Source organism: Nomascus leucogenys, chromosome 1a (assembly GCF_006542625.1).
Source record: "Nomascus leucogenys isolate Asia chromosome 1a, Asia_NLE_v1, whole genome shotgun sequence".
Classification (NCBI taxonomy): domain Eukaryota; kingdom Metazoa; phylum Chordata; class Mammalia; order Primates; family Hylobatidae; genus Nomascus; species Nomascus leucogenys.
In genome coordinates, this window is record NC_044381.1 from 49,841,442 (window position 1) to 49,946,198 (window position 104,757).

The 104,757-nt window shown below is 38.5% G+C and overlaps 1 protein-coding gene across 2 annotated transcripts; it reads left to right on the plus strand.

The window, feature by feature from the left end:
• The first annotated feature begins 4,970 nt into the window (after positions 1-4,970).
• Positions 4,971-85,276, plus strand: GKAP1 (G kinase anchoring protein 1). Of its 2 annotated transcripts, XM_030809498.1 has the most exons (13): positions 4,972-5,359; positions 5,769-5,900; positions 13,820-14,078; positions 18,769-18,912; positions 29,740-29,817; positions 33,591-33,714; positions 38,023-38,045; positions 53,410-53,562; positions 69,348-69,449; positions 75,660-75,723; positions 81,779-81,849; positions 82,353-82,430; positions 84,953-85,276. In XM_030809498.1, the coding sequence occupies exons 3-13, from the start codon at positions 13,860-13,862 to the stop codon at positions 84,998-85,000; spliced, it is 1,104 nt and encodes a 367-aa protein (XP_030665358.1). In that variant the 5' UTR covers positions 4,972-5,359; positions 5,769-5,900; positions 13,820-13,859; the 3' UTR covers positions 85,001-85,276. The 2 variants fall into 2 exon arrangements, with proteins under 2 accessions (XP_030665362.1, XP_030665358.1); XM_030809502.1 differs by lacking the exon at positions 53,410-53,562 and having other exon boundaries at positions 4,971-5,359.
• Positions 85,277-104,757: the final 19,481 nt, after the last annotated feature.

Genomic DNA, 104,757 nt, shown 5'->3' on the forward strand with positions numbered 1-104,757 from the left:
ACGTGTGTTCAATGCACTATGCTTAACCAGAAGTCCCCTTGCCACTGGGTCTTAACATGTACAGATGTAATGAACATTTTCTAAGTAGGAAAAGTCCATGTATAGTTAAAGCAATTCCATAATAATTAGAAATAAGTATGATAATAGAATAACCATACCTAACTGAATGCTTATATGTACTTGCAGTCTTTAGAATGGTTGTGTGTGTGTGTGTGTGTGTGTGTGTGTGTGTAACGTGTCTTGTCCTCACAATAACCTCATAATTCCACCCCTAGCAGTCTGAGCCCAAAGCCCCTATCTTATATAACATGGTACATCATTTCCCAAGCTACAGGTAATCTTATTTCCAATTTATCAGGTCTTTAGCCAATCCCTACTTACTGTTAACTGAAGCTATAACTGAAGTTTTAATTTTTTAATTTTTAATTTTAATTTTTGGCCCAGGTACTGTGGCTCATGCCTGTAATCCCAGCACTTTGGGAGGCTGAGGTGGGTGGATGACTTGAGGTCAGGAGTTCATAACTAGCCTGGCCATCATGGTGAAATCCCGTCTCTACTAAAAATACAAAAAATAGTCAGGTGTGGTGGCATGCACCTGTAGTCCCAGCTACTCGGGAGGCTGAGGCAGGAGAATCGCTTGAACCAGGGAGGCAGAAGTTGCAGTGAGCCGAGACTGCACCACTGCACTCCAGCCTGGTTGACAGAGCAAGACTCCATCTCAAAAATAATAATAATACTTTTAATTTTTGTGCATACACAGTAGATGTATATATTTATGGGGTATATGAGATGTTCTGATACAGGCATGCAATGTGTAATAATCACATCATGTAAAACAGGGTATCTAGCTCTTTATAACCGAGGTTTTTAACGTAGATTTTGAACATTCACTGTGCATTGTTTGATGTGGCAGAGCTAGCATCTGTAGATGTATCTACTTGAAATACACATTGGAGGCCGGGCGCGGTGGCTCACGCTTGTAATCCCAGCACTTTGGGAGGCCAAGGCGGGCGGATCATGAGGTCAGGAGATCGAGACCACGGTGAAACCCCGTCTCTACTAAAAATACAAAAAATTAGCCGGGCGTGGTGGCGGGCGCCTGTAGTCCCAGCTGCTCGGAGAGGCTGAGGCAGGAGAATGGCGTGAACCCGGAAGGCGGAGCTTGCAGTGAGCCGAGATTGCGCCACTGCACTCCAGCCTGGGCGACAGAGCGAGACTCCGTCTCAAAAAAAAAAAAAAAGAAATACACATTGGAGGTAGGACAGAGTAGTCTATGACAAGTTTTAAGGCACCGTCACTTAAATTGGAAAACCTGGCATGTGTCTGGTTTATAATACAGACAGATGGGCATTTCCTGTAAAAGAAGGCAGTTACCATCGTAATTTGAGAGGTCAGAGAGAAGCAATTAGAAATCTCACTTTAGCAACATAAAACGTAAAAGCATCTGTTTAATGAAATGTGATATTTGCAAGAGTTTAACATATTAAACCACTGATGTCCCTGTGCAGCCTAATTTGAAGAATTCAACCCCTCACTCATAGATTAAAGATTTTAGTACTAGGGCTACTATCACTCTCTCCAAAACTACTCACTACTACAACATTATTGTGGAATCACTCTTGCGGTAATTCTTTGTGAGGGGTATATGTATATATGTATGTATGTATATATGTATGTATGTATGTATGTATAACAGATATATATAACTATGTGGATGTTCATTTCAAAATCCTTACTGCGTCTCAATTCCTTGACCTCCTTTCAAAGGATCTCGTACCCTCTGGTACCTCAATTATCCATTCTCATATGCATTCCTTACACTCTAATATTACCGATAACTACAGCTCCTCCTCTAATTTAATTCAAGCCTCCACTGTCCAACCATCTCTTATTGTTCCAAGGTCATTCCATATAGTAATTAAACTTCAACAATTCTTCAACCTCATCAAAAACACCAGTTCAGTCACTCTACCATCTTTCCACCGTTCTTCATTCCTCTCATAACTTTACTTCTTACCACTTCTGAAATTATAAGGCCTCCTTTGCTTCTACCACCACAAACTCTGCCCTTATCTTCCCCTTATACTTGCCTGGTCAGATCTCAGTCCTGGTTACTGCCAAAAATGCCTACTCAGTGCCTGCACATGAGCAACTGAATATGGCTAGAGAAAATTGCATAACCAAGTGGCTAGCCTCACTATAAATTCATGACCACTTATTCAGTGGGGCTCTTAGTAATGCCTGGAAACTTTACCATGTTCTTTAGTCACTTCACTCTCCCTCACTCATAAACTCTGATTTCACCTCCCTTCTCTCCTTTTCTCAATACTTTCCGTTAAGGACGACATTACCTAGAGTAGGCTAAACTGCTATAACAAATAGACTGCAAAATGTTATGGCTCCAACTCAATAGAAATATATCTTGCTCACGTAATTGGGTATCCAGGTCAGTGGGTAGCTCTCCTTCATCCAGGTACCTTCTTTCTTGTGGCTCTGCCAGCCCCAGAGGCTTGTGGTCATCTGCATAATTGAATCAGAGTCACCGTGTCCAGGGTCCAGCTGGCAGAAAGGAAAATGCATGAAAGAGGCACAAGTACTCTCAAAGTAAACGCCTTGGCCTGACAGTGGCAGACATAACATCTGCTCACGTTCTATAACTTAATACTTGACCATATGCAACTGAAAGAGAAGCTGAGAAAAGCAGTCTGTGTTTTCAGGGAGAAGGGGAGACTAAATTGCGATGGACAATTAGCAGTCTGCCAAAATGATCTTGCTCCTCACTTTGCTGAGAAAATAGAAGCAACTGGAAGAGAACTACTTTCTCCCACTGTCAAATCTATCTACTTATCTTGATATGTCCCATATACGTGGGAACTGGGGAAGATGGGATGGATCCCTAGACTAACCTTGACCAGAAAGGGGATCTTTCTTTCCAGGCTTTCAGTGAGAACAATGTGGTCTTAAAGACCCTACTACCTAATCACAAAGTGCAAACATACCTTCTTTCCTTGTGCTTTTCAACCTCTGTGGTTTTGGATACTGTTGATCAACACTCCTTCCAGCCCTGTTTTTGTGAAACCCCAATTTACCTTGTCTTGATGATTCTGCATTACCCTATTCTCCTCCTATTTTCTGCTCCACCCCCTTTCTTTGCTGGCTTGGCTCACCTAGATCAGAGCTTCTCAAACTTTTTGATGTGGCACAAATCTCTTCGGGTTCTTGTTAAGTTGAAGACGCTGGTTCAGCAGGTCTGGGGTGGAGCCTGAGATTCTGAGTTTCTAACTAACATCCTCATGTCAGTGCTGCTGGGGCCACTGACCACGTTTTGAGTAGCGAGACTCTAAAGAGGGTGTTTTCCAAGATTCTGACCTTTGTTTTCTTCTTTTATCTCACAGCAGTATCACTCCTAGGCTGATTATTTATGAGTCTATTTTCTAGTTCAGTCCTCTTTCCCATATTAGAAAACCTTTATTTCTAACTTATTAGTGTCCATGTCTCTCTGGCTGTCTTGACAACCCTTTGAATTCTTAAAATGTCCAAATCTAAACCGATCTTCTCTCAAGAACTGGCTCCTTCTCCTTTCCTTTGTAATTGTCTCTTTTCTCTCTTGCAATTATCTACAAACTCAAAACCTCCACTTTCTTTGATTTCTCTCTTCCTACCCACAATTAATCAATCAGTTGCCAAATTCTATAGATTCTGCATGCACATCATCTCTCAACTATGCTCTTTTAAATTCCCCTGGCTGTCCCTTTAGGTCAGACTCATCATTACCTTTTACCTGGCCTACAGTAGATCTGTCAGTTTTTCCACCTCTAATTTCTGCTTCCCCTCACAGATAAATCAGTAGCACAAAGAAAAAAAAAGCCTTCCTTTTCTTCCCCCAAACTTCTGAACCATAAAAACTCAAAATACTGAATTAAATATAAATTCATCCATTTGGTATCTTAGGCCCCATACTCCTTTGTCTTTTCTACCTCTCAACATACCCTGGAGTCTTTGGTCTTTCCCCAACACAACTTTCACTGATTCGTCTTCATATATATTCTCATGCTATCCCTTCTTGCTGTAAAACTCTCCCTGTCTCCTTCAAGGTCAATCCCAAATGCCTACTCCTTCATGCTGCCTTTCTTTCCTTATCCCCAAGACAGATATACACGGTTCTTTGATTCCCGGCAGTACTCTGCCACTTTTCACGTGGCACCTATCATGGTTTGTCTTTTATTGTCTGTTTTATCTTTGTTTTATTCCTTACTTCTTTGAAGGCAAAGGTATCTTCAACTCCTCTCTAACTCCGAAGCATCTTACCTGTGGGGCGTCTAATATTAGTTGAATCAGGGGAATTTATGGAGATAATGTGATGCGCTGGTAAGCTCACAGAATTGGAAGCCAGTACAGCTGGGTGCCAGCTCTGCCGTTTATTAGCTGTGAGGTTTTGGGTAAGTCACTTAACTTCGCCTGTAAAATTAGTCCACTACTACCTGATGGAGAACCAAGGGAGACAACGTTAAAGCGCCCTGCAACTCTACAGGGAACCGAGCAATGTTAGTTATTTTCCTTACAGAGATCGGATGCACTCTTGCTACTGGAATCTTGACTTGCAGGACCATCCCTACTTCATTGCCTGGAGGTTGAACCCCAAGTTGCAGGGAACCCGAGCTACCAGGTCCCACTGCCCTTTTCCACTCCAGGGCCCTCTCACTGCTCTCCGCGACGCAGGTGATCCTGCCTTGCTGCGGGGGAGTGGCCTGGAGTCTCATTCCCTCGGGAGGCCTCCCTCCTTCCACCCGCTTGAGGAGAGCCCTTCTCTACCCTGTGACCCCGAAGACCGTGGCGCCGCCGCCTACGTGAGGCGTTTGGACCCTGCCCGGCCCCCGTAGCTCCCCTTCTCCAGCAGGTGGTTCTGGTCCTCTCCCCCAACTCGGGCGCTCACGTCACCGGCGAACCTCTAACCAGCGCCAGCGCCGCTACCAACCGCGAAAATAAACAAACCCCCGCGCTCGGCGGACGCGCCAGGCCCCGCCCCCGCCCCCGCCCCGAGGCTCTCACGCCGCCCCCTCCGTCCGGGCTTCCCTCCACCCTCCGCCCGCCCGCCTGCTCGCAGCCGCGCTCTCCCCGCCCCTCACCGCAGCCTGCAGCCGCGCTCACCGCCGCGGTCCGCCCCGGCGCCCCGGGACCCGTTAGTGCCCAGCCTGCGGGCCGACCGCGACCCCCGCCTGGCGCGAGCCTGCCCCCAGCTCTGCCGACATTTGACCCAGACCAGTCCCAACGCCCAGTGCGGCCGCCCGGGGAGCCGCGGGAGAGGCGGCGGCGGGGGGAGGAGGGAGAGGAGGGCCGAGCCGGCGGCCCGGGAGGCCCGGTGAGTACGCGGAGGCGGGCCCGCCTCGCGGGTATCCGCTCCGGCACCCCGGAGGCGTAGGCAGCGGCTCGACAGCGCTCCCTTCGGCGCCCCGGCCTCGGGTGGCGGGGACTCGGCCTGAGGCGACGGGCCCCACTGGCCGGAGCCGCTGGGCAGAGGGCACGGGAGGGCCGCTCCGCGGAAAGGGCCGCAGCCCGACGCTCGGCGCAAGGCTCTGGGCGGCGGAGAGGGACTCGCATCCGACTCCCAGGCCGGCGGCCGCTGAGCCTCCCGAGACCCCGTGGGGGCCGCTAGAGTGACAGGTGCCACCGTCCCCTCCCCGCCTCTAGCGCCCGCGCTCCCTCCCGGGGAGCCGGGCGCTCGGAAATTTCTGGAGCAACGACCTGACTCGTTGTTTTCTCCCTTTCAGGTTTTGAAGCCGCTTCTCTGCCCGAGTTAGGTTTCGCCCAGCGCAATTTCTTGCTCTGTGTACTTTGCGAATAAGTTTCGGAGCATCGGTTAACAGCCTATGGGTGAAATTTGGCTTTCATTCATGAATGAGGTATAGTGAATTACTTTTTGAATATAGTGCTCCTCCTCCTCCACCGCCAGCTATTGAAAAGTGATTTTTTTTTTCTGTTATTGTTTGGAACAGCCTTTCCGAATTTTTGTCAGATCTCGAGCATTAAGGTGCTTCATAAATATTGAACAGTAATGACAAAAATAGTTTATCAAATTGTCCGATTGGCTTTTCTCTTACTCTTCTTTTTCACTCTTTACCTTCGCCAGATTTTTCAGAGTAGATGCTAATGCTTTCATTAGAAGGACTAATGAAAGATCGTCTGTCTTATACTAAAAAGCCGGAGACACTTTTCTTCACCATTTAGCATTGTCTGTTGTGTAGTAAATGTGCTTGGGATTGTAACTGGAATCATTTAATAAATGTGACTTGTAGCTATAAAAATATTTTAGAAGCTTTTTGGCAAATTAAAATATTAAAAATCTTAATAGAAATCTAGATTTCTTTTCTCAACAGATTTATAACACTATAGTAGCTTCAGTTCTGGAGTAAGACCAAAACCCAGAAGTTGACCAAAAGAACATTGTGGGCAAATGAAAATACATGTATTTTACTCGTGGGAGAATCCCTCAGGTCCTCACTCAGTACCTGCTTGTATTTTTTGATTAACTTTCTTGGCCTACAGAAAGTGGGAGCTGCAGATTGGAGAGGGGTCTCAGTACTTAACTGTGAGGAAAAAATGGAGTTTGGAGCATACCCATTGGGTTTACATCACTTACAGTAAGTGTGTTTGGAGCAGAGTTTTAGTATGCACTTCACACTTGCTGATTGTGAACCCTATTTTTTTTCTTTTTCCTGAGGCGGAGTTTTGCTCTTGTTGCCCAGGCTGGAGTGTAATGGCGCCATCTCGGCTCACAGCACCTTCTGCCTTCCAGGTTCAAGCAATTCTCCTGCCTCAGCCTCCTGAGTAGCTTGCATTACAGGCGCCTGGCTAATTTTTTTTTTTTTTTTTTGTATTTTTAGTACAGACGGTGTTTCACCTTGTTGGCCAGGCTGGTCTGGAACTCCTGACCTCGTGATCCGCCTGCCTCTGCCTCCCAAAGTGCTGGGATTACAAGTGTGAGCCACCACACCTGGCCTGTGAACCCTAATTTTTAAGAAGCCAAAGTGAAAGATACTGTTTGGTTATTTGAAGAACAGAACATGAAATAACACAATTTTTTATTTCACCAGGTGTTAAATCAGTGATACTTGGTGCCATTTCATATTACGCTCAGTTAATTTCAATCTAAGTTATATTTCAGTGAGGCCACACTAATTGGCATCTACATTAATATCTTTTTTTGGTCAGGCTAACTGGTAGTGTTAATAGAAGATGGCTATCATTCATCTCATAAAAAGTGATATATTTGGGTCTTGATTTAAGGATTTTATATATATAATTGTGTGTGTGTGTGTGTGTGTGTGTGTGTTTTGAAGTTCCCTAATTGTGGTTTTCTGGACTGAGATATGGCTGCTGCTGTCTGTCTTGATTCTAGTGAGGTCATAGCGTAGAGGGATAAAGTCATAATGGCAATGTGCCTCCAAACTTTGGTAGAGGCCAAGACTACCAGCCACTTAGGAATTCTTCTGCTTGGGTCGGGCTTGGTGGTGCATGCCTGTAATCCCAGCACTTTGGGAGGCCGAGGCTGGAGGATTGCTTGAGCTCAGGAGTTTGAGATCAGCCTGGGCAACGTAGTGAGACCCCATGTATACAGAAAGAGAAAAAAAAAAAGAAATTCTGCTGCTTGTTGCTTAGGCTATTCATTTTTAGAAGCAGTTTACTTAAGCAACCAATGCATCCTAATTCTTTTAAATTAACACTTTTGTTTTTTGGTTTTTTGAGACAGTCTCACTCTGTTGCCAGGCTGGAATGTGGTGGCGCAATCTTGGCTCACTGCAACTTCTACCTCCCTGGTTCAAGCGATTCTCCTGCCTCAGCCTTCCAAGTAGCTGGGACTATAGGCGTGCGCCACCACGCCCAGCTAGTTTTTGTATTTTTAGTAGAGATGGGGTTTCACTATGTTGGCCAGGATGGTCTCGATCTCTTGACCTTGAGATCTGCCTGCCTTGGCTTCCCAAAGTGCTGAGATTACAGGCGTGAGCCACCATGCCCGGCTGGCTTAAATCAACACTTTAAAACCAGATATGCTTCCTAGACAAAATTGGTTGTGGCGATTAGTTTGTTAGAATGGTACTTACCGTAATGAAACAACTTTGAACTGCTAATAATTGCTCATGCACATCTGCATTATGGGAATTGAGGATTGTCTATTGTGCACTTCACATTTTTCTTTTTCTACTTGTAGAGCACATCTTTCACTGCATAGATAGCTGTGTACTTGAAGAATGTAAACATGAAGAAAACACTAAGTTCAATAAAAGTGTCTTCTATGTGCCAGGTCCTGTGGTATTTGTAAGGGATAGAAACTCTTGTCTTTCAGGATCTTGAAATCAGGATCGTAGGGGCTAGACACAACAAGAAAGATAATTTTTTTGGAGTCCATTCAATAATAGTAAGTTTAAAGTATGGAAATATTACAGAGGAGGGAATGTTTGACTTCAGGCACAGGTCAGAGAATGCTTCATAGATATGCTAGCACCTGAGCAGGATTTTGAGGAATAAATGGAAGTTTTCAGTGGAAGAGATAGATGACATTGTAGACAAAAGAGAACAGCATAGTTAAAGATATGAACAAGTAAACTAATTGTGTGTTCAAGAAATTTCAAGTTGTTTTTTCTTGGAGTACGTGCAAAATCTGAAGAAAGAGGGTTGCTAGTGAAAGCCCTAACGTATGCTATTACATTTAATAAGTCAAATAATTGGCTTTTTGGGTATGAAGTATATGTAAAATAGAAACTTTGTTATATTTTTGACACTGCTGCCATCTTTTTTTTTTTCTTTTTCTTTTTTGACAAAGGGTCTCAGGCTGTCACCCAAGGTGTAGTGCAGTGGCACAATCACTGCTCACTACAGCCTCAACCCCCAGGCTCAGGTGATCCTCCCACCTTAGCCTCCCAAGTAGCTGGGACCACAGTCATGCACCGCTATGCCTGTTGTACATTTTGTAGAGAAGGGGTTTTGCCATGTTTCCCTGGCTGATCTTGAACTCCTGGGCTCAAGCAATCTGCCCACCTCAGCCCTTCCAAAGTACCAGGATTACAGGCATGGACCACCATGTCTGGCCCGCTGCCATCTTAAGTATAAATTAATTGTTTTTACTAGTGGTAGTCATTACATTATGGAAGATAGTAGAAGATATATTTATTTATGGTGAACTGCCTGCATATTGAGAATGTGTGTTTATTTCACATTTTGCCCTGAAACATTTCTGTTTTTAAAATTATCTTGTGAATTTATTTTGTCTTCCTTCAACTATACATTATCCTTGAAATTAGTTTTATCATTTATTTTATGAGATAGGGTTTTGCTATGTTGTCTGGGCTGGTCCCAAACTCCTGGACTTAAGTGATCTCCTGCTTCAGTCTCCCAAGTTGCTGAAATTACAGGTGTGCACCACTGAGCCAAGATATCCTTGAAATTATTTTTAAAAGGAACTCAAAGGGAAGAAGGGAAAAATATAAATAAAATAATCATTAGATTTCTGCACCAAAAACCTGATCCGTGTAGTATTTTAATAATATGTAAATGTTTAATATACAGTATTAGCCACCATATTCATAGACTAATGTACGTAACTTAATTGGCAGTCCATTGTATTTTCATTTGCATTGTATGCCTTAATTATATTATGTGTATATAAATGTCTGAGCATAGAAGCATCTAAATTTTAAAGACCAAGTGTATTTGAAAGAGAAAAAGTATAGAGAGGGAGGGAGAATAGCTGTGTTTGAATCTGTTTATCCTAACATCTCTTAGATGTGACTGTATGTGGAGATGCAGAAGTTTAGGACACAAGACTGAAGGAATACTACCCCTAGCCATGACCTGAAATATAGTATCTTTTAAAAGCCTAATGTTTTCGTAGTCTTCCTATTTATTTCTTCTTAGCAAGATTTTAAAAAAAAGTTACAGAGGAATTCCTGGATTGCATAACATAACTATCTTTTTCAAAATTCTGAAAAATTAGTTAACGAGGGTAATGTTCTCTTAAAAGTATGCAACATATTCTCCTTCGATAGTTGCTCTCTGTCATTTGACTTGTCCATCACTGATGTGAATGGCCAAAGGCGTCTCATTGTCAATTCTGACCTGTAGTTGCCCTTTCTAAATTTTGACACAGGGCAAAAAAATCAATATTGTATTGATTACATTATGCTTAACTTTTTCAACTTGAGTATAGATAACCATTTTTTCTTTTTGAGTTTTTTTTTTTTTTTTTTGGAACTAATATCATTGTAGAGCCGAGCGTGGTGGCTCATTCTTGTAATCCCAGCACTTTGGGAGGCTGAGGTAGGAGGATTGCTTGAGCCTAGGGGTTCAAGACCAGCCTGGGCAACATGGCAAAACCCTGTCTCTGCAAAAAATTAGCCAGGCATGGTGGCACACACCTTTAGTCCCAGCTACTCAGGAGGCTGATCTGGGAGAATCATTTTAGCCCAGGAAGTCAAGGCTGCAGTGAGCCCTAATCATGTTACTGCACTCCAGCCTGGGCGACAGAGCGAGACCCGGTCTCAAAAATAAACAAATGAATAAATAAGTGAATGACAGGATTTCAAATTCAATTGACCTTTCTAATTTCAAGTGTTTAATGACAAAGCTCTGGGTGACAGAAAGCATATGCATTGTTTGAGCAGTCACCTTGCAGCTAGATTTGATGCTGCTGAAAATGCATGTCACTGGCAAATGGGTAAAAATATAATCAGTATAGAGATTTAAGGCTGTTGCTTTAAGGAAACCTTGCTCACTAGATTTTGGACTCCCCCATTCTTGACTTGCTGCTTATTCTACTGTGTGCCTTGCTGTTCAGGCACCTTGAACATAATCTTCCAACAGTTTCACAGGCCTGTCTATGATAATGGGTAGCAGTGCATTCTGCAGTTGTCTGATGAGGTAGATTACTAGGACTTGGAGCACTTCCCTTCTCATAGTTGACATAACTGCAGAGTAGCATGTGCAGGAGCTACCCACTGAGGAGCACTGGATGAGGTTTCTTGTATCTGGAAGTGACTGGAACAGAGGCTTTTACTTTTTCAGGGGTTTCCTGGCTGCCCCAAGGCCTAAGGGAAACTTTATCTAAGGATACCCTGGTAAGGTAGCTCTGCCTTATGCTACAGAAATAAAATTTCTATGAGCCTTGGAGAGATGTTTCAGAATAGACATTTATGAACATTTAACGCATGCAAATAATCCATATATGAAATTCACAGTTTTCGTATCAGTCCTAGAATGGAAAGAAATTTTTTTGTGTAAGATATAAGTCTTGATAAGGCTTCAGTAGCAATCTGAAAATCTCAGCAGCTGAAAGCAGCGAAGTTGCTTTCTTGCTCAAGCTACCATGTCCACCACAGGTTAGTAAAGGGGCTTTGTTCATTGTGGTTGCAGACTTTACTAGATCTGGCTGATAGAAATTCCATCTCAGTATATGCTTCCACAATCACAGAAGCAGGGAAAAGAGAACATGTTGAACCATACACTGACTTGTAAAGCTTTTTAAAGTTTATATTTCACTGGCCAAAGTAAGTTACCTGGTTATGCCTGCCTTCAACAGAGAAGTGATGTATAGTATTATTCCCCTTCAGGGAGAAACAGTGAATATTTGTGAACAGTAATACAGCTGCCACTTGCAATTAATAGTCCCAACATTTAAAATTGAATATAATGATAGTTGAACAGCTATATAGGATAATTATACCTTGAGTGCTCAAGAAAGTAAAATTTTATATAGGATTATTATTTTTTTTTTGAGAGAGAGAGTCTGACTCCGTTGCTCAGGCTGGAGTCAGTGGTGCAACCTTGATTTGCCGCAACCTCTACCTCCTGGTTTCAAGAGATTCTCATGCCTCAGCCTCTGGAGTAGCTGGGATTACAGGCATGCATCACTATGTCCGGCTAATTTTTTGTATTTTTAGTAGAGACAGGGTCTCACTATGTTGCCCAGGCTGGTTTCGAACCCCTGGCCTCCAGTGACCTGCCCACCTCGGCCTCCCAAAGTGCCGGGATTACAGGTGTGAGCCACTGCACCCGGCCTATAGGGTTATTTTAATAAGATATGTTGAGGTTGAAGCAGAATTCATCTTTTCCATAATATTTCTGGAATTTCTTTTCCATTTTGAAACATTTTCTCCTTTGTAATAACTTATGAAGCTTCCATTCTCATGCTTGTAGAAAAGATTGGAGCCAAAAATCTGTCACAATTTATCAATGTGGTATCATCTCTACATTGTGATATTTTATCTTGATTTGCATATTTCTAGGCACAGGAGCAATTTGTCTTAACACGAGATTGTAATAAAAATGCCACGATTTAATGACGGCTAGATGGCATCTTCAGACATCAGTTCTTACTGTGATTTTTCTTCATTGTATACTAAAAACTTGAAATATTTCCAGATATTTTTCTGGTTACTTAAGGTGGAAGATTGAATACATGCTTCTAATTTTTCTTCCCTCCTGAAAACATACAAACGATAGTGTGTGGTTAGCTTTCAGAATGGATCTTAATGATCCTTACTTCTTAGTATTCAGCTTTACATAGCCCTTTCCCACAATGAATAGGGTGGACCTGTGTGATAATGTGATATAGTGAGAAATAGATATGTAACCAGTGGGATATTTTGGAAATGATAGCAGTTCATTCAGATATGATCACGGTGAATCAAGGCATAGAATAAAACTATAAAGAAAAGCAAAGGAGTAAGTTATACAAAAATCAGGATACTTGTTATCTCTGGCTGGTGCAGTGGGGGAATGCAATTGGAGAGAAGCATAGGAGTCAGTTAACGTTTTGTTAACCTTTGTGCTGGCTACTTGGAGTGTTCATCGTAATTTTTTCAAACTGAATACTTCATTCTGTTTTTACCTGAAACATTTCAAAATACAAATTTCTGAGTTGCCATTCTGTTAAGACAATCTGTGTCTTTTTTAATTAGAAGAGTACTTCGTCTTCTGGTTGTTACAGGGCTTCTTAATTTGGACTTTCAGAATAAGGTTCAACAAATCTAGGTCCAGGTGGGGACTCAGCCGCTGACTTCCAGAAAGAACTAAGGGAAGTCACATAACCAACTTAAACTCCACTTACCTTAGCTGTATAACTAAAGGATTTGGATTAGGAACTACTAGGGGACTTTTAAGATCCCTTCTAAGTCTAAACGGTTGTGGAAAAGCTGACAGCACACGGAATGAAGCTACACTGACCTATGCTTGCATGGAAACTAGTGAACTAAAACATAATGTGGAAGGCATTTTGAAAAGTTTCCTTTGGTTGAGAGAATTTAAGCTCTTTATTTTTGCGGTCAGTTCGAAATCACAGTCTCTAGAATCAAACCTACGGTAGTATTTTATATATGATAACAATGGTATTCCGTCTTTACTCCTTTTTTTCTTGTATTGGAAGTTGGGAGTTAACATGTAGTTGGACTAAAGGTCTTTTTTTTGTGTATGATGAAAAAATGATATTCTTTTCCACTGTAAACCATATTGATTTAGGATGTTCTCTATAAGTATGTATATATTACAGAATGATTGAGAGAGGAAGACCATGAATTTTTAAAGTATACATGGAAAAATGAGTACATTATATCTGTGAAATCTCATATCATTTTTCTGTTGTAAAATATTATATTGTTTACTTAAATATAAAAGTATGTTATTGCTAATAGTGCTGTGGGTATTAATCCAAATTTACTAAGTCCAGTGTCAGAAGAAATTTATTTTATCTACATATGGTTGTTTTAGAATCTACAACAGATTTTACTCTGTGTTTGTTTACCCATCTGCCTACTCTTCTGCCTCCCCACAGAAATTATTCTTGACAGAAGTATTTTAAAAGAAAAATCTTTATGATGGCCTCAGCAGTACTTAGTTCTGTTCCCACCACTGCTTCTCGTTTTGCCCTGTTACAAGTGGATAGTGGCAGTGGCTCTGATTCTGAACCTGGAAAAGGTAAAGGTCGAAATACTGGAAAGTCTCAAACTTTAGGAAGCAAGTCAACTACAAATGAGAAAAAAAGAGAGAAAAGAAGAAAAAAGAAGGAACAGCAACAGAGTGAAGCAAATGAGGTAACACTTACAATTATTTGTGTTGTCTGCTTTCCCAGTAGATGGTAATCATCCTGAGAACAGAGACTATCTTGTTCCCCTATGTGTCCATAGTACCTGTTCCACAGGTACTCTGAAAATGTTACTTCAATGAATGGATGTGAATTTGTGTATATTTAAAATCAAATGTAATGATCTTTTCTTTCTGAGACAGGGTCTCACTCTGTCACCTAGGCTGGAGTGCAGTGGGACGATCACAGTTCACTGTAGCCTCAACCTCCTAGGCTCAAGGTATCCTCACACCTTAGCCTCCCAAGTAGCTGGGACCACAGGCACACACTGCCATGCCTGGCTAATTTTTGCATTTTTTGTAGAGATGGAGTTTTGCCATGTTGCATAGGCTGGTCTTGAACTCCTGGGCTCAAGCAATCTGCTTGCCTCAGCCTCCCAAAGGGCTGGGATTACAGGCGTGAGCCACCACACCCTGCCTGAACATTTTTAAAGTACGTTTTTTCTGACTGTGGAAGTTTGTGTGTTCATTGCATAAAGTTTAAAATAGGAAAGTCTTAAAAGGAAACAAAGGTCATTTATAGATATGACCAGAGATAGAACCAATTAATATTTTGGTATGTGTTTTCTGTACACATACATAAATTTATATGAATATATACATGTATGTATATATCCGTGTAATACTTAAATTGGGGTTATATAATAGACTGTTTTATAACTGGCTTTTAAAAAAAATTAATCATGAGTGGTTTTCCATATTAGTAAATACAGATCTTTGTTATTTTAAATGAATCCACAGTTTACCATATTTAATTATGTGGTTATTTCATACTTTATTTAATTGAACTCATGATAAGCATTTGGGTTGTTTCCTGTTTTTTACTGTTACAGGCAAAAATCATACGACTAGTTTTTGTTTTTTTTTGAGACAGGGTCTCACTCTTGTTACCCAGATTGGAATGCAGTGGTATGATCTCGGCTCACTACAACCTCTGCCTCCCAGGCTCAAGTGATCCTCCCACCTCAGCCTCCCAAGCAACTGGGACCACAGGCACACACCACTACGCCAGGCTAATTTTTTGTATTTTTGATAGAGACAGGGTTTCATCATGTTGCTCAAGTGATCCACCCACGTTGGCCTCCCAAAGTGCTGGGATTATAGGTGTGAGCCACCACGCTGGCCTCTTTTTTTTTTTTTTTTTTAAGAGAAGACAGAATCTCTCTCTGTTGCCCAGGCTGGAGTTCAGTGGCATGATATAGCTCACTGGTAGCCTCAAACTCCTGGGTTCAAGCAGTCCTCTCGCCTCAGCCTCCCAAGTAGCTAGGACTACAGGCAAGCACCACCACACCCAGCTAATTTTTTTTTTTGTAGAGACAGGGTCACAGTACATTGCCCAGGCTGTTCTCAAACTCCTGGCCTCAAGCAATCCACCTGCCTCAGCTTCCCAAAGTGCTGAGATTACAGGTGTGCGACACTATTCCTGACCCTCTGTAACTCACATTGAATGTACATTTTTATGCATTCGATGGTCATTTTTTTTTTTTTTTCTGAGATGGAGTCTTGCTCTGTCGCCTGAGCTGGATTGCGGTGCTGTGATCTCAGCTCACTACAACCTCCGCTTCCCAGGTTCAAGCAGTTCTTCTGCCTCAGCCTCTTGAGTAGCTGGGACTACAGGCACGTGCCACCACACCTGGCTAATTTTTATATTTTTAGTAGAGACGGGGTTTCACAATATTGGCCAGGCTGGTCTGGAACTCCTGACCTCGTGATCCACCCGCCTCAGCCTCCCAAAGTGCTGGGATTACAGGTGTAAGTCACTGCGCCTGGCCCATTTCTTTTCTTTAGAGTAAAAACTGTATGGAAGGCCCTTTTTTCCTAGACATCCTTAGCATTAGTTATATGACCAACATTTAATATGCCCATTGTTTTTAAAAGAAATTCTGAAATACAACTCTAGTATGTGTTTTGTTTTAATAGAAGGAGCAGTTGGGTATATAAGGACCTTTCTTTTTATTATTTAATGAAAGAAGTAGTAAAAGTGTTTTATTCTCATAGTAATGTCCCAAGACTTAGAAAAAAGCCTTTTCAGTTTATTTTTTTCTGTTACATTTCCATCTCCATTGCTTTCTAAATGTTCTTTAAAATGCTATCCACACAGTAACTTTAAGGGAAAGATATTTTCCTCACTGGATGATAACCTTTCAGAAGTCAGATCTTTCAGAACTTTTGATTGCCCACCATTTTCTTTTAGGAATTAAGATGATTTGGGGGAAACAGAAAATAAGGCAATAATGGAGTTTATATTAGAGAATAAGAAAATATAAAACAGAATGAGTGTGAAGGATCCACCCTTTCCACTTCAGCCATTTGCAGTTCTATAAGCCTTTGCTTTCTGTAAAGCAAACAGTAGCCGACCTACCAGTGCTTCATTTTCAGCAGCATCTCCTTCTGAATGTCCTTTCCAAATCAGAAACCAGCTACTTACAGTGGTATTTCTATCTTGTTCCCTTTTGTAGAACAATGTATTTGGTAAAAACCACAATTACTTTGCACCAACCTAATATTACCAGTTAAAATTGTTGATCCTTAGTTGAAAGCCTCTTTATTAGTTTCTCAGGGCTGCCTTAAAAAAAAACCCACAAACTTGGTGGCTTAAAACAATGGACATTTATTTTTTCACAGTTCTAGAGTCTAGTAGAGGTTCAAATTCACACATCAACAGGGCTATTCTCTCTCTAAGACTCTGAGTAGAATCTTTCCATGCCTTTTCTAGCTTCTGGGTGGCAGCTGTCAATCCATGGCATTCCTTTGGCTTTCTGTGTCCTCACCCCAATCTCTGCCTGTGTTGTTATGTGGCATTCTCTGTGTATCTGTGTCTTCACCTCTTTGTATAAGGATACCAGTCATATTGGATTAGGACCCAACCTAATTCAGCATGACTTTATCTTAACTTGATTACATCTGTAAAGACTCGATTTCCAAATAAGGTCACATTCAGAGACACTTGGAGGTTAGGGCTTCAAGGTATCTTTAGGGAGGATACAATTTGTTAAAAACTTAAGACAAATTAAATTGAACACTTCAAATGCGCAAAGACCGATTCACAATTCAGCAGCCCCCAGAACCAGAATAGGTTCAGAGCTACTCCTGGGCTGTTAGATGGTCAGATAGTATTTGTGGACAGAAAACGGAAGTGAGGTACAGAAACAGCTGGACTGGTTACAGCTCCACCTTTGCCTTATTTGAACATGGTTTGACAGTTGACCACCTGTGATTGGCTAAAACTGGGTGATTGGTACAAAAGTAGGTTATAGTTTGTTTATACATTGTTAGGTTACAGTTCACTATGTATGGAGAAACTTTCAAGTTGAACTTAAAATATGTAAGGAGGCAGTGGGGGCCGGGCGCAGTGGCTCATGCCTGTAATCCCAACACTTTTGGGAGGCTGACGTGGGCGGGATCGCCTGAGGTCAGGAGTTCAAGACCAGCCTGGCCAACATGGCGAAACCCCATCTCTACTAAAAATAGAAAAAGTAGCTGGGCGTGGTGGCATGTGACTGTAATCCCAGTTATTTGGGAGGCTGAGGCAGGAGAATTGCTTGAACCTGGGAGGTGGAGGTTACAGTGAGCGAGATTGCGCCACTGCATTCCAGCCTGGCGACAGAGCGAGACTCTGCCAAAAAAAAAAAAAAAAAAAAAAAAAAAAAATATGTAAGGAGGCAGCTTTAGGCTAAACTTTTTAAACTGCTCCTTGCAGAACAGGGCTAGCTCATGGGCAGTATGCTCAGAGTCTGCTGGCTAAACTTAATTTAACAAATTCAGTTCATAACAGCCTCTCAGTATTTTTCTCTCTTGTTTCAACTACTTTGTCTCAGATTATTTTTATCATTGGGAGTGGCTTGGCCCATACTGTTTTAGTTGATTATGTTACTTTGTGGACTAGGCCCTGTATTTTTCAGGACTAGCAAAGTAGTTGTCAGAGTTGCTTAGGCGATCTCTCACTATTTAAACTTTTAAATGTGTATGCTTTCTGAACTGTATTGTTTTGCATTTTATTTTATTTTTATTTTTGAGACAGGGTCTCACTCTGTCGCCCAGGCTGGAGTGCAGTGGCATGATCACTGCTCACTGCAGCCTCAACCCCCCGGGCTCAGGTGATCCTCCCACCTCAGCCTCCTGGGTAGCTGGGACCACAGGTGTGTGTCACTACACCCGGCTAGTTTTTTTGTGTTGTTGTATTTTTTGTGAAGACTGGGTTTTGCCACATTTCTGAGGCTGGTCTCAATCTCCTGGGCTCAAGCAGTCCACCTGCTTCAGCCTTCCAATGGGCTAAGATTACAGGGGTGAGCCACTGAGCCTGCTGTGTTTTGCATTTTAAAAGCACACTTGTTCTACTGTTTTCTACTCCTATAAACTTCTTTTTAGTAAAGAAGAATGATTAAAATGGTGGTATAATAGAGTATAATACATTTTTCACTTAATCATTTTATATATAGATCTACCAACATTATCTCAAATGCTGGCAAAATTAACATTCTACAAAGATTATAGAAAACACAAATAATAACTTTAGTTGTGTGAGTTAGCAAAACAAGTGTTTGGAGTAGAAATATAAAAATACCATTTTTGTATTAAAAAAATCATTAGTATCCCAGGATTGGTAAACTGAATTTAATATATTTTTTGTTTGTTTTATAGCTCAGGAATCTTGCTTTTAAGAAAATTCCCCAGAAATCCTCCCATGCTGTTTGTAACGCTCAACATGATCTCCCATTGTCAAACCCAGTACAGAAGGATTCACGAGAAGAAAATTGGCAAGAGTGGAGACAAAGAGATGAGCAGGTACAACTAAGTAAATAAAATTGCTTTGTTTTTCATTGAATTTATGGATTTTTCAGATGGCAGTGCCTCTGAATTCATGTCACCACTGTTCTGAGAAGCAATTTATATTGGATTAATTCATATTTGCTGCTTTTAATAAGAGGTTCTGGTTTTGATCTACTCAAAAACAAAAGTGATACATTTGTTGTTTATGTTAGTTTTGGTAATACGAAGCAGTTATTTTGTGGTTTTAAAAATCATCTGCCTTTTACAAATCAGGGAGAGACAGGGAAGGTAGGGGAACAGTATTAAATTATTCCAAGTAAGAAAATCACATTTGTAGGGCAGAAATCTCTTATTAAAAATACACAGTGACTAGGCTGGGAGTGGTGGCTCACACCTGTAATCCCAGCAATTTGGGAGGCTGAGGCGGGTGGATGGCTTGAGCCTAGGAGTTTGAGACCACCCTGGGCCACAGAGCAAAACCCTTTGTCTACAAAAAATGGAAAAATTAGCCGGGCATGGAAGCGCACACTTGTGGTCCCAGCTACTCAGGTGGCTGAGGTGGGAAGATCACCAGAGCTCAGGAGATCGAGGCTGCAAGTGAGCCATGATTTTGTCACTGCACTCCAGCCTGGGCAGCAGAGTGAGACCCTGTCTCATAACAAAAAACAAATAATACCCAGTGACAGTTTTGCTTAAAAAGGAAATCCTTTGGGAAACTTTACTGTTGTTTGTTTCTTTAACCTGTTTACGTGATATTTTGTTCTTCTATGTCTCTATTAAATGTCATTAACAACCAAATAAAATAGATAACTCATTAAGACCAGTACATATCTTTTTTGTGTTTGGAGTCCAGGAAAATAACATACTAAGCCTGGAATGTACTCTAGGAGATGCTATATGTATAGTAAGTGATGAGTTATTTATTTGCCTGTCAAACTATCATTTGATGCATTCAGAATGAGTATCATTCTAGCAGATGTTAGGTCTAGTAGAGTGGCTATTTCTATCATTCTTGGGTTACTAGTTTTAAAATAAATAGACTATACTAAGTTATTCTCTTAACATAAACTATGCTAATTATAACATTTTCTTTAGGATTTTGAAGTGCCTCAGGCTCATCGTTATGAGCATCAATTATTACTGTAGAGCCATGTAGTAGTGCTGTTCAAATGGCAGTTCCAGGCACTGGTATACTGGATAAATCATCTTGTACTGTTTCTAGGGGTTGATTCTTTTTTTTCCTTATAAAATATTCATTATGACCGATTCTTGTTTACAAGTATAAATGTTTTGATAATCTACTTGTTTAGCCAGTAATAGAATTTACCAGTGTCTTCATTGGAGAGAATTTCTCCCAGTGGCCTAAAGTGCACTGGAGAACTAATGAAGGAAAACTACTCAAATTTGCACCAAAATAAATTTCATGCAACATGGGAACTTGATCACAGATATCTGATTGCCTTTTCTTCTGCTCCCACTGATTGCTGCTGAAATGAGCAGGTAATGATGAAAAGGAAATAGTGTGACTTGGCCCTGATCCTATATAAGGATGCCATTGAAGGCCCAGGAACTTTGACGAATTTCTGCTGAGTATACTACTGATGGGTCACTTAGCAAGACCTGGAACCTTATGTGGGAGACTCACTTGGAAGAAAATAATGTGTGGAAGTAGAGTAGATCTTGGGATAATTACACTGAGAGGTGAGGAAGAGATAAGGGCAAGCCTTGCAACTGATGGACAATATACTGTTTGGAATCTATTTTTTTATTATTAATAGAGTAATAATAGATTTCAAAAGTAGCTACATGTACAGAGATCAGGCAATGACTATATACTAGGCAGAAAGCATTCAGTATAGGGGGTGTTCTTCCTGACACAGTATGAGAAATTTCAGGGATGGAGGGCTGAGCCAGACAGAAAGCTGAACATGGAAAACTTAGCTGTTATTTGGCTGCTTATGTCAAACACAAAAGAGAAATTATGCTAAGAACAAAGTTTCCTATTCCTAAATCACCATATTGATAATGCAAATTTACGTCAACTAAGCCTCAGCATACAATCTGAGAGCTAGAATTAAACACCTAACCAGATGGACAGTAGGAAAGCACTCAGTTCACCTATTTATGAGCAAACACTGGATCCCAGTTGATCTCGTATCAATGGAAGAAAAATTTCTGCCACATGAAGGAAAAGAACATTGTACTTAGTGTCTGGAGTAAAAGCACACCTTGAAAAAGATTTGCTGCAGGAAATGGAAGTTAATTTTAGATAGCACCTATTTTTTGCTTTAATAAAAATCAAGAGGCTAGAACATTTTGTAAAAGTCAAGGGGATAGTAATGTTATATAACAAAGTAAGATAAAATAATGCACTAAAATGAAAAAGTGACTGAGAGAAATTAAAAGGGAGACGGGTGAATTAAAAGTGAGATGGGGCCAGGCGCAGTGGCTCACACCTGTAATCCCAGCACTTTGGGAGGCCTAGGTGAGTGGATCACCTGAGGTCGGGAGTTTGAGACCAGCCTGACCAACATGGAGAAGTCCCGTCTCTACTAGAAATACAAAATTAGCCAGGCGTGATGGTGCATGCCTGTAATCCCAGGTACTTGGGAGACTGAGGCAGGAGAATATCTTGAACCCAGGAGGCAGAGGTTGTGGTGAGCCAAGATCGTGCCATTGCACTCCAGTCTGGGCAACAAGAGTGAAACTCCATCTCAAAAAACAAAACAAAACAAAACAAAAAAGTGAGATGGGTGAATTTTAAAATTTAGGAAATAAAATCATAGCAGATTAAAAACTTAATTAGAAAGACCAGAGTATCTACTAAAGAAAGCTGAGCCAATTGTGTGAAGGAAAATTTGAGATAAGTTTTGCTGATAAAATTGACATGATAGATTGGAACACTGACTTTAAATTAAACAGAGGCATAATTAATGTCCCTGAAACAAATAGAACAGACGCAGGTATTAGAGATTATGTTGATAGGCCGAGTGCAGTGGCTTATGCCTGTAATCCCAGCATTTTGGGAGGTTGAGGCAGGAATATTGCTTGAGGCCAGGAGTTTGAGACTGGCCTGGGCAACATAGTGAGACCCTAGCTCTACAAAAAAGAAAAAAGATTATTTTGATAAAACCTAAGCTTGAAAAGAACACCAAATTTAAGTCTTTTAAGAATTAGATTCTAATTTTAAGAATGAGGAATAAGGAAATAGTAGTATAAATATATACACAGGAGAAAACTGGTCGCCTACACAGGATGAAGAATCAGGCTGGCTACTTTAAATACCAGAACCAAAACGTTAGGACCAGGAATTCCACATTTAGCCTAGAAGTCATTTGTGTGAATGTGAAAGAAACACACTCAGGCCCAGTGCAGCAGGTCATTCCTGTAATCCCAGCACTTTCGGAGGCCAAGGTAGGCAGATCACTTGAGCCCAGGAGTTCGAGACCAGCCTAGGCAATGTGGCAAATCCCCATCTCTACAAAAAAATGCAAAAATTCACTGGATGTGGTAGCGCATGCCTATAGTCCCAGCTACTCAGGCTGCAGTGAGCCGTGATCATGCCAGGGCACTTCAGCCTGGGTGACAGAGCAAGACCCTATCTCAAAAAAAAAAAAAAAGACACCCTCAGACATAACAATAACTGAGCGAGACCCTATCTCAAAAAAAAAAAAGACACTCTCAGACATAACAATAACTGAGAGAGTATACCACCATTATCCTTTCTGCAAATTTTTCTGAGATGTGCTCCTGCCAATTAAAAAGAAAATCTAAATAAAGAGCACAAATAATAAAAAAACACTAGTGGTGAGTATTTAAGCTAGTTCAATAAAGAATTAACTCTAAGTAGTAGCTAACTTGTATCTATCCCAGCACAGCACACTTCATTGTGGAAAAGTGGTCTTATATTCCCTACTCATTTATTTGCTTAGATGTATATATCAAAAGATGTGTATGTTTCTTAATTGAAATGAGTGTCATGTGATATATGATGTATAAAATGATATGTAAATTATATCCCAGTAAAGCTGTTTTTAAAAAAACATGTAGGGCATGGCTTTGACTTAGTTGTATGCATAATTTTCACTTTTTTTTTTTTTTTTTGAGATGGAGTCTCGCTTTTGTCGCCCAGGCTGGAGTGCAGTGGCACAATCTCGGCTCACTGTGACCTCTGCCTCCCGGGTTCAAGCGATTCTCCTGCCTCAGCCTCCTGAGTAGCTGGGATTACAGGCATGTGCCACCACGCCTGGCTAATTTTTTGTATTTTTTTTAATAGAGGTGGGATTTTACAGGCCAATCTAGTCTCGAACTCCTGACCTCACATGATCCTCCCCTCCCCACCTCCACCTCCCAAAGTGCTGGGATTACGGGCGTGAACCACCACGCCCAGCCACTGTTTTTTAAAATGATTAAATCAAGATCAAGAAACATATTGTTCACCAATAGCTGTTGCCTATGAATAAATCTCTGTGTAGATGTTTTTCAGGTATAATCTGCTTTATGCATGATGCACTGATATTATTGATTCCAGTGTACATGACTCAAAAAATAAGTAGAAAAATCTGTTCTTAAGGGTTTCAGTGATTAACAGACCAAATTTTATTGTGTATTTCTTCTGTTACTGTATTAATTCAAACTCTACGTCACTAGTATTTTTCTCACTCTGAAGTGAAATGTCTGTTAGTATGTGCACAATAGCAAGTTCTCTCTTACGTGACATCCTTCAGTTCATTTGATAAAGGTTTTTTTCCAATAGCTTGTTCTGGTTTTGTTTGTGAGTGTAATATTTATCATTAACTATGTGGCTGGTATAATAAATCCCTTGGCAGTAGTTTGACTACCTGGTTTCCTTATAAGGAGTGTAAATTCAAATAAATCCATTGTATTTTTGGCTCTTTAGCAACAAAATCACTTTTATGCTGGAAAGCATTACTTAGTAGTTGTTCTGGAAAGACTCCTACAGGTCCCTTGGCTTTGTTTGAAAGTGAAACAAAAACTGTGATATCTTCAGGCCACTGGTCTCACCAAGTTTCTTTCTCTTTTTTTTTTAAATTTTCATATATTTTTTGAGACGGGGTCTCACTCCCATCGCCCAAGCTGGAATGCAGTGGTGTGATCATGGCTAACTGCAGCCTTGACTCCCGGGCTCAGATGATTCTCCCGCCTCAGCCTCCCAAGTAGCTGGGACTACAGGCACACTCCACCATGGCTGGCTAATTTTTTGTATTTTTAGTAGAGATGGGGTTTTGCCATGTTGCCCAGGCTGGTCTTGAACTCCTGGTCTCAAGCAGTCCACCTACCTCAACTTCCCAAAGTGCTGGGATTATAGGCGTGAGCCACCACACCCAGTCTTCTGACCAGATTTCATGACAGGTGGCTAGGAGCAAATAGATGGATGACTCAAATGAAAAATTTAAATATTCATTATCTTAATTTTCTATTTATAACTTTCCTTTTCTGCTCCTTTTGTGACATCACTCTCGTCCTAACACATACACGTTTATATTCTATATTCACTGTATTGGAGTCCTGTTAATTTCAAAATTTATTGTGTTTTTATAAGTTACATTATTTACGGTTCTATTTTCATTACTACTTCTAATTCTTTCATGACTCATGAACCATTTTTATTGCTTGGAGGTGTGATAAAGCATACAACAAAAATACAGACTTAGTAAATGCAAACAGCACTCAGAAGACATAAAAATACATTAGCTGAGATGAACTGAATGTGGTAATGAATGTGAATTATATATGTCATTTTTGTAGAACTCTGACAACCTTTAGAATAATTATGTTCAATAAGACTACTGTAAGATTTCTGGGAAAATAATCTTGCCTTCCAAATTTCTGAAAGATATGTAGTCTACACTTTGAAAATCTAATGGGTTGGAGGACCATTATGCACTACTGCTGTTAAGTCCAGTCAGTTGGCTGCAAGTGTCAGATGTCTTCAGAATGATGACCTCTTTTGTTTTATAGTAACTATATTTCCATGTTGCCTATGAGAATTGAAGACTAACTCTTCATTTGGAATTTATTTTGTTTGGATTTAAATGGGTAAAATTGTAATGGTACCTAGACTTACAAATTAATTTTTAAAAAATGTTAGTACCAAAATATTTACTGTCCTTTAGGTTTTTCATTGGTTCTTCATACTCTTTAACTGATTGAGCTATAGGTTTGCTTAAATAGAAAAAAAAAATGTTTTACTACTAGATGGGGAGTAGGAGGCAATGAGGAAGTCAAGAGGAAGGGGATCTGAAGTACTCCATCTTGGACACATGTAAGTATCTTCTTGAATTCTGTAGGCATTTTAGTGCCTACTATTTCCTCTTTTTCTTCCTTTCCTCCTACTCCCATAAATAAAAAGAAAATAATAAGGAACTTACCATTCGCAAACTTAAACAAGGTACTTTTTTAAAAGTATGCTTTTATTTGTATTTTATTGCCTGGAGCCTGTCTTATAGGCCCAGTCTCTGTCTCTGTCTCCCTCTCTCTTTTACCTATACATTTACTGATTAAGTAGATTGTCAGCTATATTTATAGCAGTCTTTGATAGAGAATAAAGATATGTTTAGAGAATTTTGAATCATGTTTTCTTTCTCTTTTCTGATATGTGTTAGTCTTGTGCTACCATTCTCCCTATTATCTAAAGTCAAAAACCTTATCTTTGATTTTTTTTTTTTTTTTTTGAGACGGAGTCTCGCTCTGTCGCCCAGGCTGGAGTGCAGTGGCGCGATCTCGGCTCACTGCAAGCTCCGCCTCCCGGGTTCACGCCATTCTCCTGCCTCAGCCTCTCCGAGTAGCTGGGACTACAGGCGCCCGCCACCACGCCCGGCTGATTTTTTTTTGTATTTTTAGTAGAGACGGGGTTTCACCGTGGTCTCGATCTCCTGACCTCGTGATCCGCCTGCCTCGGCCTCCCAAAGTGCTGGGATTACACGCGTGAGCCACCGCGCCCGGCCATCTTTGATTCTTTCACACTTCATATTGTCAGTGTTCCAAAACTTGATCAGTCTCTTCTTTATTTTCTGCACTCCTACATTTTGATCCAGGTGCCCATATGCTGTCTGAGATTACAATGGCTTAGTCAGACACATTGATTCTAGGTTTTCATTCTTCTAATATTCCAGTTTATGTCTTAAAAATTACTTTTATTTAATATTAGCATTCCTCTTTTATCTGCCCTATATCCTTAAATTTTAGGAAGTGTCTGGAACCTAATGCTGCCCTAACTAAGCAATCTTATTTTCTACTATTCTCCAACATGGGAGAGTAATTCTAATTCATTTGGTACTGCTCTTATGCCAGGAACTGTGCTAGGTACTTCATACATATTACAACTTTAAATCCTCAAAACTACCTTGTACAGTTGATATTCCAATGTCCTGTTTAAATGTTCTGAGATTCACAGAAGTTAATATAACTTGTTCAAAGTCACAGCTATCATGAGTGGAATAGGAATTTAAATTATCCATTTCTGTGGTCTCCCAAAGCCTGTGTTTTTTCCACATCTTTCTCTTGTAATGTTTAAAATTCACTTTTTGTCAGAATGACTTTCCTTAGTATCCCATAGTATAACTATTCTTAATATTATAACATTAACATAATGTGGCTCTTCCTGCAATTCTATTTCTGCCTATCCAAATTGTATCTATATTTAAATACCAACTTAAAAGGATTTTTTTTCTGTATCCCTGAATTACATTTGTTGTTGATCTTCTTTTTCTCAACTTTTGTAGCTCTTTTAATGTCTTGTTCTATTTCCTGTAGTTCATACACGTTAATCTTACATCCTCAACTGGGTAGGAATTCTTCAAGGGCAAAAGCCAAATTTATGCTGCTGCTTTAAATTAAGCCCCATAGATAGGGAGGGCACAGCCCCTAGAAGACTCTAAATGAATCCTTAGTGGCTGGTTGATCATACAGTGAAATTTTTGGAAGATTTGTTCTAGTTTTCAAAAATTTAAATTTAAATCATTTTTGTCTACCTGCATCTTCTTGTATACTAGTTTGTGTTAACAATTAAAAAGTAAATTTAAAGTCTAAGCTACAATTAGAATCAGTTGCTGGGAGGGCCATATTTTTTTACTTTAAAATTTCTATTTCTATTTTCTTTTTTTTTCTGAGACGGAGTCTCGCTCTGTCGCCCAGGCTAGAGTGCAGTGGCACGATCTCAGCTCACTGCAAGCTCCGCCCCCCGGGTTCACACCATTCTCCTGCCTCAGCCTCCTGTGTAGCTGGGACTACAGGTGCCCACCACCACGCCCAGCTAATTTTTTTGTAGTTTTAGTAGAGACGGGGTTTCACCATGTTAGCCAGGATGGTCTCGATCTCCTGACCTTGTGATCTTCCCATCTCGGCCTCCCAAAGTGCTGGGATTAGAGGCGTGAGCCACCGGGCCCGGCCTAAAATTTCTATTTCATTCAGTTTTTATCATGCGATTAGAATGAGCTGCCTTAACATTTAAATTCTGTGAGTTAATATGAAAAATAAAAATGACATCTAACAAGACTTCCAACTTCCTAACCTGTTCTGCCCACTAACTTATTTCTGGAATATTGTCAGACTATGTCACATATTAGAAATAATCTCAAATGCCCTTTCTATAATTAAATGTCATCAATAGGGATTAAAAGTTTAGTGGCAAATTGAAAAGCTTTGTTCAGAATAAACAAATAGTTTTGTTACTTTTTCTTTTTTTCTTTTTCCTTTTTTGAGAGGGAGTCCCACTCTGTCATCCAGTCTGGAGTGCAGTGGTGCAATCTCAGCTCACTGCAACCTCCGCCTCTGGGTTCAAGCGATTCTTCTGCCTCAGCCTCCTGAGTAGCTGGAACTACAGGCATGCACCGCCATGCCAGGCTGTTTTTGTTTTTTGTGGTTTTTTTTGTATTTTTAGTAGAGACGAGGTTTCACCATGTTGGCCAGGCTGGTCTCAAACTCCTGACCTCAGGTGATCCGCCCGCCTTGTCCTCCTAAAGTGCTGGGATTATAGGTGTGAACCACTGTGCTGGCCTAGTTTTGTTAATTTTTCTGTTAGGATGATTACTGTCCTTTAAGTTTAGTGAAACATTTTGTTATCAGTTTGCCATGAGGTTAGGTGGAGAAATTGATGTAAATTTCCTTTTACCTTATAACCGTTGAATACCCATATACATAAGTGTATATAATAAGCCTAAAAGATTAATTTATTACTTTTTCTTGCTAATTACTAGTTTAGATTAATTCTTCAATTCTTTTCAGTTATTCCATAAAGTATGTGTAATTTACACTGGGCTTAATCTGATTTTCTGGTTCTATATATCCTTACTTACCATTTTAATTCTAATTGTATTTTTCTGCGTTAGATTGTTTTTCTGTGTAAGCTTAATCCTTTTTTCCTCTCTTTTTATTGTATCAGCATAGGATTAGATGCTTTCAAAGGGATGACTTTGTTTAGAAATGTTTAGTTCATACTGTCCAGTATTAAGATTTTTCTAGTTTTTAAGGTGTCTCTTTGAAACAGATCACTTCTTTTTGGAGTTGGTTTCTATTTTAGTTTAGATATTTAAAAATCATTAAGCAATAGAAACAATTATGATTAGACAAAAAAACTTTTTTGAAGGATACTGAGTGATTCACAGATTTGAATTAAAAACTAAATAATTAGGTCTTGGCAAAGCTGGAAACCAAGGAATTTGGGAGTGCTCAGAGGCATGAGCTAGTAGATGTCATTTTTCGAAGGTTATCATCAGATAATTAAACTCTACCTACTTTTTCTTTGTTCTCAAAATTTAATTCCTGGGAGAAAAAAAAAAAGGAATTGGATCACTTGCCCCCACCTTTTGTCATTGGTGATGGTAGCTTGGGTGTTTGTGTGGTATGGTAATGCTAAGTGTACAGAATTATGCTACTGGCTGTCCTGCTGAAACCATGGGACTTTGGAATGAAGTGCACTTATTTAAAGGAATTGAGGAAGGGATTCTGGACAGATAAAAACAAGAGATGCCCACTACATTTATGCTTTTGTTATCCTGTACACATAGACACATACATGTACACAAATTTAGGATGTTTACCCATGTCATGTTGCAGCTATCTTATATACCCACTCACCTTATGCCCAGTAGTGGACAACTCAAAGTCGCATCCAACTACTGCCGCATTCTGTTTGGCAATTAGGAAAAGTAAGTCTTGTAGAGATTAATTGGATTGGAGGGTGGTGAAAACTGGATTTTAAAAAGTTAGGTGAGATTGATTAGTGAAAAAGAGGAACAAATATGTATCACAAAGAATCATTATTAGATGACTTAAAGCAACCATATAGTTTATCATTTTGAGAGTAAAAAGATGCACTATGAACAATTTTTCTGTAACACCTGGCATATGCCAGGACATTTGGCAAACTTATTTTGTACCTGTGGCTTTTTCTATATTCAGGAAATGGTATATTGTGTTTAATAATGCTTATTGAGTTATTTTTTAGTATTCTTATATTTTTGAGTAATAATCACCCATAATTTTTAGTGTCCTAAACTGAATGTTGCCTTTGACATCTATTATAGTGCCAATTATTTGGTAAGATTTTTTTATTAAGGTAAAAAATAAGATTGTATCATATACAATAGATAATTAACAATGAAGAGGAGAAATGGAAATCTCAAAATTGGAAGTTTGTATTTTGATGTCTTCTATAGAATATAGGCTTCCTAGTTTGGCATGGTTAGATAACTTTGGAGAATCCATATTGTTTTTTAACGTATTTGCTTTCTTTTCCTCTCTATATAGTAATATGTATGGTTATTTTGCTTCTGTGATGTAATGATACTGTCTGTTTATTGTGAAACTTTTTTTTTTTAGCTGACATCTGAAATGTTTGAAGCAGATCTTGAGAAGGCATTGTTACTAAGTAAACTAGAATATGAAGAACACAAAAAGGTATTTTCATACTTACTGATTTAGATATTTTAGAAGTTTAAGTGGTGAGAGGTTAAAGTCAACCTACTTGAATTTTACATAAAATTTCTTCTATAAAGTTTGTCCAAAAATTCATTACCATAATAAAATATTACCAAGAAGTGTTTATAATAGGATTCCTTCTCAAGTTTTGAGATAGAACAGAAACAGTTGGAATTAAGCTTTGTCTGGTGACTTGGAATGTTTAGTTAAGGAATTTCATCACCCAAGATGAAGGGAAGAGAGAAAATAAAGTTCACAACAGATGATTTTTATTTTATTTTATTTATTTTTATTATTATTTTTTCTTGGGACTGAGTCTCACTCTCTTGCCCAGGCTGGAGTGCAGTGGCATGATCTCACCTCACTGCAACCTTCGCCTCCCAGATTCAAGCTATTCTCACACCTCAGCCTCCTGAGTAGCTGGGACTACAGGCGTGAGCCACCACACCCAGCTAAATTTTGTTTTTTTTTAGTAGAGATGGGATTTCGCCATGTTGGCCAGGCTGGTCTCAAACTCCTGAGCTCTGCTGATCCACCCGCCTTGGCCTCCCAAAGTGCTGGGATTACAGGTGTGAGCCACTGTGCCCTGCCGATTATTTTAATTTTAAATGAACGTAGAAAATAAGTGGATTTAAAAATCTAATATGGGCTATTACGGTACAGGGGCATTTATTGAGAGACCCTCTGTCAGAGATGCACTACAAATCAAATAAAGTAGAAGGCCATTTCTGAAATTTTGGCCTTGAAAACTCAGCATTTGTCACTGAGCTTTGATATTAGGTTGTGTGTTGAAATGCATTCTATAGCTTGTTATTGAAGGAGGATTTAAGTAAAAAGAAGTGTGGGTTTCCAGTTTCTGTATTTAAATTGTGTGAGTATTCATTATGTTAATATCATTTAACATTTTATTCCTTAACATTTATTGGGATTCTTTTTTGGTTTATAACATTTGTTCAAGCTGTGATTACTCAGTGGTTGATCATAAATGGCCTCTGGTCATCCTTAAGACTTTTTGGCCATGTCCTTGTGCATTAGTGTCTCTTCATCCAAAATGAAAAGAAGTGAATAATTAAAATTCACAGCAGCTACTCCGGAGGCTGAGACAGGAGGATTGCTTGAGGCCAGGAGTTTGAGACTAGCTTGGGTTAACACAGCAAGACACTGTCTCTAAATATTTTTTTTTTAATTAGCTGGGCATGGTGGTGTGAGCCTGTATTCCCAGCTACTTGGGAGGCTGAGGTGGGAGAATCCCTTGAACCCAGCAGTTAGAGGATGCAGTGAGCTATGATCATCCCACTGCACTCCTCCCACCTGGGCAAGAAAGGGAGATCCCATCTTAACAAAAAAATTCACAGCATTGATTTTGCTAGTGATTTATAGTTCAAGGGAAAAGGAAAAAAGTCACTAATATAAAGTGGGCTGTATATATTATATGTGTTTCATTTCCATATCCCTTTCTGTTACCCCAAATAACAAAGAATGAACTATAACCATTATTGTTACATACCCATTAGACACAAAGCAGGAAAATTACAAAAATTGATACAGCTAGTTTTACTATGATTGAATCATTTAAATGGACTGTCAGGTTACACTGGAAAAGTAATCCTGTCTTGCTCAATTAGGAGATAAAATTTATCAAATAGAATATTATACAAAGGTGACTTCTTGCTGTTAGATTTATAGATACATGTCTAGATTCTAAAGCTAGAAGGATTACCTGTACCTTAGAGGAGAAATAGAGTAAATAGTGTTGATAAAATGCCGTGCTCCCAGCCAGTGTTCTTTGCGCAGTCATAGGTGTAGTACTCAAAATCATTGATTTTAGCCGACAATAATGACTAAGAGAAGGGAGGAGCTTCTTTTGTATGCAATGGGTAGTTTGATGTGATTACATTGATGGGTAGTCATTGAGATAAAAGTCAGTATTCAATAAAACAACTTCTAATACAATTGTTTTAGCCTAAGGATTTTTATAACAGATAACTAAAGTTTGGGATGGCATTTTCTTTTTCTTTTCTTTCTTTTCTCTTTTTTTTTTTTTTTGAGACAGGGTTTCGTTGTTGTTGCCCAGGCTGGAGTGTAATGGCGTAATCTCGGCTCACCACAACCCCCGCCTCCCGGGTTCAAGCGATTCTCCTGCCTCAGCCTCCCGAGTAGCTGGGATTACAGGCATGTGCCACCACCCCAGCTAATTTTGTATTTTTAGTAGAGATGGGATTTCTCCATCTTGGTCAGGCTAGTCTTGAACTCCCAACCTCAGGTGATCCGCCCACCTTGGCCTCCCAAAGTGCTGGGATTACAGGCGTGAGCCACCACACCCAGCTGGGATAGCATTTTCTGTTCTGTTCTGTCAGTTATTCACCAAATAATTATTGAATAGCCAAAGTGTGCCCCTTGAGTGTAGTGGAGGGAGACATAGTGTATAGTATTGAGAGATGTATGTTCTCAGTGCAGTGGAAATTCAGAAAAATAGAAGGCTTTTCAGTGCCTTTGATGGGGATGGGTTTTAGGAAAGGATTCTTTAAAGAGTCTTATTAGATGTATTAGAAGTTCATGAGGTAGACAAGAGGAAAGTAGGCATTCTGAAGGAAGGAGTGGCAAGTATATAAGATGTGTACATGTGAAAGAATATAGCATATTTGAAAAACTGTCATTTAAGGACCCAGAACTTCTGGAGATACAGCCAGAAGGATATGACATAAATTGCTTCATGTACTAGGCAAGGAGATTGGGTTTTATACATCCATTGGCAGAAAGCTGTTTAATCATTTTAACTTTTAGATTGATTTTGGGTTTTCATTTTAGAAACTCATGTGTAGCAGTGTAGAAGATGGATTGAGGAACTAAAATTGGAGACTGTTGCAGTATCCAAGCAAAAGGGAGATGGGGGAATGACAGAATGTACAAAGAACAGAGAATGAATTTAAGATATCTTAAGGAGATAAGTTAAACAAGACCTAGTAGTTAATTGGCTGTAAGGTGTGTAGGAGAGTAGGCAAGTATACTCTGAGGTTTCCAACTTAGACAGATGTGCAGATGGTGGCGGCATAACAAGGTACTTCATAAAGGATTGAGTGGGGAAGGCAGGGTGGTGAGATGGAAAGATAGAATACATTTCGTGTGGAGATGCTTATTGAACATTCCAGTTCAGTTGTCTGTCTATACAGAAATAATTAGTTTATTGGTAGAACTTTAAACTTTGAGATTGAAAAGCAGTGGGTATAAAGCATTAAAAAAATAGGTTAAGAGTGGGATAATGTGAACAACCGCTACGCTTTTGAGAAGGTTGAGAAAAGAAGCCAGCAAAGGAAACTTAGCAGTAGTCAGAAATGTATTAAGAAAACCAAGAGATGCTTGAAAAAAAATAATGTGTTTTGGATATGGCAATAAAGAGGAGGTTGGCCTTAATTTTAGTGTCAGAGACCAGCAGAAGCCAGATTTCAGTGGGATGAGGCAGGAAATTGCTGATTATTGTCTTAAATTTGGTCTTGAAAGGAAGAAGGTAGCAATGAGGAGGGGGTTATAGGCCAAGGTATGACTTTTTTTGTTTTCATTTTAATGTTTAAAATGTAAGGGATTGAGTAAATGAATAAAGAGGTATCCCTTTATACAATTTGGCTAGCCTAAATTTTGGTTTTTTATTTGCCTTTTATCTTTAAAAAATAAACTTTAAGAAACATATTACTTATTGGTGAGTTTATTTTACAGTTTGTAAACTGAACTTAATTGTTGTTGGTAATTCTTTTTAGGAGTATGAAAATGCTGAAAATACTTCAGCTCAGTCCAAAGTTATGAATAAAAAAGATAAAAGAAAGAATCATCAGGGAAAAGACAAACCTCTCACAGTATCACTAAAAGATTTTCATTCGGAAGGTAATGTATATACAATGCTATTATGCTAAAAGAACTATTCTACATCTGTTTTATACTTCAGTTGTAAATATCTTTCTAATTTTTAAACAGTAAGTAAAAGTTGTTCATGTATCATGTAGAATGTAAAAAATGTAAACCTGTGTCTTAGTTCGTTTTGTACTGCTGTAACAGAGTACTTGAGAATGGGTCATTTATAATGAATGGAAGTTTATTGGCTCACAGTTCTGGAAGCTGGGAAGTTCAATATCAAGATGCCAGCATCTGGTGAGGGCCTTCTTGACAAGTCATCACATGGCAAGAGTGAGAGCAAAAGGGGGCCAAATTTGCCCTTTTATAACCAATCCCACCTGTGAGGGTGGAGCTCTGATGGCCTAATTACCTGTTAAAGATCTCACGTCTTAATATTGTTACAATGGCAATTAAATTTCTTCTTTTTTTTTTTTTAGGTGGAGTCTCACTCTGTAGCCCAAGCTGGAGTGCAGTGGTGCAGTCATGGCTCACTGTAACCTCCGCCTTCATGACTCAAGCAATTCTTATGCCTCAGTCTCCCGAGTAGCTGGGACTACAGGCCCGTGTCACCATGCCCAACTAGTCTTTTGTATTTTTTAGTAGAGACGGGGTTTCACCATCTTGCCCAGGGTGGTCTCAAACTCCTGAGCTCAGGAGATCTGCCCGCCTTGGCCTCCCAAACTGCTGGGATTACAGGCATGAGCCACCACACCTGGTGGCGATTAAATTCCAACATGAGTTTTGGAAGGGACAAAACTGTTTGGAAATAAACTAAAACCATTTGGGGTTTTAAAATAATTTAAAATCAGTCATTAAAACTCCATAAAACTTTAGTAAGAATTTATCTTTTTGTATTTTTGAGTTTCTCTCTTTCCTAAAACTTACTGAAAATAAAAACTGACATTTGTAATTTGAGTCATCTTGAAACATATTATTTTCCTTATACATGAACTGATTTGGCTTTCAGTATGCCAGGAATAGTATTTTCATATTTCAGCCATTATTGGTCAACCTCTTCAAGTTATCTGGAACTGCATCTTAGAAAATTAAAATACAAATTTTAGAATGAGACTTATTACCAGAAAAGTGTTTATAGTATCATTTGTATTTTTTATCAAATGGAGAAGACAGAAGGAATTTTACTATCCACTAAACTTTTGAAGATAAACCACAAAGCACATTATATTTAATGTGGGTAATGTTAAAAATACTTAGCCTGTGCTGTACAGTATGGTAGCTACTATTCATGTGTGGCAGTTTAAATAAAAATTAAAATGAAAATGTAGTTTCTTAATTGCATTAGCCATATTTCAAGTGCTCAGTAGTCACAACTAGTGGCTTCCATGTTAGTCCAGCTATAGAACATTACTATCATCACAGAAAATTTTATTGAACAGCTTTGCGTCTATACCAGTCAGAATAGTTGCTCGCCATATGAACAGCTATTTGTTCATTGACAGAGCATTTTATTTGATTCATATGAATTCAGCCTCAGTACATTGGGCATTGTTCTGTGAGGATAAATATTACCATACCAGTAATTTCAAAAAGAAAAAAACCTAAATACTGCTTTCAGAAATAAGCCTTTCTTTGAAAATCAGAGAATATATTTGAAGATTATATTGTTTTCCTTTGAGGATCAAGAAAGTTTTTCCCTGTAGGCTGCCAGTGATTAAGTTGCTTTGCTTTGGGGTTAAAAGAACAAATACATATTAAAATTTCCAAGTTTTGGTTGGGCGTGGTGGCACACACCTGTAATCCTAGCACTTTGCGGGGACAAGGCAGGTGGATCCATTTCAGGTCAGGAGTTCGAGCCCAGCCTGGCCAACATGGTGAAACCCTGTCTCTACTAAAAATACAAAGAGTAGCTGGGCGTGGTGGTATGTGCCTGTAATCCCAGCTACTCCAGAGGCTGAGGCAGGAGAATCTATTGAACTGGGGAGGTGGAGGTTTTAGTGAGCCGAGGTTGTGCCATTGGACTCCAGCCTGGGGCAACAGAGTGGGACTTCATCTTAAAAAAAAAACAGAAAAAACGCTGGGCGCGATGGCTCATGCCTGCAATTCCAGCACTTTGGGAGGCTGAGGCAGGTGGATCACCTGAGGTCAGGAGTTTGAGACCAGCCTGGCCAACATGGTGAAACCCCATCTCTACTAAATACAAAAAATTAGCCAGGCGTAGTAGTGCATGCCTGTAATCCTAGCTACTCAGGAGGCTGAGGCAGGAGAATTGCCTGAACCCAAGAGGTGGAGGTTGCAGTGAGCCAAGATTGCACCATTGCACTCCAACCTGGGCAACAAGAGCGAAACTCCATCTATCTCAAAAAAAAAAAAAAAAAAAAATCCAAGTTTAGTAAAAAAGATTTCACCTAAGAAATCTATTTTGGGCTGGATGCAGTGGACCATACCTTTAATCCCAGTGCTTTGGGAGGCCAAGGCAGGAGATCGCTTGAGGCTAGGAGCCAGAGGCTGGCTATAGCAAGCTATGATCATGCCAGTGCACTCCAGCCTGGGCAACAGAGTGAGATCTTGTCTCTTAATAAAAAGAAAGAAGTGGCTGGGCACGGTGGCTCACGCCTGTAATCCCAGCACTTTTAGGAGGCCGAGGTGGGTGGATCACGAGGTTAGGAGATCAAGACCATCCTGGCTAACATGGTGAAACCCATCTTTACTAAAAATACAAAAAATTAGCTGGACATGGTGGCACGTGCCTGTAGTCCCAACTACTCGGGAGGCTGAGGCAGGAGAATCGCTTGAACCCGGGAGGCAGAGGTTGCAGTGAGCCGAGATCATACCACTGCACTCCAGCCTGGGTGGCAGGGTGAGACTCCATCTCAAAAAAAAAAAAGAAAAAAGAAATACATTTTTTTAAAAACTAGGCAGAAACATGGAAAGAATGCTTTCTAAAACTCCTGTTTTCCACATTTGATTTCTTAAATAGTATGTAAATTTGAGAAAAAACATCAGTATGTTATTAAAGAGAAGCTACACAGCTTTTGCAAGTCATGATTAACACAGTTGAGGTTCTTCCTTAGGTTCTGGCATCACTGTATGCTAAATAGAACATACTAGAAGAGTGACTGTCTAATTTACCAAGATTTGGTAGTTTGATCTGAAGTTGGTGATTTTGGCATTTACTGTGTTTATGGACACTATTCTGATCAAGAAATTCTTTAGAGAACTGGACCAGCTTTTAGATTCTCAGTCATAAGAAAGTTATATTATTTTTAGTCCTTGAGAATAGAAAATTTCTGCTGTACACAAGAAGCATTGTTAAGTATTAGATATGCTGATCATCTCTACTTTAAATAAGAATACTTGCTCGCTATTTGTACTTTATTTAGAGACAGAGTCTTGCTCTGTCGCCCAGGTTGGAGTGCAATAGCACGATCCTGGCTCTCTGCAGCTTCCGCCTCCTGGGTTCAAGCGATTCTCATGCCTCAGCCTCCCAAGTAATTGAGATTACAAGTGTGTACCACCATGCCTGGCTATTTTTTTTATTTTTAGTAGAGATGGGGTTTCACCATGTTGGCCAGCCTGGTCTCAAACTCCTGGCCTCAGGTGATCTGCCCGCCTGGGCCTCCCAAAGTGCTGGGGTTACAGGTGTGAGCCATCACCCCTGGCCTTATTTGTACTTTAGATTCCCTTATGCTTTCCTCATTCGGCTCTTGATAATTCCTTTCCAGAAATGCTGTGTTGTTTCTAGGCCAATAATTTGTTTCATCTAGATATATTTGTTATGGGTTATTTTTTGTGTTAATTTTATAAATATATATCAATTTTTAGGATTCTTTTATAGTGCTATTAAATCACCTTGATATATGTTTTTAAAATAAAATAGCTAATAGTTTTAAAGGACATATTCTACCTTTTCATTACACAAAAGCAGTAATCTGAACATTTTTTGTAGTTATAGTAACCTGTGATTTGATTTTGGACATATTTGTGTCCCCTTGACTTGCTCCCCCCACCTCCCAAATTATGCGGAACCAAAAAACTAAATTACGTGGAACTCATATGCTTAAAATGCAATAATATCCCTTGATATGGGTGGGATTTACCTAGGATAATAAGACTTGATCCTTAAGCTGAATAAATTAGTAATTATATACTGAATTTTAACATCTTAAACCTAGAAAAGTAAATCAGATGAGAATCCTAGAAAACTCTTAAATGACTTCTATAACTCATAGGAGATAATTTTGAAATTCTTTCAGTTTGGTTTTTTTTTTTTTTTTTTTACATTTTTGTATGTTAAATTCCTTCAATAAATTTTCATCTTTGTTTCTTTTTCATTTACAGATCACATTAGTAAAAAGACTGAGGTAAGTCTTATTGTAGCCATCTTGTAGAAAACACTGATGATTTTAAGAATAATACTTAAATATTTAGCAGTAAGTCTTTTTTGAGACATAATCATTTAAAGGACAACCCATAGGTTTGTCTTGAGTGAACCCAGTCATGTTTCTGCCATTATGTAAGGATGTAAAATGCATTGTTGTAGAATAAAAATAAGATTATTTGCATGAAGCATAATATCATTTGGCTTTATCATCCTAATTTGTATATATATGTGTATGAGCCAAAGGTTACTTTGTGTGTGCCAAGCTTAAAATCTCAGAGAAAAGTGGTTTAATCTCCCACTCTATATTTTAATCTTTATTAAAAACTTATCCTGAGAAGATGTCTCATATTATTTTGGAATTATGAAAGTTTGAAATAAACTGTGATTCTTTAGATATACTCATGGGTAAAAGTAACCTGATTATATACTTCTCTTATCATTCACTGTTAGTGTAGCCTACACTTCCTGGTGTTGGGGATTTGGGGTTTTTTGTTTCTGTTATTTAAATACTATAGTACAGCCTCTCCAAATCTTTTAGTTGGGAGATTGTGCTATTAAAAAAATACTCTAACGTTTAGGAAGATACTAATAAAATGTTAAAATTATTTTTATCTTTTAAGGTAATAATTTCAAAGTTTTATTCTTCTATTATATATGTGTTCTTATTAGTAATTCCATTGTTTAATTTTTTATAGTCAGATGGTCCTTGATTTCACTTTAGAATATATGTGTGTGTGTGTGTGTGTGTGTGTATATATATCTGTGTGTATACATATATATAGATATATATATCTATATATATGGCTTCTGACCATTTCTTGTTTGTTTCAAACATTTGCTTGACAGGCTAGGAAAATGAAATCTATCTCTTAAAATCACATCTAAATAATTTTATGATTATATTAATAATTTAGTTCCTAACTACTATGCATGCAAACACAGAATTGATTTGTTGTTAAAACAGATGGTCAATTTTTTTTAAAGTTATTTGCAAACCATTGTCATCATTTTTTAGATTAAAATTTAAATGACTACATATATAGACTGAATATTCCATGTCTGAAAGTGGAAAACATACTTTTGAACTGATTCCAATTTATTTTTGTCCATTGATTTATTTGGGGGATAGTGTTATACAAATAAGAAAGCAGATACACATGGTGTACCTGCTCCTAAGACAACTCTATAAACTGATGCTTGCATTTTCTTCTTTCCTGATTTGAAAGAAGACAAAAAATGCAAACTGACAAGATCCTACCTATTTAATATATTAAAGATGAGTTGTATTTAAACAAGCTTCTGTATGTAGAATAACATATTTTGTCTTTCCTTATAATTTTAGAGCTGTGTTCTGTCTTGTTAAATAATCTGATATATAATAAAATTCATTTTGAAGATTTCTAATGATTAAGTTCCACATTTGTAAATGCAGTCTGATTATGATTTATTTCCCTTACAATTATATTAAGAATTTGGTTATAAGAATATGTAATTCACGTTATCTTTATTTTTGTTTTTGTTTTTTAACTTTTAAAGTTCAGGGGTACACATGTAGGTTTGTTATATAGATAAACTTGGGTCACGGTGGTTTGTTATACAGATTATTTTGTCACCCAGGTATTAAGCCTAGTACCCATTAGTTATTTTTCTTGATCCTCTCCCTCCTCCCACCCTTCACCCTCTGGTAAGCCCCAGTGTGTCTTGTTCCCCTCTATGTGTCCATGTGTTCTCATTATTAGCTCCCACTTAAAGTGAGAACATGCAGTATTTGGTTTTTGTTTCTGCATTAGTTTGTTAAGGATAATGGCATCCAGCTATATCCATGTCCCTGCAGAGGACACAATCTCATTCTTTTTTATGGCTGCATAGTATTCCATGGTGCATATGTACCACGTTTTCTTTATCCAGTCTACCATTGATGGGCATTTAGGTTGATTCCATGTCTGCTATTGTGAACAGTGTTTCAGTGAACATACGCGTGCATGTGTCTTTATAATAGAACCATTTATATTCTTCTGGGTGTATACCCAGTAAAGGGATTGCTGGATCAAGTGGTATTTCTGTTTTTAGTTCTTTGAGGAATCGCCACACTGCTTTCCACAATGGTTGAACTAATTTACACTCCCAACCACAGTGGATAAGCATTTCTTTCTCTCGTAACCCTGCCAGTATCTGTTATTTTTTGACTTTTTGATAATAGCCATTCTGACTGGTGTACATTTTGATACTTGTTAAAAGTATGCCAAAATTATGTTCCATTTCCATTAGAGGCATTACTTTCTGGGACTTAAATATTTAAATGTTACAACGGTTATACCATTGATCTAGAAATTTAGAAGATCCTTTTTTTCCACAGAGAATCCAAAAAAGCCTAAAGAAAATTCCAATTTGAACTCTCAAACAAAATGTTATTTGCTCCTACAAATGTACTAGTTTTGTTAACATCGTATGCTGAATGATTGACTTAATTCATTCCATCTTTAATATATTACTTAGGCCAAGGAATTTTTTTTTTTCATGGCTACTCTAAAGTTCCTAACACCAGTGGCAAATAATATTCTTCTTGCGTACCTCCTCTTAAATCAGATATTTATTGGATAAAATTCAGGAGGGAAAATATTTTACTTTATTGATGGGTGATGAGGTGTACTTGAACTGCATATATATTCCTGGTGCTAGCTAAACTTGTTCTCAGGTTAATTTCGTTATTTCTTTTTTCTTCTGTGTAGAGTAGGTACTTGTACATAGCTCTTCATAAAATCTCAACAAATCATGCCTTTTCAGGAGTTTTATTTGATTCTTAGTCTTTTTTTTTCTGTTGGACTGAAGTTGTTTTGTTTTTTAATATGTTGCTTTTTAAATGCCAGAACTGTTAGGAAGGGTATCTCGTAGATACTCATTTCTCTGTAGTCCCACTTTTATCTGGCCTTCCAAACTCCGGTCCTTCTAGTATGGTTTTAGTTTAAAAAATCTTAGTGATCATCATATGTCTTGAAGTCTAAACGATCAAGTCTTCAATATGCTTGAATGCACTATCGTTGGAAGAGTACCCAAGAAACTGTAACAGTGGTTGTCAAAGGTGGCAGTGGGGGAGATATCGGACAGAGGGATAGGAGAAATAGCCTGCCTCCTTTTTACAGTATAAGCTTCTGAATTTTCTGTCGTGTCCGTGTACTACTTGTGTAAAAATTATATTAAAAATAAGAAGGACTGTGTGAAGAAAGGAACCAGGGAACAAACCCAGTCCTATCTGTCTCTACAACCTACTTCCTTCATATAGCACTGTGCTTTAGCACTATGCTCCACATGTCTACCTTTAGCTGATTATGAGCGTGGACAAATAATTTATTCACTTTAGGCCCTAGTTATATTATGAAAAGTAATGTTGGATCTGTTGATTTCTAAAATTATGATAAATGATCAGAGTGCAATTGAAATAAAGAATAAAGAAAAATATGCTAAAAAATGAACCCTATAGTTAATGCTACCAACACACAGGAGTGTAGCAGTAATAAAATTAGACTATTAATTTTATTTGTCTTTCTGAGATGGAGTCTCGCTCTCTTGCCAAGCTGGAATGCAGTGGTGCAACCTCAGCTCACTGCAACCTCCGCCTCCCAGGTTCAAACGATTCTCGTGCCTCAGTCTCCCGAGTAGCTGGGGTCTACAGATGTGCACCACCATACCCAGCTAATTGTTGTATTTTTAATAGAGGTGGGGTTTCACCATGTTGGCCAGGATGGTCTCCATCTCTTCACCTGGTGATCCACCCACCTCGGCCTCCCAAAGTGGGATTACAGGTGTGAGTCACTGCACCTGGCCTAAATTTTTTATTTTGTTTCTTTTTTTTTTTTAGACTATTAAATTTTAAAAGCAAATAAATTTAACCTAGCTTTAAATAAATCTCACCTAGAATCTGGTTTTACCTAAAGATTCAACCTGTTTTCTATTCTTCTCAGTGTGTTGAGCTCATTCTTGTTACTAAGCCTTTCCTTGTTTGTATGTGTTACATTTGTTATCTCTCTTTGGTTGTAAGCAGCAGAAGCCCAACTCAATCCAGCATAAACAAAACAGAGACAGTTATTTGGTTCATATAACCACATCATGGAAGAATAGGGGGAGAGTCGACCTCATAGTTGACTGGATCCAGGCATTTAGACAGCTTTAGGACTCTCCATTTCACTCCCTACTCTCAGCTGCTATCTGTTCCTTCACTTCAGGGGAGGTCACATGATTACTTGGGGATCTCGGGGTTATAGCTTTGCATAATTTCTTATAAACCGTTAATTAGCTTTTGAGGTTTGATAGATTCATTTCTTTTTTTTTTTTTTTCCTTTTCTCTCTCTTTTTTTTTTTTTTTTTGAGACAGAGTCTCTCTGTGTCCTCCTGGCTGGAGTGCAGTGGTGCGATCTTGGCTCACTGCAACCTCTGCCTCCTGGGTTCAAGCAATTCTTGTGCCTCAGCTTCCCGAGTAGCTGGGATTACAGGTGCCCACCACCATGCCCAGTTAATTTTTTATTTTTATTAGAGACGGGGTTTCACTGGGTTGCTCAGGCTGGTCTCAAACTCCTGGCCTTAAGTGATCTACTGGCCTTGGCCTCCCATAGTGTTGGGATTTCAGGAGTGAGCCACTGTGCCTGACTCAAGTTGTTTTCTTTCAAAAAAAAATTTTTTTTTCCTTTTTAACATCTGCCAAGGCTCTGTCATCCATCAAGTTGTTTTCTTGAGGAGTTGAGGGAGGCAAGAATATTTCCTAGATGGCATGATATATTTCCTATCATATCACATCAGGGGTCATAGAATGTGAGGTTATTTTTATGATGTTAAATTGATTACTGGTTCTAAAACCATTCTCCAATAAAAGGAACCAGGACTCCTTGGAGAAACGGCTGTGTCTAGGGCGATGACAGGGAATATACAAGATGAGCCCAGAGCCAGGCATGGTGGCTGGCGCCTGTAATGCCAGCTACTCCAGAGGCTGAGGTGAGAGGAATGCTTGAGGCCAGGAGATCCAGACCAGCCTCGGCAACATAGTGTGATCCCATCTCTAAAAAGTTTTGTAAACAAAATTAGTCAGGCTCAGTGGTGCACACCTGTAGTCCCAGCTACTCTGGATGCTGAGGCAGGAAGATCGTTTGAGCTCAGGAATTCCAGGATGAGCTATGATAGCACCACTGCACTCTAGCATGGGCGACAGAGTGAGACTCCATCTCTTAAAAAAAAAAAAAAAAAAAAGAAGGGGCCGGGCGTGGTGGGTCACCCCTGTAATCCCAGCAGTTTGGGAAGCTGAGGTGGGTGGATCACGAGGTCAAGAGATCGAGACCATCCTGGCCAACATGGTGAAATCCCGTCTCTACTAAAAATACAAAAATTATCTGGGTGTGGTGACGTGCACTTGTAGTCCCAGCTACTCGGGAGCTGAGGCAGGAGAATCGCCTGAACCCGGGAGGTGGAGGTTGCAGTGAGTCGAGATCGCGCCGCTGCACTCCAACGTGGCAACAGAGCCAGCCTCTGTCTCAAAAAAAAAAAGGTTTTCTGTTTACTCTGTTGATAGTTTCTTTTGCTGTGCCGAAGCTTTTTAGTTTAACTAGGTCCCGTTTGTCAGTTTTTGTTTTTGTTACAATTGGCTTTTTTTTTTTTTTTTTTTTTTTTTTGAGACAGGGTCTTGCTCTGTCACCCACCCGGGCTGGAGTGCAATGGCACGGTCTCAGCTTACTGCAATCTCTGCCTCCCAGGCTCAAGCAATCCTCCCACCACAGCCTCCTGAGTAGCTGGGACTACAGGCACATGCCACCACTCCCAGCTAGTTTTTTGTATTTTTGGTAGAGACAGGGTTTCGCCATGTTGTCCAGGCTGGTCTTGAACTCCGGGGTCAAGTGATCCACCTACCTTGACCTCCCAAAGTGCTGGGACTACAGGCGTGAGCCACCGTGCCCGACCTGCAATTGCTTTTGAGGAGTTGGTCATAAACTCTTTCCCAAGGCCAGCGTCCCCATTGGTATTTCCTAGGTTTTATTCTAGGATTCTTGTAGTTTTAGGTCTTACATTTAAGTCTTAAATCCATCTTGAGTTAATTTTTGTATATGGTGATAGGTAGGGGTCCAGTTTCAATCTTCTGCATTTGGTTAGCGAGCGATCCTTGCACATTTTATCGAATAGGGAGTCTTTTTCCTTATTGCCTATTTTTGTTAACTTTGTCCCCAGTAGTCCTCATTTCTGGCATATAGTAGGTAATGTAAATGAATTTTGTTGATGAATAAATATTCTGCCTTCTCACCAAAACCTTCCCTAGACTTTTTTGGTCTGCCTCCCCTGTACATTTTAATGATATTTATAACAGGCACATAGTAGGTTTCATTTTGTCTGCCAGTTGAAGTATATATCATTAGGGCTTTTATGGAGCTTTGCATTAAGAATTCTGAGACTGTCGTTGCTCAGCAAGAAAAAGTACAATTATCAGTTAATTATATTGCAATTTATAAAAGAGGAAGAAGTTGGTGAATACTTTACATGTTCTTGCCATCCCTGATTTACAGAAGAGTGCTTAATTATTGTGTCTATTACTATTTCATGTATTAGTTGTCTTTCTCAGTAGATTGTGAATTCCATGAGGGTAGCCCATGCAGAGCATAGTATTATTTGCATAGTAAGAGTTTAATAATGCTGAATTATTTCAAGTCAAGTTCAATATTTGAGTCCATCAGGTTCATCTTAGGGGTGAGAAAAAGTATTTGTATATAATGTATACTTAATGTAATAGCTCATTGAAGAACACCGTTTTCTTTTTTTTTTAATTTCCAACTTTTATTTTAAGTTCAGGGGTATATGTGCAAGATCTGCAGGTTTGTTACATAGGTAAATGTGTGCCATGGCAGTTTGCTGCACAGATCATCCCATCACCTAAGTATTAAGCCCAGCGTCCATTAGCTGTGTTTCCTGATGCTCTCCCTTCCCCCACCCCCTTCCCTTCCACAGGCCCCAGTGTGTGTTGGTCCCCACCCTCCTGTGTCTATATGTTCTCATCCATTCAGTTCCCACTTACAAGTGAGAACACATAGTATTTGGTTTTCTGTTCCTGCATTAGTTTCTGAGAATAATGGCTTCCAGCTCCATCCATGTGCATGGTTGCACAGTAGTCCATGGCATATATGTACCACATTTTCTTTATCCAGTCTATCATTGATGGGCATTTGGTTGATTCCATGTCTTTGCTATTGTGAATAGTGCTGCAGTGAACATATGCATGCATGTATCTTTATAATAGAATGATTTATATTCCTTTGGATATATACCCACTAATGGGATTGCTGGGTTGAATCATATTTCTGCCTCTAGGTCTTTGAGGAAAATCTCTACACTGTCTTCCACAATGGTTGAACTAATTTACACTCCCACCAAAAGTGTAATAGCTTTTTCTCGACAACCTCATCAACATCTGTTATGTTTTGACTTTTAATAATAGCCATTCTGACTGGAAGAATACCATTTTCTTTTGAGACAGGGTCTTGCTGTGTCACTCAGGCTGGAGTGCAGTGGTGTGATCACAGCTCACTGCAGCCTCAGTCTCCTGAGCTCAAGTGATCCTCCTGCCTCATCCTCCTGAGTAGCTAGAACTACAGGTGCACACCACCATGCCCAGCTAATATTTTCTACTTTTTGTAGAGATGGGGTCTTGCTATGTTGCCCAGGCTGATCTTGAACTCCTAGACTTAAGCAACTCTCCTGCTTTCCACAGTTGGGATTATAGGTGTGAGCTATCACACCTGGCCAGAACATCGTTATTTAGATTTCCTCTTGAAATAAGTTAAAAGCACACAAGAGTGGTAAAAGAGAAATAGCACATATAGATGGACCATTTTGAAGTTTGTGTGTTACTGTATATTAAGGTATCTTAAAACTGTAAAGCTGAGAGGCTAGTCCTTGAGGAGGTGACTTGGAGCCCTTGGAAATATGAAACTATTATAATGAAAGTGACAGTTTTTCCCAAATTGATCTATAGAGTCTTTGCAGTTCCAGTGAAAATCCTGGAGTTTTAAGAACTCAAGTTGGCTGGGCGCAGTGGCTCATGCCTGTAATCCCAGCACTTTGGGAGGCCAAGGTGGGCGGATCACAAGGTCAGGAGATCGAGACCATCCTGGCTAACATGGTGAAACCCCTTCTCTACTAAAAATATTTTAAAAATTACCTGGGCATGGTGGCGGGCGCCTGTAATCCCAGCTACTTGGGAGGCTGAGTCAGGAGAATGGCGTGAACCCGGAGGGCGGAGCTTGCAGTGAGCCAAGATCACACTACTGCACTCCAGCCTGGGCAACAGAGCGAGACTCCGTCTCAAAAAGAAAAAAAAAAGAACTCAACAAATTAATATGGAAAAGCAATGGCCAAAAAGTAGCTAAGAACTGCTAAATAAGAACCATGTATAATGTCACTCTGTTGTTTATCAGTATTCCATATATGCATGTGTTAGTTTTTGAGCTATTTTGTTCCACTGGTCAGTTTATTCCTGTGCTGTTACCACACTCTGTTAAATATTGTAACATCGTAATGTCTTATATATGAAAAAGCAAGGGACTCTTTTTTAGCCATATTAGAAAAAACCAGATTGGATCTCTGCCTTCTATCACACATTAAAATCCATTTTATATAAATTAAATGCATATATGAAAGGCAAATTTTACAACTTTTAGAACTATAAAATACAGTAAAATACATTTGTAGCACAGGGTTAGGGGAAAACTTAACAAAACCACTAACCATAAAACAAAAGGTTGATAAAGTAGATGTCACTCAAAATGAATAACTTATTTTCCACAACATACCAGAATGGATATAAAAAGACAAGGCACAAATGGGAAAAATCTATTTTCAAAACAGAACTGACAAAGCATTAGTATTCAGATAAAGAACTCCAATCAAATGGTTACTGTCTCATAAAAATATAAAAAATAGGCAAGTGACATTATGCATTTCACAAAATAGGAAATATGAATAGCAAAAACATACAAAATATTCAGTTTTGCTGCTAATCCGAGAAATGCAGTTATGATCACACTGAGATACTGGCTTTTTTCCACCCACCAGGCAGGCAAAAATTATGAAGTTTGCAGATAACAAGATTCAGAGGTTATAGATCAATTGAGTTTTGGGTCAGTTTATATTGGTGGGAATGCAAATTAGTACAAATATTTCGCATGATTTTGGTGTTCATATGAAGTCAAATATTCGTTATAACCCAGGAGTCAGCAATTTTTTTTCTGTAAAGGACCAGGTAGCAAATATTTTAGGCTTTGAGGTACATTCAGTCTCTGCCACAATTACTCAGTTCTGCCGCTACTTAGTATAAAAACAGCTATAGACAATACTTAAATCAATGAGCATGCGTGGCTGTGTTCCAATAAAACTTCATTTGCGAAAAAGAGGCAGCGTTTCGGGCTGTAGTTTGTTCACCTCCGATACAAATTATGACTTAGCAGTCCACTTGTAGGTACACATGCCTTAGAGAAGATTGCATGTGTTTCCTAGGAGCCATGTAAAAAAATGTTTATATGTGCAATGGCCCAGCATCATGACCTCCATGTTACTCAGGAAACAAACCTGAAAAAATTCAAATGTTTATCTTCAGTAGAATGGATAAATTTTAGTATAATCACACATATATAAAAAATTATGTAGTAGTGAAAGCAAATGAATATTTAAGTCCAGGTAACAACATGGATGAATCCAAAAGAGAATGTTGAGTGAAGAACCAGTCTCAGAGGAATGCATCAGAGTGATACCAATTTTAGAAAACTTAAAATTCAGCAGAACTAAGTATTCCTGCTAAAAATGTTTAATCTATATGTAAATCAAGCCTTAAGATCTGACTTCCATTTTACAGGAGATGTAGGGGTTAGAAGTGCAAGTTAAGTGATACCTAAAGGAAACAATCAGGCAAATCTAGAAGATAGATAACTTTGTAGGACAACTGACCTGGTCTCTTCAACAGGAAACTGTTACGGAGAAGAAAAGTTTGGTTGTGGACGGGGGTCTCTAGATTGAGGAAGATTTAAGAGATACCAAATGCAATTTGTGCAGGCTTTTATTAGATTAGCAATAAAAAACATTTTTATACAATTGAAATTTAAATGTAAAGTAGGTATAGATCGGGCACAGTGGCTCATGCCTGTAATCCCAGCACTTTGGGAGGCCGAGGCGGGTGGATCACTTGAGGCCAGGAGGTTGGAGACCAGCCTGGCCAATGTGGTGAAACCCCATCTCTACTAAAAATAGAAAAATTAGCCGGGTGTGATGGCACGTGCCTAGAGCAAAACTGTCTACAAAATTAATAATAATAATAATAATAATAATGTAGGAATAAGGTGATGTTAACAAATATGATTTTTGTTAGGTATGATAATGATAATATGGTTAAATTGGACAATTTCTTATAGCTGCATGTGAAAGAATTTCGAGATGAACTATCATAATAACTGCACTTTATTATAAAATACCTAGGCCCAAAAGGAGGGCTAAATATAGAAAATCCTTAAATCTAAATGTAGAGTATATGGGTGAAAATTTTCATAATAAAAAGTTAAGAAACCAAACAAAATGAAATTTTATTATTTAGTGATGCATCTATAAAACAACAAAAACATGGAAATGATCAACACTAAGTTGAGGTAATGGTTACCTTGTTGAGGCACAAAGATGAGACTAAGGGAAGAGTATATAGATGGGCCATAAGGTCTGTAGGTAATATTCTAGTTTTTAAGTAGAATGGTGTGGGATCAAGTGTGTGTTTTTTTTTTAAACAGCTGTATTGAGTTATAATTTAAATACTATGAAATTCAGCCATTGCAAGTATATAATTCACTCATAGTTGTGCAGCCATAAACATAGTCTAGTTTTGGAACATTTCCATAGTCTCAGAAAATTCCCTCATAGCCATTTGTAGTCAATCCCTACTCCCACCTTCAGCCCCTGGCAACCACTGATCTACTTTCTGTCTCTAGAGATTTGCAGTTTCTTGTAACGTATAATGGACTCATAGAATGTGTAGTCTTTGTGTTTGGCTTGTTTCACTTATCATGTTTTTGAGGTATATCCATGTTGTAGCATGTGGCAGTAGTTAATTCAGCTGTATCACTAAATAGTATTTCATTGTATAAATGTTGTTTATTCACCAGGTTATAGGCTTGCTATGAACATTTGACGTATGTCTTTGTGTGGATATGTTTTAATTTCTCTTAGGTGGTTACTTAGGAGTGAAATTCCTGGGTTGTATGGTGAATTTATGTCTAACTTTTAAAGAGTCTGTCAAATTGTTTTTCAAAATGACTACCATTTTTCACTCCCACCAGTAATATATGAGAGTTCTAGCTCCTATGCATCCCTGTCAACACTTGATATTATCTCTTGTTTTGATTATAGCCATTCTAGTGGGTATGTAATGTATTTCGTTGTAGTTTTAATTTGCATGTTTCTAATAACTGGTGATTTCAGACATCTTTTTGTATGCTTATCAGCCATTCTTGTATCTTCTTTTGAAATATCTATTCAAATTTTTTGCTCATTTTTGTGTGTTTTCTTATTGATTTGTTTGATTTCTTTATATGTCTGGAAACAAGTCCTCTATCAGATACATGATTTGCAAATACTTTCTTCCAGGCTGTGCCTTGCCTTTTCTTTTTAATTTTTTATTGATACATAATAGATGTACATATTTTGGGGATGTCTTTTTGGTTTTTTGTGTCTTTTGAAGCACAAAAGTTTTAAATTGTTATCAAGTCCAGTTTGTGACTTTATGGGTTGTACCTTTGGTGTTCATTAAATAAGTCTTTGCCTAACACAAGTCATGATGATTTATTCTAGAGGCTTTATGGTTTTAGTTCTTCCTTTAAGAGTCTGTGATCCATATTTTGAGTTAATTTTTGTGAATTGTGAAGAAAGTCCAAATTTACCTTTTGGCATATGCATAGACACTTCTCCCAGCACAATACTCTTATATCCTTAATAAAATACCTTGACACCTTTTTAAAAAGTAAATTTGATCATAAATATGAAAGCTCATACCTAGATTCCCAATTCTGTTCCATTGATCTGTATGTCTATACTTACATAAGCACCACACTGTCTTATTCATTGTATGCTTGGTACCAAATAGGTGTGCAGAATTTGAATTAAACTGAAATTGAATTGACTAGACTTATTATGTTAAATATTTTATGTTCTTACATTTGCCATATTTTAATCTTTTTTTCTGGTGTATGGGATGTAGTAGTTGATTTATTTTTGCTTTTCTCCCCCCTGTAGTTTGTTATCAATATATCTTTTGAAAAAAATCCCATCTCTAGATCAAAAAGAAACTTTGTGCCTCACTCAAAAATACTTAAGGGACAGAATGCCCTTTGTGATAGGCATGATGTGATGGTAATGGGAGCAACTATCAACAAACAGGGACATTGGCTAGAATTATAATCTCTAGTGATATGAAATCCAGAGGCTGATTAGTTGCTAGCAGTATGTTATTCCTTCCAGAGAAGCTCAGCAGTGTTTTTAGCATTTCTGTATTTATTGCTGTAAAATAAAATCTTACAAGATTATACTGGAACTATTTTATGAAGCAGTAATTTTAGAGTTATGCCTGTATCCCTTAGCAATCGCACATGCATTCTTAAGGCCATAATTACTTGGTGAGGAAATAATAACTTGCTCTATCAACTTCTCATGATGTTTATGAAATTCAAATAAGGTAATGTTTGTTTAAGTGCTTTGCAAGATATAAAGTGCTATACAATCATTTTTAATGTCATTCATATAATAAGCACTGGTATACAAATAAATGTTTTTTCAAACACTTTACTTTCTAAGATAATGTGAAGTGAAAAGTATGAACAATTATTGAACCTTGGGGTCATTTGCCCACAAATACAATTGTGAATAGCTGTAGTTCAAGAATGTGGGGACAGGCATGGTGGCTCACACCTGTAATCCTAGCACTTTGGGAGGCTGAGGCGGGTGGATCACCTGAGGTCAGGAGTTTGAGACCTGCTGGCCAACATGGTGAAACCCCATCTCTACTAAAATAAAAAAAAATAAAAAATAAAAAAAAAAAGTGGTGGCATGTGCCTGTAATCCCAGCTACTTGGGAGGCTGAGGCACAAGAATCACTTGAACCTAAGGGGTGAGGGTTGTAGTGAGCCAAGATCGGGCCACTGCACTCCAGCCTGGGTGAGAGTGAGACTGTCTCAAAAAAAAAAAAAAAAGAATGTGGGACATAGGTGAAACCAATGAGTAAGAGGAATATTTTCTTCAGTCTCTGTCTTCGTAACAGGATGTTGAAGAGGAAATGCTCCTTTTCTTGGAGAATGTAAAATTTCTAATATATAATTGGATAGACAGTGATAAAAATCTTATCTTTTAAAAATCTTCTATTGGCGTGTGGAATTTATATAAAAATTATTTCAAAATGCAATGTAACGTGGGCGCAGTGGCTCATGCCTGTAATCCCAGCACTTTGGGAGGCTGAGGCAGACAGATCACCTGAGGTCAGGAGTTTGAGACGAGCCTGGCCAACGTGGTGAAACCCCGTCTCTACTAAAAATACAAAATTACCCGCGCGTGGTGGCACATGCCTTTAATCCCAGCTACTCAGGAGGCTGAGGTGGGAGAATTGCTTGAACCTGGCCTGGGAGGTAGAGGTTGCAGTGAGCCGAGATCATGCCATCGCACTCCAGCCTGGGCAACAGGAGTGAAACTCCGTCTCAAAAAAAAAAAAAAAAGCAGTGTAAAAGATTGAGCAACATAAAACTATAATAATCAAGGCAGTCTGGTAATGGCATAAGAATAACATTTACAGATTGATAGAATAGGATTAAGAGTTCAGAAACAAACTATTGATTTTGAACAAGAGTCCCAACACAGTTAAAAGGGCAAAAGAATAATCTCAACACACGATGCTGGATATCATCATGCAGAAGAGTGAATTTCGACCCTTTCTTCACACCGTGTACAAAAATTAACTCAAAATGGATCACAGAACTAAACACATGAGCTAAATCTATAAAACTTTTAGAAGAAAATATAGGAGTAAATTTTTGAGTTAAGCAATGGTTTCTTGGATAAAATTGGACTTCATCAAATTTAAAAACTTCAGTGATACAAAGGATACCATCAAGAATATCCCAAGACAACCCACGAAATGGTAGTAAATGTTTGTAAATCATATTCAATAAGATACAGACATTTAGAATATATAAAGAACTGTTACAACTCAAAAAAACAAGTAATCCAGTTAAAAAATGGGCAAAGGATCTGAGAAGACGTTTCTCCAAAAAGATATACAAATCTTCAATAAGCACACAAAAGGGATGTTCAGCACCATTCGCTGTCAGGGAAATGCAACTGAAAACCGCAATGAGAGAGCACTTCACACCCAGTGGCTATCATGAAAAAGGCAGATAACAACAAGTGTTGATGAGAATGTGGAGAAATTGCAACCCACTTGACTGCTGATGGGATTGTAAAATGATGGGCTGCTTTGGAAAATTATCTAGCGATACCTCAAAAGGTTAAACACAGAGTCACCAGCAGTTCTACTCTTAGGTATATATCCAAGAGAATTGAAAATATGTCCACACAAAATGTTGTGCATGAATATTATAGCAGCATAATTCATAATAGCCAAAAAGTAGCAACAACCCAAATGTCTATCAACCAACAAATGGAGAAATAAAATGTAGAATGGGATATTTGGCAATAAAAAGGAATGAAGTGCTGATACAAGCCATATATGGATGAATCTTGAAAATATTTTGCTAAGTCAGAGAAGCCAGTCAGAAGTTCACATATTGGATTATTCCATATATACAAAATGTCCATAATAGGCAAATCTGTAGAGACAGTAAATAGATTAGTGTTGCCTGGGGCGGGTGGCAGGTATTAGGAGGAAATGGGGAGTGACTGCTAATGTACAGTTTCTTTTTGGGGTGATGGAATTGTTATATAGTTGATTGGGGTGATGGTTGTACAACTCTGAATATATTAAAAAACCAGTGTCTTGTACACACTAAATGGGTGAGTTGTTCAGTATATAAATAACAGAAATTTAAAAAGCAATATCTAAGTCCAAAAAATATGAAGTACGAAAGGAAATTTCCAAATGCGTCTCTACTGTTTTATCTTCTGGAGATGGAGAAGGATCAAGTCATTGATTGTCTCTTAGCCGTCATTTTTCTTTCTTTTTTTATCCTTCTAGTGGTTGACTAGGTGTACTAAATGCATTTCCCTTCTTGTGGTTGACTAGGTGTATTAAATGCATATCAGTGCATGTTGAATGATAGTAAATCATAATTCATTTTTGACAGGAATTGAGTTCTTCTCAGACTTTATCACATGATGGAGGATTCTTCAATAGACTGGAAGATGATGTTCATAAAATTCTTACTAGAGAAAAACGAAGAGAACAGCTTACAGAATATAATGGAACAGATAATTGTACAGCTCATGAACACAACCAGGCATGTAAAGTAGAAAATTCTCTTAAAATCACAGTGAAATTGAAATGTAATTTTTATTTTTTAAACAAGTAAGCAATAGAATCAAATTATGATTGTATAAAGTAGTAGTTTAGGATATGATCTTAGTAATTATCATGCAAACATATTTATATTAAAAAGTATGAAGTATACTCATACTGTATGACTAGTTCATTCATTAATGACTATTTGCTGCGCATGTGCCATAAGCTATGTACTGTTAAGCACTCGTATGAGGGAGTGGAAACACGAAGATGGATAAGACCTTTCTTCCCTTAGACACTCAGAGTTGTGGGGATATGGAGAGGTAGACCTGTAAAAGGATCATCATTCAGCACAAATGAAGACTTTAAGGGAGATATGAACAATAAAAAAGAGGTTTTGAATAGCAAAGGTAATTGATCACTGCTTGGGTGAATTGTGATGGGTATATAAAAAGTGACATTTGGGATGGAGTATGAATAGTGAGGAACTGTAAAAGCTGAGAAATAGAGAAAGACTTTGGGTCTAAGGGAACTGAAAGAACAGACGTCCTGAAATATAAAAGACCCTAGACCAAATGTTTAGGAAACTGAAAAATTCTGCAACTAAGAAGTTTGCAGTTAAGCAAGTGTGGGATGACATGACTGGAGAAATAGATTAGATTTATGTCATAAATGTCTTTTCTGTGAAACTAAGAAGTTAGAATTTTATCCTATACAACAGCGCAAGCTATAGCCCATGAATCAAATCTGGTCAGTGGTCTGTTGTTATAAGGACTGTAAGCTAAGAATGGCATTCATATTTTCAAAATACTACTTAAAAAGAAAAAAGAGCCTGGCACGGTGGCTCACGCCTGTAATCCCAGGAACTTGGGAGGCTGAAACAGGCAGATAACTTGAGGCCAGGAGTTCAAGACCAACCTGGCCAACATGGCAAAACCTCATCTCTACTAAAAATACAAAAATTAACCAAGCATGGTGGCACATGCCTATAATCTCAGCTACTTGGTAGGCCGAGACACGAGAATTGCTTGAACCCAGGAGGTGGGGTTGCAGTGAGCCAAGATTGTGCAACTGCACTCCAGTCTGGGTGACAGAGCAAGACTGTGTTTAAAATTAAATAAATAATTTTAAAAATTAAAAAAGAAAGAGAATATGGCTGGGTGCTGTGGCTCACGCCTGTAATCCCAGCACTTTTGGGAGACTGAGGCTGGCGAATCATTTGAGGTCAGGAGTTCGAGACCAGCTTGGCCAACATGGTGAAACCCTGTCTCCACTAAAAATAAAAACAAAAATAACCGAGCGTTGTGGAGGGCGCCTGTAGTCCCAGCTACCCGGAAGGCTGAGGAGGAGAATCATTTGAACCCAGGAGGTGGAGATTACAGTGAGCCAAGATCACACCACTGCACTCTAGCCTGGATGACAGAGCAAGACTCCGTCTCAAAAAAAAAAAAAAAAAAGAATATGTGACAGAGACTTTATAAAACCCACAAAGTCTAAGATGTTTGTTGTTGGGCCCTTTACAGAAAAAGTTTGCCAGCCTCTGCTACAAACCAGTGTTACCCAAAATATATTATCTGAGGGAGAAAAGGATGCTTTCTCTCCTCATACCCCAGTCCTGGATATATGGGACCAGGAAGAGGTGAGACCTACTCCAAGATCCTCACTGCCACATCTTAAATTCCATCATACAGAGAAAGTGTGTTACCTCTCAGAGCTCTATGTCTGCATTTATTTTTATCACCAAAACCACTAGTCTCTTACTTCGTCTTAACTATGAACCTGTTCTTTACCCTATATTGACCTCCAATCCGTCAATTCTCCTAGCTTGAAACTTGTAGTAATTTCACTAATGTCCCCATGAACACTTTACCCTTACTTCCTTAATTTTCTGTGATTCCTTTCTTGCCAGTTTGTAGCATTGGCTCTCACAATATTGTCTACCTTGCCTGTTTTAATTCTCCAGCCACCAGGTGTTTAAAAAGTATTTTTAAAAACACTGCTAATGTTCTCATCTGAAAATCAGTACTATGTAACTTTTGCCATAGTCTCAGTTCTACTTAACAGTCCTTTGATTGATCTCTTTCTAAATTTGACAGATTCCTATGATAGCCATTCCAAATTCGAAGAATCTGGTTCCCATCTGTTTCCATCTTTTCCTCTCTTCAATGGATGTTATCTCTTTGTTTACTACAAAGACTGGTAAATTCAGTCTTACAGCAAATTAACACTATCTATTAATATGTGTGTTATATGGTATACAGAAGAAGCTTTAAGAACTTTTTACTCTAATGCAGCAATAAGATTTGTTTATAAATAACACTATTTCTTATGGAAAATCTATTTTCGACTCAGTAGTGGGGAATCCTTGCCTACCCTGACGTACTCGTGAGGTTCTTTCTGGCATTGAATTAAATTTAATGTTTTCTTATCTTTTCTCGACTTCCAAATTTTATGTACAATCCAGGCGTATTAGTCCATTCTCATGCTGCTATGAAGAAATACCCAAGACTGGATAATTTATCAAGGAAAGAGGCTTAATTGACTCACAGTTCCACTTGGCTGGGGAGGCCTCAGGAAACTTACAATCATGGTAGAAAGCACCTCTTCACAGGGTGGCAGGAGAGAGAATGAGTGCCGAGTGAAGGGGGAAGCCCCTTAAAGACCATTAGGTCTCATGAGTATTCACTCACTATCACAAGACCAGTATGGGGGAAGCCACCCCCATAATTCAGTTATCCCCACCTGGTCCCACCCTGGACTCATGGGAATTACAATTCAAGATGACATTCAGGTGGGGACACAGCCCAACCATATCATTCTGCCCTTGGCCCCTCCCAAGTCTCATGTCCTCACATTTCAAAACACAATCATGCCTTCCCAACAGTCTTCCGAAGTCTTAACTCATTCCACGATTAACCCAAAAGTCCAAGTCCAAAGTTTCATCTGAGATAAGGCAAGTCCCTTCTGCCTCTGAGCCTATAAAGTCAAAAGCAAGTTAGTTACTTCCTAGATACAATGGGAGTACAGGCATTGGGTAAATACGCCCATTCCAAATGGGAGAAATTGGCCAAAACAGAAGGGCTACAGGCCCCATGCAAGTCTGAAATCCAAAAGGGCAGTCATTAAACCTTAAAGTTCCGAAATGATCTCCTTTGACTCCACATATCGCATCCACGTCTTGCTGATGTAAGAGATGGGCTCCCACGGTGTTGGGCAGCTCTGCCCCTGTGGCTTTTCAGGGTACAGCCTCCACTTACTGGCTGCTTTCACGGCTGGTGTTGAGTGTCTGCAGCTTTTCCGGTGCAAACCGTGGGTGGATCTACCATTCTGGGAGCTGGAGGACAGTGGTCCCTTCTCATAGCTCTGCTAGGCAGTACCCCAGTAGGGACTCTGTGGGGGCTCTTGACCCCACATTTCCCTTCCACACTGCCCTAGCAGAGGTTCTCCATGAGGGTTCTGCCCCTGTAGCACACCTCTCTACCTGGACATCCAGGAGTTTCCATACATCCTCTGAAATCTAGGCAGAGGTTCCCAAATCTCAGTTCTTCTCTTCTGTGCACCCACAGGACCAACATCATGTAGAAGCTGCCAAGGCTTGGGGCTTGCACCCTCTGAAGCAAAAGTCTGAGCTGTACCTTGGCCCCATTTAGCCATGGCTGGAGCAGCTGGGACACAGGGCACCAAGTCCGTAGGCTGCACACAGCGGAGGGGCCCTGGACCCAGCCCAGAAAACCAATTTTCCCTCCTAGGCTTCCAGGCCTGTGATGGGAGGGGCTTCTGTGAAGGTCTCTGAACATGCCTTGGAGACATTTTCCCCATTGTCTTGGTGATTAGCATTTGGCTCCTCCTCACTTGTGCGGTAGACTTGAATTTCTACTCAGAAAATGGGTTTTTCTTTTCTATTGCATTGTCAGGCTGCAAATTTTCTGAACTTTTATGCTCTGTCACCTCTTGAATGCTTTGTTGCTTAGAAATTTCTTTCACCAGATAACCCTAAATCACCTCTCTGAAGCTCAAAATTCCACAGATCTCTAGGGCAGGGGCAAAAAGCCACCAGTTTCTTTGCTAAAGCATAGCAAGAATGACCTTTACCAGTTCCCAACAAGTTCCTCATCTCCATCTGAGACCATCTCAGCCTGGACTTCATTGTCATTCAACAAGTCTCTAGGAAGTTCCAGATTTTCCCACATTTTCTTGTCTTCTGAAACCTCCAAAGTGTTCCAGCCTCTGCCTGTTACCCAGTTCCAAAGTCATATCCACATTTTCAGGTATCTTTATAGCAGCCCCTGACTCTCTGTGGTACCAATTTACTGTATTAGTCCGTTCACACACTGCTATGAAGAAATACCTGAGATTGGGTAATTTATAAAGAAAAGAGGTTTGACTCACAGTTCTGCATGGCTAGGGAGGCCTCAAGAGGCTTACAATCATGGTGGAAGGCACCTCTTCACAGGGTGGCAGAAGACAGAATGAGTGCTGAGCAGAGTGGAAGCCCCTTAGGAAACCATCAGATCTTGTGAGAACACACTCACTAACCGGAGAGCAGTATGGGGGAAACTGCCCCCTCCACCTAGTTTCACCTTGACACTTGGGGATTATTACAATTCAAGATGAGATTTGGGTGGGGACAGAGCCAAACCGTATCACCAAGCAACAGTGTTAATTAACATTTACGGTTAGCATATTCACTTCTTCCTTTTTCATTGATTATGATTTTCCTTTTTCATTATGATTTTCCCCTTTGTAGTATCTTCTTTTTTAAAGCCACCTGAGATCATTTTTGGATAGAAGGAATGATATTTGTATATTTCAGCACATACTTAGGTTCCTCAAGGCTTTTATAGAACAAAGTTAGGTATATAACTTTATATTAACAAGTTTAAATAATTAAGTAGCAGTATGATTTAAACCGAAGTGATAGTGTGACACAGTGGAAAGAGAACAGACTTTGAAATCAGTTTTATCGATTATTACATTGGGATGAAATTACCTGCCTTTCTTACACTATTAGGAAAGTTAAAGATTATGATTTAAAATGTTTAGCAGAACATGTTTTCCACAGTATGCACTTAATAGATAATTATTTTTGTACAAGCAAAAAATGGTGAGCCTCAGAAAAGATACACTGTTAAAATGCTATAGTAATTCACAGGAAAGGGGATCAGAGATGGCTTTGTGAGGAGAAAATAGCATTTGAATTAGGAACTTAGAGTAGAATTTGGGTTTTCTTTGCTTTTTTAAAAAAAATTTTAATTTTTGTGGCTACATAGTAGGTATATATATTTATGGGTTCCAAGAGATGTTTTGATACAGGCATGCAATGCTTACATAATCACATCTTGTAAGCATTTATCCTTTGTGTTACAAACAATCCAATGATACTATTTTAGTTATTTTTAAATGTACAGTTAAATTATTGACTAATAGTCACCCTGTTGTGCTATCAAATACTAGGTCTTATTCATTCTTTCTAATTTTTTTGTACCAATTAACTATCCCAACCACCTGCCCACTCCCTCACTGCCTTTCCCAGCCTCTAGTAACCACCCTTCTACTTTGTAACTCCACTAGTTCAGTTGTTTTGAATTTTAGATCTCATAAATAAGTGAGAACATGTGATGTTTGCCTTTCTGTGTCTGGCTTATTTCACTTAACATATGACCTCCAGTTCCACCCATGTTGTTGCAAATAACAAGATCTTTTTTTATGGATGAAGAGTACTCCATCGTGTACAAATACCACATTTTCTTTATTCATTCATCTGTTGATGTACACTTAGGTTGCTTCCAAATCTTGGCTGTTATAAACAGTGCTGTGATAAACATGGGAGTGCAGATAGCTCTTCAGTATACTGATTTCCTTTCTTTTGGGTATATACCCAGCAGGATTGTTGGATCATGTAGTAGCTCCAGTTTTATTTGATTTTTGTATATGGCAAGAAATAGGTGTCTAGTTTCATTCTTCTGCATATGGATATCCAGTTTTCCCAGCGCCATTTATTGAAGAGACTGTCTTTTCCTCAGTGTATATTCTTGACACCTTTGCCAAAAGTGAGTTCACTGTAGGTGTGTGGATTTGTTTCTGGGTTCTCTGTTCTGTTCCACTGGTCTGTGTGTGTGTGTTTATGCCAGTACCTTGTTATTTGGTTACTATAGCTCTGTAGTGTAATTTGAAGTCAGGTAACATGATTCCTTCAGTTTTCTTCTTTTTGCTTAAGATATCTTTGGCTAGTGTGTCTTTTGTGGTTTCATATATATTTTAGGATTGTTTTTTCTATTTCTGTGAAGAATGTCATTGGTATTTTGATAGGGATTGCATTGAATCTGCAGATTGCTTTGGGTGGTATCGACATTTTAACAATATTGATTCTTCTAACCCATGAACATGGAATATCTTTCCATTTTGTCATCTCTTCTTCAGTTTTGTTCATCAGTGTTTTATAGTTTTCATTATGGAGATCTTGTTTGGTTAATTCCTAGGTATTTATTTTTATTTATGGCTATTGTAAATGGGAGTAAATGGGATTACTTTTGTTGATTTTTTTTTTCAGATTGTTCTCTGTTGGCCTGTAGAAATGCTACTGATTTTTCAAGGTTGATTTTGTATCCTGCAACTTTACTGAATTTGTCAGTTCTAATAGTTTTTTTGTGGAGCCTTTAGGTTTTTCCAAATATAAAGTGATACTATCTGCAGACAAGGATAATTTGACTTCTTCCTTTCCAATTTAGATGCCCTTTATTTCTTTCTGTTGTCTAATTGCTCTAGCTAGGACTTCCAGTACTACGTTGAATAACAGGGTGAAAGTGGGCATCCTTGTCTTGTTCCAGATCTTAGAGGAAAGGCTTTCAGTTTTTCCCCATCCAGTATATTACTTTCTGTGGGTTTATTGTGTATGGCTTTTATTATGTTGAGGTATATTCCTTCTATACCCAGTTTTTTGAAGGTTTTTATCATGAAGGGATGTTGAATTTTATCAAGTGCTTTTTCAGCATCAATTGAAATGATCATGTGGTTTTTGTCCTTCATTTTGTTGATATGATATATCACATTGATTGATTTGCATATGCTGAACCAGCCTTGCATTCCTGGGATAAATCCCACTTGGTCATAATGAATGATCTTTTTAATGTGTTGTTGAATTCAGTATTTTTTCAGGATTTTTTGCATCAATATTCATCAGAGATATTGGTCCCTAGTTTTCTTTTTTTGATGTTTCTGTCTGGTTTTGGTATCAGGGTAATACTGGCCTCATAGAAGGAGTTTGGAAATATTCCCTCCTCCTCTTTTGTCAGAATAGTTTGAGTAGGATTGGTATTAATTCCTTAAGTGTTTGGTAGAATTCAGCAGTGAAGCCATTGGATCCTGGGCTTTTCTTTACTGGAAGACTTTTCATTATGGCTTCAATCTTATTATTGGTTTGTTCGATTTTGGATTTCTTCATGGTTCAATCTTGGTAGGTTGTGGGTGTCTAGGAATTTGTCCATTTTCTCTAGATTTTCCAATTTATTGGCATATAGTTGCTCATAGTAGCCACTAATGATCCTTTGAATTTCTGTAGTATTAGTTGTAATGTCTCTTTTTTAATCTCTGTTTTATTTGGATCTTCTCTTTTTCTTGATGTGGTTAAAGGTTTGTCAATTTTAGTTTTTCTTTTTTTTGATGTTTTTTGTTTTAATTTTTTAATTTTTTGTTTTTTTTTCAAGTTTAATTTTTCAAAAAATCAACTTTTGGATTCCTTCTTCAATTTCATTTACTTCTTTTGTATTGCTTTCTTCATTTTAGTTTCATTTATTTCTGCTCTGATGTTTATTATTTCTTTTCTTCTAATTTTGTGTTTGGTTTGCTCTTGCTTTTCTAGTTCTTTAACATTAATTGTTAGGTTGTTTATTTGAAGTTTTTCTTCTTTTTTGATGTAGGCACTTATAACTATAAATTTCCCTCTTAGTACTGCATTTATTGTATTCCATAGCTTTTGGTGTGTTATTTCCATTATCATTTGTTTCAAGAAATTTTTCAGTTTCCTTCTTAATTTCTTCATTGACCCACTGATCATTCAGGAGGATATTGTTTAATTTCCATGTATTTGTATAGTTTCTAAAATTCCTTTTGTCCTTGATTTGTAGCTTTATTTCATTGTGGTCAGAAAAGATGCTTGATGTTATTTCAATTTTGTTAATGTTTTAGGACTTGTTTTGTGACCTAACATAGGGTCCTTGAGAATGATCTGTGCGCTGAAGAAAAGAATGTGTATTCTGCAGCTGTCGGATGAAAATTTCTGTCAGTATCTATTAGGTCCATTTGGTTTATAGTGCAGATTAAGTCCATTGTTTCTTTGTTGATTTTCTTACTAGAAGATCTGTCCAATGCTGAAAGTGGAGTGTTGAAGTCACCAGCTATTACTGTATTGGGGCCCATCTCTCTCTTTAGCTCTAATAATATTTGCTTTATATATCTGGGTGCTCCAGTTTTGGGTGCATATGTATTTAAAATTGTTATATCTTCTTGCTGAACTGACTCCTTTATCATTATATAGTGACCTTCTTTGTTTCTTATAGTTCTTGTCTTGAAATCTATTTTGTCTGATATTAATATAGCTACTCCTGCTCTTTTTTGGTTTCCCTTGGCATGGAATATCTCTTTTCATCCCTTTATTTTCAGTCTATGTATGTCTTCATAGGTGAAATGTGTTTCTTGTAGGCAACAGATCATTGGGTCTTATTTTTTAATCCATTCAGCCATTCTATAAAGACAATAGAATTTGAACATGCAGAGATGAAGAAGAAGAAACTGGGATGCCTTGAGTAAAAGTATGGAGGTAATGAAGTATAAACCAGTTTAATTAAAATAGAAAGTTCATAGAGGAATGTAATATAAATTTGGTAAGTTAAGTTGGAAAAGATTGTGGCGAATTTAAAGTCTGGTTTATACTTTAGTCAGCAGACATTAAAGAATTTTTGAAGGTTTTGGAGCAGAAAGCAAAGTTTATTACAGTAATATTAATTTCACTGCAGTGCCTAGGAAAAAACCAAAGGAAGATAAAGACTACTAATTATTAGGAAGGATATAGAACAGCATTAACATACCACTAGTGGGAATGTAAATTGGTCTAACCATTTTGGAAAACAATTTGGCATTCACTTTTAAAGTTGAAGATAATGGGCATGACCTTATGTTCTAGAAATTCTACTCCTAGATTAAACCCTGAAGACATGTCCAAAAAAAATGTTCAAAACTCAGTTGTTTGTAGTAGCAAACAAATAGGAGAAGTGAATAAGTTGTAGTTATACATAGCAACATATCAAGAGCATAGCATTTAATGAAAAACACAAGTCACCAAATAATAATTTGATGACATTCATATAAATTTTTTTTAAATAACCCTGTCTCTACCAAAAAAAAATTATCCAGGTGTGTTGACATGCACCAGTAGTTTCAGCTACTCAGAAGGCTGAGGTGGGAGGATTGATTGAACCTGAGAAGTCAAGGCTGCATAGAGCTGTGATCATGCCACTGCCTTCCAGCCTGGGCATTGAAGCAAGACCCTGTCTCAAAAAAATAAATAAAAATTAAAAATAGAAATTTAATACATTATTCAGGGCTTCATACACATGTAGTAAAATACTTTAACAAAGGAAAAGAATGACAAACAAAATCTGTAATCATGGATATCCTCAGGAGAGGAGGGAAAAGGGGTATGATTGGGGAGAGGCATATGGGGGCTGCCAAGGTATTGGTAATATTCAAATTCTTAATCTGCTTTTTGGTTTATTTTTCTTTTTATCTAATGTGTCATACATAAAATTCTTTTGCATATGTGAAATTTTTCATAAATTAAAAGTTTTTCATAGCTTTCATTAAGTGTAAAGGAGAGAAAAGAGGATTCATGCCATTTAAAGAATTCTCCACTTCTCTTTCTGTATATTCTTCTTTCCTCTACCCAGTGTGCTCCTTTCTCAGGGAGAGAAAGCTCTTCTGCTTTCCAAGGTTAAAATCCTTTTTAACTGTGCATACATTAATATATTAGGCATTTTTAAAGGTGAAAAGTAAATCAACCCTAAGTCTGTCTTTCAGTTTTTTTTTTTTTTTTTTTTTTTTTTGGAGATGGAGTCTGTCACCTGGCTGGAGTTCTGTAGCGCTATCTTGGCTTACTACAACCTTCACCTCCTGGGTTCAAGTAATGCTCCTGCCTCAGCCTCCCAAGTAACTGGGATTACTGGCATGCACCACCATGCCCAGCTAATTTATTATTTATTTATTTATTTAGTAGAGACAGGGTTTTGCCATGTTGGCCAGGCTGGTCTCGAACTTCTGACCTCAAGTGATCTGCCTGCCTCAGCCTCCCAAATTGATGAGATTATAGGCATGAGCCACCGTGTCCAGCCTAGTTTCATTTTTGAATAGTGTTTTTCTAGGAAAATGCCTAGATGCATAGGTATTTTAAAATAATTACAACAATAATGAATCTAGTTTTCTAACCCCTTTTGTAAACCAGGTGTTATATCCTGCCAAATCAACATGCTGTAAGTTGCTTGGTATTTGCCCTATTATTGAACATTGTTTAGAATTGATGGCTTGATACTCACTGATCATACATTTAATTTTTTGGTGGATCATTTCCTTGGAATAGATTTTTTAAGATAGTAATTGAATCAAAGGATATAAGCCTCTGTGTTGCTCTTGGTGCATTCAACATACTGTCTTCTAGCAGCAGGATGTGAGATTACTAATTTCTCCATAACTGCACCAGCGCTAGGTAGATCAGTCATCCCTGATCCTGTCCCCTCTTGTGGCCTTCGGGGCTCTGTTTTATTAATGACCCTTGTGGCATATTCCATCCTGTTGTTTGATGGATACCTTAGTCTCACTGTGTTCAAACCCAGGATCATCATCTTCCTCTCCATACCAAGCATTTGGCTTGACTTCTGTCATTTCAGTTTTTGGTTTCCTCATTTTATCTAGATATCCAGATTCTACACTTTTATTTTTCACTTTTCTGTTTTTCAAGATTTTTAGAGTTTTAAATCTTTGAAACATTTTTCAGATCTTTGTTTCCATTCTTACCAACATTTCTCTAATTTAGGCTCTCATTATCTCTTACTGGCATTGTTTCAGTAATCTAACCAATCTTTCTGTTTCTTGCCTTTAATGCCGTATAATGTGTTACACCCTGCTAACTAATGCCTTTTTATAAGTCATTACTTCCATCATGCCATGCTGTGCCCTTAAACTTCAGTGTCTGTTGAATTGAGTACAGTGTCCTTGACCTGACACCTAAAGTCCTTAGTCTGTGCTTTTCAAACTGAGTTTCCCAATCCATTCAATAGGTCCTAAAATCAGTTTTGTAGATTGCTACCAAAAAAATGGGACAGGAGAAAATGTCAGAGTATGTGACACCTATTTATATTTTGTGAAATTTGTTTCTATGTGTGCATGTGTCTGTGTGTCTGTATAAAACATTCCTATCATAGGTCACTGTCAAATAAGTTTGAAAACATTGTTATACAGGATATCCTTAACTTAATTAACTTTAGCTGTTTGTACTCTTCCAATTTTTATTCTAGCTGGAGCAGACCACTCCTGTCACAGAATGCTGGGTGTGTCCCAGCTTTATTCAAGCTTCATTTCATTCATTTCACATGCCATCTCCTCCCAGAAGCTCTCTCTCACTGCCCCAGCCGAACCCCAAACCTGAGACACAGAAAACCTGGATATAATTTTCCTTTTTCTATACCCCATAGCATTTTGTTTTTCTTATGGCACATTTCACACTGCACATTTTCCCTGTCATTTTTAATAGATTACAGATCCCTTGTCAGCATAGACTTTATCTTGTACATCTTTTCATCCTCATTTTAGTATAATACTTTCTACTTAGAAGATACTTTTTAAAAGATACTACGCCGGGCGCAGTGGCTCACGCCTGTAATCCCAGCACTTTGGGAGGCCGAGGTGGGCGGATCACGAGGTCAGGAGATTGAGACCATCCTGGCTAAAACGGTGAAACCCCATCTCTACTAAAAATACAAAAAATTAGCCAGGCGTGGTGGCGGGCGGCTGTAGTCCCAGCTACTCGGGAGGCTGAGGCAGGAGAATGGCGTGAACCCAGGAGGCGGAGCTTGCAGTGAGCTGAGATTGTGCCACTGCACTCCAGCCTGGGCGACAGAGCGAGACTCCGTCTCAAAAAAAAAAAAAAAGGTATTTATTGAAATGTAGGACTTCATTGAAAATGAGTATACATTAAAACAATATGACTTTGTTTTAAAAAGTAGTATCTCTTGTAGAAATTTTAGGAACTACTGATAAGTAAAATGAAGAAATGATAATGGCAAAAATAAGTATTTGAAGGTTTGTTATGTATATGCCAGGCACTGTGTGAAATGCATGATCTCATTTGATTATTAACAACTAACTATGAAGTTGGTGGGTATCATTATCATCCCCAGTTTTCAGATGTGGTGAGAGAAAAATGACCCTAATCTCATTCACCTAGAGAAAACTACTACAGTACTGATAATTTGGTGTGGTCTTACTATGGATATATTCTTTCTCCCTCATTAATGTAGAAACTGTTAGATGGACCACTTTTTCAGTTAAATACAAATGGTGAGCATTCAGGACATTAATTCTTTTTGTTTTCTTCTTTTTTTTTTTTTTTTTTTTTTTTTTTTTTTTTTTTTTTTGAGATGGAGTCTCACTGTGTCGCCCAGGGTGGAGTGCAGTGGCGCAATCTCAGCTCACTGCAACCTTCGTCCTCCAGGTTCAAGCCATCCTTGTGCCTCAGCCTCTCGAGTGTCTGGGATTACAGGCATGTGCCACCACACTCAGCTAATTTTTGTATTTTTAGTAGAGGATCACCATGTTGGCCAGGCTGGTCTCAAACTCCCAACCTCTGGTGATCTGCTCACCTTGGCCTCCCAAAGTGCTGAGATTACAGGCATGAGCCACTGTGCCTGGGACATTAATTCTTATACATGAAAGAATTCAGTTTATAGGTAAATTGCCTCCAATTACACTAAGAAAAAAAATTTTTTTTAATGTACCAGTTAGGCTGGGTGCGGTGGGTCACGCCTGTAATCCCAGCACTTTGGGAGGCCGAGGCAGGTGGATCACCTGAGATCAGGAGTTCAAGACCAGCCTGGCCAACATGGTGAAACCCTGTCTCTAGTAAAAATACAAAAATTAGCCAGGAGTGGTGGCAGGTGCCTGTAATCCCAGCTACTTGGGAGACTGAGGCAGGAGAATCGCTTGAACCCAAGAGACGGAGGTTGCAGTGAGCTGAGATCACACCACTGTACTCTAGCCTGGGAGGTAAGATCGAGACTTCGTCTCAAAAAAAAAAAAAAAAAAGTACCAGTTTGATAAAACCTGGATTTACTTACTAGTGAGATTGTACTTTTTTTCATATTTGTTGGTCATATGTCTGTCATATTGGTTGCAATTTATTTTGTTTTTCCTTTACCTTTTTATTTTGTTACAGTGGTTTTTTTTTTTTGAGATCTTTCATCAAATCACATCTATCAATCTTTTCCATTTTTCCTCTTTTTTTGATGTCAATGTCAAAAGGGCTTCTTATTCAAAGATGATAATCATATTCATCAAGATTTCTAAAAGTACTTATATGGTTTATTTTTATTCAAAAGTAAAACAGTATTATTCCATGATTATTTACTCAGTATAAAATAATTTTGATAAAAGGAGATTTTAAACAATAAAGTAAAATCTTTGATAATCCCTTGTTCACGACAGTTAAAGTTTTGGTGTATGTTCTTCCAGAATTTTTTCTTTGCACACATTACAACTTTGGAATCATGCAAATATTATTTTATAGCTCTATATCACCATTTTTAGTGACTTAGTTTTTAGTTTTTGAATTTGCTATATATTTAACCTGTATCCTATTGTTTGGCATTTAAATTGATGTCCAGTTTTTTGTTGTGACAAATCTACAATGAACTCTTTTCATAGATACTTCCCCACCTCATTTATCTATTGGAGATAAATTCCTAGAGGTGAGGTTCCAGAACTTAATAGTAGTATATTTCTAATTTTGACCTACTCACCTCATTGCTTAAACTAGAAACTTAGATTGTAGTGTTCATCTTCCTCACCTGCCACATTCTTTCAACCTTTCATCAACTGCTACCTCCAGATTATTTCTCAAATATACTTCTCTCTATTTATACTGCTTTCACCCTAATCCAAAGCATAGTCTTATTTGACCTGGGGTTAGAGTAGTAATTAAAGGATCTTTCTACCTGTCTTACCTCACTCTGTTTCATTTCCACACAGCATGAAAAGGGATCCTTTATAAACATAGGTCTCACACGGTCAAATCTAACCTAGCAGTCCTGTTCAAAATCCTTCACTGCTTTCTATTTTACTCAGAATAATGTGCAGACTGTTCTTACGGCTTACGGCTTACAAGGCCCTCCAGGATCAGGTCTCTACTGGCTTTTCCAAAGTCATCTTGTACCATCTTCCCCCTCACTATCTTACCATACTGGCTTATTTTTTTCTTCAAATTCTCCAGGCCCGTCCTTCCTGCAAGGCCTTTAAACATACTGTTCTTTCTACCTGGAAAGCTCTCACTTCCCCTTTTTACTTAGCCAGCTCCTACCCATCACACAAAGTTCAATTTAAGTGTCACCAGTTGAGAGCTTTACTAATCTAGAAAAGAAACACAGAATCTTTTCAGTTCTGTTCACCATGGTGTACCCAGCTCCTAGAAGTTAGATGCTCAGTGAGTATTTGTAGAGTACTACATTGATGTTGCCACATTACTCCTTAGATAAATAGAACCATTTATATTCTCATCAAAAGTATGACTTTGGGGTGATTTTTTTTTTACACTAAATTTGTTTATTTTGGTATATGGTGCAAGATGACAGGGATTTAACCTGATTTTTCCCAGTTAGCCATTTGTCCTATAACCTACCATTATTCTGTAATTCAGCATTTTCTCACTTTTTAAAAGTATCATCCTTACATTACAATAAATTCTTGTATCTGAAGTCTCTTTCTGGATTTCTTTTCTGGTATGTTGTTCTATCAACCTAGGTTCCATGATTTTATTTATTTTGCCTTATATAATTCTTCATCAAATTAACTTTTTGTTTGCTTCCATCCTGAATTCTCCAGATGAAGTCTTATTATCTTTTTAAGTTCCGAAGAACAACATACTATTGGGATTTCTATTGAAGTGTTATTGAACTTACAAAGTAACCTGTAGCCTTCCTATTTACAAACCATACTTTGTTCTGTGTCATTTTCAAGATTTTATAAATTTCTTAGTGTTGGTCCTGATCACTTCTTAGTTTTATTGTTCTGGTTAGTTTTTCTTGCTGTTGTGAGGAAATTATTTTTCTATTATGTCTTCTACCTGTTAATTGCTAGTATAGCAAAAAGCTATTTATTTTAGTTTTTGTATTTTTTATTTATTTTGTATTTTTAGTCATTTTTTGAATTTTTGAATTTTTAAGATAGACTAATAACAACAACTTGTCACAGAGCACTTTTAATATGTTTGTTCCAGGATAGAAATATCCTTTGAAAGCTCTGATATTGTTTGTCAGTATGTTTGGGTTAATTGTAAATACTTCCTTGCTTGCATTGTATGTATTAGGATTATATAATTGAGTGAAAGTAGAAATGTAGTCAGCAGCATAAGGTGGCCTCAGAAAATTAAGGTCAGAATTTTTCCCCTTAAACTTTTCACAAAGGAATATTATAAACCAGGATTAGCAGAATAATCAAAGTCCTAAAGTGTTGTTTCTCTCTTTTCAGGAAGTGGTTCTGAAAGATGGAAGAATTGAAAGACTAAAGTTAGAGCTTGAAAGGAAAGATGCTGAAATCCAGAAGCTGAAAAATGTAATCACTCAGTGGGAGGTTTGTGTCCATTTACTGTTGTTAAAGAAAATAATTCTATAAATTTTCACGTTTTCTGTTTTTCTTATATGTAAATATGTTTAATATGCAATCATGGGAATAGTCATTCTAATTTTTATGTTCTTAAACTCTTTGATTAATGGTTTAAAGTCTGAATGATTATTTATTTATTTATTTATGTTGTTGTTGTTGTTGTTGTTTGAGATGGAGTCTCATTCTATTGCTCAGGCTGGAGTGCAATGGCGTGATCTCAGCTCAGTGCAACCTCCGCCTGGGTTCAAGCGATTCTCCTGCCCTGAGTAGCTGGGATTACAAGCATGAGCCACCATGCCCGGTTGGCCGGGCTGGTCACGAACTCCTGGCCTCAAGAGATCCGCCCACCCCAGCCTCCCAAAGTGCTGGGATTACAGGCGTGAGCCACCATGCCTGGTTGTATTTTGTTTTTTAAAAATCCACTTTATTGTGGTATAGTTTACACATAGTATAATTTATTTTTGTTGTTGTAAAATACATGTAACATAACCATTTAAAGTGTACAGTTCAGTGGGGCATTAAGTACCTTTACACAGTATTGTGTAACCATCACCACTGTCTATTTCCAGAACTTTTTCGTCATCCCAGGCTGAAACTCTTAACCCACAAAGAACTCCCCATTCTCATTTTCCATACCCCGGTAACCTCTAATTTCTATGGGTTTGCCCATTCTAGGTACCACATGTAAGTGGAATCATACAGTGTTTATCCTCTTATGTGTGGCGTATTCACTTAGCATAATGTGGTTTTTTTGTTTGGTTGGTTTTTGTGAGACAGAGTCTCGCTCTGCTGCCCGGGCTGGAGTGCAGTGGCACAGTGGCTCACCACAACCTCCACCTCCCGGGTTCAAGCAATTCTTCTGCCTCAGCCTCTCAAGTAGCTGGGACTACAGGTGCGTGCCACCATGCCTGCACCACCATGCCTGGCTAATTTTTGCATTTTTAGTAGAGACGGGGTTTCACTGTGTTGACCAGGCTGGTCTCGAACTCCTTACCTTGTGATTTGCTCGCCTCGGCCTCTCAGGGTGTTGGGATTACAGGCATGAGCCACTGTGCCTGGCCTAGCATAATGTTTTTAAGGTTCATCCACGTTGTAGCATGTGTCAGAATTTCATCACGTATTATAGCTGAATAATTTTTCATTGTGTGTATATATTTTGTTTACTGGTGCATAAGTATCTGAGTCCTTGCTTTCAGTTCTTTTGGGTGTGTACATACCTAAGAGTGGAATTGCTGGATTATATAATTCCACGTTTAACTTTTCGAGGAACTGCCAAACTTCCATGGCACCCGTGTCATTGTACATTCCCACCAGGAGTGAACAAAGGTTCCAATTTCTCCACATCCTTTCCAGCACTTGTGATGTATACAATGTATTTTTGACTACAAATTGTACCTCTCCCCTTAGGTTTTTTTTTTTAAATCTATTTTTTAAATCTGTTATTCATATCAAGTACCATTCCTTTTTACTAATATGAATTCACTCAACAATTATTTATTGAGTGCCTATAATGTGCCAGATACTTTTTGCGCCCTGTGTATGTGGTAGTGAAAAAAAATAAATCAAGTTCCAGCCCTGATGGTTCTTACATTTCCCTTCTTCTTCTACGCATGCCTTTAAGAATCATCCCTACTAAAACTTTTTTTGACTGCACCCATTCATTTACCTTAGCTTTTCATTTACATTTCCCTTTGCTTTTGTTGTACTAGACACAGGGAATACAAAGATGAGTTAGCAAGAAGCTTATAGATTAATGGGGAAGATAAACATGTAAATAGTTTCAGTACAGTGTAGGATATGACAGAGTGCTCCAGAAGAACAGACAAAGGAATGAATGAGTTGCTGCTATCAAAAATTGGTAAGGATCTCATAGAAAAGGTGATTTTTCCAGGTAGAGAGAATTGTGTGTACAAAGGCATGGGAATATGATGGAAGGTACATTGTGGCTGACATTCAGAGAAATAGGAAACTAGAAGTTGAGATTGCAGATATGAGTTGGGTTCAGAATTTGAAGGCGTTTGGATTTTAGAGAGGTCTTTAGGCCAGGTGCGGTGGCTCACACCTGTTAATTCCAGCACTTTGGGAGGCCGGGGCAGGCAGATCACGAGGTCAGGAGATCAAGACCATCCAGGCTAACATGATGAAACCCTGTCTCTACTAAAAATATGAAAAATTAGCCAGGCTTGGTGGCACGCACCTGTAGTCCCAACTACTTGGAATGCTGAGGCAGGAGAATTGCTTGAACCTGGAAGGCGGAGGTTGCAGTGAGCTAAGATCGTGCCATGCACTCCAGCCTGGGTGACAGAGCAAGACTCCATCTCGAAAAAATAAATAAAATAAAATAAAACAAAATAGGGCATTAAAAATCTTTAGAAGGTAAGTGACATGATAATTATTAAGTACCTGGCACGTTACAAGCATTGAATAAATAATTTTTATGTGAATTAATATTAGTCAAAGACGAATACTTGAGATGAATAATAGATTAAAAAATAGATTTTTTTTTCTAAGATTTCAAAAGAATTTATGTAGCAGGCTGACCTTTTCATGTTGCCACAATTCCATGGCTTTTGTTCTTATAAACACATGAGGACATTGCAAAGAAAATGGTGGAAACTTATAAATTAAAGGTTCTTCAATATTGATCAGGCTGTAACATCTAATTAACATTTTCAAGGCTTTCATTTCCCTTAGATGAGTGGCAGGCCCTGACTGGCAGCCACAAGACAGCTCATGAACATGATTACAGCAAAGTAATTTGCCTTTGTTAGATACAGACTTTCAGTAATAGTGTTCACTTGGCTTAATAAAGTTAAGCACCACTTATCATCTGTACTTCATTTTGCTCCTTTCCATCGTATAGTGTGTTGGCTGTTCTGTTCTTTTTTTTTTTTATTATTATACTTTAAGTTTTAGGGTACATGTGCACAATGTGCAGGTTTGTTACATATGTATCCATGTGCCATGTTGGTGTGCTGCACCATTAACTCATCATTTAGCATTAGGTATATCTCCTAATGCTGTCCCTCCCCCCTCCCCCCACCCCACAACAGTCCCCGGAGTGTGATGTTCCCCTTCGTGTGTCCGTGTGTTCTCATTGTTCAATTCCCACCTATGAGTGAGAACATGAGGTGTTTGGTTTTTTGTCCTTGCAATAGTTTACTGAGAATGATGGTTTCCAGTTTCATCCATGTCCCTACAAAGGACATGAACTCATCATTTTTTATGGCCGCATAGTATTCCGTGGTGTATATATGCCACATTTTCTTAATCCAGTCTGTCGTTGTTGGACATTTGGGTTGGTTCCAAGTCTTTGCTATTGTGAATAGTGCCGCAATAAACATACGTGTGCATGTGTCTTTATAGCAGCATGATTCTAATTAAACTAAAGAGCTTCTGCATAGCAAAATAAACTACCATCAGAGTGAACAGGCAACCTACAAAATGGAAGAAAATTTTCGCAACCTACTCATCTGACAAAGGACTAATATCCAGAATCTACAATGAACTCAAACAAATTTACAAGAAAAAAACAAACAACCCCATCAAAAAGTGGGCGAAGGACATGAACAGACACTTCTCAAAAGAAGACATTTATGCAGCCAAAAAACACATGAAAAAATGCTCATCATCACTGGCCATCAGAGAAATGCAAATCAAAACCACAATGAGATACCATCTCACACCAGTTAGAATGGCCATCATTAAAAAGTCAGGAAACAACAGGTGCTGGAGAGGATGTGGAGAAATAGGAACACTTTTACACTGTTGGTGGGACTGTAAACTAGTTCAACCATTGTGGAAGTCAGTGTGGCGATTCCTCAGGGATCTAGAACTAGAAATACCATTTGACCCAGCTATCCCATTACTGGGTATATACCTAAAAAATATATTTTTAAAAAAGCCTAAGGGAGGAGATAAGATTTGTGGTTTAAAATAAAATGTATACATAACAAGTGCTGGCAAGGATATCGAGAAATTGGAACCTGTTCACTGCTGGTGGGAATGTAAAATGACGCAGCTGCTGTGGGATGATATTGAGAAGATATTTGCGATGATGATGCGTGTTGCTGAGGCTTGGAGTGAAGACAGTCTGCTAAAACAATGGATAAGTATAGAGTTAAGAGGAAGAGCACGTCTTTAACTGGTTTGGGGAATGGGAACTAATAGATTTCATTTTGGATATGTTGCATTTTAAATGGCTACTTTTTTAGACACAGTGCAGTAACAACACATGTGTATTTAATTTTATTAACTTTGCTGTCATGAAATTAAATATGCTAGCAAGAATGTTATGTATTTCATATGTGCTCTTTATTATAAGCTAATATGTTACTGGTATTTTATACATTTATATTTTTATATATGCAGTTTTTAAGCAGTGCAAATAATTGTCACAGGTAATCATGCTCATTTGCAATTTTTGCTTTATGAGCTATTTTAGACCCTAAACCTTGAATAAGAGGTACCTCCATGAAGACTGATCTGGACCTTGAACAAAGGCTTCAGCCAGAGATAGAATCTGGTGAAATACTAACACAGGTTGAAGCCCAGAGGGTGGGAATTTCATAGTGAGTGTAGTTTCATATTCACAATGAATATTTCTATATTCATAGCAAATATAGTTGTAGTTGAGTGTATGTGTTTTCCCCCATTATGTTTTTATGTTTCCATTTGACTGGTTTCCCTTGTTCATTTCTGAGCTTCTCAGCAGTCTTCCTACGTTTATATTCAGTATGGTGCTTTACTTCAGTATTGTATTCACTGCAGTATTACTCAGAAAACATTATTTACTTATCAACAATTTAATGGACAGAGTACTATTTAGTAAAAGCCATCTTTATTGGACTTAAAACACATTTTAATTTGTTTTTAAAAAAGATTTGAATCTGGTGACTTCTATACATATCTGTGTGTATGTTGAGAGGAAAAAAAATGATTTTTCTTATGTTAATGTTTTCTTTAGGTTTTTGTTTTTCTATACTATGTTAAATGCTTTGTTTTCTCTAATGTATTAATGTATTAAATCTTTGTAAATGATTCAGGCCTGGGCGCAGTGGCTCACGCCTGTAATCCCAGCACTTTGGGGAGACCAAGGCAGGTGGATCACTTGAGGTCAGGAGTTCAAGACCAGCCTGGCCAACGTGGTGAAACCCCATCTCTACTGAAAATACAAAAATTAGCCAGTCATGGTGGCGCACACCTGTAGTACCAGCTGCTAGGGAGGCTGAGCCAGAAAAATCGCTTGAACCCAGGAGGCGAAGGTTACAGTGAGCCGAGATTGTGCTACTGCACTCCAGCCTGAGCGACAGAGTGAGACTCCGTCTCAAAAAAAAAAAAAAAAAGTAAATAAGTGATACAGAGAGTGTTATAAGACATGTTTAATAAGGGTAGCATAGGGATAAAATTGCCTAAAATATGGATATTAATGTGGGAACACAATCCTTTCTGTTCATAAATGTATACTTGTATCATTTATGTAATGTGAGAAGAAGCTAAGCCATCTGGAAAGAGAAATTTAAAAAGAGTTGAAAGATATTTGGGTAAAGTACTAATTCATGCCAGCCAAAAATTTTAACAGTGATTAGTTAGTGAAATAACAAACGATTAGTGAATCTTCAACTGAGAACTGCCCTATAAAATTCAATATCCACTACAAGTCTATCACATTTTAAATTTAAAATTAAAGTTTAAAATTAAAAATTCATTTTTCTCAGTCACACTAGCCACATTGCTAGTGTTCTTTCAGTAGTCGCATATTGGACAGTGACAAATACAGAGCAGATGTAGAAAGTCCTAGTATATTGCCGGACAGTACTGCTTTAGAACTGTGGCTCATTTCCTTTTGGTTTTCATTCAAATTATTTTGAATTGTATAAGGGTTTTATCTGAGGAAGAAAAGAAGATTATTTAGGAAAATTTAGTATTATCCTAAGTTTTCTCCACTTTTATCCCTCTCTTCTTTAATTTTCAATCACGTATAATATTGATATATATTATTGTGCCAGGGACTCAATTTAAGTTGTAGATAGTTCCGAATACATTTTCCTCCATCCTGTTTGTTTCAAAAGTAATTATATCTTTGAGCAAGCCTAGAATTCAGAGCTTTGTAAGTTGACAGTAAATAATTATATCACTACTTTTAAAAAAACTAAATCTTTTTTCTTTGACTGTTAGGCAAAGTATAAGGAAGTGAAAGCAAGAAATGCACAATTATTGAAAATGCTTCAGGAAGGTGAAAGTAAGTGGATTTTATGTTTTTGTAATTAAAAACTTATCTTAAATAATATCTGAAGGTACTTTTTCAAATATGTGATTTACCAACTCAACAAAAGTGTTTGATAGCACAATAGGGTGACTATAGTTAACAATAATTTGTATATTTCAAAATACCTAGAAGAAAAGATTTGAAGTGCCCTCAACACAAAGAAATGATAAATGTTTGAGTTACTGGATATCTTAAATACCTATTTGATCAGTACACTTTGTATGCCTGTATCAAAATATCACATGCATCTCATAAATATATACGATTATTATGTGCCAATAAAGAAATTGAAAAAAAGACTCAACAAAGTAGAAAGGCTTCCCAGAGTGATATAAGCTAGATAGTTGGCCAAGCATGGTGGCTCACCTGTAATCCTAGCACTTTGGGAGGCCAAGGTGGGCAGATCACTTGAGGCCAGGAGTTTGAGACCAGCCTGGCCAACATGGTGTAACCCTGTCTCTACTAAAAATACAAAAAGTAGCCAGGAGTGGTGATGCACACCTGTAATCCCAGCTACTCGGGAAACTGAGGCACGAGAATTGCTTGAACTCGGGAGGCAGAGGTTGCAGTGAGCCGAGATTGCACCACTGTACTTGCAGCCTGCTGGGGGACAGAGCAAGACTATCTCAAAAAAAAAAAAAAAAAAAAGCTGGATAGTTACTGATAAAGTTATTATTACAGGTCACTCTTACAGCATCTTAGTTTTATACCAGTTTATAACTATTCAGGTAAAAGAAACTCTTAAAATTTCAATTCTTATAACTTACTGAACTATATTTAGAGGGAAAACAAGCCTAACATTTGCTTAGGATTCTGCTTTTTCAGTTATTGAAGGAGGCAGCCTGTCATCACTTTAGGTTTTCCTTTTTGTTTCCTTCTCTCCTTCTCCCCTCGCCACCGCTCTTCATACTTTTGCTGCTACTCTGTAAACTTTTGACAAGAGGTTACCAGCGGGAAGCCAAGGAAATCAATCGAAAAAATGATTACAGATGATAAGATTAGTAAAGCTGATATACAAAAGCCCACCAAATCAGTTGCATTTCTCACTGTGTATATACCTAGTGACACTTATCTTGAAAGTTTTATGAAAATTTTACATTCATAATAGAAAAGGAAATATATGTTAATTTTTTAGTATGAGACTTAGGCAAAGGAAATTATAAACCACAAAAGAAACACAGATTAAGACATAAAGGAGAAAATCTTTCTCTGAATAGACAAAATTAAATATAATCAACAGTTTTCATATTAATAAATGCTAATGAAACTCCAAAAATAGCTTTTGTGAATATTGTATAGCTCTTAAGAAATTGTGAAATTCACCTTGAAAAAATGAAAAAACAAAATACTAAAAATGGTTTTCAGATGTGAAGGTATAGTCAGCACTCCATATCCGTGGGTTCCCCATCTGTGGATCAGTCAATTGTGGATCACAAATATATTTGTTGAAATTGTGCATGTGCAGACTTTTTTCTTGTTATTACTCCCTAAACAGTACAGTGTAACAGCTATTTACATAGCATTTGTGCCATATTAGGTATTATAGGTAATCTAGAGATCATTTTTTAAATATATATATATATTTATTTATTTATTTATATTTTTTATTTTTTGAGAAGGAGTCTTTCTCTGTCGCCCAGGCTGGAGTGCGGTGGCACTCACTGCAAGCTCCGCCTCCCAGGTTCACACTGTTCTCCTGCCTCAGCCTCCCGAGTAGCTGGCACTACAGGTGCCTGCTACCACGTCTGGCTAATTTTTTTGTATTTTTAGTAGAGACGAGGTTTCACCATGTTGGCCAGGATGGTCTTGATCTCCTGACCTCGTGATCCACCCGCCTCGGCCTCCCAAAGTGTTGGGATTACAGGCATGAGCCACCGCGCCCAGCCAGTAATCTAGAGATGATTTAAAGCATATAGAAGGATATGCATACGTTTTATGCAAATATACACCATTTTATATTAGGGACTTAAGCATCTTTAGATTTTGGTGTCCTTGGGAGGTCCTGCAAGCAATTATATACCAAGGGAGGACTATACTTGGAATAGAAATGTCCAAACAAAATTTAAACTACATTACAAAATAGTTGTCAAACAATGAGTAAAAATCAGAAATCATGTCCAGTTGAACATAACATGAATACTCTTGAAGTAGGTTCAACCTTATATTTTTTATAACTTAACTATTACACAAATAGAAGTTAAAGAATGATGGGGGGAAGCTAGGCGCAGTGGCTCATGCCTATAATCCCAGCACTTTGGGAGGCCGAGGCAGGTGGATCACTTGAGGTTAGGAGTTCGAGACCACCCTGGACAACATGGTGAAACCCTGTCTCTACTAAAAATACAAAAATTAGCCAGGTGTGATGGTGCTTGCCTATAATCCCAGCTACTTGGGAGGCTGAAGTGCAAGAATCACTTGAACACAGGAGGCAGAGTTTGCAATGAGCCAAGATCACGCCACTGCACTCCATCCTGGCTGATAGAGTGAGACTTTGTCTCAAAAAAAAAAAAAAATTATGGGGAAAGACATTATTTGGACATTTAGATGTCTGCATCCTGAGATTAATTTAGACCTGTGCATGTTATTGATCTCCATGTGGGTCTTTTAATGAACAAAATTATGAAAATAAAAAAGTTATTTAGAAGATATATTTCTAAGTGCAGAAATGAAGAGTATCATTGCGTATTGGATGTATAAATTCTAAATATGTAAAAATAAAATAATATTTCCTCCCCATAAAACACTGTGGAAATTGAGAAAGTTAACTGATAAAAGCTTGCTCTCAAAAATAGATTAAAAATCGCTATCGGTAACAACAGTGTCCATAGCATAAGTAATCCAAGTAGAATTTTATATAGGATCGTTACATGAAAATACTTGTAACACTTATAATGTAAATGTAAATATGGTCAGTTCTGTAATAATGCAGCATGTGTTCCTAAAAATCACTAGTCTCTGCAAAATCACACAAGATGGCCAGGCACAGGGGCTCACACTTGTAATCACCTGTAATCCCAGCTTTGGGAGGTTGAGACAGGCGGATCGCTTGAGACCAGGAGTTCGAGACCAGCCTGGGCAACATGGCAAAACCTTGTCTCAAAAATTATATATACAAAAATTAGCCTGGCATGGTGGTGCACGCCTGTGGTCCCAGCTACTTAGAAGGCTAAGGTGGGAGGATCGCATGAGCCCAGGAGGCTGAGACTGCTGTAATCCTGCCACTGCACTCCAGCCTGGGCAACAGAGTGAGACCCTGTTGATATGGTTTGGCTCTGTGTCTCCACCCAAATCTCACCTTGAATTGTTATAATCCCCAAGTGTCAGGGGTGGGACCAGATGAAGACAATTGAATCATGGGGGTGCTTTCCCCCATGCTATTCTCATGTTAGTGAGTTCTCACGAGATCTGATGGTGTTATAAGAGGCTTCCCCCTTCGCTCAGCACTTACTCTCTCTCTTGCTACCTTGTGAAGCGGTGCCTTCTACTATGATTGTAAGTTTCCTGAGGCCTCCCAGCCATGTGGAACTATTAGTCAATTAAACCTCTTTTCTTTATAAATTACCCATTCTCAGGCAGTTCTTTATAGTAGTGTGAGAATGAACTAATATACCCGTCTCAAAGAAACAAAAAAACCCCACAATACTTACGAGAAAAAGGGAGGTTAGAAGCACAGCACTTAAAAACGTTGTCAGTGACACATGAAAAAAAGATGGGAAACTAATAAAAACAGTAACATAGTTTTACATATGTTAAAATGGTTAAATACATAAATATTACATAAATATAGCACTTTACCTTGAAGAAAACCTGAAGTTTGCTTGTGGGTAAGTAGGTCACAGAAGGGTTACAGCTTGTGTGTTACTGCTACATGGTGGAAGGATGGAAAGTTGTCAGACCAGATGGGTGTGGTTCCTAACACACAGTGAAGCAAGGTAGCTGGTAGATATTCAAGGAGTACCTGTGGGTGTGGTTTTCTCTGTTCATAAAATTGTACATAAGTGTATTGAAAATTTGTGTTATGTTCAAGTTGTTACCTAATACATCAACCTCATTGAAACAAATTTGTGTTTTCAAAACAAGCATTATAGGAGAACTGATTGTAATTGAAATATTACATAACTCTTTAAAATCACTAGTTTTCAGCAAGTGTTTATAATCCTGGGGATGGAGGAGTAGAAAGCATAATTTGTAAAAGTTCCCAGGTTGATTCTTGAGAGACTGAACTGATTCTTGATAGGGTGTTTCATCTTATCATATTAAACTATGAAAATAAATTTGAACTACAATCTTACATTGCAGAGCTGTGGTGATATCAGTACTCATTTTCCTCCTTTGCTAATTTCATTACAATTTTACCTCTCTAGTCTCTCCTAGTTTGTTTTCAAAGTGAGGAGCTAGTTTTTCATACATTAGCCATTACCATGAGTTAAGGAAGTTCTCAGCCATGTGAAAATTTCTGAAGCTTAGGAAACATAGGGCCAAAGTATAGATATCTTGCTTCCCCCAAGAGAGAGAAGTGTCTAGAAAAAAATGAATAGTTCTAAGAGACCACACATGTCATATGATCATTTGTGATCATATGAGCTACATTTAGTTGACATTGCCTTATTGGTGTGAAAATTTATTCAGAGAATAATAATTTTGTTGGCATTATAGTATGCTCACTACCCCAACAATTCAACAAAAAAGCACTCTACATTGTTTTTATTTATTTATTTTGAGACGAGTCTCACTCTGTCACCCAGGCTGGAGTGCAGTGGCGTGATCATGGCTTACTGCAGCCTCCGCCTCATGGGTTCAAGTGATTCTCCTGCCTCAGCCTCCCGAGTAGCTGGGATTACAGGAATGTGCCACCATGCCCGGCTAATTTTTGTATTTTTACTAGAGACAGGATTTTGCCGTGTTGGCCAGGCTGATTTTGAACCCCTGACCTCAGGTGATCTGCCTGCCTCAGCCTCCCAAAGTGCTAGGATTACAGGTGTGGACTACCATAATTGTTTTTAAAATCATGCCTTAAGGTTAGTCAAGGTATTTATTAAGTTTTTCCCATATGTGAAATTTTGTTTTCTTGTATCCTTGTCCTATTTAGAGTAGATGTAAAAATTACTCTTGCACCATATTTGTGCAATTAAAAAATATGTATTTTTTTATTGACAGAGTCTCTCTCTGTCGCCCAGGCTGGAGTGCAGTGGCACCATCTTGGCTCACAGCAACCACCACCTACCCAGTTCGAGGGATCCTTATGCCTCAGCCTCCCAAGTAGCTGGGATTACAGGCATGCACCACCACACCTGGTTAATTTTTGTATAATATTTTTTAGTAGAGACAGGGTTTTGCCATGTTGGCCAGGCTGGTCTCCAACTCCTGGCTTCAAGTGATCTGCCCACCTCAGCCTCCCAAAGTGCTGGGATTATAGGTGCGAGCCACCACGCCCAGCAATAAATATTTTAACACCACAGAAAATGTAAAATTTCAGGCTGGGCGCGGTGGCTCACACTTGTAATCCCAGCACTTTGGGAGGCCGAGGCGGGCGGATCACGAGGTCAGGAGATCGAGACCACGGTGAAACCCCATCTCTACTAAAAATACAAAAAATTAGCCGGGCGTGGTGGCGGGTGCCTGTAGTCCCAGCTACTCGGAGAGGCTGAGGCAGGAGAATGGTGTGAACCTGGGAGGCAGAGCTTGCAGTGAGCCGAGATTGCGCCACTGCACTCCAGCCTGGGCAACAGAGCGAGACTCCATCTCAAAAAAAAAAAAAAAAAAAAAAAAAAAAGAAAATGTAAAATTTCTAAGAAAAAAATGCTGTGGTGATGATGATCAGAATTTACTGGTGAAAATGTAAAACAAACAAGCAAAAAAAGAATTTACCAGTGAAAAGTAAGAGCTATGCAAGGTCAAGAAGTAGATTCTTTAAGTATGACAAGAAATCATTGTTCTAACTGCACTACTGTGTCTTAGTTCCCTGAAGTATTGTTAAAGTATTTGAGTGACTGGAAAATCTATGCTACTGTTTTTCCTTTTTTGTCAGTGAAAGATAAGGCAGAAATACTTCTGCAAGTTGATGAATCACAAAGTATCAAGAATGAGCTCACTATTCAGGTAAGGAACTGTGGAGCATACATGACTGGTTTTCTTAGGCTGTCTTTAGTCTTGAATTATTAAACGTAACTAAACAAATACAGCTCATCAACACTGTAAGGAAGTAGTATAAATTATACTTTATTATTATGTAATAGCCCATGAATGAAGATTCTGTTTACAGCACTAAAGGAGGTAGGTATGTCCTTCCCCTGAAGAATGGGGGATGATAAGGCTGTATTTTAATGAACCATGAATTTAGAGACAGAAAGGGCAGATAGAACTTACCCTGTATCTGGGCTTTATTTTTCTGTCCTTCACATCCTTATTGTCTTCTTCTCTCAGGACAGTTTGCCCCATCTTTAATATAGAGCTGTGTACAATACCAAATGGAAATTATGGGGGGAGCTTCTCTGTTACTCATCCATTTAGTTGTCAAAAACCTATCATTGTGAATATGTTAAGAATTGAATATTTGCCAAAAACCCCAAAATGTCTTTTTCTTATTGAATATTTGGTTACAGGTGACTTCACTTCATGCTGCATTAGAACAAGAAAGATCTAAAGTGAAAGTATTACAAGCAGAATTAGCTAAATACCAGGTATGCTTTTATAATTTATAAGTGTTTTTATCAAAATAATACATTTGGAGTAGATACTGTGTGAGAATAAATGCAGTATTTTATTCTTAAGCCAAAATTTATTCACTAAATATATTGATAATTTTATTATTGGTCATATAATTTACAATGTAGAAGATGTTATTCTAGACATTGGTATATACAGCAATAACTAGCATAATTCATTAAAATCCTTGGTACTAGGCCGGGCGCGGTGGCTCACGCTTGTAATCCCAGCACTTTGGGAGGCCGAGGCAGGAGGATCACAAGGTCAGGAGATCGAGACCACGGTGAAACCCCGTCTCTACTAAAAATACAAAAAATTAGCCGGGCGTGGTGGTGGGCGCCTGTAGTCCCAGCTACTCAGAGAGGCTGAGGCAGGAGAATGGCGTGAACCCAGGAGGCAGAGCTTGCAGTGAGCCAAGATTGCGCCACTGCACTCCAGCCTGGGTGACAGAGCGAGACTCAGTCTCAAAAAATAAATAAATAAAAAAAATAAAATAAAATCCTTCGTACTACATAGATGATACAGCATACATGCCATTGAATCATATTGGGGAAAGGCACAAAAGGACAATTGTCCTGTTTATAAGGTTGATCACTTGGATACAGTGATATCTCCTAGATATCTCCATTGTAAATATATATTTTCCCTTTTATAATTAATATGTGAGGTGATACTTTGAGATTGTATGAATATCCTTTTCATCTAGTGGCTTTAGCATCCATTGATATTTGTGCCTTTTTTTGTGATTGCAAAATAGTAATTTTCTAATTCTATCATTTCTTCTGCATTTACAAGCTAGCATTGAGCAGTTTGTTCCAGGATGAAGCAATTAAAAATACCAGTGCTTTTGTGTGTGTGTGTGTGTGTGTGTGTGTGTGTGTGTGTGTGTGTGTGTGTGTGATATATTTATGTGTGTGTGTATATATATGTGTTTCTAAATCATAATATAAAATACATTAACTGGAATCATAGCCAAAAAATCTCAAAAGCCACTCATGGTGTGGAGAACATAGCAGTTGATTAGCCCTGGCTTTAAAATTGAATCAGTCCCAGAAAGAGAATTCCCTTTACCTGGGAGACCTTGAAAAGGATTCTTCTGTGTTTGTTGTTTTGGATTTTTAAGAAATCTCATCGAGAAGCATGGTAGGAGTTTTATGTATAGTGGGTGGGTATCTGCTTCAAAAAATATTTTTGCTAAGTTTATTTTTATTTTTCTGCTAACTAGAAATCTTGTTTTTAATACATGTCATTACACATCTCCTGTTTCAAAAAACCTATTTATACTGTTTTTCTCTGAATAAATCTTTGCAAAATTTTTATATGGTCAGGAGTGAATGACAGCATTCTTATTCTCGAGTGTTGTTTCATTTTGCTTTATAATGTTGATGTTGAAATGGTTATAGTCAGAAAAAGAATGAAAGAAATGAAGAGAAACTGCCATCATTATCAAATGAGTCTGGGCTCCATATGCCTCTGATACAACCACCTCTCTTTAAGAGATGCACTTCCACAGAAAAAGTAGTTCCCAAACTTGGCTGATCATTGGAATCATTTGGAAACTTTGAATTAAAGATTGTTAGTCAATTAAATAGATGTGGGACAAAGCCTAGATGTCAGAATTCTAAAAATATTACTGTTTAGGTAATTCTGATGATCAACTAAGTTCGGACACCATTGCCATAGTTTATAAAAATGGGAAAAACTATACATACAACTATTATAAAGTAAATACATTAAACCATTATTTATGGTTAAATTGAAGGGGGTAGAGTAGCTATTGATGATTTTAATTTTATTCTTTGCATATTTATACTTTCCATATTTCTATAATGAGTATTTGCTTTTTAAATCAGAATAAAACAGAAAATGTTATGTTATGTTAAAATATTTATGTAAAACTCTTCTTGTCCTTTATGCTGCCTTTCCTTTTCCTTGGCTCAAGTCAAATACCACAAATGATGTTTCATATGGAGCAAATTAAATACAAATTTATATATGCAACTGAGCAATATGAAAACCATAACCTAGTTTTCAATCCACTAGTGAACAAAATCAAATTTCTAATGCTAATATGAGCAAAACTCAACAGAACTTGAATTATAAATTGAATTACCCAAAAGGTAATGAACTGAATTACTAAATTTGCTGATCATATGGAACAAATTAAATGTACTGTTTATTTTAGTATTGATCAAAAACTTTATTTTTAATTCTGGAACAGTGAAAATGAGTTCTAAAAAAAATAAGATATTGGTGAGCTTACTAAGGCAAGACTCTTACTCAAATAGAAGTAACTTTTCTAAAACCAATCTTAACCATTTATAAAAAATAACCATATTAAAATAATGTAGCAGTATGTAGACTCAAATTTACAACAAAATCAAAAAAGAAATTGCTTCCTTCTCATACTCCAAGATGCCTTTGGTCTATATTTTTTAAATGAAGTGGTCCCAAAATGGTATGTCGTAAATAATTTTCCCTATTTTTTTTTTTACAGGGTGGCAGAAAAGGGAAAAGAAACTCTGAATCCGACCAGTGTAGGTGATTACATTAGCCTTTGAAGTCACCACAAAGTTTAAAACTTTCAGGATTTTGCAAAGTTGTATATATTTAATGCTGTGCAACTGCTAAACTATGCAGTTTTTGTTGAAGGAACTAAAAGCAACTAGCTCCGTAATGGTCTATAATTTTATTTCTTTTGGCTTAAAGTGAAAAAGAGGAAATAGAGAATTCCAGCAGAATTCAGTGGTTGTTTACTATCCATACTTCTTATCACTTTAGTTTTTCATCAGTCAATAAAATTAATTTACTCTTCCACTAATACGTTTGATTTGTTAAGTTTCAGAAACGTGAAAGTATTTTTGCTTACAGCACAGCCAATCAGTTGGGTCCTTTCAGTTCAGTGAAAATTTTCTCAGCACTTTCTGCACACTAAACCCTATAGGACATGCAAGATGAAATATGGCTGATACCCTCAAGTAGCTTATGCTTGGGGGAAATAGAAGGTGGGAGTGGTTAGGCCGGGTGCAGTGGCTAACACCTATAATCCCAGCACTTTGGGAGGCCAAGGTGGGCAGATCACTTGAGGCCAGGAGTTTGAGACCAGCCTGGCCAGGAGTTTGAGACCAGCCTGGCCAACATGGTGAAACCCGTCTCTTCTAAAAATATAAAAATTAGCCAGGCATGGTGGTGTGCGCCTGTAATCCCAGCTACGCGGGAGGCCGAGGCCGGAGAATCGCTTGAACCTGGGAGGTGGAGGTTGTAGTGAGCTGGGCGACGTAGAGAGACTCTGTCTCAAAAAAAAAAAAAAAAAAATGAAGGTGGGGGTGGGTAAAACAAGAGCAAAAATTACCATAGATAGTAGACTGAAATCACATTGTTTGGAGATTGAGAAAACTTGCATGAAATAGCTTTTAGAGGGTAGATACTTTTTCTGTAAATTTATTGACAGGCAGTCCAGGCAGGCAGAATGAAAAACAGTCTGTGGGCTGGGAATGGTGGCTCATGCCTGTAATCCCAGCACTTTAGGAGGCAGCAGTAGGAGGATTGCTTGAGCCCAGGAGTTTGAGACCATCCTGGGCAACATGGTGAGACCCCGTCTCTAAAAAAAAGTAGCCAGGCATGGTGGCATGTGCCTGTAGCCCCAGCTACACAGGAGGCTGAGGTGAGAGGATCACTGGAGTCTGGGAGGTCAAGGATGCAGTAAGCTGTGATCTTAACACTGAACGGATGACAAAGAAAGAAAAGAATTAGGGCTGGGTGCAGTGACTCACACCTGTAATCCCAGCACTTTGGGAGGCTGAGGTGGATGGATTGTTTGAGCCCAGGAGTTTGTAACCAGCCTGGGCAACATGGCGAAACCCTGTCTCTGTAAAACTAATAATAATAATGTCTGTGAATGCTTTCACCATAAGATAAGAGCTAAGCCAAGGTTGTCTAATCTCCACACTTCCCCCATGTCAATACTGTACAGGTGATCCTACCTCATGCAGTAAAACAAGAAAAAAAAAGTATACAGATTGCAAACAAACAAAAACAATTTGGCTTGGGAATAATAACATGACTCACTGGGAATAGAAAGAGTATTGGTAGCTGGGTTTGGTGGCTCATGCCTGTAATCCCAACACTTTAGGAAGCTGAGATGTAAGGATCACTTGAGCCCAGAAGTTCAAGACCAGTCTGGGCAACATAGTGAGAACCCATTCCTACGAGAAATTTTTAAATAATCAGCCAGTTGTGGTGGCATGTGCCTGTGGTCCTAGCTACTTTGGAGGCTGAGGTGGGACGATTGCTTCAGCCTGGAAGGTTGAGGCTGCAGTGAGCTGTGATTGCAACACTGCACTTCAGCCTGGACAACAGAGGAAGACACTGTCTCAAAAAAAAAAGGCAGGGGCATTGTTGTGTAGGAGGAATAAATGAGAGCTTTTTCACTAGTCTAATCAATTGCTATAATAATTAGTTTATGGGATTCAACTGTTTTTAGTAGAGGCAGTAAAATACAATTATGATTCATTAAAATACAGGATTTTAGGCCAGGCACAGTGGCTCATACCTTTAATCCCAGCACTTTGGGAGGCTGAGGCAAGTGGATCACTTGAGGCCAGGAGTTCCAGACCAGCCTGGGCAACATAGTGAAATCCTGTCTCTCCTAAAAATACAAAAATTAGCCATTTGTGGTGGTGCATGCCTATAGTCCCAGCTACTGGGGAGGCTGAGGCACAAGAATCGGTTGAACCCCAGAGGTGGAGGTTGCAGTGAACTGAGATCACACTGCTGCATGCCAGCCTGGGCAGCAGAGCAAGACGCTGTCTCAAAAAAATAAAAATAAAATACAATTTTATGTATGTGATAACAAAGATGAACACATAAATGCTGGTCTTCAATTGAACAGAATAGGTGCGGCCAGAAATAAGGCCACACACCTCCAACTATCTGATAATTAACAAACCTGACAAAAATAAGCAATGGGGGAAGGATTCCCTATTTAATAAATAGTGCTGGGATAACTGGCTAACCATATCAGAAAACAGAAACTGGATCCCTTCCTTACACCATATGCAAAAATTAAGATGGATTAAAGACTTAAATGTAAAACCCCAAACTGTAAAGACTCTGGAAGACAACCTAGGCAATACTATTCCGGACATAGAAACAGGCAGAGATTTCATGATAAAGACACCAAGAGCAATTGCAACAAAAGCAAAATTTAACAAACAGGATCTAATTAAAGAGCTTCTGCACAGCAAAGGAAACTATCAACAGAGTGAACAGACAGCCTACAGAACGGGAGAAAATTTTTGCGAACTATGCATCAAACAAAGGTCTAATATCCAGAATCTATAAGGAACTTAAATTTACAAGAAAAAAAAACCATTAAAAAGTGGGCAAAAGACATGAACACTTTTCAAAAGAAGACGTGCAGCCAACAATCATGAAAAAAAAAGCTCAACATCACTATCATTAGAGGCAGATCAAAATCACAGTGAGATACCACATCACACCAGTAAGAATGGCTGCTGTTAGTCAAAAAATAACAGATGCTGGCGAAGTTGTGGAGAAAAAGGAATGCTTATACACTCTTGGTGGGAGTGTAAAATAGTTCAATCATTGAGGATGATAGTGCAGCGATTTCTCAAATAACTAAAAACAGAAATACAATTTGACCCAGCAATCCCATTACTGGGTATATATCCAGAGGAATATAGATCGTTCTGTCATAAAGACACATGCACACGTGTTCATTGCAGCACTGTTCACAATAGCAAAGATGTGGAATCAACCTAAATGGCCATCAATGGCAGACTGGATAAAGAAAATGTGGCGCAAATACACGATAAATACTATGCAGCCATAAACAAAAAAAACAAAAACAAAAAACAGCAAAATTGTGTCGTTTGCAGGAACATGGATGGCGCTGGAGGCCAGTATCCTTAGCTAACGCAGGGACAGGAAACCAAATACCCCATGTTCTTACTTAACAAGTGAGGGCTAAATGAAAACACATGAATGCATAGGGGGAACGACATACACTGGGGCCTACCAGAGGTTGGAGAGTGGAAGGAGTGAGAGGATCAGGAAAAATAACCAGTGGGTACTAGGCTTAGTACCTGGGTGATTTAATAATTTGTACAACCCCTGTGACAAGCTTACCTATGTAACAAACCTGCAATGTACCCCTGAACTTAAAATTTTTTAAAATGCTGGTCTTGGCCTCCAAAACCAGCCTTTTATGAAAAATTCCACTTCATGACAGTCTTTGAAGAAAAAAACACAAAGGTAATGAAATTGTCATCATTGCTTATATATGTCTGGCCTCTCCCATGAGGTTATATGAACACTGCAAAGGAATATAGTTACAAGGCATATAGAAAACAGCAAAATGACAAGTCTTATCACTAATTACTTTAAATGTAATGGACTACATAATCCAATCAAAAGACAGAGACTGGCAAAATGGATGTAGATAAAAACCATGATCCAACTAAATGCTCTCCACAAGACACTTGATTTAGATCCAAAGACAAAAATAGGTTGAAAGTAAAAGGATAGAAATGGATATTCCACACAAATAGTAACCTAAAGAGAAGTGGCTACATAATATCAGACAAAATAGACTTTAAGTCTAAAAAGGTTGCAAGAGACAAGACATTATGTATTAATAAAATGTTCAATACAGCAAGTAGACATAATAAACATTTATGCATCTAATAACAAACTATCAAAATATACGAAGCAAAAACTAATAGAATTGGAGAAATAGCTCTACAATGATGGTTGGAGATTTCAATATCTCACTCTCAATAATAAATAGAACAACCACACCGAAGATAAGGAAAATAGAGGACTTGAACCACAGAATAAACCAATTGAATCAAACAGACATATACAGAACACTCTACCCAACAACAGAATACCTGTTTTTCCTCCAGTGCATATGGAACATTTTCCAGGACAGACCATATATTAGGCCACAAGCTAAGTCTCAAAAGACTTTCCGTTTTTTTTGTTTTGTCTCGTCTGACTCATCTTCCATCAATAGACTTTAAAAGATAGATGTCAAAGTATCTTCTCCAGCCACAAAGACAGGAAGTTAGATATCAGTAACAAAAGAAAAATGGAAAAATTTACAAACTTGTGGAAATTAACACACTCTTAACCAATGGAACAAAGATGAAATTACAAAAGAAGTTGCAAAATACTTAGAGACAAATGAAAACAAAAACACAAAATACCAAAACCTACAGGACACAGTGAAAGCAGTGCTAAGGGAGAAATTACTGTAAGTGTTTATATTAAAAAGTAAGAAATCTCAAATCAACAACCTAACTTTGCAAAGTAAGGAATTAGAAAAAGAAGAACAAACTAAACCTAAAGCTAGAAGAAGGAAGGAAATAATAAAGACTAAAGCAGAGATAAATTAAATAAAAAAAGAAAAATAATAGAGAAGATTAACAAAACCAAAAGTTGGTCTTTCAACAAGATTAACAAAATCGACTTCAGCTAGATAGAAAAAAAGGAAGAAGACTCAAATTACTAAAATGAGAAATCAAAGTGGGAACATTACTACAAATTCTACAGAAATAAAAAGGGTTAAGAGTACTATGAGCAATTGTACACCAACAAATTTGTAACCTAGATGAAATGGAAAAATTCCTAGAAACAGAAAATTCACCAAGATTAAACCACAAATAAATAGAAATGTTTAATAGACCTATACCTAGTAAGAAGATTGAATCAATAATCAAACTTTTAAGAAAGAAAAGCCCTGGACCTGATGGGAGATGGATGGTGGTGATAATTGTACAATGTGAATATACTTTATGTCACTAAACTGTATACCTAAAAATGATGAAGATTTAAAATTTTATGCTATGTGTATTTATGTTACATGTATTCCCTACCATAAAAAAGTAGAGAAAAAAGAATATTAGGCTCTTCACATAAAGAAAAATCTAAATGGCCTGTAACCTAGCTACTTGGGAGGCTAAGGCAGAACAATCACTTGAACCCAGGAGGTGGAGGTTGCAGTGAGCTGAGATTGTGTCAGTGCACTCCAGCCTGGGCAACAAGAGCGAAATTCCACCTCAGAAAAAAAAAAAAAAAGAGAATATACACAGAAAGAATTTAAATGACAGTAATGCAGGAAATGAGAAATCAAAATGCTATAAGGCATATAGAAAATAAACAGCAAAATGACAGCAGTCTTTTCTATCAGTAATTACTTTAAATGTAAATGGACTAAATAATCCAATCAAAAGAGACTGGCAAAATTGATGTAGATAAAAACCATGATCCAACTAAATGCTCTCCACAAGACACTTGCTGTAGACCCAAAGACACAAATAGGTTGAAAGCGAAAGGATAGAAATGGATATTCCATGCAAATAGTAACCTAAAGAGAATAGAAGTGGCTACATAATATCAGACAAAATAGACTTTAAGTCAAAAAAGGTTGCAAGAGACAAAAGATTTTATATATTAATAAAATGTTCAATACAGCAAGTAGATATAAACATTTATGCATCTAATAAACTATCAAAATTTATGAAGCAAAAACTAATAGAATTGAATGGAGAAATCATTCTACAATGATAGTTGGAGACTTCAATATCCCACTCTCAATATTAAATAGAACAAACACATAGAAGATAAGGAAAATAGAACCACAGAATAAACCAATTGGATCAAACAGACATATACGGAACACTCTACTCAACAAAGAATACCTCTACCAACATGGCAAAAATTTAAAAGTCTGATAATACCCAGGGTTGGTGAAATTTGGGACCAACCAAAATTCTCTTACAGAACTGGTGGTAGTGTAAATTGTTACAACCATTTTGGAACATATTTTGGCATTACCTTACAAAGCTGAAGATTCATGGATCCCATAACCCAGCAATTCCACCCTTAAGTATATATACCCTGAAGAATCTTGTGTACATATTCATAGAAGCATCATTTGTTATAGTAAAAAACTGGGGAAAAGAAGTCCATCTAAAATAGATTAACAAGCCTCCCCTATATAGTAACAATATGGATGGATCTCAAACAATACTATGTGAAAGAAGAAAGAAAAGAATATGAATAGTATGATTTTAGACATATGAAATTTGAAAATAGGCAAAATTAATTTAATTACATATTGATATTTTACAGATGATAACATACAAAATCAAATACATGATTATCATGAAAGTCATTTCATTGTTTATCTCTAGGGGCTGGGAGGGGATTATAATAGGAAGAGACACACCAGGGTAATCTTTTGGGCTGCTGGTTCTATTCCTTGACCTTGGATACAATTATATATTTATGCATATCTTAATATATATCTAAATTATATTTATATAATGTGCTTTATGTACCATATAATATATATCACAAAATTAATTCATAAAAGGGGGACTGTTTGCAAGCATCTCTTATTTTAAATACTCTCCATAAGGCAGTTACATGTTATGTTAGAAAACTAAAATAATCCTATACCCTAGACCCTTAAATAAAATAAACTATTTAAATATTTCTAGGAAGAAACAATTAGGCTTTTTCCTCCCTCTTAAAAATGTGTGGATGTATCTGGGGCGCTGGAAGACTCTAAATGTCCATTTTGCCTTTTTTGTGATTTTAAAAATATTCTCGATTTTGCCCTTTTGATAAATAATGAGCAAAAGGGGGAAATTTTGAACACCATGTAAATTTTAAAAGTGTACTTTAAAAAATGTACCTGACTACAAATGGGAATACTATATGCTGAGTAGTAATCTGTGATTTAAGATCACAGTAATGCATTGGCCATAGCTCTTACTTGCTTTAGAGTGTTGATTGTGTGCATCTTTTCCCAAGTTCATACTGAGTAAAGTCATATCATATTGATATCTTGAAATTGAATATGGTGGAATATTTACAGCATGGAAATTGGCAAATGATACAAGCTACAAATGCACCCCCTTCCCCACCCCAGCCATTTGTTAAACATTTATCAGCACACCACTGCTTAAGGACTAAGAGTTCTGAATATAAGTTTAACCTTTTTTGTCATTAGTTTTCGTATCTTTGGAGAAGCTTAATCTGCTTGACAAACAACTCTGTCAAGGCAGTCAAGTATTTCTTAGGACTCAAACAAATATGCATCTCTAACAAGATAACTTAATTGGTGTAAAACTCAGAAAAGAATAAATTGAAATGTAGAAAAAAATGGAAGAATAAACACAACTTGGCCTGCCTTAGACCATGCTCCTCCCATTTTGTTGCTAATATGAAAAAGAAAAATTACTGAAATAGTCTTCTTTTTAGGCAGTTTGCTCAGCAGTTGAGTTCTACTTCCAACTGCTCCATTTAGGAGAAAATAAAACTGTCCTCTGTTCTTTGGAGGTGAAAACATGGAGGCAGTTTCTGTATTCGGAATATCATGAAATTTGGGGTGAATGTGTTTAGTATTTGATGTAAAGTTTTTTTCTCTTTGTCCCAGCTCCCTGAAGCTATTTAATAAAGGCCTTTACATGGGCGCGGTGGCTCACGCCTGTAATCCCAGCACTTTGGGAGGCAGAGGCGGGCGGATCATGAGGTCAGGAGATTGAGACCATCCTGGCTAACACAATGAAACCCCGTCTCTACTAAAAATACAAAAAATTGGCTGGGCGTGGTGGCGGGCGCCTGTAGTCCCAGCTACTCGGGAGGGTGAGGCGGGAGAATGGTATGAACTTGGGAGGCGGAGCTTGCAGTGAGCCGAGATTGCGCCACTGCATTCCAGCCTGGGTGACAGAGCGAGACTCCGTCTCAAAAAAAAAAAGAAAGGCCTTTACAGTTTTATTGCTATTGTATTAATCAGGGATGCAGAAGTATTATTTATCCAGCTTTTCCATCAAATGGAAAACTTTATAATAGCCCTTCTAAAGTGAGATGTAGATACTACATACTTGTGAGATGCAGTGGCCTTTAGTGAGTTAATGTCTAATAAGAAGGAAAACGGGATGGAAATCCAGAAAACCCAGACTATGTTTTGGCTGTGTTGACCATTTACCCGATGATAGCCATTTAGTTGTCCTTTGCCTCAGTCTCTTCATTCTAAGACTTAGACTTACAATACTGATCATATAATTCATAAAGATTTGCACTTATCTTTTGGAGCATGTTGGGATAGAGGCAGTGTTGAAGCATAAAGTGGTAAAATAGATTTAATGATCCAACATCAAACAAGACAAAAATAACTTCTGCATTTCAATAAAGGCTATGTTTTCTTCCTCCTCTTCCTTTTTCTTCCCCTTCTCCTCCTCTTTCTCCTCCTTGTTTCTTCTTCTTTTTTTGTAGAGGTGGCGGTCTTGTTTTGTTGATCAGGCTGGTCTCAAACTCTGGGGCTCAAGTAATCCTACCTTGGCCTCCTGAAGTACTGGGATTACAGGTGTAAGCCACTTCACCCAGCCTCACCCACTTTTACTTTTGTGCCATGTGATCTATTTCTTTTATTCTTTTTTTTAACTTTTATTTTAGGGTCAGGGGTACATGTACAGGTTTGTTATATATGTAAATTGCATCTCATGGGAGTTTAGTGTACAGATTATTTCTCCACCCAGGTAATAAGCATAGTACCTGATAGGTAGTTGTTTGATCTTCACCCTTCTCCCTCCCTCCACCTTCAAGTAGGCATTGGTGTCTGTTATTCCATTCTTTGTGTCCATATGTACTCAAAAGTTTAGCTCTCACTTGTAAGTGAGAACATGTGGTATTTGCTTTTCTGTTCCCGTGTTCACTAGGATACTGGCCTCTGGCTCCATCTATGTAGCTATAAAGGATGTGATCTTGTTCTTTTTTATGGCTGCACAGTATTCCATGGTGTTTGTGTACAACATTTTCTTTATCCAGTCTACCGTTGATGGGCATTTTGGTTGATTCCATGTCTTTGTTGTTGTGAATAGTGCTGTGATGCTGTGATGAACATACACATGCATGTGTCTTTATGGTAGAATGATTTATTTTCCTTTGAGTATATGCCCAATAATGGAATTGCTGGGTTGAGAGGTAATTCTGCTTTGAGTTCCTTGAGAAATCGCCAAATTGCTTTTCACAATGGCTGAACTTGTGTGTTTAGTACACTGAACCTAAGAGATTTGGCTTCTACTTTGCAGAAAACTACTCCTTTTGAAAGCATACTCTCCCTCCTGCTCCTCCTCCTCTTTGTCTTTCTCTTCCTTTTTCCTCTTCTTTCCTCTCTCCCTTCCTCCCTTGCATTGTACTGGCTTGCTTAGCAGTGGATTTTAAGATACAGCCTTCTAAAAAAAATGGCTAGTTGTTGTGTAAGATATTTTACAGAGTCTAAACTCCTACAAAAATAGGCCTAAGCCCAGTCTAGCCTGCCTGTAAAGTTTTCATTTAATTATCAAATTCAGCCTATATTTAGAATAACATTCTAATTACACTGTTCACTTAGATGTATTTTTGCACTGATTTTTTTTTTAAATTCACAGTTTCATAGGGGAAACTCAGCCTCTTTTGAGGTTGAAAAACAATATTTGTGCTGAAAAATTTTAGTTGCTTTTTTCTCCACCAGATTTTAAAGTGAGAACTATATTGGAGGTTGCCAGGCCCTGCTAGGCTCAGTCAATACAAGAATCCTTCTGTAGCATCATGTAATATACCCATGTAACAAACCTGCACGTGTACCCCTGAATCTAAAATAAAAGTTGAAATTATTTTAAGAAAAAGAATACATACACTCATAGATACATTTCCATCTATAGTTATATCTATACTGAAAACCATGAGTTCAACTGATTCTAATCCAGTATTGTAAATTTCATTCTAGTTTTCTCCCTTACTATATTTGTAATTCCCTTCTCAGACAGTAAGAGACCTGGCTCCCATTATCCTTAATATCCTTACAATTGAGTCTTATTACTCACAGTAGTTATACTCTATAAAGTCCCCGGGAACACCGAATTACTAAATCCTGAACAACTGGTCAGAGAAGAAGCACAGGGTTTGGTTCCTGCAAGTCTCTGGTCACAACATTTCTATCCACTGATTAATACGTAAGCTTCTTTTATGTGTGTTTCTATTTAAGGACCCTTATTTAATATATATTGTTCATTCATTAAAATTAAACTCATGGCCACAGCACTATAACTCATGCCTAAGCAAAACTTACCTACATATGTATTTTCTCCATAAGGCACATCATAGCCTTCTTGTGCTTAAGAACACTAGTCTGCACTTCAGCCCTATGCTTGGGGCCATTTTAAACAGTGAAATCACCACAAAAGCAAAAAATGCCTTTTTAAAAAATTTGGTACTAAATGAACTGTGGAAAAGATAATTGTTTACAGTATGAGAGCTGAAATGAAACAAGAAGGCCTCAGCTGGGAATGTGTACATCCAGCAACTTAAGTTTTTTGTTGCTATGCGCATGTCCATGAATGGTCATGAAAGCATCACAAGTATTGATTTTGAGGTTACAAATACATTTTACCAAGTAGGCAAATTCTCAAATATGGAATCCACAAGCAGTGAGGATCAATTGTATTTATTTCATGAATGTCCTCATTTGTAACCCATCTCCTATCGGTGCTGCCTCCCCACTCCACTGTGGGAATGCCCTTCTCACCCTGCTCAGTCTCTGACACTCAGCTCTGGCTATAGTGCCTGCCACCATGCCCCCCTACCTTCTTCTCTTCCACTCTTGAACCCACCTGTTGACTTTAGGACTGAATTAGGAAGAGAAAGGAGAAGGATACTACTTCACTTTGAAAGTTTAAAAAGAATCTGTCTATATCAGTGAGGCATTTCAGAGGTAGGGAAGAAATAAAACATTTATGTATGTCTCACTGAGCTTAAGGAATAAAGTAATACGGATACAATTGAGGCAGATCTTTCCATGTATTCTTCCCCAGTTCCATTCCCTTTCTCTCAAAGGTGGTTACTGTCTTCATTTATTTGTTGTTATTCCTATGCATGTTTTTATACCATAATATATTGTTTTGCATATTTTAAAACTTGATACAAATGATATACTATATGTAGTGATATACGACTTGCATTTGTTTCTGCTGAATGTTTTTTAGATTTTGCTAAATTGATACCTATATCTCTGGTTTGCTGATTTTGCTTGCTGTATCATATTCTGCTATATGAATATGATACATAAATATGTTATTTCCCACTTTAATTATTACAAACAGTGTTGCAATAAATATTCTTGTACATGTCTCTTGTGATACTATAAGGGAGTTTTCTAAGGCCTATACTTAGAATTGCTGGATTGTTGGATGTGAGTATCATCAACTTTACTGGATACTGTCAGTATTATTTTCCAAAGTGGCTATACCAATTTACACTCCCAGTAGCAGTATGTGAAACTTCCCTTTTCTTTATATCCTTAACAACACTTACTATTGTCAGATTTGTTTTTGCCTATAAGTATAATCGGTATGAAATAATACCTTGTTTAAATTTGTATTTTTCCATATAAACTAATGAGATTGAGCATTTCTTAGGCATTTACATTTGAGTGAAATGCCCATTTTTCTTTTAGGTATTTTTTTCTTATTTATGTGCAGGTATTCTTGATATATTCTGGATACTAACTGTTGTTTATGTGTTTCCCACATGTACTTTGCAGCATATGGCTTATCTTTTCATTTTGTTTATAAAGTTTTTGATGTACAGAAGTTTTTTATTTTTTATTTTATTTGTTTATTTATTTTGAGACAAGGTCTCACTCTGTCGCCCAGGTTGGAGTGCAGTGGTGTGATCATGGCTCCCTGCAGCCTTGAAGACCTCTTGGGCTCAAGTGATCCTCCTGCGTCAGCCTCCTGAGTAGCTGGGACTACAAGGCATGCACCACGACACCTGGCTAATGTTTTTTCTTTTTGTAGAGATTAAGTCTCACTATGTTGCCCAGGCTGGTCTCAAACTCCTGAGCTCAAGTGATCCTTTTGCCTCAGTCACCCTGAGTGTCGGGAATGTAGCTGTGAGCCATTGTACCCAGCCAGAAGGTTTTTTTTTTTTTTTTTTTTTTTTTTTTTTGAGATGGACTCTTGGTCTGTGGCCCAGGCTGGAGTGCAGTGGCACAGTCTCAGCACACTGCAACCGCCTCCCGGGTTCAAGCGATTCTCCTGCCTCAGCCTCCCGAGTAGCTGGGATTACAGGTGCGGGTCACTGCGCTTGGCTAATTTTTGTATTTTTAGTAGAGACAGGTTTTTTTTTAATTTTAATGTAATTATGTAAGTGTTTTTGTTATGATTTGTGCTTTTTGCATCTTTTTAAAGAAATCCTTTGCTAGCTTCTAAAAGTTACTAAGGTTTGCTTTCCACATTTAGGTTACCAATCCCATACAAAAACTTCTTGCTTACCCCACTCAAGCTATGACACCATCTTCCAATGATGGTTTGGATGTGGTTTGTCCCCACCAAAAGTCATGTTGAAATTTGATTCCCAATGTGGCAGTGTCGGGAGGTGGGGGTCTAGTGAGAGGTGTCTGGGTTATGGGTGGCAGATTTCTCATGAATAGATTAATGCCAAGTGAGTTCTTACTGTTAAGGAGTGGATTAGTTCTCTCAAAAGTGGGTTGTTACAAAGTGAGGTTCCTCCTGTTTGGCCCCCCTTTGTACATGTCCACTGCCCCCTGTGACCTTCTGCCATGTTATGACATAACCGGAAAACCCTCACCAGAAGCCAGTGCCATTCCCTTGAACTTCCCTGCCTGCAGAACTATGAGTGAAATAAATCTCTATTCTTTAAACATGACCCAGGCCTAGCTATTCTGTTATAGCAACACAAAACAGACTAAGATAGTCAATATGTATGTCAATACAGTCATACTCTTCAGGGATTGCACCTTGATTATACCCAATTGAAACCGAGTGCTTAATCTTTCATGAAATTTCAGAGTTTGTCTTATAAACAGTTGAGCATTTCACCCTAAACTTAATTGAAGACTATTAGGAGGCCAGGTGCAGTGGCTCATGCCTGTAAACTCAGCACTTTGGAAAGCCAAGGCAGGTGGATCACCTGAGGTCAGGAGTTTGAGAGCAGCCTGGCCAACATGGTGAAACCCCATCTCTACAAAAAATATAAAAATTAGCTGGGCATGGTGGTGCCTGCCTGAGTCCCAGCTACTCAGGAGGCTAAGGTAGGAGAATTGCTTGAACCCAGGAGGCAGAGGTGGTTGCAGTGAGCCAAGATCATACCACTGCACTCCAGCCTGGGTAACAGACCGAGACTCCATCTCAAAAAAAAAAAAAAAAAAAAGAGAAGAAAAAACTATTAGGGAGTTCTTACAATTAGCATTTTTGTAAACCTTAGTAATTAAGTGATTTTTCTTTTTTCTGTAACTCTAAATTCTCCCAATGTGGGGAATGTACTTATAAACAATAAATTAATTAAAGTGTTGCCATTTCTTAACTGGAATCATGCTAGTTTGAGGATCTTATTCTATAGAGTAGCATGGGCCAAATCAGATCTGCTGCCTGTTTTCCTACAGCCTGTGAGTAATAATGGTTTTTACATTTTTTTAATGGTTGAAAAAAAACAAAAGAAAAAATTTCATAACATATGAAAAGCAGATGAAATCCCAATTTCAGTATCCACAAGTGAAGTTTTATTGTAACATTGATTGCTACACTGATTCATTTATATATTGTCTATGGCTGCTTTAGTGCTTACAATAGCTGAGTAATTGCAACAAAGACTGTATAGTATGCAAAGCTCAAAATACTTACAGTCTCACAAGATAGTGTTCCCTGTGAGAGCAAAAGGCAGGAAGGTTTACTGCCTCTTATAAAAGACTTGGGTTCCCTAAGCTCAGAGTTGCTCCCTTGTAATGCAATCTACTACATGTACTGATGACATTTGGCCCTCTTTGAGTTGCCACAACTTTGGCAACTAGGCCTTGGGGAACTGGCACACTAAAATACTGATGTTTTGCCTACTGTATTGCTGTCAGTAATAAAGTCCTTTGTTTCAGGAGTCTTGTGTCTTCTATCCACATCCATAAAATTGTGGCAGACTAACTTGTTTTTTGTTTTTGTGTTTTTTTGAGATGGAGTCTCACTCTGTCACCCAGGCTGGAGTGCAATGGCGTGACCTGGGCTCACTGCAACCTCTGCCTCCCAGGTTCAAGTGATTTTCCTGCCTCAGCCTCCCCAGTAGCTGGGATTACAGGCATGCGCCACCACACCCAGCTAAGTTTTGTATTTTTAGTAGAAACGGGGTTTCACCATGTTGGCCAGGCTGGTCTTGAACTCCAGACCTCAGGTGATCTACCTGCCTTGGCTGCCCAAAGTGCTGGAATTACAGGCATGAGCCACCATGCCTGGCCTCAGACTAACTTGTTAGTTGGCATGTAGAATAAAACCTCAGATGCTTCACAGTTCTTGAAAGTTTTGATACCCAGAATGGGATACTGTCAGAGACATGGCTTTTTGGAAGAGGAAAGATAGGGGTCTTGTGGCCTGGTTAATGGGATTTTAGGGAATCATCAGGAAGTCCAAAGGAACCTATTGATTAAATTGTATTCTCAATCAGGCTACACATTGTTCTCCATTTTATTGCCTGTTAATGAGGAAGAATTGGAAAGGTGGTCACAGGCCAACTACGGGGAAATAGGTTTAATAACAGCTACCCAAATGGTGGCCTGGTTTTTGCTGACTCTCCTCTGGGTGAGAGAACTTCTTTGTCAATCTGCAAGTTACTCCATTGTAACCACAGCTAAATTTTGCCTTCTTTCAAACAGTGAAGAGTATGCACCTACTTTGAACATAAAAGGGAAATATGCAACTGCTATGGGCAGAAACGAGGTAAATTTTTAGAACTTTGACTGGTTTACTTGGGAGATGAGGGCGTAGGTGTGTAATGCTTGATTAGAAAGGCAACAGCTAGGCTATCTTACAGCTCAGGTCTTCCTTTAGTCTATCATGCTAATCTTAGATCCATCTGGAGATGACAGTAAAAAGTCTTGGAATTTTTTGCAGTGCACATGGACTGCTACAAAAAGCTTTGGCCCTCTGAGAGATTTTCCTGAGACAGATAACTCCTGTGGGAAATGATAAATGAGGCATTCAGATTACTATTAAGGCTCTAACAAACTGCCTCAGACTGAGATTACAATGTTGATGAGGTAACCAACTGAAGAATGAGAAACCCAAAGAAATCTAGATAACTTCTTGTAATCAGCCCTGCCATCATGGAAAACTCCACCTATCACTTATGTTGAATTTAAGAGATGTTATTTTGATGATGGGGCAGCAGATGTCCCAGATTAAGATGGACTCCTCAAAAAGGTCACGTTTTGTGAGCCAAGCCCTAAGGGCACAAACCCCAGACATACTTGGAAAATGTAGTTCTGGCTGCCACAGTTCCCAAGGCTGAAATACCATGAGCAAATTAAGACTTTGCAACCTTATATATGGCTTTCAGTGGATGGAAAACATTGGAAGTTTGTTTGGTTAAGCTGTGGTCAGCCACTGCATAGCTTAAAATGCACCTTGCTTACTGTGCATAGTCACTGTCTCCTGTGCCTCTCAATCCCTCCCTCCCCCACTACCTCAACCTGCTTTAAGGAACAGATGATTAGGAGATTCCTGGTCACCAAGGGGGACCGAAGATCTATGCACCTGTCAAGTGTGCTGGGGAACTTTGGGGAGGGGAGGAACTCCAATTCTTACGGTTTTGTTGGATATAGGCATCCAAGTCACTATTCTACCCATTTCCATGGGAGGCACTAGCATGTGCATTCAGCTAATGGAATCTGGGCAGAGTTCACCTGGTGAAGGAGAGCTAATAGGTGAGACCCATGGTTCAATCAGTGTATTGTGTATTGCTTTTACATATGAATGTATAATAGGAATTGATGTGTTATATACTTGTGTTCCCTCATCCTGTATGTGCCATAGGAGAGTCTCCTGATTGGGAAAAGCTGCAGGTAGAAAAGTGCTAGTGCCTGAGGCACCATAGTCCTAACGACCCCTCTAAGTTACAAGTTTACGTGACTGATGATTTTGCTGATTGAAGCCTCTGACAAAGGGGGGCAGCTTCTATCTGGAAGTGCCCTTGGGGTTTGGGACTCATAGCCTCCCTGACATGGCAACCATATATATCCATTTTGAAAAGCACCTGGTAGTTTGCTACTGGGCTCTTGAAACACAATGCCTGACTGATAAAGGCCTTTTGACTTCTAGCCTGATATTCCCATTTTGGGGAGCATCAACTTGAACAGAATGACTAACAAGGTGGGAAGGGCTCAACAAGCCTTGTTTGTCAAATGGTATTCAAGAATGCCACTGTTCTGGCCCTAGAAGCATCTTGGCTTTATAGGAGAAAGTGGCACCTATCTCTCTGGGAGAAACCTTATCTTTCCCCTTTCCTCCTGACTTCTGTCTGACCGAAAGCCACCAGCTCAGTGATGCCTTCAATTCACAATTCATCATCCTAAATGCCTGTGCCTAATGCACTCATGGTTTGGCCAAACTGAAACCTGATGGGAGTTCTCTGAGCTGTTGTAGCTGTTCAACCCCAGTGTTGACTATGTAGAACCAAAAATGGATGTGGTTACTGTACTAGTAGGCAGAATTCAAGGCCAGTCTCTTATCTGTGACCATAGTCCTCTTGATGAACCTTGTTATGTTAATACTAACTCTTGGGCTGTTGCACTGGCCTGGCTCTTTGGTCTGCACTTGGAAACTACAAACTAGCAGGCTGAAAACTCTCCTCTTTGGGGCCGTGAACTGTGGAAACAAATCACAGCTGATGACTCAACTGTGTGGGTGCCTCAAGTAGATGTCCATGGTAAAAGCCCAATCTCTGATGAGGCTGATTGGAGTCAAGCACTGATCAAGCTTGGACTGCCCTGACACCATTGTTGCCTCTGTGCATTGTTGTACTAGACATGGTGCACACTCATCATCATAGACAGGGCAGAGTAATCTATATACCTGATGCAAAGGCTACCATTGCATGCCAAACCTGTGACTCCTGACAAAAGTTGACACATTCGTCTCACAGTGAACGAGACCATGCTCCTGGCGTATTAATTTCACTGGACCTTTGACCCCCTCTCATGGATATTGGTGGTGCCTAACTGCTGTTGACACTTTTTCACGTTATTGTGTAACTGGTCCAGTCCAATCAGCTGACTTTAGCCACACTGTTGTGGTCCTTGAAACTAATTTGCATCATGCCTTTGAGTTTCTGGACCATTTGCAATCTAGTGCTGCTGTGCCTTTTACGGCAAAAGCCACTCAGTGGGCTAACAATCAAGATACTTAATGGACCTTCCATGCTCCCACTATCCACAGACATTTGGTATTGGTGAGCATTGGAACAATTACCTCAAAAATTAACTCAAAAAGATCTCACTCTATCTCTCACATTTCTTCTTAGTCCACACATTTTGGTACTAGGTATTTTGGTCACTGAATGGGGCTGTCCCCATAAAGGGATCATCTTTTCTTGGCCACTTCCTAGATAATGATCGGGACAAAAGGGATGGGATTGGGTGAGGCACGTGTTGCTTATAAATCTGCCTTGCACGGTGGCTCCCACCTGTAATCCCAGCACTTTGGGAGGCAGGGGTGGGCGGATCATGAGGTCAGGAGATCGAGACCATCCTGGCTAACACGGTGAAACCCCGTCTCTACTAAAAATACAAAAAATTAGCCGCGTGCAGCAGCGGGCACCTGTAGTCCCAGCTACTCGGGAGGCTGAGGCAGGAGAATGGCGTGAACCCTGGGAGATGGAGCTTGCAGTGAGCCGAGATCGCGCCACTGCACTCCAACCTGGACGACAGAGCGAGACTCCATCTCAAAAAAAAAAAAATAAAATAAAATAAAATAAATAAATAAATAAATAAATAAATAAATCTGCCTTGAAAATTCAGAATTCCACCCTGGGAATTCCTGGGCATGAAGCTTCTCTCTTTACCCTAATGGCAATCACAGGCTGACCCAGTTGGTACATCCTCTGGGTGGCGGCCAGCCAAAAGGGGGCCTAAGGGATTTAATTCTGGTTCAGCTACTTAGCTCTTGTTTAACAAGGCCCCAGGTCATGAGGATAATGACCACGTGGTTGGGAACATTGCTCCCTATAGTAGCCCATGTGGACCAAAATGGGGGACACAATGAGTCTCTATATGTTTTAGAAAAATATCCTTTTGTTGTTGTTACACCTTACCTTTCTGGATACAAGGTCTGGGTGTGAGAAGGAAATTATTTGACAAAAAGGTAAACTTACAGCTACTGGATTGAGACACATTGATTTTTTTTTTTGAGATGGTGTCTTGCTCTGTCACTCAGGCTGGAGTGCAGTGGTACAATCTTGGCTCACTGCAAGCTCCACCTCCCAGATTCAAGCGATTCTTCTGCCTCAGCCTCCTGAGTAGCTGGAATTACAGGCATGTGTCACCATACCTGGCTAATGTTGTGTGTGTGTGTGTGTGTGTGTGTGTGTGTGTGTGTGTGTGTGTTTTAATAGAGACGGAGTTTCACCATGTTGGTCAGGCTGGTCTCAAACTTCTGACCTCAAATGATCCGCCTGCCTCGGCCTCCCGAAGTGTTGGGATTACAGGCATGAGCCACCGCACCCGGCGTGGTGGTGGTGGTGGGGGTAGATTAAACAACCCCAGCACTAGGAGAAGGAACATCTTAGAGCTTGGGAGGCATAGGAAAGGTAGAAATATCAATGATCGTCTATCTTTCAGAGCCATCACTGGATCTTTACTCATGAAGGAAAATCATCTGGTGAGGCTCTCCTGAACTCGCAAACACTTCAAATATAACTGACTACTGCATCTGCCACATCCTGCCAGACAGCTCTGACTGCAGTTGATTGCCAGACTCCTTCACCTTAATAAGAAAACTACTGAAAAGAGCAGAAAATGGCCCAGCTCCTGCATCTCTCATGTAAAACATCTGTCGACACCTCTGGATATCTTTCCCACTGCTGCTCCTGTAAATTTTGCTAGTCATTCTATAGAGTAGATGAATACCACCTGGCTGGTGGCAAGGACAAATAGAATGGTATGGACTGGAGGCCCTCAGGCAGTCCCTCCATAAATAAAAACTAGGCTCAGTTATTCAAACCGTCCTGGGAATCCTAAGGCGTACCAACCATCTGGGAGGCCCTAATGTGAATCATATGTTGGGGGCTCCAATAATTATAAACAATGTTTTCTTTCCAGGTGTGCCACATATACTCTTAGGATTTATTTATTTATTTATTGTATTTATTTATTTTTTGAGGCAGTTTCACTTTGTCGCCTAGGCTGGAGTGCAGTGGTGCTGTCTTGGCTCACTGCAACCTCTGCCTCCTGGG

Coding starts and splice junctions, on each gene's coding strand:
- GKAP1 (XM_030809498.1), top strand. CDS start 13,860: ATGATGGCCTCAGCAGTACTTAGTTCTGTTCCCACCACTGCTTCTCGT. Junction 53,563..69,347: donor CAGCTCATGAACACAACCAG/GCATGTAAAGTA, acceptor CTCTCTTTTCAG/GAAGTGGTTCTGAAAGATGG. Junction 69,450..75,659: donor ATGTAATCACTCAGTGGGAG/GTTTGTGTCCAT, acceptor TTTGACTGTTAG/GCAAAGTATAAGGAAGTGAA.